At 44.8% G+C, this 144,179-nt stretch overlaps 3 protein-coding genes across 3 annotated transcripts in view; 2 read left to right on the top strand and 1 right to left on the bottom strand.

Annotated features, from left to right (window-relative positions):
* The first annotated feature begins 23,488 nt into the window (after window positions 1-23,488).
* si:ch1073-126c3.2 (uncharacterized protein LOC555816 homolog) lies at window positions 23,489-28,840 on the top strand. Its single transcript, XM_061228509.1, has 6 exons — window positions 23,489-23,647; window positions 24,064-24,158; window positions 25,751-25,865; window positions 26,280-26,392; window positions 27,699-27,813; window positions 28,263-28,840. The coding sequence occupies exons 1-6, from the start codon at window positions 23,605-23,607 to the stop codon at window positions 28,436-28,438; spliced, it is 657 nt and encodes a 218-aa protein (XP_061084493.1). The 5' UTR covers window positions 23,489-23,604; the 3' UTR covers window positions 28,439-28,840.
* Window positions 28,841-49,174: 20,334 nt separating this feature from the next.
* gfra1a (gdnf family receptor alpha 1a) lies at window positions 49,175-116,393 on the top strand. Its single transcript, XM_061228092.1, has 9 exons — window positions 49,175-49,579; window positions 50,286-50,588; window positions 52,141-52,224; window positions 98,590-98,941; window positions 101,121-101,230; window positions 102,645-102,779; window positions 107,171-107,364; window positions 112,623-112,670; window positions 114,058-116,393. Exons 1-9 carry the CDS (start codon window positions 49,540-49,542, stop codon window positions 114,211-114,213), a joined length of 1,422 nt encoding a protein of 473 aa, XP_061084076.1. The 5' UTR covers window positions 49,175-49,539; the 3' UTR covers window positions 114,214-116,393.
* Window positions 116,394-124,039: 7,646 nt separating this feature from the next.
* The window catches only part of LOC133118394 (attractin-like protein 1), a 199,240-nt gene continuing 179,100 nt past the window's right edge, over window positions 124,040-144,179 (bottom strand). The window contains exons 29-30 of the mRNA XM_061228372.1: window positions 142,976-143,090; window positions 124,040-126,957 (exon numbers count right to left, since the gene is read on the bottom strand). Coding sequence (XP_061084356.1) covers window positions 126,833-126,957; window positions 142,976-143,090 — 240 coding nt within the window. The 3' untranslated portion in view covers window positions 124,040-126,832. The remainder of the gene's footprint in view (window positions 126,958-142,975; window positions 143,091-144,179) is intronic.

Below are 144,179 nucleotides of genomic sequence, written 5' to 3' on the forward strand. Positions count from 1 at the left end.
GGTCACAAAAGGAAAAGAGGTATCACTGAGCTGCAGGTGTGAGATGATGGGGCGGAGAACGATACTGTCTCAGGTCCTGATCAGAATGCAGAAAAGGGTCATCACTCGTTCTTTTAAATTGAGTTCACCCAGAGGGCAGCAGAGGAGCAAAGCAGATGTTAGCTCTGCCCGCGAGAAGACCTTTGTGAATGTCATGTGTGAACAGCATCTCCGGTGCAAAAACCCAAGGACCCATATTAAAATGCTTCTACAAATTTATACAACAGAATCTGGAGAGAGAGTCTCTTTAACATACACACACCACTGTACACCATTTCGATTGGCCAGGGGTCAGCGCTAGGGGTCAGAGGTGACAGGGGATTGGGGCGGTGCAGTCCGGGAAGTGGAAAAAAACCAGGACCTTTCTCTCCCCGAATTAATTTCCATCTCGTTAGATCTCCAGCCAGTGTGAATAAAGACAGCAGACTAATTAAGCATTGGGGCGCTCGTGACCACAGAGCCATTACACATCGTTAATCATAGAGGAGAACCAGGAGCCAGACTGCAGCCCCACCCTCACCACCACAGAGGACACACACGGACACGGCTTCACCTGCAACAGCCCTCACTCAGCGCAGCCGTTCACCGCAGACTCAACTTAGCACTTAGCACCGTCGCTCAACCAAGCCTCAACACATGCTCAGCCAGCGCACTGGGGACCAAAAGTAACTGGAAAAAGAACATGAACTGACATGAAGTCATCACTGGCTATCTTCCCTGGTGATGTTCCGCCAGGCCTGTACTGCAGCCATCTCCAGTTCTTGTTTGTCTCAGGGGCCTCCTGCCTTCAATCTGGTCTTCAGCAAGCGAAACGCATTTGGGTTGGGTCACTAACTTGACGGCCAGTCAAGAACATTCCACTATAGAGCCTTGAAAAACTCCTTGGTTGCCTTGGTTGTACTGTCCTGCTACAAGGTAAAGCACCACCCAATGTGTTTTGAGGCCTCTGGTTGGATCAAAGCAGATAAATTCCTGCACACTTCAGAATTTACAATAAATCATTAAAAAAGTCAAGTGAGCCAGTCCTAGAAGCAGCCATACACTGCTTCAACTACGTTCCACAGATGAGGAGGGGTAGAGAAGCAGCTCTTTCCTCCTCACCTTCCTTTTTCCATCACTGTAATACAGGTTAATAATCATCTCATCAGTCTGTACTAATTATTTCTAGAGCTTATGCTTAAACCACTCTTACAGACAGATGTGTTCTAAATTCATTGAAATCTCTTAAAACAAGTGACTTAAGAGAACTTAAATCATTCTCTTTTTTGGTAGGAACAACATTTACTAGTGGTCCTGACCGGTCTTCTGAGTCATGTAAACAAGCAGTGACAGCAGCTATTTGCACACGCACACACACACACACACACACACACACACAGCACCATTAGACATTTTAAATGCAATACTTTGGATTGTATTTGGCTCATGAGTAACTTGTTATTGGTTATTGGGACGCAGGCTACATCTTTTGCGATGCTTCAGAACATTTGTATTAATCAAGTCAGAACCATGGACCAATGTGGATGGTCACAGAATCAAATCAACAAGTCAACAAATCAACTAACGATAGTTTGGATGTTTACATAACTAAAGCTTAGGCCTATGCTAATCGTGTCAGTATCAGAGGAAAAGCACAACACAATAAATTAACTGTATGTATTGTTCTCTTATGCCTAATTAACTGACATTCATATTTTACAATAAAATATGAATTCATTCTTTCATTCATTCATTCATTATCCTAACCCGCTTACCCTGAACAGGGTCGCAGGGGGGCTGGAGCCTAACCCAGCATACATTGGCCGAAAGGCAGGAATACACCCTGGACAGGTCGCCAGTCCATCGCAGGGCTAAAATATGAATTAATATATAAAAATCATTTATTTTTATAAAAAATGTATCAGTATATTTATATTTATTGCAGGTACTTATTCTTATTATGGTCGTAAAGGGACACTCTTTGTTAAGGGACACAATTCATACTTTCTATATCATAAGGTTTTTGAAAACAGCCCCCTGACTTAACATTGATGGAAAGCTAAGCTAACAGCAGAAAACCAGACCAACAATTGAACAAACAAATCAAATTCATGGTAAACTGGGAGAATTAGCAGCTTCTTTGGCTAATTTGAATGCAATGCGAGTGAAGTGCATTAACAGACTTACGACGAATGTCAATTAATGATTACAAGATTGAGCAGCGTAAGAATGAAGTTCTCACATTAACGTTACTGCGTTGAGCAAAACAGGAATTGAGGGGATGGAAATATAGGTTGAGACGTTTTGACATATAGATGGACTAGGTTAACCCCAATACAAGTCAGGGTTTACCTGGATATAGCATGGCTACGTCCAAATTGCTAGAAAACGTTCACTTTTCAGCCTCCTGAAAAAGTACAGTAAGGCTAACATTATATCTGGCTTGCTTTCCTATCTGCAAGGTTTCGCCGCCATCGGGTGCAATGATTGCAATGGGCAACTGCTACTGGGAACAGGGTAGCAGCTCAGCAATTCTTTTTCCCAAAAGCCGTCCAGTTTAGGCAGTTTTGCTACCATTTCCTCCTGGTCCTTTTTTATTCTTTCTTTTCTGCAACCCACTTTTGTGCTTCAAGGGCATTTTCACACTAGGCAGCAAAATGGCATTCAATATTTTCCGCACTAGACTAGCTAATATCAACACATGATCAAGACTGTTCACATTGGAAAACAGCAAACATATATTCCTCTTGGCATATCAGAAAATAACACCAACACCAAATGACTTAGCCTACCACAAGTTATTTAATTGATTTGTTTATACATTATAGCCTTTTTTTCTGTCAAATAGACACATGGTATAAATTTAGCACAAGCACATATTGTACAAGGAAATGTAATTGTAATAACCATGACCGAGACAAGTTTACTTATTTAAGGGTATATATACACACACTACTGTTAACCCCCCCCCCCCCCCCAAACCAGGGGCCTAGGTGCAACTGCACCTGCTGCACCACCTAAATGATGGCCACATGCAGTGCATGTCAGCGCAGCAAGCCTGGCAAACACAATTCGGATGAAACTTTCAAGCCAGGCTTCCCAGATCAAATATGAATCAAGACTCAGCAACCGCATTGCTTATGTCTCGCCTCAAATGTTTTCAGAAAGGTATTTTACTGGACTGTTTTGGAGAAAAAACTCAAATGATATCAATGGTCTGCCATATTATTACGTTTTCCCAAAAACTAACAAACCATAGTCTACCCAATCAGGTATCAGTCGCCCCCCGGTTCACGTTAATCCCATTGGCCATGTATCAAACAGAACCCATCTACAGCAACATATATACTGCATTATAACAGATCTTGAGTCAAGACATTTATCCTAAGCGTATGAACGAATCATGCAGCAATACACAACTAGCCAAGAAAGAGCTGAGCAGACCAAACCAATTACTTCTGGTCCCCTAAAATACCCTCAAATTAAAACTGGCAGTCTACACTGTATTCATGGTTTCAGACAAAGCAAAAATGTCATCACTGTCCAAATACTAAGGGATAGCACTGAATACATGCTGTATGCTAAATATGTTTATTCCTTACCAAACAACACCAAATCAACATCAAATACTCTCTCTCACTCACACACACACACACACACACATGTATACACACACACACACACACACACACACAAACAGCTATTTGACACAAAAAAGCCCCACACAAAAGGTGTCCTTAGGCCGCTGCTGGTGCATGACTTCACTGCTGATTGCTTCAGCAACAAGAGAGAGGGAGAAAGGAAGGGAGGGAGGGAGGGAGGGAGGGAGGTAGAGGAAGAGAGACACCACAGTACCTGTCCTGAAGAAACCCCTGAACACAGAGAAAGCGGGATCTGACACCTGTCTTCTGCTCTAAGGACTCACTGCTCGAAGAAAGAAAAATGCACGAGCACTGAATATTTAAAGGTTGTGTGTGAAGCAGCTCCGATTAAACACCGAAGTACCACTAGCCTTGAAAGAGCAATCCCACATGGACACTTACCAGGGGAAAGAAAGCAAGACTTCCCTGGTCAGGGTGCTTAGGGCACAGAGAAACATTGGGTCGGGTGGTAAGAGTTGGAGGGTTGCCGGTTCGATCCCGTCCTGTGTGCGTGATAGTGTCCCTGAGCAAGACATCTAACCCCCAATTGCTCCTGACGAGCTGGTTGGTGCCATGCATGGCAGCCGATCACGTGTGTGTGAATGAGAAGCATCAAGTGTATAGCGCTCTGGATAAAGGTGGAGGGGAGGAAGGGGAGGAAGTCTCAGTGAGAAAAGGGTGTACGACATAGGGGCAAAGACCATAAGTGGCCCAAAAGTGAACTTCGGGAGTGGTCTTAAGACCAGAAAATAGTCCTATATCTGCACTCTGCCAGCCCATTCTAAACATGATATATTTTATTCATTTTATTTATTTTTGAATCCACAAGAGTCCAAAGAGGTGCAGACTGAGCCAACAGCCAATGAAAGCCCTCTGTTTCCCGCCTTTTCCACTCGGCCTCCTCACACCAGCACGTCTTTAACCTTCGCAGTGAATCCTGTCCGCCTCACTTTCATCTTAAGGAGGTGTAGGGGTGTTATCACACCCCTGCTTTTACCGAGCTGCCGCGGTCAGCCCCACTGAGATGGACATCCGAAAATACCAAACCGCTCTCTACCCCTGTCCAGCTCGGGGTCAATCGGGGCCCATCCTGGCCTCAAGGATAAAGTTTGGAGAGGGTATGAATGCGGATTCTGTATCCACCATGTCTGCTGTACTATAACATCAACCGTTTCATAACACATGAAGGCCTTCAGGTCTTTGAGCACCCACCACCGCCCCTCCCACCCCCTTGTTCTGATTGACAGGAGGAACGATACTACCCCACAGCTGTGGAATTGCTCAAACCAAATACATCACATTCATTATGGATTTTCTTCTTTTTTTTTGCCAGCAGATAGGTTGTCCTGGGATACCCCGAATGCTTGAGCGGGTTTGACATTGGCCAGAGGCTGGGTGGGAGAGAGGAGGAGGCCTAAGCCTGCGGTCAAAATATTTCAGGTTCCAGGCAGAAAAAACTTTAAAAACTCTGTCTGTACAACATTTTCAAAACAAACCAACAAATTCACACAGAAGTGCAGCAAGGACAGAGGAAATGAAGGGATGGAGTCAGGGCCATACGTACACCACTGAGCATATAAATAAGACGATGCTCAGCTCAGGGCTGCTGAGAAGGGAGCTCCACAGTCTGATATCTCGGGTGGGGGCGGGGAAATCACACGGACAGTTGAGGGCTTGGCAGAGATGAGAGAGAAATTGCCAATTACACCTGCCTTTCCGCCATGCCAGGTGGATTACAGCGTACCGTTTTGTCCCAGAAAATGACGACGGTGATCCCTGATGTCCTGTTCCAGGCAGAGTCCGAATCTTAACTGCAGGCTGGGAGATAGTGGGAGACAGGGAGATGATGCACTCACTCTGAGAGGCTAAGAGTATATGGAGATGCAGCGCTCGCTCCGAGAAGCTAAAAGTGTATGAAGTTCTGAGAGGCTAAAACAGGGAGATGCAGCATTAGTTCTGAGAGGCTAAAACAGGGAGATGCAGCACTAGTTCTGAGAGGCTAAAACAGGGAGATGCAGCACTAGTTCTGAGAGGCTAGAACAGGGAGATGCAGCGCTAGTTCTGAGAGGCTAAAATAGGGAGATGCAGCACTAGTTCTGAGAGGCTAAAACAGGGAGATGCAGCGCTAGTTCTGTAAGGCTAAGAGAACATGGAGATGTAGCGCTCTCTCCAAAAGGACGGTGTCATCACTGGGGAAGGAATATAGTCACTACTTGGCCTGTTTCAGCCAGGAAGATCTATGAAGCAGCCTGGTGCTTCTGCAACAAACTGATGAACTTGTATGTCCCCCCCTAGAGGCCAAAATAGATACAACACAATCTCATATAACGAGAGAAATATCATAGAGCACTTCTATAAGATCGCTCCCTCCCCCTCTCCCCACCTCCCTCTGTGTCTGAGTAGGCACACACCTGTATGATACACTCCACGCACTTCAGTGATGACGGCGGGCGAGAGCACACGTTCTGATGTGTGAATAACCGCTCCACCAACACGCCCTCCTCCACCCTCCGAATTTATCAACAAGTCACATGACTCGGTTAGTCATCTCTTTGCCTCCTTCACAAGCCCATCGCTTGACTTGCACCGGCATGGTGTTTACCAGCGCAATGACTTCAAGAGATCACGATGCATCGAAACATGAAAGCTTTTCCATTGACTGAATACGTACACACAGAAATGTACAAACATTTCTTTCAGCGTAAACAAGGGAGGAATAAAAGGTGGAATAAGTATAAAGTGACTTGTCATGCGGTGCTGGCAGAATCATGTACTTTGAGGAATATTAAAATAATAACTGGCAGAGGATCGGTGAGGAAGATGCCCAGATGTATTCATCTGGCCCTAATCTACTCATGCTTCAAATACATGAAACTAAGATTGTTCAAATGTACAAACAATGTTAATGCATACCAGAAATTTCACCTGGAGGGAATTTGTATTTTGGGAAACTTTATTTGTGTACTGTTTGTAAAGAGAGAGCAATGACTTAGGGATGGGGGGGGGTGGGAGTGGGTATTGTTTTTTTTTCTTCTGAACAGTCTGGGTAGAAGCAGCCTATACTTATTTCACACCGGGTTAAAGTCATCTGTGTTTTTATATATTTGATTGACATGGTTTAGTACTCTTTTCTTTGTATCTTCTATGAACTGTCAATAGTACCATTTCTGAACACAACAAAAAGCTTTTCAAAATGCTCCATGAATAGACTAACAGTCAAATAAAGCAATATTTGATGTAAGGGGAGTACATTGGAGCTGGGACTAAAATAGCTTTTCTTGTAGAGTAAGTAACCATTTGCCCTTCAGTGTCACATTTTAAGTATGTAATCAAGTCAGAAATAATTGAAAACGTGGAGAGCATGCGGAGGAGCGAAAGAATGAGAAGGAAAATTCCGGATTGACATGACAACATGAGTCAAAACCGATCACCCGACCGCTGCTTTCATTACCAGGGGCAGGGAGTGGAGTAGTTTCTCTCAGTTTCCAAAAGGTGTGTAAACTGGGTTGAGTCACAGATAAATGGTAAATGGTTGGAATTTATATAGCGCCTTTATCCAAAGCGCTGTACAATTGATGCTTCTCATTCACCCATTCATACACACACACACACCGACAGTGATTGGCTGCCGACCAGCTCGTCGGGAGCATTTGGGGGTTAGGTGTCTTGCTCAGGGACACTTTGACACAGCCCGGGCGGGGGATCGAACCGACAACCCTCCGACTGCCAGACGACTGCTCTTACTGCCTGAGCCATGTCGCCCAGCCATGTCGCCCAGATCCTCATATTATAGCGATAAGGCAAACTAGTGTATGTAACACACACCACATCACACAGAAACAGAACACTGTGCATGACCCAGTTATGACAAACCAGTCAATGAATAGCTCCATCTCTAATGAAGAGGGAGAGTAGCCGATTACTGGACATCCATTTCATTTTTGCGGCAGTAAACGACGGTAAAGCTCCCTCTCCCCATCAGGAGCGAAATATCCCGATGCGGGGAGAAACTCTGCGTTCAGCTGTACGAATACATAAACTGATCGATATCCATTCTCAGCAGAAGGATTTTAATTGCTTTTAATCCCCGTACAGCAGGTGGGGGATTCGTCAGTAAAGGTGTGCCCATGTATTATGGAGCAGGGACAGAACGTGCGACTGCGCGCACGTCAAGCGGAGCGTGTCAGTGAGAGGCTACGTCGGTATAATCACGGCTGCGGGCAGAAAATAAGATGTTCCACTAGCGTGACTGAAAAATATATCATTTGCAAATGCTGCGTGGTGGCGTCTCAAAATAGCGCATCAATGAAAAACACACGGCGGCACACTGGAGGATTCTGTCAGCACGCGCCAAACGCTCAATCAATGCGCAACTAGGTCAATTACAGCCGCGCAGAATTGGTTTGGAGGCCCGGGTATTAATTCACAGCAGCAAAGCCCCCCCTCTGTCCCTTCATCTCTCCCCCCCCCCCCCCCCCCCCCTCACCCGTCCACAAAGCCTGTGCGTTATGACCGCAAACGTTTTCACCGTGACCAAACGGTGCGTGAGGGGCATGCCTGTGTGTTTTTAATGGTGGAGAAATCTGAATAAAAAAAGAAAAATAATAGGAACATTTTGTCCCCGTGTGGTGTGAGCCGCAGCAGAACGTGGCGCGCTGCACTGCAAGGCGCCGGCGAAGCTCCATGTCACCGTCACGACAGAACAATGCCATGAACGCACAGCTGGCACAAGCAGCCCGCCGGAGTCAGTATTACCTGGGTAGGTAGTGACCTTTAGACTGACTGCCTCTCTGGGTGACACCGGGGCAGATTCTGCAGCGCTCCACAGGACCTGTGGCCATGTTGGCCCGGGCACAAAACAGGTGCCTTGGGGGCGCGTCACCATTTTTGGGGAACCAACTGTATCCACTCGGAATGGATCTGGGGCCATACTGACCGGGCCCAGAGTGCAGCAGCCGGCCCAGCTGTGGGAGCTCGGCGTGGGGAGAGCGAGGCTGTTACCTGCCCCTCCGGGACCCGGCCCATTGATCTCTCCAGGCATTTACAGGGGAAAAAAAACAAACCCGTCACACAAAAATCAGCTAACAGACCGCTTCTACCCTGAATTTCACTGATCGAGTCCTAAAAGGTTCTCTTTTTTTTGTCGTTGTTGTTTAATTATTTATTTTGAGCAGGAGGCGCGCAGCGAGGCCTGGCGGTGGGGAGAGTTAGGAGAGGCTCCGCCTGAGACGCGGGGCCCCACAGATCCCCGGCGCTCCCCTCTATACCACACTGCCACCTGCTGCACCGCACCGACGCTGCTCCCCTCCCTCCACGCCGGAGCGCGCCGCTAGCCTTGAGGTACGCGACTGACAAAGCTCTCACACAACTTGCGAAAGCACTTTGTGCCAAGTCTTTAATTACCACGTGAAATCTCACGCTGAAAGCACATCACACCATAACCTATAAATAATTGATGCAAGAGGCAGCGGTGGGGAGGGGGGGGGGTGGGACGAGCGCCTATTTCGGGAAGGCGCGGCTTCCGTCGCCCAATGGCTCTCAAAACAAAATGTTTAAAAAGCAATAACGTGCACAAAGAAAAGTCATTTTTAAAGGTTTCGCCGGAGTCAAACGGGGGAATGAAAACGGCGACGTTTCTGAAAGGGTGAGTGTTGTGGAAGCGTCTCTGAGTTATTTTCTTCCCTGCAGCTCGGTATGGTTTTCCTCCCTTGTCTCGTTCTCCGAGCTGGGCTCAGAACGTCGGGCTCAGGGAGAGGAGCGGTAGGCCGGTTGGTTCTGGGGGACGGACTGCGCCGTGTCCCAGCGAACGGCCTCCGCGCGCTGATGAAAACAGAGCGCGCCGGCCGCGCCTTCCAATATGTCCGTGATAGCTTTGTCGATACGGCCTAATGAAAGGCGTTTTATGAGTGTGTCAGCTATTCAGGATGAGGAGGGTTACTTTTAATTTGAGGTAATGGTTATTTACTGATTGATTGATTTATTGGTAAAGTGATTAGCGTGCCGTCTGAATGAGAGTGATGGGTGGAGGAGAAGATGGAGACGCGGGGGGAGGACATTTTGAGCATTTCTCCACTTGGTCGTGCGGCGCTGAGGCTGGGGCAAAACTGGTACAAGCACACGCATGAGCTAGCACAGCCCTTGTTAAAGCCCACATCATAAAAAGATGATACTAAAAGCGATTCAGTGTGGAATATGCTTCCAGTGATGAAGCCACTGCACAGTGAGTCCTGCTGTGGGGTTGTGTTCAGCCCCAGCCTCCCTGCCCAGGTGCAGGAGATCTGGGACACAGAAGAGAAGTCCAGGCCAGCCCTGATGGGACCGCATGCTGCTTCATCAGGCTCTTGGGCCAGTGTGATGTCCCTGATCCACCCTGCTAATCTAATCACATCTAACCGGCCGGAGCCGCTGAGGAACAGGCTTGGGCAGAGCCACTCAATGCTCCAGAGCTCAGAGCTCCACTGATGGGCTGGGTGATGGTCCCATGGGTAATCCTGCACTGAGAACAGGCACACACACACACACACACACACACACATACACACACACACACACACACACACACACACACAGACAGCACACCACACACACACACACACAAACACAAACACACACACACAGTACACCGCACACACACACAAACACACACACACACACACACACACAGTACACCACACACAGAGACACACACACACACACAGCACACCACACACACACACAAACACACACACACAGTAAACCACACAGAGACACAGTACACAACACACACACACACACACGCACTCACACAGTACACCACACACAGAGACACAGTACACAACACACACACACACACACACACACATACACACACGCATGGAGGTGTACCTCACCACTGTACCAGAACCAGCTGAGTACGTCTGACTACACAGAGCACAAAGAGACAGACATTACCCACCCACACACACACACACACACACACACACACACACACACACACATCTTCGACACAACACAGTTATTATACAATCAAGTTAAACAGGGCCAAGAAAATCACACAGTCCCTGTAACAATCTTTTTTTTTTTCTCTTTCTCTCCAACTGACACATAATTTGTTCTGTTGCACGTTGGGGAAGCCCTGCAGAGAAGCTAATTGAGACACAAAAGTAATTTAATATGAGGATATGGAATCAATCTGCAGAGCAGGGGATCTGGCAGGCCGCGTTCCTGGGCAGTGCTGCACCTGCAGGAGGAGGAGGAGGAGGAGGAGACTGCACCCAGCAGACCCGCCAAACGCGCAGCGTAGCGACCGCTACTGCGGCTGCCAGGTCTGCGCCAAACAGCCTGCAGCACCCGGAGACAAAGCACCGCTTCCACACCAACGTCCGTCAAACAGCAAGGCCGCGTTCTTCTATTCGGTAAAGAAACCCCGCCCCTTTACCGTCTGTCATACGAAACTGTCATTTAGCCAATGCTTTTATCCAAAGTGACTTACAGTTGACTTGACTAAGCTAGTGACAATCACCCCCCAGGAGCAATGCGAGGTTAAGGGCCTTGCTCAAGGGCCCAAAAACTGGGTGGATCTTATTTTGGCTATACCGGGGCTTGAACCACCGACCTTCCGGGTCCCAGTAATTCCACTAGGCTACAGAATGCCCCACCCCTTGCTGTCTGTGGTCTGAAACCCCTACCCCTCGCTGTCTGTCATATGGAAGCTCCCAGCAGTCTGTAGATGCTCTAAACATCACATTGAATATGTTTTAGTTTAGCTTTTCCAAGCCAAGACAGGATTTACTATTTATTTCTGATTGGCTCCGACAGGTTTAGTGTCTGTTTTTGATTGGTAGAGACAGTTAGTGTATTTTCTCTTATGGTTTAGATGGTTGCTGCGGGTGATGAAGGATATTTCATATGTCTGCAGACGTTTCTGACAACCTGCCGTCTATTCAATGGCAGACGTAGGGGCAATTGGGGGTACTTCAAGCAGCTACAAAGTGCCTTGTACAACAACGCTACACTTCCAGAGGTCAACACTCGCTAAAACTGAAAAACATATTCTAGAAAAACAGACATTGAACTTTGCCTTTAAATATTTATGTCAATGCTTCACTTTCTAATCTTTCATTGGAGCAATTTACTCCTGGTTTCCTGTCGCAGGGTGATAACAGCCACTCAGCCATCTGGCACGTTAGCAGCGCTGGCTCCGCAGGTGGACTGCAACGGGGAGAAGAAGGAGTCAGCTGGCCGCACACGTCCCAGAGCGCACGTACACCGGCGTGAGCGCCCAACCCACGGCTCCGTCGCACACGCCAAATAAAAGATAAAATGTGCAACTATTATTTATTCATGTGGGATGGTTTGGTTAACTGGTCCCACAGCAAAAGGAAAGAGACAGCAGGAGAAAGGGGAGCAGGAAGCAGGTGGGGCGGGAGTGGGGCTCACATTCAGCTATGGAGCTTTACGCCTCAGACATGCAGGGTCAGGTCCACAATGATAAAAGAGAAAGTTTTAGCTCTTTTTCTATCATCCTTTTAGATAAGAGGTGTGCTGTTGGTGTTCTGACCAGCATGAGTTGTTGCGAGGTTCGCTTCGCTCCTATGAAGGCCAAGCGGAGAAGCTCACTCTCTGGTCTGAGATACAGGCAGGGACGAAGCACAGGACGAGCACACCGCCGCTAGGTGTCACATGTGCAGAGCTTCACAGTCAGAGGATGGAGGTCATCCGCACGCTTTTCAGACTTGAGAAGTGTTAAACTAGGCTGCGCTGCAGCTGCTACAGCGGACCGCAGAGGCCTCAGCTGGGCTGAAGGACTAGCAGACATCACGTGGGGCCTCGAGAAGCAGGCGCTGCCTGCCAGCTTCAACACATTTCATCATTTCCCCAGCCTCCCAGTTATACGAGAAATGACAGCAAGACAGACACACTCTCCCCCCCCCCCCCACACACACACACACATGCAGACGCACAAGCTATCTGGACCAAACACATCGCACACTGCTGGGGGAGCAGGATAACGCCTGGCAGACCTCACAACATTCTTCATTTATATAATTCATGAGTAATGCACGCAGGGGTTTTGTGACTACCAAAAGAAACGCGCATTAAACGCGCGAGGGAGGGAGACAAGAACCTCAGAAGCGGCCTCATTCTGAAAGTTGAGTGGACATCAAACCAAACAGGACACAAAAATGTAAGTGTATTAAAAAAAAAAAAATCATTACCGTTAACATTTTCTACATTTTAATAATTCATCCGCAAAATATCCCATTCTGCAAAAGACTGCAGTAAAACAGGACCGGGCAAGAGTCAATAAGACACGAGGGCAAGGATCAGAATGTACCAAGAACTTTGAACAGTGACCAACAAATCAATATTTATTCATTATAACCTTTACTGATACAGGGCAAGCTGACTGAGCACACACGCTCTTTTGCAGCAACCCCCCGTTAACGCCCGCCCCAAGCAGCCTAACGCACATCACACACAACGCACACGTCTTTGAGCGTCACGCGCCGCTGATAGAAACACACGCAGGGCCGGCGAGAGCAGCCCGCGGCCCCGGGGCCCCGGGGGCCAGGGGGCCCGGCTCCGCGGCCGAGCGGACAAAGCGGCAGTAAAGAGAGGAGAGTCTGAAATAATGGATGAACCGGTGGAGAGATGCTAAACCGAGGCGGGAGCGCGAGCGTGCGACCGGCCCCTTCCTGTGCTTTGAAGAGGAGCGCGTCTGACGACGGGGGGAAGCAGAGCCGCCTCCCCGCCGCTCTGAGTAAATGTCACGCCCGGGGAACAGCTGCCGGAGGCTCCCGCCGCACGCTGCTGTAAACGCCACCGAGCCCGCGTTCAGACGCTCAACACTTAGTGAAATAAGAACAATGCTGCTACATTTAATCACGAGTGTGTAGGAGAACTATTCAATTGAATTAGCGTGGTGCATAAAATTCCACTGCAGAAAAGTACAGGTGGAGACTGAAAGCAGTGAAATCCAGGCCTTACTGCACTTGTATGACTCTGGGGCGGTTCACAGCAGTCCTGTTCCCCCGGGCCTCAGTGCTCTCAGCACTGCACGGCCTGCCACATGGGTGCATGAACACACTGGCAGCCTGAACTGAACTTAACTACACTGCACATGCACGGACATATGTATATCATTTCATTTCTAAAATAACTTCACGGTGCTTTCTGAGCATGATATACTGACACGCTCTCCCTCATGATGTAACACCAGGCTTCACGTGTCTCAGCAAATGAGGTACAACCCTTCATTTTCAGTTTGACCCTTAGCTTCCTGACATCACAAAAAGAACGCTGTCTGGGTTTCACAAAGCTTGTGGTGGTAACATGACCAAACGTCAAATGCCAGCTTCACTTCACTCTCCAAACCCGCCTCGTTATTATACAGTAGTAAGTTATAACACTGATGACTAATGCCATTAATAAAATAACATAGTGTGTGTAAGGCAGCACGTCCAACTACAACAGCTAATGGGAGAACACGTTCGACAATAAAGCGCAGAAGACTTAATCGGCCTTGAGAGGGGAACTCTCCATCTCTGGAGACATGAGACATGACACAGGAGCCAATGGCGTCTTTCCGTCTTCAGGCTGTCAGAAAGGGCCCGCCCACCCCAGCAGCGTGTCAGTACACATCATTTTAAATGCCCATGATTAGCTAAATTGCTAACTCTGAGCATGTTCACAGTGGTCAATCTGTCCATTTAAATCGTTAAGTTTATGAAGTGCTGGGGAGTGTGACTTTGTGACTCACAGGGAGATGGTGGCATGTAAATGCTGTTCCAGCTCTTTGCTTGATGCGATTTGAAATCGCTTGTACAGTTCAAGTAGCATGTCATGTATGACTTAGCCAATTACGTTAATATTACACAGCCGTACAATCACAAGTTAAATAGGACATGAGTGATCACACTACACTGAAGGCCATTAAATAACTTCTGCTCGCAGATAACCCAGGAACTGGTCATATTAGCAGGATGTGGAGAAGCTGACTCAAGCAGAGACAGACCAAACCAGGCCAAGCCAACCAGTCTGGACCAGAGGCGTGTCATTATTAGTTTGGATTTTTCTGGTAGGCATGGTTCCCCTGTCATCTTATGCATTCTAACTCTGTTTCGGACCCTTTAGGAAATACTTCTTCTACTTGCATGTAACTGCTAAATGGATGTTAAATGTGAAAACACAGTATGCATCTTCAAGCAAAATAAACAGGCTATTAAATCATACCTCCACAAAAAATTACCAATGTGAAAAAGAAAATCAGGTTATTCAAACAAACAGTATGTGCTACACATTTGTAAAAACAGACTTCCTAAAGTCTGTATGGGGGCGACATGGCTCAGACAGTAAGAGCAGTCGTCTGGCAGTCGGAGGGTTGCCGGTTCGATCCCCCGCACGGGCTGTGTCGAAGTGTCCCTGAGCAAGACAATGCTCCTGACGAGCTGGTCGGTGCCTTGCATGGCAGCCAATCGCCATTGGTGTGTGAGTGTGTGTATGAATGGGTGAATGAGAAGCATCATTGTACAGCGCTTTGGATAAAGGCACTATATAATTGCCAAACATTTACCATTAACCAATACTGACATGCAATACTGACACCCGTACCACAATACTGCAATCAAGTTACAGCAAAACTAACCCTAACTTATACTATTTTTTTTTTTTTTTACAGCAGTGTTATTATTTTGCATGTTGCTGAAATGAAAATACAATTCCAAAGGAATACTACCTGCAACTTGGCAACTTGGGAACAAACAAGGTTTTTTTATATGCATGTACTACTTGCCATCTGAAAACAACAGGAAGCTTGATTGTGATATTTGTTTGTCATGTAGTCATGTTTTTCCATCATATTTACCTGTGAGCTACACTCAAGTGGACCAGCCACAAGAAATCAATTCATAAAAAAAGACGAATGGCCTTTATACAGTTTTCAGTAACAGCGGCCATAAATCAACGAGAATATAATTTAACGTAGAGGGCTGGGGTTTTTTTACTTATCCGCTAACAAACTTCATGAAGATTAATACACTGCCAATATCTGCTTCAAGGTATTTGCAAACCATTGTCACAGACAGCATAAGTTAATAATTTATTCAAGACAAAAGCTCTTGCTGGCATGACTTGCTGATGGCGAGTAGATAATATATTCTCTCAAAAATACTTTAAGCAAAGTACTCAATGAGCACAATGTGAAATGCCTTTGGATTTGATGCCATTATGTGTAAATAATTACAAACAGATCCAGAAACAGCAGACAGATGTGCTTTGAACCATCTTATCATCAGGTTGCAGGCACAAGAGTGGTATGCATGATATTTTAATTTCCAATACAGTAGAAAGCTGTGTACATGGCAAAACAAGATAAATGATATTATAAATTGGGAAGAAATTGAGGGGGGTGGGCCCTCGGCACACCAGTCTTATGCAATAATATGAATGCAAACATCATACACAATAACCATATCAGCAATACTGAACAAGGGGGGCCCTGTACAGAGCAAGCATACATTCTAACTGTTAAAATGTGTCAAAAACCCATGAAACTCGCAAACGGTTATTCACAGTGACACAAAACTCAAAGTCAGACGTTTCCCTGCAACAGCGAATGTGGAAAAGCATAAATGCCATGCAAATGAGACAGAACACAGGGGTTCCACAACCCTAGCTGCAGACAGCTGCAGTGTCTGCTGGTTAATGCCGTCACCCAGTACTTAAATGATCATTGGCCTCAAGCTGGGCTTTGGTGCCTGAAATGGCAGCTGATTTTAAGATGAAAACAAACACCAGCTGGCCCTCACAGCTCTCCAAGCCTGACGGTGGCACTGCCCCAATCAAAGAGCAGAACCGAAGACCAACCTTATTCCGCACTGGGCCCTCCTGCTTTCCATCTTGATTTTGTAAAGCATCATCACATAGCATCAGGTTGTCACAAAGCACTCCATGATGGACGTTTTCCAGAGGCAATAAAAACAGGAAAAAAGAATCCCAGATCCCTGAAGAGGCAATAAAGCTGAATTGTTACCACCCTGTTCAGAGTCCGTGTCAGTGTCAATCACTGCCCAAAACTAACACATGATGGCATTGCGACTCTCAGCGTACAGGAGCGAGGCGTGCTTTAAGTAAAAACCTTCACTTTCGATCACTCAAGCAGCCCCGTCTTCCCACGATGGAGAAGGCATGGTACATTTTTCTATAGCCTTGGTGCTTTCATTGCTCCATGTGGTTTTATTCAAATGGTTCATTTGCAGCTCCACAAAGGCTGGAATTAAAGCCATAGCTCACACACCCATTAGGATGTAAAATGGAATATATGGGGTTTTATGTCACCTCACTTACAGTATTACAAGTTAGGCGCTTCAGTGCATCACTGCATAACTGTGGGTTGAGGGGCCTGGTATGTACAGTACTGAGGAGTTTGGTATGTTCTGAGGGGCTGGGTATATGTACTGAGGGGCTTGGTATGTAATGAGGAGTTTGGTATGTAATGAGGAGCTTGGTATCTGTACTGAGGGGCTTGTTATGTACTGAGGGGCTGGGTATCTGTACTGAGGGGCTTGTTATGTACTGAGGGGCTTGTTATGTACTGAGGGGCTGGGTATCTGTACTGAGGGGCTTGTTATGTACTGAGGGGCTTGTTATGTACTGAGGGGCTTGTTATGTACTGAGGGGCTGGGTATCTGTACTGAGGGGCTTGTTATGTACTGAGGGGCTTGTTATGTACTGAGGGGCTGGGTATATGTACTGAGGGGCTGGGTATATGTACTGAGGGGCTGGGTATCTGTACTGAGGGGCTTGTTATGTACTGAGGGGCTTGTTATGTACTGAGGGGCTGGGTATCTGTACTGAGGGGCTTGTTATGTACTGAGGGGCTTGTTATGTACTGAGGGGCTGGGTATCTGTACTGAGGGGCTTGTTATGTACTGAGGGGCTTGTTATGTACTGAGGGGCTGGGTATCTGTACTGAGGGGCTTGTTATGTACTGATGGGCTGGGTATCTGTACTGAGGGGCTTGTTATGTACTGAGGGGCTTGTTATGTAATGAGGGGCTTGTTATGTACTGAGGGGCTTGGTATGTAATGAGGGGCTGGGAATGTACTCAGGGGCACAGTCTGTACTGAAAAGTTCAGACTGGGAAACCAAGCCAAAATAATCTGTTCACATTTAGAATTGAATTTTTACTGATCTTTAAGCAAATAGGTTTTCTGAAGTCAACTTAACCATGAACTGACCTTGTCCTTCAACTGAAGAGATTGTGTATGTGCAGACTATAACCACTTTTAGGAATGTAAATTGGCTCGGCCATTGATTTCCCCCACCAGAGTCCGTGTTACTGTCAAGAATTAGAGGTCAGCAGTAATTCTGATGGATATCTGCCCCTATGAGAACTGGAGCTTCACTCACGACAGACCTGTTCTACACTCGTTAAACCACAATGTACGCACACACGCAAGCCCACACACTGCACAGACACAGCCATCTCCAATAACACCCCACACAGACCGCGCATACATACACATACAAGACACGGACAGGCCCGCGAACATGGAACGAACACAAATCCGGCTGAAAAGCCGAAGCGTAGCTCTGTTCTCTTCTTCTGCATGATACTCTTCACAGCTGCTTAAAGATGCAAATCAATGTTTTCACCCCAAGTACTTAACGTGTGTACATATAACATGAGACAGATGAGCCTTTCACATCACATGGCTTGTTGGGCTTCTAGTGTTTAATTATGCAAAGCCATCATAAAGCTGTTTTTGTTACAATCTGCAGATTTTCCTGGAGAGCACGATGAGGAAATCTGCCTTCTAATGGCTTATCTTCCGATACTTACAGAGAGTGGATTTCCATGAAAGAGCACCGGCTTAAACAGCAATCATTAGCAACAAAGTCTTACAAATTAATTGCAATTAAAACATTGCATCTGCTGTGATGTGCAGTAGAAATTTACTAATTGATTGTGCTATCATACAAGAAAATGCTATCATTTAATGAACTCCAGTGATGGACTTTTTTCTGAGGGTTGCATGAAGAGACTAGTTAAGATAAAATGGAGGCACTTGAGTGTATATGAATTGTAGAATAAAACAGGCTTAAGTATTTCTCTGCTATGCTATTGAAAGTGAATTTTGCATAAATCTATTAAAAGGTTATCGATTCCAGACTGCAACTGCAGAGTGGAAGGCCATTTGAACTCGTCAAGTTTACACAGGACAAAATTGTTTCCGTTTAGTTTTGGAAGTGCTTTACCCCAGCTACCTGTTTGAAACAACTAATGTTGCTATAAAATCATCCAAATCTGGAGTGAAAGCTGAGCACCCCCCCAAAATGCCTTTTCCACTTTCCCAAAGGCAACTTAAGATGACGCTATTTTTCATCAGTGCCCCCCCACCCCCCATTTCCCCATGAACCTCAGCAGTAATCATGTAATCCAGCCTCAGCAGGACCAGGGACAGCCCCGGTGTCAGGTGCTGTCCATGGTCCTGAGCACTGCTCGAGCCTTGGGGCAGGACCAGACCACAGCACTCAGTGTGGAGGGTGTCAGTGTGGGGGGGGTCAGTGTGGGGGGTGTGGTGTCAGTGTGGGGAGTGTGGTGTCAGTGTGGGGGGTGTGGTGTCAGTGTGGGGGTGTGGTGTCAGTGTGGGGGGTGTGGTGTCAGTGTGGGGGGTGTGGTGTCAGTGTGGGGGGTGTCAGTGTGGGGGGTGTCAGTGTGGGGGGTATGGTGTCAGTGTGGTGGGTGTCAGTGTGGTGGGTGTCAGTGTGGGGGGTGTGGTGTCAGTGTGGGGAGTGTCAGTGTTGGGGTGTGGTGTCAGTGCGGGGGGTGTGGTGTCAGTGTGGGGGGTGTGGTGTCAGTGTGGGGGGTGTCAGTGTGGGGGGTGTCAGTGTGGGGGGTATGGTGTCAGTGTGGGGGGTGTGGTGTCAGTGTGGGGAGTGTCAGTGTTGGGGTGTGGTGTCAGTGCGGGGGGTGTGGTGTCAGTGTGGGGGGTGTGGTGTCAGTGTGGGGGGTGTCAGTGTGGGGGGTGTGGTGTCAGTGTGGGGAGTGTGGTGTCAGTGTGGGGGGTGTGGTGTCAGTGTGGGGGTGTGGTGTCAGTGTGGGGGGTGTGGTGTCAGTGTGGGGGGTGTGGTGTCAGTGTGGGGGGTGTCAGTGTGGGGGGTGTCAGTGTGGGGGGTATGGTGTCAGTGTGGGGGGTGTGGTGTCAGTGTGGGGGTGTGGTGTCAGTGTGGGGGTGTGGTGTCAGTGTGGGGGGGGTCAGTGTGGGGGTGTGGTGTCAGTGTGGGGGGTGTCAGTGTGGGGGGTGTGGTGTCAGTGTGGGGAGTGTGGTGTCAGTGCGGGGGTGTGGTGTCAGTGTGTGTGGTGTCAGTGTGGGGGGTGTGGTGTCAGTGCGGGGGTGTGGTGTCAGTGTGGGGGGTGTCAGTGTGGGGGGTGTGGTGTCAGTGTGGGGGGTGTGGTGTCAGTGTGTGTGGTGTCAGTGTGGGGGGTGTGGTGTCAGTGTGTGTGGTGTCAGTGTGGGGGGTGTGGTGTCAGTGTGTGTGGTGTCAGTGTGGGGGGTGTGGTGTCAGTGTGGGGGGTGTCAGTGTGGGGGGTGTGGTGTGAGTGTGGGGGGTGTGAGTGTGGGGGGTGTGGTGTCAGTGTGGGGGGTGTCAGTGTGGGGGGTGTGAGTGTGGGGGGTGTGGTGTCAGTGTGGGGGGTGTGGTGTCAGTGCGGGGGTGTGATGTCAGTGTGGGGGGTGTGGTGTCAGTGCGGGGGTGTCAGTGTGGGGGTGTGGTGTCAGTGTGGGGGGTGTGGTGTCAGTGCGGGGGTGTGGTGTCAGTGTGGAGGGTGTCAGTGTGGAGGGTGTCAGTGTGGGGGTGTGGTGTCAGTGTGGGGGGTGTCAGTGTGGAGGGTGTCAGTGTGGGGGGTGTCAGTGTGGGGGGTGTGGTGTCAGTGTGGGGGGTGTCAGTGTGGGGGTGTGGTGTCAGTGTGGGGGGTGTGGTGTCAGTGCGGGGGTGTGGTGTCAGTGTGGAGGGTGTCAGTGTGGGGGTGTGGTGTCAGTGTGGGGGGTGTCAGTGTGGAGGGTGTCAGTGTGGGGGGTGTCAGTGTGGGGGGTGTGGTGTCAGTGTGGGGGGTGTCAGTGTGGGGGGTGTGGTGTCAGTGTGGGGGGTGTGAGTGTGGGGGGTGTGGTGTCAGTGTGGGGGGTGTCAGTGTGGGGGGTGTGGTGTCAGTGTGGGGGGTGTCAGTGTGGGGGGTGTGGTGTCAGTGTGGGGGGTGTCAGTGTGGGGGGTGTGGTGTCAGTGTGGGGGGTGTCAGTGTGGGGGGTGTGGTGTCAGTGTGGGGGGTGTGGTGTCAGTGTGGGGGGTGTCAGTGTGGGGGGTGTGGTGTCAGTGCGGGGGTGTGGTGTCAGTGTGGGGGGTGTCAGTGTGGGGGGTATGGTGTCAGTGTGGGGGGTGTGGTGTCAGTGTGGGGGGTGTCAGTGTGGGGGGTGTCAGTGTGGGGGGTGTGGTGTCAGTGTGGGGGGTGTGGTGTCAGTGCGGGGGTGTGGTGTCAGTGTGGGGGGTGTCAGTGTGGGGGGTGTGGTGTCAGTGTGGGGGGTGTCAGTGTGGGGGGTGTGGTGTCAGTGTGGGGGGTTAGTGGCCCGCGGCGGCTCTGTACACCACATCCCTGCCGCAGACAGACCCTTCATTATGCATGAGCCTGAGCTCTAATCTGACAGGACAGGAGGGGTGACATCATCTTCCAACAACACCCAACACAGCCAAACTAACTGCAGAGAATGTGAGAAGACCTGGCTCATTACCACAGATTCTTTTCAAGCTTAGTGAACTTAATTCTTTTTTTTAGGTACACATAACACATGTGGGCATTTAGAAAACACAATACAATCACTTCTTTCAGCACCATTAACAAAAGTAGACTGCATACCATCTGCTGAAAAACACCACCAATAAATATGTGATAACAGAAATTGTGACTTACAGAGCCAATCTTTAAATTAATTCACAGAACTGATTCCCAGAAATCACAGACTACAGGTGAAGCGGACAACATCCATCAGAAAGATTACAGATTACAAGACACATTAGGTAAACGGTCATGAAAAGTCGCTTGGCAGGGTTTCACACATTTTGGAATACTGCGCATTTAATTTTCAAAATGTGTGTCTTTTCCAATTAAACTGGTGTTTAATGAACTCAATTTATTTTCCAAAAAGATGTAAATTATTCATTTTAGATGTCTACCTCCCCCTTGCATTCAAGTCATCCATAATAAATGCGATTTCTGATGAATAATTAAAGCTCTCATTTTCTTTTTTTGCGTTATTGAACAGGTCTCCCCGGACTGTGTGTGGCCGAAGCCAAGAGGACCGGGCAGTCAGACACCTCACAAGAACGCACCGTGCGCCGGGGGAATAAACTCAAAACAATCGGCCTGCCCCCTAGTGGTCAGGCAGTGCATTCCCTGAGGACATCCAGATTGGGTATTGATCGATTGAGTGGTTCAGAGGGTTCTTCTCCAGTCAGAAACCTCACACACCTCACAAGAACACACCGTGCGCCGGGGGAATAAACTCAAAACAATCCGCCTGCCCCCTAGTGGTCAGGCAGCGCATTCCCTGAGGACATCCAGATTGGGTATTGATCGATTGAGTGGTTCAGAGGGTTCTTCTCCAGTCAGAAACCTCACACACCTCACAAGAACACACCGTGCGCCGGGGGAATAAACTCTAAACAATCCGCCTGCCCCCTAGTGGTCAGGCAGTGCATTCCCTGAGGACATCCAGATTGGGTATTGATCGATTGAGTGGTTCAGAGGGTTCTTCTCCAGTCAGAAACCTCACACACCTCACAAGAACACACCGTGCGCCGGGGGAATAAACTCAAAACAATCCGCCTGCCCCCTAGTGGTCAGGCAGTGTATTCCCTGAGGACATCCAGATTGGGTATTGATCGATTGAGTGGTTCAGAGGGTTCTTCTCCAGTCAGAAACCTCACACACCTCTCCGTGCCACCGTGGCTGAAGGAACACCGTGCACCCGGGGAATAAACAATAACGCAGGACATGTTGTTCATTAAATGACCAGCGCATGACTCGCCACAGGTCTGTCCGGAGGGGGATCAGTCACAGATAAGCAGTGAGGCGGACCCTAAATACACACAGGACAGTCACCGTGGCAGCCCTGCGCCTCCGAGTAAATCAGCACTCACTTTGTACAGCTGCCCAAAAAGAGAGATTTATTGGCCGACATACTGCTCACCACTTCCATCTGCTGGGGCGATTGCCACCATTTTGATTTTAAATTGAAATCTTTTCAACCTGGCCCTACAGAGGACATTACCCATGTGAAAAGTTAAAAGAAAAAACAATGAGGAAGACCCATAAAAAGCCATTGTTAAAGAAATAATGCTGCACTGCCTGCACTGCCTGCCCCAGAGGCTCAATCCTTCAGCCACAGAGCCCAGTCTATGCTCCTTAAAGAAAGGGGGATAAAAGAAGGTGAAAATAAAATGTTTCATTCAATTCGATTTTATTTGTAGAGCGCTTTTTACGGACATGCGGTCACAAAGACCTCTTTACAGAGGAAGCAGAAAGGAGAGTTGGGGAAAAAGCCAGGCCTAAACCCTCAAAAAGCAAATTATAAATAGATTTTAAAAACCCAGGGGGGGGGGAAACTCCCCAGGGGGTGGTTAAAAAAAACTCCCCACATTAACAACCAGTAAAGCCTCTGACCAGTAAATGTTGACACAGATTGGGAAATGATTGCGAATGATAAAGAATTGTTGGAGTGTTTGCTCAACCCTGTGGTGTCGTAAACGTCATATCCATTTCCCACACAAACTCTGTGCTAAATTCCAGTAAACAGGCTTCAAATTCCAGCCACCAGGACACACACACATTTATAAAATCAACACTCGAGACCAAGACCACTAGACAGAGCCATCAAAGGAAGGAAGGAAGGAAGAGCAGAACGGCATAAACATGAAGCAGATAACCCTGAGGCTATGTTTAGCACTGCCAATGTGTAAGTATACTACTTTATTACTGTATGCGCAATGTGTGTGCCATTAAAAATCATTCTAAATGCGATGGCAAATCATTTTCAATTAGTTGGCATTACTGTATTGTTTTGCCAAATCTGCACAGATTTTATGCATCAATCGACAAACAATTTTCAAGAGCTGACACATACAAGATACAAGATACAAGTAGACACCCAGGTCAAATGTAATGTGCTGTGAGAATATGTCAAATGCAAAAATGTTAAAGCTCTGGGGTAAACGTGGCATTCTGCCTTCAGTGACCTGGATACAGCACAGAGCATGTCTGAATGATGGCCCTGTCATCCTGTACATCACACATTAGTAACCAGCAAGACCAAAATGCCGAAAAGATTGACAGACCAGTTGCTTTGCTGACACCATTTTGTTTGCATGGCAGTTTTCCTGCCGGGCCCATCTCTACAGGAAGCGACCAACTCCAGCAGCTGCTCCTCAGAGTCGGCCGAGACCATGCGTCTGACCGATCAGCTGAAGGTACCTGCGGCGTACGCCTTCCCTTCTCCACTGCACATCACCAACTAACCAGCCAGCCTCACAATGGCCGTCTGTGTGCACTACTGAGGCCCTGAACCAACACTTCCAAACGCTGCTTCACTGCAGTATGTGTACGGTCACTGCACCTTATGTGTACGGTCACTGCAGTATGTGTACAGTCACTGCACCTTATGTGTACGGTCACTGCAGTATGTGTACAGTCACTGCAGTATGTGTACGGTCACTGCACCATATGTGTCCGGTCACTGCAGTATGTGTACGGTCACTGCACCTTATGTGTATGGTCACTGCACCTGATGTGTATGGTCACTGCACCTGATGTGTATGGTCACTGCAATATGTGTACATTCATTGCAGTATGTGTATGGTCACTGCACCTTATGTGTATGGTCACTGCAGTATGTGTACAGTCACTGCAGTATGTGTATGGTCACTGCACCTTATGTGTACGGTCACTGCAGTATGTGTACGGTCACTGCACCTTATGTGTACGGTCACTGCAGTATGTGTACGGTCACTGCACCTTATGTGTACGGTCACTGCAGTATGTGTACGGTCACTGCAGTATGTGTATGGTCACTGCAGTATGTGTACAGTCACTGCACCTTATGTGTATGGTCACTGCACCTTATGTGTATGGTCACTGCAGTAAATGTATGCGGTCACTGTGGTGTGCACGTGCGGTCACTGCTAAGCGTGCGTGCGGTCACTGTGGTTTTTCCGTATGGTCACTGCAGTATATGGGTACGGTGGACTTTGTGTCAGTCATGTGCTTCCAACATTGGTGTTATACTAACAAAATCAGATAAACCACTGGCACTCAATAACTGGGTTAAACAGGAAAATGCTTATACTTTACCATTTATTACAGAGAAGTAGCCTACTTATCAATAATCAAACCGGAATGGTGTAATTCCTCAATTAATTTGAGCACAATATTATCCTCCAATACTTGAAAACACAGTTTAAGGGAACACAGAAGGTCCATTGAGAGTAGCTGAATGACTAAGCAAAAATAGATTTTACTGTCAATTCCAAACATTTCAAACATCTAGGACGGACATTTAGTGATCCATAAAGTTGACAAGTTTTAATATTGCTTTTCTGCTTTAGTGGGCCATGGGAATCGTGATTCAATGTATTCAACCCGACAGGGAGTTCACTCAGATTTATTTGGAATACATGAATCCCTGAATAAGAGGTTGGTTGCATTGGTTGCGAGTTAAAGCATCACAATATTCAGTGCTGTAATACAGAAACATGTTTAGATACAATACTTAAAACACTGCGATGCATGAGTTTAAGCGGAGTAATGTTTCATTGCAAAAGAAACTGGCTTGACACTCAAGCACATTTCATTTTCTTAAAAGTGAAATCACAGAGCAATTTAGAGATAAGCATCCGGGTAAAACTAACAGAAGAAGAAAAAAGCAAATGCTGCAGACCTGAATTTGAAAAATGAATAACTGGGATTCCCTTCTCATATGCCAATCCCTGGCTTAACTGGAAATGACTGCAGGGAGAACCAAATATGCACTACAAGCTGTTGAGAGGGAATACTCTGCCTCTAGGAATCGCTGGACTGCGTAGACACGTTGGCAAGCGTGTGGGCAGACAATGAGACCGCCTCGGTGCTGTCCTCCCTCACCACGGCCGTTAAAGTTCTGCAGGGCCACCAGAAATCAGGCAAGAGCACGCCGCCGTCAAAAGCCATCATTTCCACACGCACGCGCAAACAGACGCACGAACGCAGAATGCTTGAGCATTGAGGATTGTTAATGCTGTGTGTGTTTGTATGGCTTTGTGACTGTTGGATATCTTAAGTGTTGGGAATAGTGTTCAGCAGTGTGTGTGTGTGTATGTGTTGAGCATCTGAAGTGTTAGGAAGTGTGTGTTCAGAAAATTAAGGGTTAAGGAGCATATGTTCAATAGGGGGTGTTTAGCATCTCACGATTTCGACAGCATGGGATCAGAACTGTGTTTTGAGCATTTGACATGTTGGGAAGTGTGTGTTCTGCAGTGTGTGTAGAGTACCTTACATGCTCTGAGAAGTATGTGTTCAGTAGAGTGTGTGTATGTTGAACGCTGTTTTTGCTGCAGCTTGTCTCCAAGCCCATCCCAAGCAGTGTCCAGCACCAGGGGTGCCCAGTAAAGGAGGACTGGTGTGTGCAACCATAGGAGACGCACGCTACTGCAAGCCCATGTGCAACGAGGTATACACATCCACACCCTCACTCCGATCTGCACTAACCTACACCCTCACTAAGATCTGCACTAACCTACACCCTCACTCTGATCTGCACCACTGCACTAACCTACACCCTCACTCTGATCTGCACTAACCTACACCCTCACTCCGATCTGCACTAACCTACACCCTCACTCCGATCTGCACTAACCTACACCCTCACTCCGATCTGCACTAACCTACACCCTCACTCCGATCTGCACTAACCTACACCCTCACTCCGATCTGCACCACTGCACTAACCTACACCCTCACTCCGATCTGCACTAACCTACACCCTCACTCTGATCTGCACCACTGCACTAACCTACACCCTCACTCTGATCTGCACCACTGCACTAACCTACACCCTCACTCCGATCTGCACCACTGCACTAACCTACACCCTCACTCCGATCTGCATCACTGCACTAACCTACACCCTCACTCCGATCTGCACTAACCTACACCCTCACTCCGATCTGCACCACTGCACTAACCTACACCCTCACTCTGATCTGCACCACTGCACTAACCTACACCCTCACTCCGATCTGCACCACTGCACTAACCTACACCCTCACTCCGATCTGCATCACTGCACTAACCTACACCCTCACTCCGATCTGCACTAACCTACACCCTCACTCCGATCTGCACCACTGCACTAACCTACACCCTCACTGACAAACACCTACTGTACAATTTCACACACTGACCTACATACACTGACAAATATCCTCACACACTGACCTACTGTACAATTTCACCCACTGACCTACACCTCCATACACTGACAAACATCCTCACGCAATGACTGAAAATACAGCAATGCATTCTTTCTAAATGAAAGCCAGTTTAAAAATCAAGCAACAAAAAGACCAGTCATGTCTTCAGTGTTTCTCCTCACCACTGGGTCTGCCGGCTTTCCTGGCACAACAGCGCCCCCTACAGTCCCAACTACATTGTTTTCAGCAGGATGGAATTCACTTGCACATTTTTAAAGAAGACATAAAACTCAATGCCATGCACACTTGCAATATATGACATTAAACCTGTCAAAAACACAGGGATAATATATTAAAGACACAAAACTTTGCTGTACAGCTCATTTCTGGAGTTGCCTCAAAACTCTGCCCCAATACCTGCAAATGTTAGGCTGGCACAAAAAGCCATTCAAAAAACATACATTAAAACTGAAAAAACATGGAGGCAGTTTCCAGTTAAATTCTAGTGAAATGATTTTGTGGCAGTGTGATGTGACAGGGTTTTCTGCCCTTGTGGGGATGCAGGGATTTGATTTTGACTTCCTCAGAAGGAGTCGGCTGTATGAGGAGTGCAAAGCAGGGATCAAGCCCACTTGGACCACGCAATACATCGGTGGGAAAACACTGGCCATCTGTAACAGTGAGTACATTCTCTGACTGCTGTCTGTAACAGTGAGTACCTCCTCTGATTGGCTGTAACAGCAAGCACCTCCTCCGATTGGCTCTTTCTGACGGCAGGATTCTCTAGCTCCCACTAACAAGCCATGGCCTGGATTCAGTCATCACTGTAATGCAAATCCTTTAATACATCCAGGACAACCCTGGGCACATGCCCAGAGACTTCACACTGCACACAGGCCCAACTAACTTCCTGGAAACGGTGAAAGTAGAGCAGCCTATTAAGGCATCTCGTTCCCAGAGCGAAGGGTGATCACGCCGCACTCGTTCGTTCTCTGGCGATTCGGCTTTTTCCTACGAGGGCTGAGCCATAATAGGAAGTCCTTGCAGCTGTTATTCTTATTTCCAGAACAGCCCTATGTAATGAAATGTGAACTTTTAATACCCATCTCATGGGCCGTTTCCCTGCAGAGGCCGCCATTGCAATCTCGGGAGCCACGTCCGCCTACTTCCCCAAGGACCAGGACTGCCTGAAAACCAAGAGCGAGAGCGACTTGGAGAGGGAGGTCATCCAGACCTTTGTGTCCGAGCTGAAGGCCAAAGGAATCCGGGGGACGGCGGAGTACAAGTGCCTCACCTGTGGATGACCAACGCGCTGTACAAAAACCAGCTGGTTAACAATGGACTTGTGTTCTTCACCGGATTCTGCCTTATTATAACTACACGATCTGCTGCCATCTGCAACTTGTGCAAATACTGTTGACACAGCAGGTTAACTTGTAAACCTTGATATGCCTAATAGCCCGTTTTCACTGTCAAATATCCTTATGTCCCAGATGAGTTTTTATCAAGACTAGGTTTGACACAGTGTGGAATGTTCTCTAGGGAGTAGGCAAAATGACAGGCTTGGATGGGTGGAATGACCCTCTCATCAAACATTCTTGTATTCTTATGTTCTGTGCCAGATGTTGTGTTCTTCTCTTCTGCAAGCTCATCACTGTGTAATAAAAACCAGCAACACTAAAACAAGTGTGAAAAAATTGTGGCATTTCGTAAAGTGTGGTTATTGGCGTTACTATCACCTTCCTGTCAGCTTTGACCGGTCTGGCCCTTCTGCCCTGACCGCTCTCATTAACAAGGTGTTTTCGGCCGCAGAACTGCTGCTCACTGGATGTTTTTTTGTTTTTTGCACCATTCTCTGCAAACTGTACAGAATGTTGAGCGTGAAAATCCCAGGAGATCAGCAGTTTCCGAGATACTCAAACCACCCTGTCTAGCACCAACAATCATTCCACTCACATTTCTTCCCCATTCTGATATTTGTTCTGAAAAACAGCTGAACCTCTTGACCACGTCTGCATGCTTTCATGCCTTTAATTGCTGCCACATGATTGGCTGATTAAGAATTTGCCTAAAAAAGCTGGTGTACAGGTCTACCTAATAAAGTGCTCGGTGAATGTACATATGCCTGCAAAAACTGAGAAGGGATTTTACTCAAAGTAAATAACACCCTTGCTGACAAAAACAGCTCAAGCTAGGTTTTGAAACAACTGGCAGCTGGTTGACCAGTTAAACCAGCTACACACTCAACATGGATTGACCAGCTCAAGGTTTTGAAACAGCTGGCGGCTAGTAATTTCAAGCTGGTCATAGCTGGATTTTACACCAGGGACAAACTCTATTTTTAGGCCCCGTATTTGTGCAGAAACAACGCAACCTTTGAAAAGCACACAGTAGGCCTGGTCCTGACAGATTTATCTTAAATCCAGTCATCTGTTCCCTTTTCTAAAGTTCAGCAGCAAAATGTTTTGCAAGAGAGCTTATCATTTTTACACAATACCTCCCCCATCTCCCAGTGGAAAAAAAATAAAAAAATCAAACTTTTGCTATTGAAATGAACCTCGTCTGAATCATATTTCATCGCCTCATTGAAGCTAATCAGCATGATAAAATTACGACTGTAAGGAAGTCCTTGACAAAGTAAACTGCATCAATGCTTCAGTGACCCTGGCATATGAATAATCATTTACCAGGGGAAGGTTTATTCACTGACAGCCATTATGCCTATTTAACATGATACATTGGTCATGTTCCACTAGGCGATTACACTATTAATTCTCACCCGGACAATGCAATATAAAGTGATCACACAGCTCACAGGCTCTATAAAGAATGAATGCCAATGACAGAAAAGCAGACCATTGGCTGATAAGAAACTTGGTATGCAGAGCCAATTAACACAGGTTCAAGACTGATAACAACAGCATGAATAGAAATCATCACATTATATCTTTATCTTATAATGTGGGAGAAGTTGGCTTCATGTCCTTATATAACCACATATTAATGATTTTTGTGCCGAGAGCCACAAGAGGAAAATGTATCCTGACATTTTCAGTTTTTGGCTTAAAATCAGTAAAATTCACATTCATTCCAAAGTGCACTAAATTCTCCAGGCAGATCTCCCTCAATATGATCAGATGCATTACTCTGGTAGGCTATGGGCAACTTTTTAATGCCAAAGAAAAGTAAAGTCATAATAAATGAATGGCCAGTACCTCATAAAGCTAATTAATTAACCAAACTTCCTGTAAGCACTGCAAATAATTTCTGATATAAACGGGCCCCCTCCAGCACACTGGCCTCACGATTCTCCCTTCAAAAAGTAGCTGTCCTTTCAACAAGGGTTTCTGAAATGCTCTTTTAATGTCACAGCGCTGTTGGGTACGAGTATTCTTATCTTCAGATCGAGGCCTGTGGGAACCTTGGATGGTGTCCAGGCAATTATAACCACATGGTTCCAATCTGTGCATGCATGGGGGGGGGGGGGAGCTCAGGCACTCATCAAATATGTCATTAATTCCTCCCTCTCTCACTTGGGTTGTCTAAAGAGCATACAGTAGTCTTCCCAAAACATTAGCATACGCTATCCACTCATTAGGGGCACCAAATCTACAAAAATGCAGCTTGCTCTGCCAAGATAGTCCAAGTCGTTAGCGAGGCCATCCTACAGTAAGGCCAATTAGTTTTGCTCTTCCAAAGAAAGGTGCTTATTTAGCACGGTGCATTTTCCAAGGAGCACCTTTTGGGCCAATCAAGAGTAGCCATGCTACTACACTGTTACCCACAATCCACTTGGGAGGCGAACAAGCAAAGGAGATTTTTCAGGTGAGGACAGAAAGGACAAAAATATCCCCATGTCTATATAAACAATAAATAATCTAAAACAAAAATCAACAAGGGCTGGCGAGTGGAAGCCTGCTTGATGTCTGTTCCATCATTATGGTAATGCTTTTGGCATAGAACGGGAATTACAAAACTAAAGCTGAAAAGCATTTAATCATGTGTGCTTGTCTGGAACAACGCAGATTAAAAGACCGTTGCTTGAGGTTAGAAGGTCAGCATGGGACATGGGATTTGAGCACATCCCCATCCGAATGTTATTTCCTCAATTAACATCTGAACCATGCTGACATTTCTCACATGGGAAATTTTTTTTTAAATTTTGAATCCATTTAGTTTAGATTTTTCTTTTCCTGTGAATCATTCAGTCTGAACAATATCTGCAGCACAACCGCAACACCGTCAGACAATACTGTCAGAAACATGAAACAACCACAGCTGCGACCTGTGTCTGATCTTCAGAAAGGTCTAAATGCGGAACTCCCATCTGATTCATCAAACAGGTGTAAATCACAGATGCACTTGTTTGAGAATGCATAAATAAATCCCACGATATTAAACTACAAAGTGGTTTGAAATTAACTTGAATTTTCCCACAAGGCTATATCCTGTCAGCGTGCTCTTGTACAAAGATCCACCTATTGATTTCAGAGCCCCACCAGCAAATACAGCATCAGTGGGAAAAGAACCACAGGGAGGAACAAGATTACCGGCAGTCCAGAGATGGAGTTTCAGTCAATAGGGCCATACCCATCTCACCAAATAAGAAGGAATAAGTAGAAGATGAGGCAGCAATTTGACAATGCTCTTCAGCGTTCCAAAACCGTGAGAGAAAAACTCCTTCTGAAATACCAAGCGGCAGCACACTGTTGTTTGGAAAGGGAGAAAAATATGTGCATCGATTTGCAAGCCAATACAAAGAAACTTGTTTTATTTCTTGGTGAAAGGGCTACATCGATGTATGTTCTGACATAAATAAAAACAAGACACAACACACACTGCCTGCCAATTTCAAATCCAGCTGAGATACACAAACTTCAGGCGTAACAGCCTCTAGGTGGCAGTATCGTATCAGATGATTTCTCCATTTCTCTTCCTCACAACTTCACCCGGCACTCAGTACATTACTGAAAAAAAAAGGTTTCTTAAGTGAATATTTTCCTGCCACTTTGCTCCAGTTTAGGAAGTGGAAATAAAAGCAGACTAATTGCACTGACTGGTGGGTGATTTCGCACTCGTGCCCTTTCACATGAAATCACCTGCGATTAGAGTGCCTGCTAAATGACGGTACAGATCTTTGTACAGATAAATATAATTATACACCTGCAAAACAGCACTCATGGATAATAGAAACACTTGTGTAAAAAAAATAGCACATTTCAGAGCAAGTGTTAAGTATACTTAAAGCAGAATTAACTTCAACACATGCAATTCCTCAATTCTAAGCAGTTAATATCCCAGAACATTCAGGATCATGTTTAAATTGCTTGACAGGCCTAAATGTCTATAATTATGACTAACATTGCTAAGATGAGACCTCAGTGGCTTTGAACAAGGTGTTTTCTGCCTCATTTTGCAGTGTGACAGACACTTCAGCAAAGAATATATCTCAAGCTTTCTATGACCACTCATAACCGTCACTAGAGGTCTCTTATTCCCAATTCTTTCAGCCAAAACACAACACCACAAACAAAACATTTGGGTACTGCTGAGAAGAAACACAGAGTGGCATCTCAGTCTTTATTTGCTACAAAAGCTGAAAAAATGAAAAAATTGAAAACAATGAGAGCACTGACAATTCACTTGAACTCAAATACAAGTCATGTCGGGAGTTGAGAGACAATGCTCACGAATGCCACAGCAGTTGGCAGCAGTATAGGTAATTCAGCCATCCTTTCAATGTTAAGTCAATATTCAATTATTTTTCCCCACAGGAAAATGTAGTCACAAATCCGTGTTTTTTGCCGAAGTTATTGTGTTATTAGCACAATACAGAAATACTTTGTGGACCAATCAGGCGTCACTCTTCCCCACTACGCAGTCCCTGGCTCCAAATTGCACTACACGGCGGCACCCGCAGACTTCCACAGTTTCAAAATGCTTTTCACAAGCCCACGGGTATTCAGTGGGTGAGCAACAGGCACTTGGTGCATACTTTTTCGACTGTCCATGGTGCACCCATGTGGGCCAAGCCTGCTCACTTCCTCACTTCAGAAAACGTATGGGTTTAGATGACAGAGCAGATCAGTGGCCCTCAGGGCTGGGCCTACTGGCTTTAGTTGTGACGGTACACAGCACTTGAGTCTCGCAGTGATCAGTTAAGGCAGTTGATTACATATCTAACCCAGGTCATCCTGTTTCTTTGGCCTGAATCGGTTGTTCATTGTTAAGGTGGAATAAGTGTCTTAAAGCTCACTGTGCACACAAAGATTTCGACCACACCAAAATGGAGGCAAACATATCCACTTCAGTTATTACCTGGAAACAAACCAGGAAGCGGCACTGAAGTATTTACAGTAATATTGTTTCCAATTTAAAGTATTGACTTGAGAGCAAAGTTTTGGCTTGGGAGCAAAGATTTGGCTTGAGAGGAAAGACTTGGCTTGAGAGCAAAGTTTTGCCTTCAGAGCAGTTTTAGAATGGAAGTAGTTTTGTATGAGAGTAAAGTTTTGGTATGAGAGTAGTTTTGGTATGAGAGTAAGGTTTTGGTATGAGAGTAGTTTTAGTATGAGAGTAAGGTTTTGGTATGAGAGTATTTTTGGTATGAGAGTAAGGTTTTGGTATGAGAGTAAGGTTTTGGTATGAGAGTAGTTTTAGTATGAGAGTAAGGTTTTGGTATGAGAGTAGTTTTAGTATGAGAGTAAGGTTTTGGTATGAGAGTAGTTTTGGTATGAGAGTAGTTTTGGTATGTGAGTAGTTTTGGTATGAGAGTAAGGTTTTGGTATGAGAGTAGTTTTGGTATGAGAGTAAGGTTTTGGTATGAGAGTAAGGTTTTGGTATGAGAGTAGTTTTAGTATGAGAGTAAGGTTTTGGTATGAGAGTAGTTTTAGTATGAGAGTAAGGTTTTAGTATGAGAGTAGTTTTGTATGAGAGTAAAGTTTTGGTATGAGAGTAAAGTTTTGGTATGAGAGTAGTTTTGGTATGAGAGTAGTTTTAGTATGAGAGTAAGGTTTTGGTATGAGAGTAGTTTTGTATGAGAGTAAAGTTTTGGTATGAGAGTAAAGTTTTGGTATGAGAGTAAAGTTTTGGTATGAGAGTAGTTTTGTATGAGAGTAAAGTTTTGGTATGAGAGTAGTTTTGGTATGAGAGTAGTTTTGGTATGAGAGTAAGGTTTTTGTATGAGAGTAATGTTTTGGTATGAGAGTAAGGTTTTGCCACACAGGGAACCCATTTCTCCAGAATGCCTCCAGAACAAATCCTCAACTACTCTTTAACAAGCTGGACTTCCCCCAACTACAAAGACAGACATGTACTGATGGTTGTAAAAAGTGTGCAACCTTTCCACACTGCATGACCTATATGTGTAACAGAAACAATACAAAAGGAGCAGGCAGCACACCTCTTGTTGTATTTCCCCTTCATACAGACAGGTGGGAACAGAGAGGGTAACCAACAGACAAGGGACAACAGCTCAGAGGGTGCCATGTCAAGGGTCAAACACCCACCCACATGAACGGACCAGTACCGTTTAGCTGCCCAACAGAAAGCGCCACGCATCAGCAAACAGTTACGATACAGTGTGAAGTTATGATACACTCGGCAATTTAAATGAAATAATCAATGCTAAAGCGGACGTCCATCATGTCTAAAGCATGGGCTGTCACGGCGGTTAATGAAAGTGGCGGAGATGACCGAGGACCCTTTCCGGCCGGCGGCATCTTCAGCACATCCCTGCCGCGTCGCCCCGGTAACGGGGGGAGATTTGTGGGCACGGCGCTGGGAGAATACGCTCCTCCCGCGTGATTTAAGGGCCCGGGCAGCTCCTCCGCCCCCGCTGACAGACCCCATATTGATTTCCCTTTCAGTCAGCCCCTCGCACGCCGGAAGGCCCCTGTTCTTTACGGATAACGCGCGCAACAGATCAAAGTCTTAATTAAAGAGATTGAGATAATGTTGTATTATTTACACTTCCTGCTACTAACGGCGCTAAACTACCATTCAGCGCTTCTCGAACAGCGCCATCTGATTTTTTTAAGATCATGGGCTACTGCGGTACTCATAAATAACTGACAATTACGATCGGATGCGCTTCCGACAGATCTAATCAATTAAAATGAAGTCCGCCCTGCTAGGTTGCCACTATCCTGCAACTAATTTTCAGAGGGCAACCACAAACCAGAAACCGTATATTAGGTTGACAGCAAACTTAATTCAGCCTCATAAAGTCAGCTTAGTCTGTTTTAAAAGCCTATTCATCCCAGCAGCCAGCTTGATCCCAGTTGTTTAGTGGGTTGTAATTCATGGCGGCCACAAATATCAGGATGCGATCGTAACGACTCTCCAAATTTCGGTTCGGTATATCAGACGATAATAGCGATAGCATTTCTGGGTGCCCAATTCAATGACGTTACGTGATGAGTGGTTGAGTTGCGACCGGGGTTTCCTCCAGACTCCTGGCTGTAATGGGTAGGACAGCTATATTTCTGAAACAGCAGGGGGCAGTCATCTCACACTGGACCCAGAGGGAGACCGTCTTCTCCGAGAACCCCAACCACATCTCATACTGAACAAACAGCACAGCGGAGACGCAGCGCTGTAATTACCGGGCCAGGGGAGCGCGCACGGGTAGCACGGACAGTACGCCAGACAGCTTCCATGAAAACACCTCTGCCTTCATGCACATTTCATGAGGGCCCTGTGACTGCCTGACTGACCTTAACAACATTTCCCTGCGACTGAACTCCAGGAGGCCAGGAAGAACAAACAACCTGGTTCAGAAGCTGCCTGGAAAGAGCATTGGTGGGTTTCCTAACGATGCCGGTAACAATCGGTGGGTTTCCTAACAATCTCCAATTTCCAAGAATATAATGGACAATACGCCCCACACAGCATATCAAAACCTAGCTCGCTAATGTCTCAGAACGCCATGGAACGGTAATATGATGCACTTTGAACTGTGAAAGAGGGCAAATTATTTATTTTGTATGACATATATAACACTTTTTCTCACTACCTGTAGCAGGCCAACACCCACTGTATGCCCAAAACTGCTTCTTACAGCACAACCATACAGTACGGCCCGTAGCGTAGTGGCTAAGGTAAATGACTGGGAAACGCAAGGTCGGTGGTTTGAATCCCCGGTGTAGCCACAATAAAAGCCCTTGAGCAAGGCTCTTAACCCTGCATTGCTCCAGGGGAGGATTGTCTAATTCTAATCAACTGTATGTCACTCTGGATAAGAGCATCTACCAAATGCCAATAATGTAACGTACTGTAAATGTTTACAAATATAAAGCAAACTATTCACGTCTTTACTCCATATTGGTCATGTTTTGCCAAGGAGTGGTATTTAGCTGTTTGAAAGGTGTCCTTGGCAACAGCTGTAAAATATGCATAGTTCCTCCTTGCTATCGACCCTAGACACAATTACTCAACCAAGTAATGACAATAGAAGATGGAAGCAGCGAGATGTAATTTACAAGAAAATCTAATGTTTTCCCTGTTTCTTCTTAGATATAGAAAAGGCTCTTATTCTCATTTGACTCATAACCCAAGGAAATAAAATGAAACCGACCATTTTCCATTTCTGGAATTTGGATTTCATCTAAAGCATCACATCCTGGCAAAGAATATGACTTGCAATTAGTTATGCTACAATACAAAAAATAAGGTTTGTTTCTATTTCAGCACAATATAATGCACTATGAATCACCAATATATCTTTCTATAGACACCAAGTATTTTTACATTAATTGTAGTACAATAGTTGTTGAATAGTGTTTGCAGTACAATTCAATTATTTAACAGAGAAAACTAAAGTGATGCAATACATTTTCAAAAGTAAATTTTGTATTATTATGTAATATGCACTCACTAAGCACTTAAGAATACTAATACTGGGTTGGGCGTCCCTTTGCTGTAAAAACAGCCTCAATTCTTCATGCCATGGATTCCACAAGATGTTGAAAACATTCCTTTGAGATTCTGTTCCATGTTGACGATTGCATCACGCAATTTCTGCTGATTTGTCAGCTGCACATTCATGCTGTGAATCTCCAATTCTACCACATCCCAAATGTGGATTCAGATCCGGTGACTTGGAAGGCCACTGAAGAACACGTTCATGTTCATGAAACCAGTTTGAGATGACTTCTGCTTTGTAACATGGTGCATTATCATGCTGGAAGTAGCCATTAGAAGATGGGTACATTGTGGCCCGGAAGGAATACACATGGTCAGCCATGACACTCAAATAGGCTGTGGCATTCAAACGATGATTAATTGGTATTAACGAGCCCAAAGTGGGCCAAGAAGACATTCCCAACACCATTACACCACCTCCACCAGCCTGGACTGTTGACAAGGCAGGTTGGATTCATGCTGCTGGGGCCAAATTCTGACCCTATTATCTGTATGCCTCAACAGAATTCATCAGACCAGGCTACATTTTTCCAGTCTTCAACTGTCAAGTTTTGGCGAGCCTGTGCCCACTGCAGCCTCAGATTTCTGTTCTTGGCTGACAGAAGTGGAACTTGGCATTTTTTCCCTTTTTTCTCCCAATTTGGTAGCCAATTGTACCCCGTTTGATTCAATTAGAGCTAGTATTAGATACACCGTCCACACCCTGTCCCTCGGCGGCCCGAAGGAGAGCGACACACCTACTTCAAGCCGTCTCGTCTCATGCTCGTGACCGTGGTTCCAAGGCACCGAGGTGCTTTTTATTGTGCGGCGATCCTCTAACCCGCCAAGTCCCCCCCTCTGGAGCAGCGAGCCAATTATGCTGCTCCACATGAGCCGGCCAAACTTGGCTTTTGGCAGGACTGGGAATCAGCACCAGGTGTGCAACTGCAGTGAACTGCATCTTAAGTCAGCTGCATCTTAGCCTGTTGCGCCACCACGGCCCCTACAGAAGTGGAACTGAACTTGTATAGAGCTGTTATCCGAGTTATCGTAGCATTTCTGCCATTCTCCATTGACCTCTCTCATCAACGAGGCGTTTCCGTCCGCAAAACTGCCTCTCACTGGATGTTTTTTGTTTTTCACACCATTCTGAGTAAACCCTAGAGACTGTTACGTGTGAAAATTCCATTTGATGGTTGATGTGAAGATTAATTGAAGCTTCTGACCGGTATCTGCAAGATTGTATGCATTACACTGCTGCCACACGATTGGCTGATTAGATAATTGCATGAATAAGTAGGTGTAGATAAAGTGCTCAGTGAGTGTATATGTGTATGGTATCTGTTCCTGAATCCTACAGCATGCCATCCACCCTTCATACACTGCCTGTGTGATATCTTCTGTTATCTCTGCGGCTTCCACTGTGTCAAACCACACTCATTTATGATACAATCTGAATTTCATGGCTGGAAGCCAACTCTCTTTTACTAGCTGCACCAAAGGAAAAAATGGCATTTTTAGATGGTATGTTTAACAATGATGGAGCTGGATGGGTTGACAAGAGCAATAACTTATCTATTTATTTACTTTTGTGCAGTATTTATTCATATAAAATTTAATTACAGATTGTGTGCAATATTATTGCAGCAATAACATAGTAATTTATGGACATTAATATCACTGGAAGAGAATTTAAGTGACTTTGGGTAGTTTTAATTTTCTAGGGCATTCAGTAATTGTAATAATATTGGCATTAAAACAAAACTACCCCAATTCACCAACACCCACACCCCCCCTTGCTAAAGGGGGTCCCTCAGCCATGAAAGGCAAATGTTATCATTCAACCTCTAATTACACGCTACCTGACTTCATAGAAAACAAGCAAATTTACATTCACTAAATACTTTACAACCCCCCCTCCCTGCAAACAATGGAAATATAGAGACAAATTCAATGCAACATTCAGCAACTTAGTTTTGCCAGGAGGTCTCCCATCCAAGTACTAACCAAGCTCACACCTGCTTAGCTTCAGCCATTCAGCAGGAGCAGGGTGCATGATGGTATGGCCTCTGGCTGCACCAGATACACTCAAGCAATTCAGGTTCAGTGCCTTGCCAAAGGGTATGACCCAGGTCCTTACTCTAATATACTGCCACCCACATCAATGTGGCATTCATCTGCACAGCTATCACACAGACAAAATGAGCACACTTCAGTTGGTTAAGGTGAACTACATGCACTCTGACTATAAAGAAAAAAAACATTACATTTCAGACTTTTATCAGATGCTCTTATCCAGAGGGACGTACAACCATAACCAGGGACAAGTGCCCGAACACAATGACAAATCAACACTAAGAGTACAACAATATTATATCACAGCTGTTAGCCACAGGCTTCTTGGCAATTAAATAAAAGTGGAAGCCTTGGGTTTAAACTGTTTTCTGTGCGGTAAGCCACACAACGGCTTTCTGTTTTTTTTTGGGGGTTTTTTTACACATAAAGTCCTCCCCATCAATCAAAAAGAGGTAGAGTTGGGGAGTTAATTAACTTTTTATATCTATAAATTATCTTTAAAATGGAGGAAAGACACTCAGCTTTACAAGTGATTTAGGGTTTATTACCCCTTAAGAGTCAAGAAATATCACGTTTACTCAGACACAGTGCGATTTTACAACAAAATTGTCAGATTAACAAGTGGCATGCTTTGAACAAAAGCGTCATTCTTTCAAAGTCATATGCGCTGCAAACAAATTTTTCATGAAAAATAGTTTGAAAACAAATTAAATCTATGCATCTCGTCTATTATGGTCTTAATTCGAGAGACATACACTGCATCAAAAATCATTTTACAGCACCAGACCCGTGATTTCGTATTGCAGCTAGACTAGGCACAGACGTGAGCATTTTCCACATTTTTATAGTCATCCACTGGCCTAAGAAGGGGAACACTGCACAGGGCCTGTGGGGGAGGGGGTCATTAAATGTGGGTAAAATATAGATCATTCATAGTCAGTAAAAGAGGATGACACTGGGTGGCAGCATTTCATAAGGAATTATTTGTGAGAGGCCAGAGTGACTTTACCACCACTGTGACCTTCAAGGTTAGCCAGCTGCAGGACAGAAAAGACACAGTCAGCTCAGATACTGTTGCAACAAGTTTGTATGTCAATCACTCTCCTGACTGCTTGACAGTCTCTGATTTCCTAGAGTATGTCAAGTACTAATGGAAATAATACCTTTAAAAAGCCATTGGCACAAATTATTTTCAATCTGCACCCTTTTACACTCCCCCTCTGCCGGCAAACACCCACTCAATGCAGTCGTCTCTCCTTCCTAAATAAACAGCAGCTCCAGTGTTTTAACCTGGGAAAGGGCATGATGGAAAAAGATGGCCATCTTTTTGGCAAAAGAATGTGCCATTTAACAAGATAATTCAGAGGCTGCTTTTGATAAATATGAACTTTAGATCTCTTGTAGAATGGCCTCCTGTGGCAAGTGCACTTTATCTGGCATTTTGAGTACAGTGTTCACACACAACTCTCTTTCCATCCTCGCTCCCTCTTAGACACACATACGTTCCCGAGAAGGGACGATCACTCTATATATTTTCTTATTTTTTAAATCAAGACACATAGATTTTATTTTAAGCATATTGTTTATAATATCTACAAAGATTTTAAGTTTAATTAGCCAAGTGGGGACCTGAACTATGTCTGTTCAGGTCCCCACTCACACACATACGCGCACACACGCTCGATAAATACTCTGGGGTGGTTCTCACAGTTCTGCTTCAAGTTGAATCATCACCCCAGGAGTACTACTCTATGTATTCTCGAAACGGCAAGACTTGTCCTGGTATAAACTTTGCATCAACTGGATCACATCCATTTCTGACACCATTGTGGCTTTCATCCCCCACTTCCTTTATTTACAATTTAGGCCTGAAATAGAATGCTGATAGAAAGAAACTTAAACACACTTTAACATAACTGCCGAAATGTGCTAAACCCATTGCTGGTTAGCATGCGTGATTGGCTATTATATATAGCAGTACAAACTACCTGCTGAGCCTCTGAATTCATTTGCCATGCTATCTGTCAAACATTACAAAACATGCAGGAACGACGTTTTTGAAGGGTTAATGAGTCTTATCGTCACCACATAATTCAAAAATCTTAAAAAGGCCTCCTACAGTAATGACAATGTAATCCAACGGAAATTAGCAATCGATCTTGCATGCATTGCAATTGATCCACTCTCTCTTTAACGAGGGCTGTTCAAAAGATGAAGCGGTTTCGTAATAAAACGAAATGACACTTAACAGCGGCAATTGCCATCAACACTGCAACACTCCACAGAGGACAGCTTAAGAACAGCACTGGCAATTCAAAATCACAGCATCAAAATACATGCTTCAAAGAAACTCAATGCCAAATTGCTCTACTCTCCCCTAATTGGATTTCCATTCCAAATTATTTTAGATTTCTGGAATGAATGAATAAATGAACAAACAAACAAACAAATGGATCCGAGGTCATAGCTTTAGCAAATCAAAGGACCCTTTCTTTCATAACTATATGAAAACATTGTTCTTCACTGGTCATGTTCAGAGGCAATGACTATTGACAGTTTTTTTGTGAAGTATCACAAACTATTTAATAACCGAAGATACAGACAGTGGTAGGCTACAAGGCAGACTAATGCCTGTCACACAAAACATATTTTTAGATAACTTCATACACACAGAGTTTATTTGAATTATCGCATTGTATCAAAATATACAGAAATTGTTTTACAGTGAAACCTCTCACTGAGACCATGTAGGCTTTACAGCATAGTATGCTGTGTTCAATCCTTCACCCTTTTCCCCAATTTGAATGCAAAAAGATGCACTTTTGTTCCCTCTCTGTTCTCCTTCCTAAGTAGGTCATACTCGCTTGTCATCTCACCTTTCCTTCCACTTCAGTGTCTGCCGTCAAACTCTTCCGTTGCAGTCTATATTCTTTTCTTGACATCTGGTGACAGCTTCCTTTGTTGGGAGAACAAAAAATGTTTAAATCAATTGTGTGGTTTTTTGAAGATATTTTCAGAGAATATCAAACACCGTCTCTGTCTCAGAGAAACTAGGTACTTGGCACTTTTGACTAAGAAAAATGAGTCCTACTTCTGGGGACTTTTTAGAGTGGGTAGCAGCTTCTCGGTTTTCCCTGCGATTCTCATTCCCCTTCTCCCTTCTCTGCTCTTGCTTTGGTGATTTTTTTACTTTGCTTTGGTGCTTTTGTCCACGCCTCGTACAATTACTTGGGCCCTCTATCTAAATAAAACAGTGTTAGCGATTTAAAAGCACTTTGCTCTGCTACATTCCTGTATAAAATGCAGGCACATGGCTGTTAACCTAGGCTACGGTGACAACAATTTGTTAAAAATATAATACTATTTAAAATGAAACTCTGTAAACCATGAGGCCTATAGCTAGCTATAGCTCGTTTATACTGCCACCATTTGTGAAACAATTGTTTTCGATAACCTACTGCTTGGACGAATGAAAATAAATGAAATACGAACTGTTAATTAGCAGTACTAAGGTACTAACGGCGGGTTGTTTGCTTGGTATTTATATTTCTAATCGCTTGTTACTCTTTATCTGTCAACACCCGTGGTGTCTTTTAATTTATTGGATAGCCACCAAATTAAGTATTTCCTCTGTAAATACACTGACTGTAGCTACAGTCGTCTTCATAGCTTATTAACTCACCTAAGGTTAACCCACCTCACGCTAACTCACCTTACGTGTTTACACAGTTGTTTCTCCCGATGGCATTATCTTATTTGACTCTCTTCAAGTTTGCAAAACAGCTTATAACGAGAGGTGAAATTCAGTGCCTGCAGGATGGAACTGTAGCCTACTTCAGATAACATATATGCCTTGATTCAGGTACCACAAAATCAGTCATTACTTCTCAGGTGAGCGCCAACGACACCTTCCGTCGAGTGGCGGGTCAGTCAATCAATCAAAACATTATTTATATAGCACTTTGCATACAACTGAATGCAGCATAAAGTGTTTCAAATAATATAACATATAAAATAATCAAACAAATCAAGCAAAAGAAACAAATCAAACAGTGATCAAACCATTATCCTAGTACGTACCGATTTTTTCACAGCGCGTGACTGAACATTGATTTTAAGGGAGAGAACAATTTAACCCTGCACAACATATTGAATACCCCTAGAACGCACGACATGGGTCCAAATGGACCAGCATTCATTTCCGATGGAATTTCATGTATAGCTGAGGGCCTCTTTGTTACCACTTTTTAAAAATTAATCTACTCATTTGATATTCAAGGTATTCATTAATTATCTTGTTTTTGATTATCACAAATCATATATTTTTTTCAAATCTTAAATATTTTTATTTTCTTACGTTTTTTATTTGTGTATTACTTCGCCAAATTGGTCATAAAAGAGCCGTATTCATTTCCAATGTTATTTGATGTATGGCTGTGCGGCTCTTTGCTATATCTCTGAGAGAAAATAATATTTAAGTATGTATCGATACAGAAATGAATTGAATATCTTGTTATGATCGTTAAAAGTACTCTTCCCCATTTGTTGCTTGATGTGAGTGTGCATACCCATGCTTAAGCATGTGTCTGTGTGTGTCTTCAACATCAGGAGATTACAAGCAACCACCAAATTGACCTCAGAGGATATTATTGAGCTACAGTATGACGATTTTTAGTTTGATTAACATTGATCAAAACTGACATGTTGACATTATCAATTCATCAGACCAATTACACTGACTGAACACACAATGCGTCAAACCTACAATACACAAGGCTACAGCAGCAGAAGACCAATAAGTAAAAAAATAAGTCTAATAAATACCTAAGGAAGTGCTCACTGAGTGTATATCTGGACAGACATTTGATATTTTGATGAATGCTGATTCTGGACATGGCTCGCTGCTGGAGCTGTTCGATAAGTGACACTACTGGCCATGCCATTTGACACTACTGGCCATTCCATATGACATTACTGGCCATGCCATTTCACATTACTGGCCAAGCCACCCTGATTGGCAGACTGAGGAAATGGGTTTGCTCTCTGGGACTGTATTGGAGTGGTTATCATCATATCTGTCTGAATAATTTTGGTTACTATTGCTGATTACTGTATGTGTCCTCCTCTGTTGTGATTACTTCAGGTATTCCTCAAGGCTCCATGCTTGGGCCAATGTTGTTTTCAATGATATGTAATCATTGGGTCTAATTATGCATCAACATAATATCATTTTTCATTGCTATGCTGGCAATACACAGTTGTACTTGTCAGTTAAACCTACTGATATTAATCATTTGCCAGTGCTACATGGCTGTTTAGTTAATTATCATAACTTGATGGCTCATAATTTCCTTCAGCTGAATTCAGTTGAAGCCGAAACCCTTAAACTTGGCCCTGAGCTTACCATTTCTGGGACCACTTGTTTCCAATAACTAAGCCCTTCCCCAGAAATATTACTGTGCCCTCCAAAACAGCTTTAGCAACATATTGAAGCGTGTTCATTCACCCTGTAAAAGTGTATCCATTCTGTCTTGTGGATACCAAAAAAAGTATCCAAGCTTTCAAATCACCATCATTTGACTATTGCAATGCCCTGTTTACTTGCCTGAATCCTGAAATGTCAGCCCAACTTCAAGTAGTAACAAATTCAGTAGCAAGACTGCTAACCAGGACAAAAAGAAGATGCCATATCACCCCAATTGTAGCATCTCGGCAATGGTTGCCAATGCAGTTTAGAACTGAGTCATCCCTGTTAGTTGTTTGATGAGTTTCAGCATGAAGCAACATGAATTTCATCATTTGACAATGGCCACCATCTTGATTTACTGCCATTCTGATTTATATGCAAAACATTTTTTTATTTATTATTGGTCCTATTTGCATCAAAGTTGGTATGCAGCTTCAGGCTACTGAATTATGCAAACATAATATAAACCAACACAATCGCATTAACTGTTTGCCCACTATTAACAAATGGATTCGCCTTCATATTCACTCAGTGATCACTTTATTAGGTAGACCTGTACACCAACTTGTTAATTCATATAATCAGCCAATCATGTGGCAGCAACTAAATGCATAAAAGCATGCAGATGTGGGCAAAAGGTTCAGCTGTTTTTCACACCAAATGTCAGAATGGCGAAGAAATGTGATTTACGTGACTTTGACCGTGGAATGATTGTTGGTGCCAGACAGGGTGGTTTGAGTAGCTCAGAAACTGTTGATCTCCTTGAATTTTCATGCTCAACAGTTTGTAGAAAACATCCAGTAAGCAGCAGTTCTGCGGGCAGAAACATGTTGTTAATGAGAGAAATTAGAGAAGTTAGAGGAGAATGTCCAGACTGGTCAAAGCTGACAGGAAGGTGACAGCAACATAATTAGCCATGTATTACAACAGTGGTATGCAGAAGAGAATCTCTGAACACACAACATGTCAAACTTCAAAGCGGATAGGCTACAGCAGCAGAAGACTTAATAAGTGTAAAAAATAAGTCTAATATAATGCTCACTGAGTGTACATGTCCAAATGTGCATATGAAACATATGCATGGGTATATACATTTTGGTGTTCATTGGATATGTGGTATAAAAGTTATGGACTAAAACACAAATATAAACATTATAGCGCCACTATCTGGGTAGTATCATACCTTCCTTCTGGAGTAGTTGGGGTGGGTATAGTAGCCCACCTATCAAATATGGTCACTCTAGGATTTACAGGAGCTACAGATTCAATGTAAAAACAAAATTGTAAATTGTATAGTACAATACTGTCAACTGGGTTGCCAGAACGTATAAATACATTAACAATATGGTAAGCATAAAGAAGGCTGTATAATAAAATAATAAACAATTCTACAAAAACATCCACATTTCATCGTATGGAAACCTTTGTACCTTATATGGTATGATAGAAACATGCAAATGTATAAGATGAATTTCCTTCAGTTTTGCTAAATTAATAATAGGGAGATTTTGCATTTGCAATAATATAATACTGCATTTGAATTCATTGCATGAAAATAAGAGGAAACTGAAGTGCCTCGCAAACGCAAACACACACACACACACACACACACACACACACACACACAACCACAACCACACACACACGCACACACACACACACACACTACACTATCAATTGACAGCAGGAGTGGTGAGAGAAGGGGCTTGGGAGACCCTTCTGGGAGTGACGATATCAGGCTGGGTCATGATTCACACCAGGGCCAGAGACAGGAATCAGATCATGCCCTGAGAATCATGGGAAATCTTCTAACGCAGGTGAAGCATCCACAACCCCCCCTCCCCCATTCATCACAGGCCCCTTTCAAAGAGCTATTAGGCCTGCCAGTGGGAGTATTGTTTGACGTCTGTAAGCACCGTCAGCAATCAATAACTTTAATTCAGTGCGATTTGCTCCTTTAAAATTTGTCACATCATTCTTTATTTTATCCAATTTCCTGAGCACTGTAGAAAGGATGGTTTTGATCCAGTGCCACAAAGCACATTAAAGTGTGAACGCCTTCTCATTTATATGACCAAGAGTATATCATTCTGACATTCATTTGCAAAATTAATAGTAAATATTGATTGAAGGTTTTCATAAAATCTAGATTTATGCCCATGCACCTTCATGAGGTTGGCAGTTTTCCACACTGCTAAAATTTGCAGACTCATCAAATTCTCTGAGATTACCATTAATTTTACCCATGTTCATACATACTCTTATACAATTATATCTGACAGTTGGCTCATTATCACAAAATACAGTAGATATTTAAATGTATATTGATATGGAAACTCTTGTAGAGGAGTTGTCTTTTTTTTATTTCAAGTCACACTTTTAAGTATTTTAAAAGGTGATATGATAATTTTTGTCATTTATGTTTTGAAATACTGTAAATAAGTTTATTCTTTGAATAGGCAAACAAATATTGGGTTTGTATTTAAGTACACAAACATAGCTGTACAGGTTAAAAAAAAAAAAAAAATCAACTGATATATTTTCCTTATTTATGCATTTCTTCGATTTAAATTGCTTTTTCAAACTGAACAACATTACCGCAAATTGTCAAGCAGTTCTATTGATTTGTCCCAATAAACACAAAACAGCCTACGAGTAATATGTATAATTCATTCAGTCTAAAAAGATAAATATTAACGCAAAGCTAAATAAAATCTATTTAAAGCCTGGTTGTGAGGGTACTGTCGGTGGCCGAAAAACGTTTGAATTATGCATTGACTTTTTGTTATTGCTTATTTGTAAGTGTGCAATACTTATCCATTCCGGCAGGAGGCTCTATCCTCCCACCTTTCGTCATATGAATCCACGGTCGTACGTGATTTTAAGGTTGAGGAGAAATTGTCCTAATGCATCTTAATAATTAGTTTCAAAACTTTTTGACAGTAATCTTCACCTTATTTCGAAAACATAGGCCGATTTGTTATGGGGGGGTTACACTTAAATTACAAAAGTAAAAACGAAAAAATGTTATTATTAACAGTTCATAAAATATGACAATAGGACGAATACACTGCACTATTTCAAAATACTGTATTAGGTTTTGTACCTTACAGGAGGCCTATAGCAAACAATAATCAAAATGGATGATTATGTTATGAGTCATTATATTCCCAAAAACGTGACAATGAGAGTAAACGTTTCAGCGCTATACCAGCTTAGTAGCCGATTTATGACGTGTTGTCCAACTGACCTTCGTATTTAGTCAGCTTGCTTGTTTGCTTCAAGCGAAGTCATGTGAATTTCTCATGACAAAATAAGTCGTAATGAATATACGCACTATGATAAACCATGTGAACTGGTTTCGTACGCCCTCGTCTGGTATGAAAATGATTTTGAAGTCATCAAGAAAAAAATGGTGACACTACACTATCCACCCCAGCTGCGAAAGAATGTGATTTTGGTGGGAATGTTCAAAATCGCATTAATCATATCTTATAATGACACGGGAGCATATGGAAACTACTTTGAGTTTATTTGACATTGCACATTTTATTGTGCATCGCCAACATGCCATTTGATTGATTCGCTGATTTATATATATATATATGAAGTGTAATACAAACATATTATAATCACCCATGGCTTGTTAAAACAGATACTGCATACGAATGAATGTTCAAGTTAAATCAACCGAATACATATGGTCCGCATTGAACCATAAGTAGCCTGCTTCATTAGAGTTTAATTGACACTGGACATTTGCCTATGTAGCACTATATTAAAAAATATATATATATATTTTTATAAAATGTAAATACAACTAATAAAAACATACATAATAAATACATAAAATGCAGATAGAAACTATACAAATACACACACACACATTAGTAAATAAATAAATATATAAGTTTTAAGTTGCATATAATATCATTTTGAGGTTCATCAGGATGGAAAATAGGTCAGAATCTTCCTAACACATAGCCTAATTATTTTATCCAGTAGGAGAAACTCGTTTTTAAATTACTGAATTAGCACCAGTAATCGTACAAATACTACAAACACTACGACTAAGACTTTGGTTTCATCACAAAACTGCATTTTTAATGAGATTTGAGAAGATTAAACGTAGCCTGGCTACTTTCTCACTTATAAATTTGAACCGTATAACTGTACACGACTGTAACAAGTAACGATACACAATATTTAACTTGGATTAATTTACATTGCCCTTTATGTAAATGTATCTGTGGACGCTTTATTGTAATTTCTAGACTCAGTGTCGCAGTGAGCGGCTGTGGCCCTTCAAGTAGCTAAGTACTACTTGTAACGATTTGCCGACCGAATTGCTTTCACAAAGAGAATGCTGGTTCTCAACTAGACATTTCAGTGCATCCATGCCGATAGCCTTTGCATATTGTGTATAAGCTATTATTTAGCTAAGGAAGTGGGTGAACAAAACTAATCAGCGCGCACGAATTTGTTAGATTAAAATGGAGCGATTTGTCATCAAGCTGTGTGTAGCCTACAAGGGAAATCTGAAAGCGCAGAGACTTGCAGCTGCCGCTTATTTCAGTCTGTAGTAGGTACAGTGCGAGTGAGCGGTCGCATCAGAGAGCGCTCAGTGGGGCGCAAGCATCGCAGTCAGCCGGAGTTTGGAGACGACTTGCACGTTTATTTTCCGCCTTTCGGTGTTTTGTCTTTGTCACGGTGAATTACCCATACGCTACAGACACGGGAACGGTTCCTTATTGGTTTCGGTTCACCGTTGTAACACTGGAGTACCTTTTGTGGGAATTGTAACTCTGTGAAGTCGCTTGGATGTTTACGTGGGACCACTTGCCTCGAATGCTTCAATGGATTTGAGTGTGAAATGAGTGGATTTGTCCGGGAAATCAAAATTATAAATCGCTTCAAGGCTCTCAACGACAATATTGTAAGTAAACAAGGAAGGAAAACGCGATGATTCTCCCAACTTTATTCTTCGTGTTTCCTCTACTGGGTAAGTTTTAATGTTTTTATCATGTGTTTTGATCCCTAAATTATCACAATCACACAGAATCTGGAGTGTCATTCATAGTTCCGGAATGTTGAAATATGAAAATAATGTTGCCTATAGATAATGTTAAACCGGCGCATTCATTTTACATTGCGTTAAAGAGTCAAATGTTGCTGAAGAAATAATGAAGTCCATGTCACGCGAACTTGTCTATCAATGGAAAAACTCCTGCGTTTTACAAATAGTTTTGTGTTCTTATCATTTGGACAACTCTCCGTGGGCAACTTTGAAGCTAAACAAATGTGTGTTTCTGCAAATCACTGAATGTTGCTGATTGTTCTGTTCATCAAAGCGTATACAAATCTTAGGGACGTAAGCAAAATGTTTTAATCTATACAACGGTGTTATTTAATTTAATCACTCTGCATATGGTGGGCATTAGCATTTCTAAGTGTCTGAACTTTTCCAAGCATGGTATGAGATCCTTTGCGGCTATTATTATTATTATTATTATTAGTAGTAGTAGTAGTAGTAGCAGTAGTAGTAGTAGTAGTAGTAGTAGTAGTAGTAGTAGTGGTAGTGGTAGGCTAGTAGTAGTATTATGTCTGCTATGAAAAAAAAAAAAAAAAAAAAAATACAAATAAATAATAATAATACAGAATCATTTGCTCATATTGTCGTTGTCCTCATCATCATCGTCTCAACACAGATGTGCTGTTGTCTGCCGAGGAGAGTATGCTGTCCCGCTCGGGCCGGCTGGACTGCGTGAAGGCGAGCGAACAGTGTCTCAAAGAGATGGGCTGCAGCACCAAGTACCGGACAATGAGGCAGTGTGTCGCGGGGAAAGAGACCAATTTCAGCATGGTAGCCGGACCCGAAGCGCAGGACGAATGCCGGAGCGCGATGGACGCCATCAAACAGAGCCCGCTTTACAACTGCAGGTGTAAACGGGGCATGAAGAAGGAAAAGAACTGCTTGAGAATTTACTGGGGAATTTATCAGACTTTACAGGGTACGCATCTAATCTCCTTTACTTTGACTACCTCGCGCTGTGTTGTACAGTGTGACGTAGGCTAGTATCGTTTTCTCAAACGCCGACACAATCAACATCCCTGACAAATAACGATTTATTTTTTTGGTGCCCGTCTAAATCACATAGATAGCTGCCGGGAAAGTATTGGGACACAATCAGAAAACTATTCTCTCAACAGCAACATCATGCTGGCAACTTATAGAAGCAAATTTCTGCACAATGAGTTTTAATAAGTCGGTGACAAGTGTTTAAAAATACTTCTAGGTTCCAGTGTATTCATGGGACAGCTGCATTTATTGATCACTCAAAAATTTGTTTCCATAGGCTTTGAAGTTCTGCTTGGAAAAGGATTCCTTTAAATTAACGACGCGTGAAGCAATTTGGACACTTTCTATTGGTAATCAGACTTCGGAGATGTATAGCAGGCGCTGCCAGTTGGACCGCTTTCGGTCCGGCTGCACGAACGGCCAGCGCAACTAATCATCCGTTAATAACGCAGCAGTCTGGTGAAAGAAATGTGACGATGAGCTGACACGGATCACGCCGGCCTATATAAAACAATTCACTTATGCGGAAAATATACTTGGGAAATTAAATACGTTGCATTCATTTCTTGGCACCACAAGAACAAATTGCCCGCCGTGGACCACCGATTATCTGGTCGAAAATTAATCAGCGCAGGTATTTTACTCCGAAATGGGACTGTAAAAATCAATCTTAAGTGCTAAATTCCTCGTTTCACAGATAATGAAAATAATCCAGATATATGGGCCTATCTTCAGAAAGAAAATTACGTCCACTATTTTGTGAATATATTGGAGATTCTTAGATATGTGTTATTTTGAATGTAATTTTGTTGTGCTTGGAACCTTCGCATCAGTGAAAGAGCAGTAACCCCGAATCCAGCCATTTTAAAGCTTCAGAAATGTTCCTTAGCTTTAACATTAATTTAACACTTATCTTCTATCTGATCACTGATAGGTTTACATTTCGAGTGTTTTAGGCCAAATTGAAACACTAGGTAACCTGACTACTTACATAAAATGCCATATATTATATTTCAAATATATTTACAGTGTAGTGTGTGTTTTGATACCTACCCTGCTGCTATGTATGCATTCATTTAGAGGGGCAGCAATAATATGGGTACCATACTATAGTAAATATGATACGGTATGCATATATAATATAGGTCACTTTGTGTTTGTGGATCAAAAGAAAACATTGCAATTTTCAATGAATCAGTAAATGTAATGCCATGAAAGACAGGGTGTAATTAAGACTGAGGTAAACTGATATTAATATGACATACTGTCAAAGAAGGGATTGAAAAACGTTCCAGCCCGACCGCAGCTTAGCGTACATAATAGCAGCATCCAGCAGTCTAGCTTCTGAAACAAATAGCTGCAGTATATATTGACATTTAAAGATGGGATAGCATTGTATCACAGCCAAACCTTTCCAGGTTGAAGACGAGCATAAATAACCACTGGGACCGAGGCACTAATTCTTCTTCTTACTCCACGTTCAGGAAATGACTTGCTGGAGGACTCTCCCTACGAGCCAGTGAACAGCAGACTGTCGGACATATTCCGGTTGGCTCCCATCATATCAGGTAAGATCAGTGAGTTTGGCACGACTTGAAAAAAAAAAAAAAAAAGAAGATGATTGACACATGACGGAGTGCAGTCATGGTACACCACCGGGAGATGGTATATTTTTGAACCTCTTGCCTGGGGAGGGGGGTACAGTGTGGGGGTTGGGCTCTTGCCTTGCTTTCTGCAGTGTGGTAAAAGAGCACATGTGGTAGTTGAGGCTAGTTCTGCGTGCGGTATAAAATCCCTGTCTACTGCATTCGCTTCTTTATCCTACCATACCCCCCCCCCCCCCCACCCTCCCCACCACCCGTGTTGGTTTCCTTACCATTCCCACTGGAGAGTGAATGTTTCACACATTCCCTCCAGAGTCTCTGTTTCCGGCCCCTGTTCTGTGGCGTTGGTGCACTGCACGCGCTGATGAACTGAGAACAGAGACTTGTGGGACAGCTTGGCTGCGGCGCGGTATCGTGCCTGGAGGTGCGTCAGAGTTCCCGCGCACTCCGCCGCGCAATCTAACAAAAAGGTTATTTGTAAATTTGTTTTCCCTTTCCCGTCCTGAGGAAGTTGCCCTCGCCCGTTGCCAAGTAACAGAGGCTTTTAAAATAGGATACTGGCAGGGTCGGACGCAGAGTATTAGTGGTTTAATTGGGGGAGAGGAGGGTGGGTGAGGGGATAGGGCTGGTGCTTTTCTCCAGAGACGGCTGCTGTGGCCAGCCTGAGATTCCGGGGTCTGTGGACGTGCAGAGACACTCGCTGCCTCTAGATGGCGATCATATTCCCTGATTGGTGGCCGTGTCAGGCCGATATCCCACTCTCCCTGATGCCTGTAGGATTTGAGGAGTGTGTGTATCTGGTCCGTGTGTGTTGAAGGGATACGGACCATGCTGCACAGCTGGATTTGTGATGTTGGCGGTCGTGTTGGAGCATGCGGTGTTTACCTCTTATCTTTTTTAAAGAGCAACATCACCACAGTCAGGTTGGAACTGTTGGTGACTTTCATCCTTAATGTGTAGAAATTCTCAGCCCGGTGCATCCAGGCGCTTTTCATCTTTAAAGTGCAAAGTGGAGATAAGGAATGAGTTCACCAAGTTGTGCAGCTGATTTTGTGAACCTCAGTATTTTAAACTTCATAGAAACGCTCCTGATAGTGCCTGAAAGCCTACTCATCTTCTTCAAGTGGAAGTGACTCACTGTCTGTGGAGGTGGAGTTCGCTTCCATTAAATCAGGACCTCTGTGTCAGCCAGAAACAGAAACATGTCCTCCTGCAAGGGCGCCTGTCTGCATTCTCACTGTGACGTCATTTCTGTGAAAACGTAACTCGCCGAAGCTGTGCGTTATGGGAATGTACGCCTCAGTCTGGAGGACTTGAAATGAACAGACTGGCAAAGATAATGCAAAGAGACGCTGAAGTTGAGTCACTGTGGTTGTTCAGGTTACCTTCTAAGTAGACGCATGTCTCAGGGCTATGTTAATAGCAGGACCAGTGAGAGGATCCATTAATGTGCCTGGTACTGGATTTGGAATCCTGACCATGCCAGTGCAGACTGTGGAAGACACATTACTGACCCTGGCCAGGTCTGGGCTCGGAGCGTTTAATGTACCTGCCTCCTTGTTCAGGCCTCAGTAGGAGCAGGCACCTGTGGCTTACCTGCGCCAGGTGAGTGGTGTCTTAACGGCCAGCAGATGTAGCTCTGCAGGGGGCCACAGTGTGGAAAGAAGGGGCGTCTCACCACGCATGTTCTCCAGGGCTGGTCTCTGCTGCTGCTCTGCACACTCCATAACTGATGGGAGAGATATGAGTAATAATAAAAGTAAATGTTGTTTGCTTAGCCCTTTACAGCCCAAGGGTTCAAAGTACTTTAAAACAGCACCATGAAAGATAATAAACAATACAGGATTTTAAAAAAAGGGGAAAAAATAAAGCTGGTTGAGGCCAGACAGACCAGGTGAAGTGGCTGTCGGTGAATTTGTTTGACGGAAAAGGCGCCTGCTTTGTTAGTGCGGGTCTCCTGTGTGCAGAACATGGGCGCTGTTTACTACATGGATCCAGCCAGTCAGGAAAAAAGACCTTTGTTACAAACTATCAGCGCCAGCACTGCTGGGATACAACATGACTCACAGAGGAGGAGATAAACAATCATTTCTTCATCTCATCTTCAGCTTGTTTTATCGCAGAAAAATGAAACTAAAAACAAATGTGCTGTTTTCAATTTTGCAAACGGTGCAGCATTTTAAAATACGGACAGGGCCTTCGGAGGGCTCAGATAGCAGGAGTGCAGACATCTTGTGTTACCCTGTACCGTGGGGGATGGCAGTCAGCGTGTAGTAATTCAAATAAGGGGTATTTGCAGACATATTTTTACTCCCCAACGCCCCGCATTCCCTCTGAAATAAAAAGATTTATGAGATGCTGGAAAGTGAAGATTCACCATGCACTCACATACCCCCACCCCACCGGTTCCTGACCATCGCACCCCAACCCACACCTCAACCCACACCTCAACCCACACCCTCACCCCCACCCCCAGCTCCCTCATCATCACAGAGAAGTTACAGGTCGATGCTTCAGTATCTTCTGAACTACAGGCCAACGGATCGATTGGTGCGTATGTGTGTGGATTTATGTGGCCGACATGAACGCGGTCATTGGTGCAGTTGCTCTAACCACCCGTTCAGACCCAGACAGGGACATTTAGAGAAGCGGGATTTAGAGAACAACCAGTGGGATTTAGGGAACTACAAAGGGGAGATGTGTTGTAACAGAATTAATCTGTGACTGGGGTTCCTCTGTTGATTTCAATCATATAATCCCACTCAGTTTGGTCATCCTCAGATTATGGAAAGTCATCAGCGGGTTTTAACCTTTCTGACCCCCCCCACATGTGAATCTGTCTACTGGACAGAGATTGGTTTGGACTGAAACTGAATCCACACCTTCCGTTAAATGGGGAGCTGGCTCGTTGGTTCGGCAAACGGGGTGCTTCTTTTCAACCCACTCAACCGTAAAATGACTCCAAAATAGCATTTAGAAACTGTGAAAAGAACAGCAAGTACCAAGAGTTTAATACAAACTGTTAGCACTTCCTACACAGAAGAGTGAAACTTGATCGTTTTAGTTTTTTCAGAAATGGAGAGTTTATAATTTGAAGCAGATTTTGAATGAGTCACTTTGTTGTACTGTGATACATGCAATGTTTATGTTGCATTTTTTGGTGGTTGGTCATTTGTTTCATTCACAAGTATAATCACTGTCATATTCGTTCAAACTCTATCCATCTACCTCCTAGAACATCTACCTTCTAGTGTTACATTACACAGGATAAAATACTTCCTGCTGAATTGCTACATGTTTAAGACATTCTCTATAATACATAATGAATGCACAAACATGCATACACAATTCTCTATGCCCATTTAGATTTGAAACTGTGTCTGTCACTGCATTGTGTGTGTTTTCACGTGGTCAGCTGGCTTTGTAAATCCCTTTAAGCCTCCGTAGCTGTGGTGTTCATTCCCTCTTATTAGTGAGATGTAGCCTTTGTGTCACCGCAGTCATAGGATTAGTAAAACAAACGCAGAGCCACTTGCCTTCCTAATCCAGCTCTTTAAACATCCCTGGCAGTATATAAACAGGTGAAGTGAGTGCGTGTGGTTTTGTGTGTGTAATGTCGGTGCGTTTGTGTGCGGGAGGTGTTTGCACATTGAGTGTGTGTCTCTGTGTGAAGTGTGTGTATATGTACATATTTGTGAGATGGGGGCATACATATTCTCATGTGCATATTTGTGGGGTTTGTGTGTGTATGTGAGGGGTTGTTTGGGAGCCTACAGTTTTGAACAAGGCTTATGGGTTTAAAAAGTGAAAGCATGAGTGACTCTCGATAAACCACGGCAATGTAACATTCCTGCATCTGACCCAAAGCACCCCCCCCACACACACACACACACCCCCAAAGAAAAAGCCGAGAGTGGCGACCACAACATGGATGTTAAGTATGTGCTTTTTTCCCCACGTGTGTTAACATTTCAGAAACGGTCCTACTCTCCGTTTCCACATCGAGAGAAAGCAGTGATCCGTAAAAAACAGCGAGATCCCATTTCCGAGATTCACGTGGACTTTGCATCACCATCAAAGCATTAAGAGCCTGTCTAAGAGGACTCTGCCCTGGGCCCTGACCACCATCCCCGTCTCCCTGCTCTTCTCCATTTATACGATTTCCTTTACAGTCATTTATCAGCAGTTAAAAATCCACCAACTGCTGGGTCTGCTGGGGGTAGCGGACACGCTTTGGGGACACTATCAAAAACAGAGAGACGGAGATACAGAGAGAGAGCGTGTGTGTCAATAAAGAGAGACAGAGAGAGAGTGTCAATAGAGAGAGAGAGAGAGTGCGTGTGGAGAGCGAGAGAGTGCCCAGCGGGTATAAAATCATGACGGACAGGCTGAGGTTTTTCTGTAAAGACCCGATTGTGTCTCCAGTCTGGGCAGAAGTTGTAAAAGACGCAGGCCTTGCCAATCCCGGCCCTATCTCCATTCAGAGGGTGGTTGTAATTGTTCACTAGGCAGATAAGCTCCCTTTAATGTCATCCACTCTCCCGAGCTCCGGGGGGAAAGAAACCGTCTGACGGGTAATGTAACACCAGCGCGGCTTGGCCACCCCCCGTCCCCCAGCGCGTGAGCGATCGAGCGCAAGCTCCGAAAAAAAACAGGGCTGGAAACATCAAAGAATCCGGGAAAAGATTGCATGAATAAAGACCGGTCTCTGGGCCATTGCGTCATTCTGCGTTGGCTCTGAAATCCGCTTCCCGATAAGCAGCCTGTCACACAAACTGACAGGGTGTCACTGTTCAGAGAGGTCATCTCTCCGAAACAACCCTTTTATCCTCCATTTTGGTTAGGAGTGGTGGGTTGTGGGTAAGGGGGGGGCTTAATTGCAGGTGCAGTTACGAACATTGATTGCATTTTGCATCCCTCACCTTGTACTTCACCTGCAAACCAGAAGATAATAGTAGGTTTCTGACTGTACTTGTACAAATGTATTTATAGCTAATTGAAAATGTTGCAATATCATACAGTTGCATTGCAACCATTGGTATCGCTGTTATCATCCAATACGGTATAAGAAATAGGTGAATAAATAGATTTTGTCAACAAACAAGATCAAATATTTAACTGTACACCTATTAACAAACTCTGTGCACCTACCCAGTGAAGTGAACGATTAAACAAAAGCACAGATAGATCTCGTGGTGGGATTTACACCGAAGACGGATGCAGATGCGTTATTGGAGCTTTCAGCGGTAGCTGCTGTTTTCCCCGGACCACACAGCGCTCTAAATCCCCCCCACAGACACTGGGATGAGGCGCTGTCAGCATGGCTTAACACCCCCACACTCCCCACCCCATACCTCCCAGCATGGAGGAGAAGAAGACTGGTTTAGAGTAAGCAGGGGGAACCAGTCCCTTTTTTGTCTCTCTTCTGGAAAGACTCCTGTTTTTAATTCCTTAATATCGTCTCTGCATTGTGTCAGCTCTACCTCGGCGTTCTGTGATCAGGACCGCGCTCTACCGCCGGCGGGGTTGTTGGCGTCGGGGCTGTTGATGCTAAACTCCTTCTGCAGCTCTTCAAGGCAGCTGTCTTTTAGCGCGGAAAAAAAACCGGAGAACTTTTAACGCCATCTTCGTTCGGTAATGTCAATATTGCCTCAGCTGCAAACTGTGCCTCTCTCCCACATATCCAATTACTGTAACTCTCGGCAGAAAAAAAACACTCCTCTTGCCTTTCTGAAGTGTCTCTTCTATCGCTTGTTAGATAAAGCGGCTGAATATTCTGCGATTTGTGCTCGTGTCAGACAACGTCAATCACAGAACATGTAACAGCCTCTGAACTACCGGCGTAAGACTTTGTTTTGTGTTTGTGCTCGTTTCTCCACGGCGAGCCCAGCACGCGGACCGGGACGGGTTTGTCCTCCATTTAAGCCGTTTGCCATGCTAAAGACTCCGCGAACGCACCGTCGCCAGGGGAAACGGCTCATCTGAAAGCTAATCAATACAGAGCCATGTTAAAATAGAAAACCGAGGACGTGCGTACAAGGAAATATTGATTTCTGTAAACAGCAGCCCCCCTTTTTTTCCAGGCCTCTTGCTTTTTGGCAAATCAGACGAGACACGTTTGGCTCTTTAAGCCCAGGTATTTTGTTGCAAATAGCACTGAGCTGTCCAAGGAAACAGCTGATGGTTGTAATTCTAGCAGGACTCTTGGTGGAGTCAGATCATTATTCTGTTCTGCAACAGGGTGTTCAGCTTTGCCAGGCCTAATTGGACAGCGCTAATTGCTTGGAGAAGCTGACACAGTGCATTGTCCACCGCTGCTGGAAGTTTGCGGCCCTCCCTTTCTCGCTGCTACAGCGAGTGGAAGCACTCAATTGACTGCGATAACCTGAAAAAAGTAAATGTGGTAAAAATTCCCCCCTCAGCAGCGTAGCACGTTGGATAAAGCATTAGGCTCGCAGCTCAAAGCCTGTACGTTCAATTCCCAGGTGGGGCACTGCTGTTGTATATCTTTGAACAAAGCACGCATCAGCTTGGGAAAATACCCAGCTGGATAAACAGACTTAAGCTGTGTACAGTTTGTTCTGAACACTGCTCTCTTCAAAGCAGAAAAACAATGCAATGCAGAAATGGCCTGACACTCACGTTTCATATAAAGTTCAGAATTCATATAAACTTTCATCTGAAAAGAGAAAGGGCAAAGCCAGAGAAACATACATCAGGTTTGACCTTTGACCTCAGTGAGTGAGTGATTGGGGGATCGAATGGAAGATGCCGGAGACATCTGTCATTCGTCTTGTCCTCTCAGGTTCCGTCTCCTTATCCGAGCGTACCCTTGCACAGCCTCCGTCTCTCTCCATCATTAAACGACAGAATAATGATGCTCTCTCAGTTCCGCATTATAGAGCGGTTCATCTCTCCCGGCCGTGCTGAGAGCCTGACTTTATCATTTATCAGTATAGTTTTTGTTCTTTGTCCTGATAAATGCTGTACCTAAAAGTCATGAAACAATGCTGTGCCGGACTCAAGAGGAAGGCTCATCCATTATCTCACGTCTCAGCTTATGTTAGAATTAATTAAAAAGCCATTCAATCCAGTGGGGTCATTACTGCGACCTTACCTGTGGAAAGAGCCAACACCTGCATCTCAGTGGCACAAAGTGAAAAAGAGCGATAGAGGCAGGGAGAAAGAAAAGTAAAGGACTCTTGGCAAACTCTCTCTCCTCCTCCCCGACTGTGCTCTGACTGTGTGACTCTCTCAAGGTCTGTTTGGAAGTTTCCGGCAGCAGGTGTGCGTCTCCCTGGCGAGCGAGGCACGCATCGTACGGTTACACGCGTGTGTCACCGCAGCTGCTGCCTAACGGCACCGTTTCTCCCATGAAGCGCCGTCACCCCCACCCCCACCTCCCTCCCCGGCCCCTCCCCCTCTCTCAGTGGCTCCAAAAGTCACTTAGTTAAAGGTGACCAGATTTGGCTTCCTCCTGTGAGGTTTGGATCTAAGCAGCCAGTGATTCATCATTGTTAACAGACGCCTCTGGCGATGCCAGGCAGTGGCTGACAGGAGTTGCAGCTACGCGCTAACACAGCTCCCGCCCCAGATGTGAAGGAACTGTTCGCAGTCTCTGATGCCAAGTGCACTAATCAGTCCCATATAACTTTAGATTAGTGCAGAGCTTCACCTGATCGGGTGCTAAGAGCCCCATGATCACATGTGACACCAAAGACTGGTGCAGGAGTCATGTCTGAATCTTGTAGCCTGTAGTGCCTTGTGTATGCCATAGATTATAATAGCACTGACGTATAGTTATTGTTGTACTCGGGGTATTCTAGCTGCCAACCGTGGTATGCTAGTTGGCAAGTTGATGTATTCTTCAAGGGTTCAAGTTGTATCTATGTAATCATGCTCGGACTGGGAACTGTACTTTCCTCTAGGGTCCTCATCACACTTGTCCCTGGGCTTGATTTGCACTTCACGGATAAGAGTGTCTGCTAAATGCCTGTAATGTAATGTAATGGAATGTAGTGCAGACTTCTTAACTGTGTCAAGGAGTGTGTGTGCCTGTGTTTGTGAGTGGGTATGTGTGTACATTGCCGTTTGCAAGTCATATACCAGAATAGTGAACATTTATTTGTATTGATGTACGATTAATTCATGAAATACATTTCAGTTCCACACATGAACACACTATAGATATGGAAGGTGCAGAAATCCCTGAGGCGCTCACTGAACAGTAAAGCAGTTGGATGGCAGCTTCTATAAAACAGGGAGTCAGTGGGGCTTAACTGGATAAGGTGCTGCACTCTGAAGATTTAAGGCCCTAGGGCAGGCTGCCGTGTGCTTTAAGGTTTCAGGTTGTGAGATGGGAACTTAACTTGAGCTCAGAGCTGGAAACATGGATGGCAGTTTGAGCTGTTCCGGGTTTTACTCCTGGCAGCCCGTTGTAATGAGCTGAAGTGGACCCTTGCATCTTTCCACCCAGGACACCATCCAGCTTCCAGAAAGAGCCGGAATTGGTTGGCTTGGGGAGTGTCATTTCCCACAAAGATGCTTCAGAAAAGGCCTAGAAACGACAGGTACTGTAGAACAGGAAGACAGTGGGGCTTGTTATTGTAGGTTTTAGGTATGATTCACAGAGGTCTGCCATTGTACCCATGAGTGAACCACTTAATCTGAGCTGATTTGATAAAAAATATATATATATTTTACATTTGAGTGATATATGCAGGCATTGTTATCCAGGCATATACAGCTAACATTATTTTTGCATACCATACATTTTAGACAACTTAATATTTACAGAGGTAGTTCAGGGGAAGTACCCTGCTCAAGGGTACAACCACACAGCCCCACCTTGTAATCAAACATAACCTTGAGTTGCAAACCCATTCCCCTTAGCCATGACGCTACACTGGCGCCCTTTTCCACTGCATCAATGAATCATGTGCATTATGCAAGTCACACCGGATGAGGAGGACTGCCATAAAGATGAAAGAAAGAAAAGAAGAAGAAGAATATTGAGAAAGAAAGAGGGCTGTAATGAAAAATGAAGTGAAATGAAATGTCCCAGTGTGCCCGGTGCACTTTATGAGGACTTTAGCATCAGAATGCGTCTGATTGGATAAGACAGGTCCTGCTGCGCTTCTGCTCTCCAGAGAATTCCCTGCCCCCACTCCCCAACCACATCAAAGTCACTTCCCTGGAATTTCTTGGAAAAGTAGACATTTTTATAGTAGCCTGCTGCCCGTTGGTCTCTATTCAACACTGATTAGCATTCTCTACACTATGTAACCTGATATAACTGCACTCTATAAAATGTTTATTCTTCTTCTTCATTTTTTGTAAATAAAAACATACAGTTTGGCTGACTAGAAAAGCCCATTCATGGTAACAGAATCCGTGATTGCAATGTCAGACAATGCAGATGTTTTATTTCTCGCTATTGTTAAAAGTACTGAACACCAGCTTTTGTTTTGTGTGGTTTCTCTTTAAAGGTGGACTGCGTTTCAGATACGTCTTCAGAAGGTTTTTTATTAAGGGACATTTGCATTGAATGATTGAATGGTGTGTTCAGGTGTGATTTCATGTGTGGTCAGATTACAATATCAAGCTTTTCATTTGTCTTGCAGAGCTCAAATTTAGCACTAATTAAACATAAACTGTGTTCTGTCATTAAGCTAAACAGAAATGTTTAACTTAATGAACAGGGGGACTGAGGTTTCAACATCTATGAATGCTTGCTTATTGATGTCACAGGCATCGAAACATCAGTCTCCCTGTTCTATAAACAGTGTGTTTTGCTCTGGGCTTTGAGTGCTCCAGCATTTTGGGCTAATCCCCATGAAATAGTCCGGGAAAAAAATCCTTTACTATAAATTGATTTTCCTGGCTGTTGACTACCTTTTTAGTCCTCTTTTATTTTGATTGTTGGACATGTCCTAGTTTATATTAGAGGTGGGGTATGAAATGTATTTAGAGATATCTGGTGTAGATTAGAGATGGTGTGTGAGATGTATTCACAGATATCTAGTGTAGATTACAGATGGTGTGTAAAATGTATTCTCAGATACCTAGGGTAGATTAGGGATGGTGTGTGAGATGTATTCATAGATATCTAGTGTAGATTACAGATGGTGTGTGATATGTATTCTCATATCTATGGTAGATCAGAGATGGTATATGAGATGTATTCAGAGATATCTAGGGTAGATTAGAGATGGTGTGTGAGATGCATTCAGAAATATCGAGGGTAGATTAGAGATGGTGTGTGAGATGTATTCAGAAATATCTAGGATAGATTAGAGATGGTGTGTGAGATGTATTCAGAGATATCTAGCATAGATTAGAGATGGTGTGTGAGATGTATTCAGATATATTGTGGGTAGATTAGAGATGGTATGTGAGATGTATTCAGAGATATCTAGGGTAGATTAGAGATGGTGTGTGAGATGTATTCAGAAATATCGAGGGTAGATTAGAGATGGTGTGTGAGATGTATTCAGAAATATCTAGGATAGATTAGAGATGGTGTGTGAGATGTATTCAGAGATATTGTGGGTAGATTAGAGATGGTGTGTGAGATGTATTCAGAGATATCTAGCATAGATTAGAGATGGTGTGTGAGATGTATTCAGAGATGTCTAGTGTAGATTACAGATGGTGTGTGAGATGTATTCAGAGATATCTAGTGTAGTGTAAATATAGTACAGAAGCTGTGTTAGGACAGGTATTTGATGCAGATCAAAGATGGCATAGAACAGGGATAGTCAAATCTGACCCTTTCCCGCTGAACAATTGCTACTGATTGACCAAACTGTCTTCACATCTGACTCCTAGGTAAAGTGATGGTGATTGGAGTAACAGCGGTTTTCAGGAAGCTGTGTTCAGACAGATTTAATGCAAAAATGCTATAGAAGCTGTTTTCAGTGCTTCTGAATGCTCCTATGTAATTTGAACATCTGTGTATTTCCCCTACTGCCACCCACTAAAACGCACCCCATCCCCCTCATCTCATAAGTGGTGAAGTAGATCCCCTACCCCTCCCTAGGCCCTTACACCCCCCCCCCCCCATGTAAAATGAATTCTGAGCAGCCACTGCCTTGCAGCTGCCCCCTGTATTTGTTTTCGCATTACGCTGCACACTGCAGTGTCCCATAAGGCAGAGGGGGTCTGTTCGTTCTCAGTTGTCAATGACACCATCTCTTGTAGAGGGAGGGTTGACTGTTTTCTGGAACAGCACTGGTCCCACTGGGCAGGGTACAGAGGGCAGGGTTTGAGAAGTGGAGCCCCAGGACCCCAGTGGAAACAGGAGGGCACATCCCAATTGGGCTATCCTGGGTAAATAATCTCCAGAGGCCCCGTGAGCTGTGCTGGACCATGGCAGTGGAGAGGGAGAGACGTAAAGCTGGCCCATAACCGTGTGTGTTTAACTACAGCCTGTGTCCAGCGGTTCAGCAGTGGTCCACTGCTTTACTGCCCACTAGATCAGATTTATTGGCCATTTGTGTACATACATTTTGAAAGCATTACGGTCATTCTTAAGAGATCGTCTGTCTGGGATTCTCGTATTACTTTGGTGAAATTGGTAAGCTTTCATTATTACGAAAAACGCTTGTCTGGCATATTTTCCATTATGGCCGTTCAGGAGGGTGACAGGCCAGCAGGTTTACAGCCCTCATAAAGCTCTGAACACTTTCAAAGCTGGGTATAGAAGCATAATTGGTCAGAAAGGAACATAAGACAGCTTAATGAGTTAAGTATGAACAGACCTTTCAGCCCATCGAGGGCAGCCTTTTTACCTACAGTATCGATGGAAATGTGCACAACCGTGGTTTTACACTCCAATAAGCTCTACTTTTATTACCCAGAAAGCTCTTTCATGTCATAACAACATCACTGTGAGTAAATAAAGAATTTCAGTTAAAAGGTTATTTTGACTAAATTCAATGTATACTTTCATTCTGTTTAAAGCCATACAAAATTCCTATATTTTAAATTTGTCTCACTGTCTGATATTTAATCTTCTCCTGTGTTTGGTAAAGGGTCCTAATATTTCATTTTCAATGTCATTTCATCTGCCCCTTTTCCACTTCGTGGAGTATGAAATGCTTTGCTAAAACTCCTTTTTTGAAAGGATAGTCTTTGATAAAATGGCAACTAGCTCTCATCATTTTAGACAGGCTACACAATTACCTGTAAATAATTTAGTGGATTGGTCATAATTTGTTGTCAAATTGCAGATGCAATTTAGTAACAAAAATCCAGCCAATGCGTGGTCACGTCTCCTGTGAGTCACCTTAAGTGTTTTAAGTCTTTGTTACTTGTAAGATGTTTGATAACTCATTACCGGACTTCTTTCCATTCTCTGTACTTGTTTGAGAGTTTCTGTGTTCATTTCATGGTGTGGTGCCAAGATCTATATGCAGTACTCTAAATATGGCCTGTCTTTTTATATATATCAGTAGTATATGCCAAGATTCCATATTTTAGATAAAAAATCACATTAATGGTTCATAAAGAACACATAGACATGCACCTTGGGGCTCGATGACTGTCTTGACTGTTTGTAGTTGTAATGCTTCTTCACAATCCATTGAATACTGGTATCTCACTAGTTTGTTACCTCTTCTCTGGTGAAGCTCTCGATACTATATTTTTAGGGCTTGTTTCCTTATTGTAAATGAACCCAACTTCTCTAAGTTTCTTCTGCAATATGATAAGCTAAATTTAATGCAAAGTAGTGTTTGAGTGATTTACTTCCCAAAGTGCTTTTGGCTAGAATTATTGCTTTTTTTAAGCTCAACACTGGCACAAATTTAACAATATGCTAATTATTTCTTTCTGAACCGTCTTTTTATTAATTTTGTTTGATATAAGTTGCTTCATTTTGTCTTAAATTCTTCCTTAAGGATTTATTTATCTTCTGCGGAGACTGCTTACTCGACCCTTTATTGTTTTGGAGTGAATTTACACGGCGCATCAGGAATAATTAAAGTGAAGGCGGTGGGCGGATGGATCAGGTGGCCGCGTTTGTGGCTGTGAAGCCTCCAGACATGTCCCTCCACAACCGGAGCTGATCGTCTCAAAGACTTCTCAGCTGCAGTTTGAGTTTATGCGGAGGTGGAACGGAGTGGGTGTGGAAAGGTAATGGATGGGAGGGGCGTACGTATGTGATGAATGGAGGGGTAGGGGAAGGAGACGGGTGGAGAGTTGTCAAGGAAGGGGGAAGTGTGAGGGTGCGGCATAGATGGGTGGAATAGGAGGGGGGGGAAACATGGGGAAAGAGCACATTAAATGCATATTTTAAATGATGAAATTGGTGGGTTTGTGGTGGAGAAAAGGTAGCAGTCATTACTATAATCCTGGTTCCTTTCTGACCATGTATAGTGTGGCGGCTGTAACAAATGGGCCCATGACTACTATGCAACTGCAGATTGCAGTACACTTTCCAGTGCTGTGCTAAGTCCAGGTCTGTCTGGTTCCTTAGCAGGAAACGGAGGCCCTGATGCCCTCTCTGACAATATGACTCACAGTTTCCTGCACTCGGAGCCTTTGCCGCTAACGAGCTTCAGAAAGGCAAACGTAAGAGAAATTGAACCTGCGCCGCGCGACTCTGTGATGTAATGATCCCCGTGTTTGTCATTTTCAAACCCTTTCATTTCACCGCGTAGCGCGCGGACAGACAGCGAGCCCTTCGTTACGCTGTTACCGGGCAGCGGGGAGGACCGCAGCGAGCAGGAAAATGATTCATACTTCCTAACCGCGGCAGCTACTGGAGCTGCGACCCCAGAGACACAGAACAACGGGCGAATAAAAGGTCATATAAATAATGAAGTGCTTCATGAATAAAGCTGGAACTGCCATATCAACTGACATATGACAAATATCAAATTGCAGAATGCGTTATGAAAAGGTGATATTTTTTAAATGAGGTGACATTCGATCCTCTGTACAGCTCATGAGGGGCTCAGCTGGTAAAGACACTCCCACGAGAGCAGGGTGCTGTAGTGACATCACAGAATGAACCTGCTTACATCATGAGCCAACAGCCAGGAGACCACAAAGATATTTTTTGGGTTCATCCTGCTCAGAGAAAGCTGCGTTTAAGTCAGCCAGAAAGTTTCATAAGATGCCTTTTTGCTGACTGTGAGTAACAAGATTTTGTGAAACATGTTTTGGTGAGAAAGAAATTTGATCTAGTCTCATGGGATATACGTATGTACCTCTAACCACATTTTTGCAGAGACACAAATATGTGCTCCCAGGAACACTTTGCTGCAGTTTTAAAATCAATTGTCCACTGGGGGTGCTAAAGGGAAGCTTAGACTTTAAAAACCTACTTGACGGGAGAACAGGCTTGTTTGTTTGAGAGGCGGTCTTACACACTCTGCTGATTGTAGTGCTTAGCTTCTCCCGTTTGGGACCTGGGTTCGAAAGTCGAGGAGGAGGATTGGATGGACATTGTCATTTCTTCATTAATCTTACGTTTTGATGTTAAATTCACACAACCACCACATGTTGCTAGTCTACCTAAAAAGGTTAAAAATTGGTAGTTTTGTAGGATTTGAAAAATGCTTGTAATGTTACATTCCTTAGAGTCTAAACTTCTTTAGCACCACCAGTGGACATTTCATTTCCTTACTCAGAGGTATGTATATTCTATGAGACTAGGCTCAGGGAATTGCAACCGGCAAGTAAAGGTAGTCGCATATCATTCCCCTTGGGGTAAATAAGCCCCCTTTGGGTTACTGCTGCAATAGCTCTTTCCAATGATGTGACAAACACACAGTGGCTACCTGGTGCTGTCTGTCAGTTAGTGATCTCCCTGAGAGACCTCTAGTGATGGCTCACAGGTGAGTGCATCGGAGGAGTGCATGTACCTCAGTGACAGTGCGCGAGTGAGACTCGCACTTCGACAGCTCGGCAAGTACGACTTATTATGTATGCGGGTATTATATGAAAACAGTGATTTATGCATAGAGATGTGAATATAATTCTGTAAAGATAAAGCAGTAAATGAATAGGGACAGTTGGGCAAGCATTAATGCAGGGCTGTATGAGGAGGGTGTTGGTGCAGGGCTGCATGTTGCCGTGGGGACCGCGGCGACAGTGCTGATTTGGCACCTGCCCAGCTGTGAGTCTGTGGCGCTCTGATAGGCTCAGCCCGCGGTCAGGACTGCGGCAGGGGGCACTGGGCCCTCTGCAAATCCTGCGCAGACAGGATCTCCACCCCCCCTCTCCACTCCACTCACCCAGAGAGAGCCCGGTGAACGTGCGGATCAGATTCCTTCATCTTCATCATCTTCACAACAACGCTTTACCGCTTCGCCGCCACTGTGTTTTTTAAAGAAAAGCAAAACGGAAACATTAACGAACAATGAAGGGGCAGATGTAGATGATTTCCTCCTAGCCCTTCCTTGAAAAGGTTCCCTTGCACATATTTATCTTCATGAATAATTCAGGGCCTCCAGCCGGCAGTAAGTAACCCGGTCCCATTTGGCATCCGTGTTGTGCTCTGAAGAGGTGCTGAAGGGTGAGGATAATTTAGACTCTGCCTATCCTCATTCCCCCACACAAACTCCACACACTGTCCATCCACAAACTCACACACAAACTCCACACACTGCCCATCCTCATTCCCCCACACAAACTCCACACACTGCCTATCCTCATTCCCCCACTCAAACTCCACACACTGCCTATCCTCATTCCACCACACAAACTCCACACACTGCCCATCCACAAACTCACACAAACTCCAAAATCTGTCCATCCACAAACTCACACAAACTCCACAATCTGTCCATCCACAAACTCACACAAACCTCACACACTGCCCATCCTCATTCCCCCACACAAACTCCACACATTGCCCATCCACAAACTCCACACAAACTCCACACACTGCCAATCCACAAACTCACACAAACACCACACACTGCCCATCCTCATTCCCCACATAAACTCACACAAACTCCACACACTGCCCATCCACAAACTCACACACTCCACACACTGCCCATCCACAAACTCACACACTCCACACACTGCCCATCCACAAACTCACACAAACTCCACACACTGTTCATCCTCATTCCCCCACACAAACTCCACACACTGCCCATCCTCATTCCCCCACACAAACTCCACACACTGTTCATCCTCATTCCCCCACACAAACTCCACACACTGCCCATCCTCATTCCCCCACACAAACTCCACACACTGCCTATCCTCATTCCCCCACACAAACTCCACACACTGCCCATCCACAAACTCACACACAAACTCCAAAATCTGTCCATCCACAAACTCACACAAACTCCACAATCTGTCCATCCACAAACTCACACAAACCTCACACACTGCCCATCCTCATTCCCCCACACAAACTCCACACACTGCCCATCCTCATTCCCCCACACAAACTCCACACATTGCCCATCCACAAACTCCACACAAACTCCACACACTGCCAATCCACAAACTCACACAAACACCACACACTGCCCATCCTCATTCCCCACATAAACTCCGCACAAACTCCACACACTGCCCATCCACAAACCCACACAAACCCCACACACTGCCCATCCACAAACTCACACTAACTCCACAATCTGTCCATCCACAAACTCACACAAACTCCACACACTGCCCATCCACAAACTCTCACTAACTCCACACACTGCCCATCCACAAACTCACACACTGCCCATCCACAAACTCACACTAACTCCACACACTGCCCATCCACAAACTCACACAAACTCCACAATCTGTCCATCCTCATTCCCCACACAACCTCACACAAACTCCACACAAACTCCACACACTGCCCATCCACATTCCCCCACACAAACTCCACACACTGCCCAATCCTCATTCTCCCACACAAATTCCACACAAACAATGTCCTGGCACAACAGCTGTGGCACATTTCTAACCCTGACTAACCTTATGTATTTCTAACTAGATGTATTTTCTCTTATGCAGGAACTTTCACTTTTTTCTATAACTCTATTTGTGATATGAATATGGATACTGAACATAGAAAATGAAGACATATACCAAGTGTAATAAAAACATATATTAACCTTCTTTTGTCCTGAGAATTGTACATTACATTTTTAGTAAAGGCATTTCATATTTTACACTCCATTTTACATGCTGTACCACTTTCATTAAAACCCATGAAATGTATTGCATTTATTTAGCCCTCAGACATGCGAACCAGAGGCTCATGTGTTTAAATTATGCACAATTCATATGTAATGCTCACTGAAATTCAATGAAGACAGATGGAAATGTGCATAAATCTACTCAAAAGGGGTAGTGCGATTTTTCACCAGTTTTTATGAGGGCTTTATCTGTTAACTGTAGCAATGGCTGTCTGATTTGGCAGCTGACACGTTCGGCTGAGTGAATGAAAGATTGTTAAATACCCTCACTTTGCCCTGGCACTCAGAATATTTTCTTTCCCAAAGCTTTTGGCAAACACGGACGTGTGTGGAGCAGTCCAAGAAATGCACTTTCAAATTAATTTCATACAAAACTCCCCCTGGTTTTAAGGCATTGTCACAGTTAATATGAACGGGACTTAAAGGATGAAACAATTCTTTGCCAAAACATCAATTACAATATTAAATGGTATTCACTATTGTCTGTGGTAATGGCTCATTTTAAGCTGTAATGTCTGGTATAATGATTTTAAATTGACCATAAACATCTACATGTTACGAGGAGAAAATAATAAATCAGATGCTTGGCCATTTTGAAATAACCTCTGCACTAAAAGTGCTCCAAAGCTTAGCAAAATGCTGAACATGCAGACAGACTCCATCATTGGTTTTGATAAGATTATTTTCTGCATGTAGGCTGAACATTTGCTTGGTTTCTAATGAAAATATTAGAACAGATTTATATTTTTCTCCTTTCTAATATTTTAGTTTGAGGTTCTTATTGGGGATAATACTAAGATTGCCAAAAACTTTCAGAAGGGATGCCTTAATTTGCTTTAATTGGCAGGCTCGATTGACATCTTTTAGGCAATAATTATCGAAGAGCAGGGTGGTAAAGTTTGTTTTATTGCTTTATTTCCTTATTGGTTCATGTTTGGGGAGACAGTAGGTTGTGCTGCCTTGAGCAGTCGGTCACTTTGACAGCAGACATATTCACAAGGTTTAGCACTTTCGTATTCATGTTAGCCTCAAATGACTCTCGTTTTCTGGGAACCCACCTCACCCCTGCATGGCTTTCTGTGATGCTATTCTTATCAACATTATATTGAATATTCATTTTTAAAATGTGCACAGAAAAGAGGACAACATCAAATAACAGTAATGTACACCAAGGTTGTTCATGCTATAATGTATTGTACATTGGAAATTTAAGATATTAGTATTACAGGGGGGTGAGTTTTGTATGAATATTCCTGCCTGTTTACTGTGCTGCTGGACTGCGTGCTTTGAGGCTTGCCATTTTATTTTATACCTTTCATGAGTGTGTTTAGCACTAGGTCATTTGCATTCTGCACTTAAGTACAGGATGAAAGAACTAAACAGGTCACCTAGTTTTCCAAAATGCCTGAAGGACTCCTTGGTGAAAGACCAGCCATGCATGCATAATTTAATCTGCACTTCAGGTATTTATTATATATACAGCATGTATCCTCAAGACCTTGAAACTTCTCTTAATTTGGTGTGTGAAGAGAACCCAGCCTGCCTGCTGCATCCTTAGAGAGTTACAAATTACTGAAAATATCTTACGCCGAGAAGCACTGATACCAGGACACGCATTTCAGTGCGTGTGTGTGTGTGTGTGTGTGTGTGTGTGTGTGTGTGTCTCCACATTGCCTCTCCCTTACACTTCAAAGGATAGAGCTTATCTCCGGCTTGCCAGTCTGTCTATGCATTCACCTTTATTTTATCTTCGTCTGACTACCACTTGGCCCTGAACCTAACGTAAGACAGTTTGAGTTGCGGCAGAATGAGACCGCAGTAATCACACCTGGAGTGGATGATGCAGTTTAAATGGTGGTATGGTACCAATCTTGCAGACAGATCGGATCAGTGAGTGAGAGAACACCTTACTTCAGTCTGAGGCCGGTCTGTTTCCATCCAAACCAAACGTCTGTGATTGCTGATGTTGTTGCTGCCCGAGTGTTCACAGCATGTACCTCATCAATATTTCAGGCGGCGCGATTCAGCGGCACCTCGGAGGGGGAGGAGGTGGTAATTTGGCCTGTCCCAGCATGGGGGGGAGGGGGGGGTGTGACTGCCAAAGAGGGGGGTTTTGACACATGCGCCTCACTTTGTTGGTTTGGGCTTGTGCTGGAAGAGTGTTGTGCTGGTCCATTTAAATCATTTATAGAAGCGCATTCAACAGACTGCAGCTAGCGTAGCAGCCTGCTCTTTTCTGCTGACTGAATGATGGGCCAAGCAATTTCCAATGTCCCCCAATGGGGTCTGACAGCATTCCTGGCACAAGTACAGTGTACAATGCAGGAACTCTGGGCCACAGAGGAACAGCAAACTGAACAGTACAGGAACTGTGGATCACAGTTCTCCAACTACCAGAATAGTACAGGAACTCTGGATAACAAGTTCTTTTCGAAACCGCAAACGTAACACACTGTACGTACTACATTTCAAAGAAAATCTGCCTGAAACTTTGTACAAGTATTATGCAGTTTCCAACACAGCCACAGTTCACCCTGACACTAAAAAGTAAGTTGAATTACAGGCCGCAACTTATGTTGGCTAGTAATCTTTTTCAGCAGTGCATGCACGAACACAGGGAGGAGAAGCTTCTTATTTGCCTCATATTTAATAGGAATGGGCTGATTTTGAAATCTGATTTAGCTAATCTGAGCTATGGGACAGTATCAGGATTATCCCGCTTCTTTAAATCTGGAAGCGGAGGGGCTGGGTATTTTTCACCAAACTCAGGGAGGAGATGAGAGGTCTGAAATGTATGCTGCTCCGTTTATCAAGTGTGAGAACAGTTCCTGGAGACACTGCAAGGACCCTTGTGAAGATGAGGAAGATCATAACCGGTTATTAGCCTGATCCACAGGTCGTGCCCATCTGCTGTCGGAGAACCGGTTGTTGAATTTACCATGAAACACAGCCTTTATATGACTGTGCCTTTCTGTCCCAATGTAGTCCCAGGAAACCACCGAACTGGGAAAACACATGTTTCAGTGAAACAACATAAAGATCAGAAACTCTAAAAGAAACATTACAGAGACTATGAAAAAGAGAGTCATGGAAGATAGCACAAAGATAAGCAATGAGAGGACTATTAAAGCCTATTACACTATTTATGCCTGGTCATTTTTGGTCATTTTTGGTCATTTTCTGTATACAGTATTTGTATGCATTAAACTGGCATATTATATAGTAATAGTGTAATAGTCACTAAAAAGCACAAGATAAGCCAAGAGAGGAATATCATCCAAGAGCCTCTCTCACTCTTTTGGTAATGTTTAATTTGGCTTTTCCGAATCTCCTCCATTCTGGCTGTTTCATGGATTCTTTTTCCAAATTCAATCTCTTGAAGCTGCACCAGTATCTGGGCTGCAGGGCATGAGCGTGCAGCCGGGGAAGCAGTCGACACGCCAGCCCTATATTATGAAAGCGTGTTGGTATGAATAGCGAGAGACGTTTATAAAAGGCAACAGAAACCCTTACGTAAAGTCATTTGATGAATGTAAGAGGGCACGAGATTGAAATGGAATGAGTTTCGCTGTCAGGGAAGATATTTGGCGGTGCGTGGCCTTGCAGTGTGGGAAAGCGTGCAGTCACATTCCTATCTGAAGAGTAGTGTTGATGGCAAGCACTTGGGTCTGCCAGTCCTGCGCCTTATTAATGTCAAACATAATGAGAACTCAAGCCAGGCTGCTGTGGTAAAGCGGTTTGTGTAATGGGGAAAATGTAATGTGACAATGGGAGACAGTTTAGGACAATGTGCAGTATGACAGATTGTAGGACAAAGTGTGACAGTGTGGGATAGAACGTGACACTGTGGGATAGAATATGACAGTGTGGGATAGAATATGACAGTGTGGGATAGAATGTGACAGTGTGGGATAGAATATGACAGTGTGGGATAGAATGTGACAGTGTGGGATAGAATATGAAAGTGTGGGACAGAATGTGACACTGTGGGATAGAATGTAACAGTGTGGGGTAGAATGTGACAGTGTGGGATAGAATATGAAAGTGTGGGACAGAATGTGACAGTGTGGGGTAGAATGTGAAAGTGTGGGACAGAATGTGACAGTGGAATAGAATGTGACAGTGTGGGATAGAATGTGAAAGTGTGGGTTAAAATGTGACAGTGTGGGACAGAATGTGACAGTGTGTGACAGAATGTGACAGTGTGGGATAGAATGTGACAGTGTGGAATAGAATGTGAAAGTGTGGGATAGAATGTGACGGTGTGGGTTAGAATGTGACAGTGTGGGACAGAATGTGACTGTGTGTGACAGAATGTGACTGTGTGTGACAGAATGTGACTGTGTGTGACAGAATGTGACAGTGTGGGATAGAATGTGACAGTGTGGAATAGAATGTGAAAGTGTGGGATAGAATGTGACAGTGTGGAATAGAATGTGACAGAGTGGAATAGAATGTGCCTGTGTGGGACAGAATGTGACAGTGTGAGAATTAGAGTAAGACTGACCATAAAACTGTGAAACTGAAAACTTTTCCAGGAAGTGTCTCAGGTGGACAGACAGCCCTGCCGAGTGAGTGGGGATGAAATAGTGTCAAGAACCCGCCGACACAGCAAACAGTTTCGAGAATAGTTTTTTTACGAATCTGTGTTTATTTGTTTGTTTTGTGCAAGTACACTCTGTACCATATTTGCATATAATGAATTCACCACCCTTTTAATTAGAGCCCTGTGTGTCAACCGTGCAAAAGTAAAATGATGCTCTATCACAGCTGGAACTGTAGTGCTGCTTTAACTCACTGTGCGGTGGTACCTCATTAATATAACCTCAGCCCTCTCTCCCTTCTCCTTCCTCTGCTCTCATTCCTTCTCTTTTTCTCTCCCCCTCTTTTTCCCTCACCTCTCACACTGCCTCCAGACCCCTCTCGCTCCGTTTCCTCTCCTACGTTTATCCTTCATCCTCCGCTCTGAACTCTTACATAACCTGTGTGTCACTGCTATCTTCAAGAGCACAACGCACACAAATCATACACATGTAGACAGACTGTAGAGAGGCTCACGCGTGCGTACGTGTAAATACACATGAACTCATGCATACCAGCCGTACATGCGCGCACTTATGCGGACACGGGCACATGTTAAGTCAGATAAACGTGCGCTCGCAGAGATATGCATATCTGCCCGCAGACATATGGTGCAAACTCATTCAGTCTCAGTCCGGTCTCTGGCTCTCACGCATCATCACAGCGAGTCCCCCAATGAGAACGCTTCTGCCTGGAGACACGGAGGCCAGCGCTCTGCATGAGAGTTTGACAAGAAAATTGAACTCGGCTGCTAACAAAATAAAACGATTAAGGTCTACAGGGACGGGGGGGGGGAATGTGTGAGGCGCAGCACTTTGTGGAATCAGCTCCAGAGCGCTGCCTATTTAAAGCAGGAGGAAGAGGAGCAGGACGAAGAGGTGGAGCGAAGGCGAAAGCACGGGGCTGCTGTGGGCTCTATAATGAGCGGTGATACAACCAAAGAACAAACACTTTGTATTACGGGAAGACAGCTAGCTGACAGACCGGCTGAATAGCCCTCCGCAGCACTGAACGGCCAGCCACGGCTGAAGGATGTTGGAAATAATCACTTAGCCTCTGCTTCAAACTGACGAGGACTCGCCAGTCTCCCCCTCCCTGACAACAATACCAATTAGCTTAGAGGGAAAAAAAACTATTTCTGCCTATGTGGTTTGACTGAACACTGTGGAGTCTAATCTGGGTGCGTTTGGAGATGCCAGAATGAGTTCCTGTAATAAAACTGGGCACTGGGCAATGGCAAGAAGGAGTTTCAGGCTCAGGGAAGTAGCTTTGCCTCTTTATTGAAGTTTTCTAATCAAGTTTATTGTTTTGTATCCGGGTGCCATGGTTTCTCTGCACCTAATTAATCAATTAAAACAGTAGATTACACTGTTAACTAACCTTGCATGGTTGCCAGAGTACAAGTCGTTGCTGAATTTAAGGCGAAAAACTAAAACAAACAGATCCTGTGGCTCTGTTATACGCAACGCCTCAGCCCCACAACCACCTCCTCATTCTTTGCCGAATTCACATAGCCTGTCCTACCACTGACAGCAGGTGTGCTGTGTTAAGGTGTGCATAATTATCTTTACGCTTATTTACACTCCGAAAGCAGCTGCTTGGCCCCGGAAGATGTTTACTGTAGTAATCAGAGCGTTCAGGGGGATATGTTAATCAGCAGTTCATTTGCATTTATCATATAGGGTTTTCTAATGAGGCTCTGAGCCTGGGGGCGCCCTGCCCAGGGGGGCAGGAGACCCAGTTCTGCTGCTGAAATCAGCCCAGGGCAGCTGCTCCCCCAGGCCCACACACACACACACACACACAGGCAGCAGGCACGCAAGGAGGCCTATGGTTCACTCATCACATAAGAGCGCGTCATGTCATGTAAAACGACATTTCTGTCTTTTACAAAAATGCACAATGCAATGATTACTACAGATGGAAATCTGAACTAAAGACCTTTGGGAATCACTCTCTCGTTTTGGATTTGCTGTTCATCTTGTACATTTTACTGGTGGAAACCAGTGTACTGGCTGGTGTGATAGCTGAACATATTGTCCTGTTTAGCAACATTGTACAAGCTGGCATGCGGATAAGTTCCCATCTTCCTTTGGAATGTCCAAACTATTTATAGCTGCTTTCAAGGATCATCTCTACACAGAGCAAAGACATCCACGCTTCTCCTCCAGAACAGAAAATGTCTCCAGCCTGCTTCTTTAGATTGCGGCCCACAGCTAAGCTCACATAGAGGAAGACCTGCGGAGTGATGAAATGCAGACCCATAACCAACTGGACCCACCCTCTCGAACCCTGAGCAATGCACTCTGCAATTACATATCACCCTGTGGAGCTAATAGAGCTACCACCATCAGTGCTAGCACGTTCCCTTCATATCTTAAGAGAGGGTTGTTGCCGACAGCTAGCCGTGCTTTGAATAAACTACCCAGCTAGCACACAACGTCCTCGCGGCTACTAGCATTCCATCACTATAATCATTCGGATGATGGAGGACCTGTCTGGGGCTGTTGGGCCCTGGCTGGGTGGAGGTGAGCATCACCTATGCTATCTCAGCGCCACCAAGCTAGCCATCTATCAGACTCCCAGTCACTGCAGCCTGTATGTCGATATTGTGTGGGGTTTAATGTTTTCCCCTAAGTCATATGTGGTAATGTAAAGGGCAATACGTGTCTCCTGACTGTCATATTCTATAAACATTATTTATGAGGTACTGGGGGTTCACATGTAGACCCATGTTATAATTCTGAAGGTGAGATATCAGCTCCTCTGCCAATAACCTTGTGGAAAAACTGATAGCTGCGAGAATGATTAATGGCAAATCATTAAGAAGAGTCAGATAGTTCCCCTGCATTAAAAAACTTTATACCCAGTATCTGTGGGGAAATTACTATCAATCATTCATAACCATTAAGCCAGGGCTGGTATTTGACACTGCTTCATCATTTTGGATTTTCTGGACAGTTACCTGAAATTTTGTGAACATTAATAAATGTTTCAAACAGTTCATTCAATAAACAATATGGGATATGTGGGTATGGTTTTTTTGTTTTTTTGTTTTTATGGGGAATTAGTTTTGGAAACGAAGTAGCCCACTGTGGTTTTATTCTGTATGTATGGGCGGCCTGTAGCGTAGTGGTTAAGGTAAACGACTGGGGCACGCAAGGTCAGTGGTTCTAATCCCGGTGTAGCCATAATAAGATCCGCACAGCCGTTGGGCCCTTGAGCAAGGCCCTTAACCCCGCATTGCTCCAGGGGAGGATTGTCTCCTGCTTAGTCTAATCAACTGTACGTCGCTCTGGATAAGAGCGTCTGCCAAATGCCAATAATGTAATAATGTAGTATTAGTGGTTTCTGGCACACAGGGAGCCCCTTGTCTGTTTGAGTCCGTGTGGCATGCAGGGTGTAAAATAGTCACTGGCTCTGCTGCAGGACTGTTTGTGACATGTAGGGAGTAAAAAGTCACTGACCCACCTGCAGTACTGTGTCAACTGTGGGGTGAAAAATAGTCACTGGCTCTCTTGTAGAACTGTGTGTGATTTTTACTGTATATAATAGTGACTGGCTCTGCTGTAGTACTGCCAGTGACCTGTAGGGTGCACAGTAGTAACTGGCTTGCAGGCCAGTGCATCTCAGGGGTACCTCACCTCAGCTGCAGCGCTCCTGGTATGGTGGTATACTGTAGATATAATGTTGATTCCAAATTCGAAAAAATTCTATATTTTGATACAGGGCTAGTCTTTCTCTCTCCCGCCAGCAGCTGGAGATCTCAGTACAGGCTGCATCTGGGGTCAGGTTCAGCCCTCAACGTACGAGACTCGTGTTATCCCCAGTAGACACAGTATACAGGAACATGTCATACTCTTCATACTATGGGCAGTATTAGCATGCTTTATAGACGTATTGTCCTTATAATCTTTTTCCATTTCAGAACACACGTTATTTGTCTCTCTATTGACATACTCTATCTCTATCTCTTTCTCTCTCTCTCTCCCTCCCTCTCTCATACACGTACACAACCTCGTAGGGCATTGATTTTTCACAGGGCTATTTGAGTTGTCAAGGGCATTGGAGAGTGTTTGTGGCGGGGAGGAGTTAGGCGTGTTATTGGGAGTGAGGGCTGAGAGGGAGGTGGTGACAGTGGGAGCGTGATGCTGTTCCTCTTGACGGATTTAATATGACGGCTGTGGCAGGCTGGCCCACAGGCAGTGGGGCTGGATGTGTATTTATGAGAGCTGTTTGGTAATTATGGAGAGTTGCACTGCAGATAAACGCTTTTGGTCTCGGTGGCGTGTATGTGTGTGTGTGTAACAGGAAATGAGAAACGTAAAGCTGTGTGACTGCTCGCGATGGCGATGCTGAATGCCATCACACGGTCCCGTGTGCTCAACACTGCGGCAGGTTAGGAAAGGTCTTTACTGTACACACACACACATACATGTAGAAAAAACACGTACACACACGCACACACAGTCGCACACATACATACATACATACAGAAAGAAACGCACCACATGCACACGCACACAGAAAAAACACACGTACACACACACGCACACATACATACAGACAAAACACACGCACATGCACACATACACACAGAAAGAACACACGTACACACGCACACACTCACAAACACACACACGCATGTACACACGCACTCATACACTTGGGGAAACTTGAGCATACCTCTCCTCTTCCTCCTTTTCTCTGTAGTACGGGCTCAGGTTTTATTCTGAATGCAGATGGACTGAAAGCCAAAGCCCAGGGTAGAAGACCTGCCTGCTGGCGGTAGTAGAACAGCACATTTTCACGAGCTATTAATCATTGATTTCAGCTGGATTAAGAGATATAACTCTAAGCCTTGTACTATGAGTCTCACAGTTAGAAGCATATGTGCACATACACATACATGCACACACATACACACACACACACAAACACATACACATGCATACATTCATGTGCACACAAGCATGCATGCACAGTTGCTTGCACGCATGTATACTTTCATGCATGCATGCACACTTGATTCATGCATGCACACTTGCATTCATGCATGCACATGTTGACAGATTTCCAGTTACCAAACTCATTATCCTGCTCACCCAGATAAGAAGCAAACAGATAATTCAAATATCCTGAGGATGCATATTTAACACATCCATTCTCGAAGGGGGCACAGTCCAGGAAATTACATTTCACTCTTTTTTTGGTCTTGAAAAACCCAAGGCTAAAATACACGGAAAATATTTCTTACACTGTCACATCCAGACCTGGCTCAGCTGCAGTAACTCAGACCAGGAATGTCACCTTGCATGAACACAGGCTAACTCTCACAGCATTACACACATACGTCGAGGGTGGAGTTCATATTTTTTAGTGTGAATGGTCAAAGCGTTAGAACTTCACATCCCAGTTCAGGTCCAGTTTGACTGCCAATCAGTGAGTAAACCCCTCCCAGTCAGCATATCCGAAGGCACAAACTACACCCAAAAAAAACAAATTCAGCCGCAGAAACACTTGGGGGGGGGGCCTTCCCCCCAGACAATATTTACTAATATAAAGAGAGACGGAGACACAATAATAATAGTGGCAACCTTTTTTCCCTGGGGCTGAAACCATGGCTCCATTACGACATCATCACTGTGACCCTGGGTCATTCTCCAATCAGGTCAGAGCTTCCCTGCCTTTTTCATTCTCAGAGCAAATGAATCAATATTACATCAGGTCTGTCAAGGGAAGGGCAGGGTCTTGTAATGATTAGATGAAGAAATGGAGACGCGCTTTTCTCAAAAACGATTTCAAATAAATGCGTTTACATGCATGAAAGATGAAAGTTCTCTTAGCGCCTGACATACTGAAACAAATCCCATTCAAACATGGCCGACATTATTTACACTTCAGATCAAAGCACACACTTCACTAGTTCAGTGTACCAACTGACAAATAAAAGAGGCTGCAGCCCATCTAGAGTGGCTCATTTTACAGGTGTGTGTGTGAGCGAGACAGTGAGAGAGGTGATAAATCGACATCAGGTTAAGTAAATTCTTTTGAAATCTGCCTCATTATTTCCGTACCTAATAACTCAGTTCCATTATGCACAGAAATGATTAAAATATTTGAATTCTTGAATGCTTTTAATATTTATGCCCGTGAATGAAACGGCATAATCAAAGAATATGCAAATAGGAATTAATCCACTATCTCAATATTGTCTTACACTGAGAACGTAAAGAATATATAATCTGCATGTGCTTTTTGCAAACACGGAAACCTAAGATCAATCTCCAAAAAATAAAATAAAATAAAGAAAATGAACAAATAAACATAGTAACTTCTGATGTATAACCTCAGGGCTGCATTGTGTGTGCAGAACAGAACAGTGCAGTTTCTCGTAATACACCAGGGAGAGTGCATCACCAAGTGTGAATTTCAGACTCATCTACAATAATAGTCCAAGTCAATCAATGTCATTCAAGAAGTTCACTTGTCACATATACATTACAATATAATTATACATAGTACTATAATTAAATATCTAATAAGTGATTATTAAATACAGCGCTCTAATTTCTGGTGACATCACTAGTGATCTGGATCATAAAACTGACAGGAAAAAGGAAGTTCCATTTCTTTACACCTGCCTGTTCATTATGACACTAATTGAAATGCTTTCCCCATGGGAACATGTTTAATAACCGTGTCCCGAATCATAAAAGCCCAGGGTAGACTAAGACCAGTACGTTGTACACAGGTCAGACCGTTGGACTGTAACCCACAAGAGGAAGCGTTTTAAGTGACCCTCTTCATAGGATGCCTGCAAAGTGCTATATATTAATAAATCATAAGAAAGCACTTCATATATACCAATAGGAAATTAAATGTCTGAACTGTGGACGATGGGAGAGGTGCTTTTAAGTTCCATAACCGCGCTTTCATTTCAGACATTCAACGAGACAGGGACCGGGGCATTTAGAGGTATAATTGCTTGAGATGGACATTGTCATGACATCGGTGTCAGCAGTTTCCGTGGTGAAAGTGGAACAACGTGCGGATGCAGGAAATCCTGACGAGCAGAAGGTGCAGCTCTGTACACAGTGAGATGAGTTACCTGATTGATATGGAGATGCGGTGATCGCCACCAACAGTAAAAACTTTATGTGCCGTGCTCCAGCTGCCCTAGACAAAGTGTCTGTTACCTTTGGGCTGGTTACAGACAGACAGGTGGGCTCTTAAACACATACTCGTCACTCCCACACACATTTAGCCTGGCTGCTTCCACATATCACAACACATTATCTCCGGAAAACATCCCATACTCCCAATTGTCTTTACAAAATACCGTTTTTATTCGTTCTGTTCATTCTCACAGTATACTTTCACTCTCGTAACTGGATGACAAAGAATGAAAACTTATATCCATCTGTGTATAGAATTTAAGAACTAGTAATACCAAGTTGTTATTTGCATCAGCCATTATCTTGCTGTTTTTCTTTTGAAGGACAAAGTGGATAGATTTTTCTATATTTCAAATATTGTAGACTGTTAGACATAACAGCTCATAACAATTGCTGGAGCTGACAGTTATATAAACCTTGTTAGACAGTTAGTTTAAATAAAGTTCTCTATTTTTGGCATTGGATACCCTCTGGCTATGGGATACGTAGGTTTCACATTAGCAAGTAACAGCTCGTTTTCAGATCTTTTGTTGAACTCACAGCACACATTGCACTCGTTCGTGAGTAGTGAATCAAGTCCCTTACTTCAAACAAATGCCTCATATCAAATGCTCAAGGATGGCTGGGCTCTGTGGGGAATGGAGTCTGCGGACTTCACTTACACTGGCTTCTATTCAGCCTCATGAGTGCCTGCTGTGTCCAGGTGAATATCGCACTGTAGATTATACCAGCGTTTTTTTCCCGTCATCCTCCTATGCTGGAATACACAAGTGTTTTCAGGACGACCACTGCATTCACAGCACCCTAAAGTGTATTATGGAAATAATTACATTTTCACTACCCTATGTACGAGTGTAGGGGTCATCAACTCTCAGCCCTCAAATCCAAATCAAGCCATACTTTTCTTTTCTCCTGGGTAATTAGTGATACTGATTGGCCAGACTGTCTTCACCTTTGACTGCCAGGTAAAGGGCAGAAAACCAGCGGTTCTGAGCAACGGTTCTTGCTCAGACCAAGGATGTCTCCTTGCATGGACGCAGGCATTGGCTCAGGCGGAAAGAGCAGTCGTCTGGCAGTCGGAGGGTTGCAGGTTTGAATCCCGCCCTGGGTGTGTTGAAGTGTCCCTGAGCAATTGTCCCTGAGCAAGACCCATAACCCCCAAATGCTCCTGACAAGCTGGTTGGTGCCTTGCATGGCAGCCAACCGCCATTGATGTGCAAGTGTATGGGTGAATGAGAAGCATCAATTGTACAGCGCTTTGGATAATATACGCTATATAAATGCCAAGCATTTACATTAACTGCATTCACACCATCCTACACCCTGGTGTGTTCTGGGCAATAACTGTTCACATCAGCCCATTTGGAACAATAACCGCATTCACACCACAGTTGCGCATTCAGGGCGATAACCACGTCCACATCACCGCTGGCATGTCTGGTGACTGCGTCGATGGTGTTTGTGCGCATGAGCGTGCGTCTGCGTGTAACTGCGCTTGAGTTAGAGAGCGGGCGACTGAGACGCGTTCACGCTCACTGGCTTGGCACATTAATCAGAAGCGTAATTCTCTCCTTTCACAGGTGTGTCTAATTGAGTCGGGTCCAGTCTCATTAATCACAGTGGCTGAGACTGTGCTGTTGGGTCAGACACAGCAGCGGCCTGCCTGCGTCAGCCCTAACACACATCAGTCTGTCTTCTGAAGCGTAGGATAAACATATTAAACAGGCCTTTCAACTTTTGAACCCGAAACTGTGCCAGCCCGTCTGGGGGTAGACTTCCCTGCGAGCTCTTTGCAGGGTCGCTCATCTTTTCCTAATGCGCGAGTGTGTTTTACTGTGGTCAAAAATGTTTGAGCTCCTCTTATCCGTGCGTGCCTAAGTGCACAATCCAGATCTCCAGACATGACAAAATCCTGACCTCAGTTGAAGCTGGAGACACGGTTCGTTTGAACAAGAGATTTGTCCGATGCAGGTTTTGTGGCGGCCATCTTACGGATTCCACTCATTTTACTGTAGCTCTCCTTATCTCTGGCTGGAGTAGTGGCTTTCTCACAGTGGGTGAATGCACCTCCTATAAGTTGTTTTGGCTAAAACCGACTGCTAAATGCCAAAAGCAAATGGCTTTGTAAAAATACATTGAAGTGTTACTGCATGGCTTTGCTTTGGTACAAACAGGGGCCTTGTTCTTTGTTCCCGGAGAGGAAGCGAGTCCGCTCATCTGTCCGCCTGGTTGCCGTGGCGAAACGTTCCACGACACCTCTAATCAGCGAGGAACATCTGGGAAACGTCCAAAGAGTCTTTCCCTCCTCCGCTCGGTAGGGGTCACGGCCCGGCGACGCGCGCGTCTCAGTAAAGCCTCCGGGTTTTGTTTTAAAATGAGACAGGTTTTTAAACGCAGCAGTTCAGACGCGGTTCCGATGCGGGGTTGTGATGGATTAATCCGCGCCGGGGCGGACCGGACCGACCCGCTGTGCCTCAGGCAGATGACAGGGTCGCCGCAACAGATGTGCGATAAGACCCCGGGCCTCGCTAATGAAACGTGCCGAGATGTAGCTTATTTACCAAACCAACTCAAGCGGAGGATGGGGTGAAACCTTGTTTAAATGCATGACAGCTGTACCCCCCCACCACCCCCATGCCCCCTCCCCTGGGATGTTAACCTTCAGCCCTACAGTCAGAAGTCCGGTTCACAAGCTGTTCGGCACCTTGCTTTCGCCAGAGGGGTCACTGCTGTCCGACCTGAAAACTCAGGTTTCAGGTCGCTGTTATTACGGTCAGGCCGGTAGGAGTCACAGAGTGAACAGATAGATATGTTGAGGTGTACTGGGACTCAGGGAGTCTTTTCAGCTGGCAGTCCTGAATTGTGTGGTTTGCATCACACAAAGCTAGAAGACTTGGATTGTTTTCACCATGGCGGGTAGGGGGGGTTTGGGTAGGGGTGGGAGGGTGGTGGTCTTGCTTGGTTGTCTCCCCCAGAATAATCCAGCATCCCAATCACCTCCCCTGGGAACCAATAAAAAGAATCGCTCTGTCATATTTCATCAATACCGTAACCCTCCAACTGAGCCAAGCATTTCATTTGTATTTACGGTCATGTTTTTTTTTCCCCCTCCAATTTCATGTCACAGCTTTTCAAGAGAATGCCAGCAGTATGGCAGCACAGGGACCTGGCCTTGTAACTCAGCAAGTGTAGGTTTAATTCCCAGGTGCGGTGCTGCTGTTATACCCTTGAGAAAGGCACTCAACCTGAACTGTTTCAGTAATTACTGAGCTGTTCAAACGGATTATGTGTAAAGAACTGAACCTTGTAAGTTGTTCTGGATAGAATCAGCTGCTAAGTGGCTGTAATGTAAAGCTTTTTGAAAACATTGCTTTGCATGCCGCTCATTGTGATCCTAATGATGATTACTGGGGTAATATTTTGGATAGAGAGGCTGCTGTGGTTCGGGATTAGAGGAAGAGTTACTCAGCATTATTAAGCATAGAGGAGTTAAGATAAGCTGTGTAATTATTAGAACATTTGTTTGTCCCATATTTTATTTTATAATGCCATTGGCAGAGGTACAAGTTGTACTGCCCAAGGTTGCATTGTTTCAATGGATGTTGTTTTCATTTAAAAATAACCAAATAAGCTTTTGGATTGTATGTAGGATTATTTGCATTAAATCTGAAAGAGTCGCTATCCAGTACACAAAAATGTACAGAAAGACTTAATATCACACTGTAGTAGTTTCATACTGTAACAAGGGTGTCATAACACTAATAACCCAGAGAGACCGGGCTAGTTTGTCATAGTTGCAGGCTGTGGACAGTTCTGGGTAGTTTTCAGTGAATTGCTCTTGAGACAGAAATGAGGTACTCCATTACAGAACCCACAGATGGGCTGTGGAATGCTGTATGTAGAAGAAAAATGTGTTCATCGCCCCATTACAGTGACCAACTCTCCCAACACTCGCAGAAATAAGAGCCCTGAGACACAGCTCAGTCCAGGAAGCGATCCGTCTCGGCGTTTGGCACAGAAACGACTCCCTGAAATCAATAAACTCGGAGGCTGAAGCAAAGTGTTCTTTCCCCTGCAATCACTTGCGCAGAATAAATCAATTATTAATTGTGTCTATAATGGGATTTTAGCTGAAAATTCATGAACAGTTTCGGGTTCTGTGTCACTTCAGGATGGAAGCCCTCATCAGCCCCCGCAATCGGTTCGGTTACAAAAGGACGCTTGTGATTCAGGCGAGTCGTTTAGAAAATGAAGTGTGTGACATGTTTAGCCGCGATTAATAATCTCAAACACTGGGGAGAAAGGAAGTGATGACTGAGAGGCGTGGGAATATTCCTCTCGGCTCTTGTTCACGAACGCAGAGCGGATTTCCTCGTTCCCTCGCTCCTTCCCTCACTCGCGAGAGCGCTGTGGTTAGGCTATCGATCGCGGAAAAGATTGAGGTCATTGGCTTCAATTCCGATGCAGTGATTGTGTGAAGTCTTTCCTAATCATACTTAGAGATGGAACCTTCCAGTGATCAAAAGCAGAGTGAATAACAATGTACAATGTACAACAAAATAAGAAAGTACATTGTTGGCACTGATATGTTTCTTGGTGCACTCACACACACACACACACACACACACACACACAGACAGACAGACAAGCACCTTTGAAGAACCTTCTTTAAACATGTAGACATCAGTAAACAAAACAAGCCTGTAATTATCCATCAGTAACACTGGTTAGTTAGCGTTAAGTACGTACTGTATCACAGAGGACAGGTTCACCCAGAACCCCTCAGAAGATCTGTTAGCCCTGCGATTCTCCTCAGCATTGCTGTATATTAGCCAGGACCCAGTGTACCATGGGAAATACAATCTGCATTAAGGTTGTAGGTAGGCCTTTAAAATATCCACTTGGTTGGTGATTTTTAGCAACCCCTATTGCCCAAATGATTTCAACTGGGGTAGCCTGGGGCTAAGGTACATGACTGAGACTCTGAAGGTTCAAGTCCTGGTGTATCCGAGAAGATTCGCACAGCTGTTGGGCCCTTGAATAAGGCCCTTAACCTCGCATTGCTCCAGGGGGGATTATCACACGCTTAGTCTAATAAACTAAATCACATTCGGATAAAAGAGTCTGCTAAATAACAAATTCCATCCATCTATCCATTATCTTAACCCGCTTATCCTGAATAGGGTCGCAGGGGGGCTGGAGCCTATCCCAGCATACATTGGGCGAAAGGCAGGAATACACCCTGGACAGGTCGCCAGTCCATCGCAGGGCACACGCACCATTCACTCACACACTCATACCGATGGGCAATTTAGACTCTCCAATCAGCCTAACATGCATGTCTTTGGACTCTGGGAGAAAACCCACGCAAACACGGGGAGAACATGCAAACTCCGCACAGAGAGGCCCCGGCCGACGGGGATTCGAACCCAGGACCTCCTTGCTGTGAGGCGGCAGTGCTACCCACTGCGCCATCCGTGCCGCCTAAATAACAAATTATTCATGATAATTATTATAACTGTTTACAGGTGCCTTATTTTTAATGGTACATTCTAGTGGAGACATACATAACATGCAGAATCCAGAATGACTTACACAATGTATAGTCTTTTACATATAGTCGATTTATACTGCTGGGTATTTACTGAAGTTATGCTATCTGAGCACCTTGCTCAAGGTTAGAACAGCAGGGCCTCACTGGGGAATCCAACCGACAATCAAACCTCAGTATTGCCTGCCCAGTTCCCTAAGCATTACTACTACATAAAAAATATATTTGCAGGTATAATGCTTGAGCAGATATTACAAAGGAGAAACTCTGGAAATATGGTACTGACACCAAAGCACCAGGAAAAAATATTCAAGAACACTAACAGGGCTATGTCGGAGGCTACTGCGACATAAATAAGCATTTCTTACTTTTATGAACAAAGCGTAATGTGCCAGATTTGTCCTGAAAGCATTCTGAAGGTGACTGAAGGTATTGCGCGACATGCATGTTTTCTTATTCATGGATTTGATGCTTTTCACTTGTTGAGGAACTTATGTACTTGTAAATGGCTTTGGATTAAAAGCGTCTGCTAAATGTAACCACTAGAAATTCTCTTGGGGGTGGGGGGCATCATAATGTTGTGAGGGTTGTGATGTGGGCACAGTTTTACAGAATTAGATTAATGGTCCTTTCTGTCTTTATATTTTCTAATATTCATCATCAACATGAACACTATTTTATCTTCATAAACTTCACAAAATGAGGTTAAAGGTGTATTTATTGTGGTGATATTTTGGAGGACAGCTTGCTGGCATTGGTTCTTACCGGTGTGTTTTGTGACTGTGCTCCTGTCCTTGTGCTGGCAGTCTGAGCCTCACCTGGCCCCTTCCCGCTCCCTCCTGGCGGCCTTCTTCTCTGTGTCTTTACGAACAGGGCTCTTCCGCGGCTCCAGAGGTCTCCTCATGGCCACATCAGCTCTCTACCAACCCCTTTCTGCAAACTCACAAAGACCGCAGAGCAGCCTCTTATTTTTTCATTTCGAAACCTTATTTCTTATAAACCATGAGTATTCCTCAGCCATGAATGATTACTAACCTCCGAATCTGTGGGGGAGAATGGAGGTGTAGGGGAATGATGTTGTGTTCAAGTCTGAACATTCGCTGTGTCAGAAGCAGTAGGGAGAAGTGAGCTCTCCATTCGAGTGGGCTGCTGATTATTATTATTTTTACAACTGTATTATTGCCATCTCAGTATGAGCTCCGCTCACCAATTCCGTATCGCGGAATCGATTCCCCCGCGGGACACTGATGGATGGTTTTGTTCTTCGGAGTGTCAGAATCTGTTCTTTGAGCACATGCGAATGAAATGACAACCCTCCGCATAACCTTTCCTGTAAGCGTCCGCGATCAGACTCATATAAAATATTTGTTTCCACACCATTCTTTCAGCGTAGAGAAGTGTCATTCTTGCACCATCTCAGTCCTCCTTTGAAGTGAAAACTGGAAGGCAGAGCTCTATGGCGGAAGCCCTGAAAACTCAACAGTAGTTTATATGTGAGAAAATGGCCGTCACCTTCATCGAGAAGACGACGGTTTTACCGTGCCGTCTGAACCCTCGGGCAATGTGATTAGGTGCAGGCCAGCCGCTGAGAGAGGGCAGTAGGGGGGTCTCCAATAATTGCAGGGGGAAGTAATTTGGCTCCATGTGACCCCGGGACGACCGTGAAGTCATCGAGTAATTTCATTTAGCAGTGACCTCATGGCTGCAAGCTTGCTTGGCTCTAATGGTGATGTGGAGGTACGGATCTGCTTCCCGTGAGGAGGGGCGCTGCTGGGGGGTGGTGGGGGGGGTTCGGGGGGGGTATTGTGGAAAGATATGCCCTGAACCACAGGGTGTCTGTCGGGAAGCCTCTACTTGCCTCTCTCCCACAGCGGTGGGAGAGGAAATCACAGGAAATTGATATCTTCTGCAATTAGACATCCGCATGCCCCCATATCTCTCAGCCGCCCCTGCTAATGGTCCCAAACAGCCCTCTCTCTCACTCCCTCTCATCCCTTTCTCTCTCTCTCTTGTTCTCGTCTTTCTCTCTCACTTCCTCTTACTCTGTCCTTTTACAGCAGGGATGGGCAACTCCAGTCCTGGAGGGCAGGTGTGTTTGCAGGATTTTGCTGCCACCAGTTACCCTGGCTCAACAGTTAATTAGTCGTATGCACTGTGACCGATTGACTCGTAAATTAGACCACAATAAAATGCCAAGACAAGAACATTTATCAGGTGCGGTTTATATTGTGGAATGTGGCTAAAAATGACAGATCATGTAAATGATTGGGCTAATAAGAGCAGAAGTTGGTCTGAAATCTAGAAATGGATACGGCCCGCCTTGCCCATCCCGGCTCTACAGTTTATCTCTCGCTCCAGTGCAGTATTACAGCCTGGTGGTTTACAAAATCAACCATGGAGTTCTCTCCTTCCCGAAAGCAACTTCTCTCTCTATCAGCGCCTCCAGGCCCCCTCTGGTTTTCTGCTTATCTATCTATCCTGCTTCATCCCCTTGGTCCAGTCTTCCCTTCTCTTATTCTCCCTTTCTCCTTCCTTCTTTGACTGAGATGTATGGCGGAGGTAGCACATTGTTGCCTTATAAGGACGGCCCGGAGTGCTGTTTTTGGGGTCCTTGCCAAACTTGCGTTTCCCCCCCCATTCCTGCCTCCTGCCAAGAACAATAAGGCAGGGAGCATCCATCACTAGAGAACTCACAGGCACTCAATTAAAAGCCTATTGCAGAGTGAACTGGGTTATAGGCGTGCTTAAAATGTTGATAACATGAGATACCAGAATAAATCTCATCCATCAATGACCAGGTCTCCCTGCATAATGACGGATACCGTGTATCCTGCAGCTGGAAGAGTGTCTGCGTCCATGTTCCAGAAGATCTGCTTCCTATGTGAGGAATGGTCATGGAAATGAGAGAGTATCATTTGTTCAATCTGAAGGCAACTGCTGAAACAAGGTCTATCTGCAAACGGATGGATAAAAGAGAGGCAGTGCATGAGATAAAGTAGAAAGGAGGAGTGAAGGAAGAGAGGAGAGTGATAAAAGAGCGAGGAAGGGAGGAATTGAAAGGGATAGATTAAATTGGAGGGAGGTAGGGAGTGAGAGAAGAGAAATATAGAATATAAAAAGGGTGAAAAAGATGGGAGATGTAAAATAGGCATAAAGGAAGAAAGTATAAAAAGAGATGACAGAAGGTTAGCAGTAAACCAGCGGTGAACTGGCATGAATTATACAGAATGTTCTCAGGCATTCTGTATCACCAGGTTTAAAAGAAGACTTCCCCTACCTTCAAACGCTATATGAACAGAATTTGGGATATTCAGCAGGTCATCATTTGTCCCGATGATTTATAAAACAGGAAGATCAACAGTCTCGTCATATTTCAGCAGATATTCAAATGTATTTGCATTTGATTTCCACTGTTTGAAGGTCCACCATGGTTACACTTTTTTGTCATTTGGCAGACGCTTTTAATCCAAAGCGATTTACAAGTGCATAGGTTCTTCCACAAGTTAAAGCATCACATCCAACTTGTGCACTGCCTTTGAAGAGTGAATTACATTGGGATATTCTCATCATTATTCACTCAATTATTAATTCTTGGTGTTTTTGGGCGCTTGTAACTTTGTGTTTGATGTAGCCTATGATGCAGACTCTTCACGCTCCTCAACAACAAAGCCTTGGATAAGCTGCTTGTTTTATGTGGGATTTTGGAAAAGATCACAGGATTAATTCAAAATTAATATTTCACAAGAACCACTGTTTCACTGTCAGTTTGGCTGGGGAAAAAACAATATTTATAACTAGTCTCTGCCTTCTGAAGTGTGTTTTTGTGTTTTTTCCATGGCTGCTGTTTGATATTCAATCTTGAATTTGTTTTATGTGGCTACTGGTTCAATTATTACTGTCAGTTCTGTAATTTAGTTTGCTTTGAGCCTTTGTGAATTTGATTTTCTTTCTCCTATGCTCCTAATGTTTCCAGAGGTTAAAAATGTGGTTTTAACACACCACATGATTCTTTCCTATCGTCACATTCAATAATTGACATGAGAGGTGACAGGGATTCCTGCACCCATCAATATTGAGCACAATTATCACCCAAAATATTTAAATGAATGCACTTTGAATACACTTTACTGCTCAGGATAAGCAGCTTATAAAATGGTAAAACATGGCAACATTGCAGCATTAAATTGCTAATTAAATCAGTAATTAATGTTAAGTTGCAATTACCTACAGAGCAACATACCAATTACAGTGAGATTAAGCGTTTCGAGTGCTGAAAAGCACAAGCGTTGTTTCTGTTCATTTCCTTGCTGTTAATTGCATATCAGGTAATTGCGTGCTCTGTTTTATTGCCTAGTCTGCAGCTGTTGCCATTTTAATCCCACAGGCTTTATGCACTGTTATTATGAGCACACTGTGGTTAAGTGCATAAAGGCATGGCATTCCTGTATGCAGTGGTTGACCGTGCATGACCGATTCCCTTGTCCACAAAAGCAGAGTAGACCCAGAGGAGCTATTGCTGGAAGTCTGTCGGACAGCGTAGATTTGTTGGTGGTTGAATGGGAAGTGGTTGAATTTGAATGCAGTAAATGGTAGGAGAGTGTAGTGTGTGTCAGAGAGGTTTGTGACAGAGGAGTTTTTGAGGATTTGTAAAGAACAGGTGGGATGAAAAGTGGGCTGAGACCCATGTTAGCTATGTATGAGTGGGAGGGATTGAAGAATGGCAAAGGGACTGTTTGAGGGACCAAATGATGTGATTAAAAAAGTCCAAAAATGGAGCCCTGGGGTACACCCTTACGAGTTGGATTAACATGTTTGTTCAAACTGACTTAAAAAAAATACATTTAGAATTGAAAAGGAGATTACTGTGTAACGGTTTTGTCAGTCCTATCGTTTATTACCCACCCCAGGCCTGCATGTTCACACACACACACACACACGCCCACGAGCACGCACACACATAAACAGACAGACAAATGCGTACATATGCAGACCATTAATACAGTAATCTTTCCGAGCTCCAACATGACCAATTCATTCACCACAATAATTTCAGAATTAGCAGCATAACAGATTTGTTATGCTCAACAGTATGTTTCTATCTCCTGGTCTGAGGAGCTGACCATATGTAGATCACAATTTTTTCCCAGAATACCATGCAGGGATGACAATTGGCAGCCCTTTTCAGTAATGCATCATGGTTTAAGGGCGAGCGGATGTTTTTGCATTAAGTGGGGTGCGGGGGTTTTTGTTCTCAGACATCATAAAATAGCCCCTCTCTCCCTTTCTCTCCCCAGTGGGGGGCTCCTGTTGCAGCCTGATCTCTCAGCTGCTTGATGGGTAATGAAACCACCGACAGAAGAAATTCATCACTTTGTAATGCAATATCCATGGAGCAGTGTACGTCTGAAACCAGAGACATGTCCCCAGGGCCAATGGGGACATTTAGATTCAGCTTTTGACTGCGGGAGCCAAATTGGAGGGGTGTGTGTGTGTGCGTGTGTACGTCTGTGTGTGCCTGTGTGTGTGCGTGAAGGGGGAAAGGGTTACACGCTGCAGGGATCAATTACTGTGGTTCTGCATTATCTGATGTGCTGTGCTGCCATGTGGGTTATTGGATTGGGACACAGTTCAGAGAAAAAGTGACATTATTAAACTCCAGTAAGGGGAGCAGGGGGTCGGGCTAAAACAAAACAAAAATAAAAAGATGGGGGGTTTCCTGCTTCTCCCTTCCCATGATTCCCTGCTGCTTTTCTGCCGTTCCTGCACTTTGGGTTTCGGCCCATTATAAAGGCCCACAGCGCCCTGCCTGTTAGCGCTAATCAGGCCGAGTGGGACCCGCTGCTTTAAAAGCTTGCTGAGTGGCCATTACCGGGATGAGCGGGATGCACACCTGTAAGGATAGGGCTCTGCTTGGATGTTCTGCTCGTAGCAGCCCCCAGGTATTCCATATATACTGTAGAGTCAACAAACACGGTACACACAAACAGCTGGATAGTGTGTGTGCATGTATGTCAATTTCACACTGTACACTGAGAGAGAGAGAGAGAGCGAGAGAGAGAGAGAGAGTTAATGAGCCCTCAAGGCTGCCTGTGTTGTTTTAGCTCCAGTGTATTATGGAGAGAGCCATTGACTTGGCTCAGGTGGACCTGGTACTGATGCAGTGTATTTAGATACTGTGAGTGCCTTGCATCAGCTGCACTGCAAACACCCTCACCACCGCACCCTTAATCTAATCTCAGACTCTCTCCCGTCAGCACACTCCTAATCTCAATGCACACCCTCCTCAATGCACAGCCTAAACTTTTTTAAAAAACCTCCCAGGAAACCAAAAATAAGTCCATGGATTAAAAAAAGGGAAAACATTTGATCTCCTTTAATTTTTCTCCATCAGGAGCTAATAAAAACAATTCACTGACCCCCTTCTCATATGTCCACTTTGACAGCATCGCCTCAATTAGTATTTATTTATTTATTTAAGGCGGAGAGAGGAGACGGATCGGCGTGGCGCGAGTCCGTCTGTGCTCTCCGCTCCAGCGCTTACTCTCCCGGGAGATGGACGCACTGGCAGACCCCATCCTTCCTCACCTAAAGACTCACATCTGTGACGCTTTTCACCAGCCGGCAGATGGATACGCGAACCGGATTTATATTCCGATGGTTTTTTAATGGTTCCCTTCTGTTCATTTACAGTCATTATCTATCTGTCTGCTGGGTATTTATACGCCGCGACTATTTCTTTGTCACTTGCACTTGTGCTGTAAACCACCCTGCTCAAGGAGAGAGTAGGGAAATGGAGGCTTACTTCAGCAGTCGTTAAACAAACTCACGTCAGGTTACAATTACCGCCCAGATTTAATAAAATCTCTGACCCTGCGTGGATCACAAATTGCTCAGCTGGTGAAAAGTAAAAAATAAATAAATAAATCCTTTGTGTTCATCAAAGTGAGTGTGGGTTTCCGTTATAAGCACCTGCCATATAAGCAATTACCGTCTGATTTTGCCATTAACCTTTGGGTTAGGAATTCATTCAGATCTAATCTAGTCCTTCAGAGCGGAGGTAAGGGGAGGTGGAGATGAAGCTCAGGGCCCTTATCTGCGTGGATAATTACACCCTCCGCACTCCACAATGCGCCCCATCACAAGGAGACACAGCTGCCCCTCTGTACTGGATGGGCCACCGCAGCCAAACACTCGTCAGGAGAGTCTATCCCAACAATATGTCGTTCCGTTCTCTTTATCCGACCACGCGGGCGCTCGTTAACTCTGGGTTTTGCCAGTGCAGTCGTTAGATCAGAGGGGTGGAACAGGTGGCTGAAAGGTTGGAGTAGCCCTGGTAGGGGGTAGGGGACCATGACTGTGATTAAACAAGCATGGAGGAGTGATGTTAGCACTTGGGGAGGTGGCTTTGTGTTTATACGGGCAGTAGAAGTAGCAGCAGTAGAAACCGTAGTATAAGTAGTAGTAGTAGTAGTAGTAGTAGTAGCAGTAGTAGTAGTAGTAGTAGTAGTAGAAGTAGTAGTAGTCGTGGGAGTAGTAGCAGTACTAGTAGTAGCAGTAGTAGTAGTAGTAGCAGCAGTAGCAGTAGTAGCAGTAGTAGTAACAGCAGTAGCAGTAGTAGTAGTAGTAGTAGTAGTAGTAGTAGTAACAGCAGTAGCAGTAGTAGTAGTAGTAGTAGTAGTAGTAGTAGTAGCAGCTCTGGGTTGTTTATCCAGGGCACATGCACACACACACATGCAGGCACACAAACACACACAAGAACCCACTCAAACACACACACACATATGCATGCATGCACATAAACACACACAAGAACCCACACACATATGCATGCATGCACACAAACACACATACAGACAACCACACACGCAGTTCTGTTTCGTTACGATTACTCATATCACATTAGCGCGTGATCAACGCTTCGCACACCGCCCCTCGTGTTGGAAAGCACAGCAGAGGGAACGTTGCAGGAGCGTTGAGGCAGCGTTTGTGCTCATTTACAGTATGTTCCCTCTGACAGCCATAATGCTGGAGCATGTTACGCGTCTGTGGCAAATCTTTCTGAGTGGGCTGTCACGGTGAGGGGCTTAGAGCGGGGAGCAGAGATGAGTTATTTCCTAATGGGAAGCCCCGAGGACAAGAGTCACAAGCGCAATTCAGCCGCACGTATAACCTCAATAAATCACCTTTATGATTAACCTTGATCATTTAAACACAGGTTAATAAAGGATTATTAATGTGTTATTAATCATGGGCTGCAGCTAAATCACCACCTTTGGTGAGCAGTATGTCAATATATCATGAGAACAGAAATGCTAAGTGTATTTTTTATCATGTTGATAATCATGATAAATGGCAGATATGCTGTAAGTTACGGGTAAGCCTTTTACTTATATTTATCAGGGTTTACTACTGACTGTCAGACTATATGATCATTAACTGTATCTAAATGAGCTGCTATCTTTCTACTCCTACTCACTGGTTGGTGTATACTTTTTGCTACTGTATTCACTTCGCAATTTAGATTTTAGGACATTTTGGCACAGTTTGCATAACATTAACTCCATCCTAGATAATTAGTACAAGACAGCAACATCATCTTCCTTGAAATAATACTGACACTGACATTGTCTTGTCTGCAAGTGGAAAAAACACTGGCAACACCAATTTAGGCTCCTTCTCTTTTACGTGATGGAAATCAATGTTGCACAGCAAAACAGTTGACAAAATTTACAGCATCAAATGGGGAATGATGCACAGTGGTGTGCAAAAATGTTGGCACCCCTGGTCAAAAAGCCTTTTACAATTAATATGTAAGTAAACCTGACCTAAATGGTACATTAAACATGACATATTGTTTAACATTTTCAAGCAAGATCAGTTTTATTTACATTTTTGACAGTTTCAAAATAATAAAAAAAGGAAAAAGGCTCTGTGCAAAAGTTCTGGAACCGTGTCAGTTGGTACTTTGGAACTCCTCCTCGGGCAACGATAAATGCTTGTAAAGGCTTCTTGTAGCTAGAATTGAGAGTTTTTCAATTCCCCATTCTTCCTAGCAGAACACTTCTACCTCAGAAATATTATTCAGCCTTCTTGTATGTACAGCATGTTTGAGATCTCTCCACAGATTTTCAATAATTACTTCAGCCCTGGAATTATACTCACCTGAAGCCCTAACGAGTTAATCACCTGGGTCTGGGCCTTAGTAACAAAGAATAATCCAAAGGGGTTCCCAAACTTCATTTTTTATCATTTATAAACAATAAAAAATGGAATTAAAAAGCAATCTTGCTTTAAAATTTGCAGAAAGGTCTCATGTTTAACTCTGGACCATTTAGAGTTCAGGTTTGCTTTCAATCACGTACAGATTCATTGTAACATTTAAACCAGGGGGGCCCAAATGTACCCCACTCTATAACGATAATTACAAGTAGAGCAGTAGGTTAAAAACTGGAACACACTTCACTACATACATATTGACGTAATGTAATGCATGTACACAGTAAGTTGCCTTTCTTATACCAGTGGAAGATGAAAAGACTGCGGGCTGTGTGATGGAAGGTGCCGGAATAGGAGCTGATGTTTCTTGCTGTGAGAGATTTAAGTGGACTAACAGTACAGCGTTGCTGCCTTCTGAGAATTATCTTTAGTCTGTTCAAATGAGCCAATTAAAAGAGCCTTCTAGGGCTGGCGGTTTGACATTCCCCGTGCACTGATTTATTTCAGGTTGACATATTCTCTGTCACTGCTGTTTTTATTTTACCTGTCTAATGACATGTTTAATGCAGTGTAAAATGTCACAATTGCAACATTTATTCAAAGGCATGTGTTATACGACAAATAATTGCTATCATTTATTGACATTAATGGGTCATGCTGTTTTAAGAGCCTGTTAATAAAGTTTACTAAATCCATCACTACGAATTTATTATGGCATCTTATAAAAGAAAAAACGGATGAGGGACAGTTATCCAATTAATAATAAATGCTGGAAATGAAGCAATGAAAATTATTGAGAAATATTGCCGGTAGAGTTCCACGCATAATGTTCATGTTTGTTTTGAATTGCGGCTAGTTTCTAAAATGGGCAGGATGTGGTGCAGAATAGTGACACTGAAAGCTCCTTATAGTGACAGCTGGGAAGAACCTAACATTAACACGGTGCACTCAAAATACTCAGACTCTTTAAGGGATTTAGCAAACCGTGCATCGCTAAGCAACACAAATAAGCGCACGTTCAACATTTTCATAACATTCTCCCGGTAATGGATCATTTTCCTTTTGCGCACAATGCTGAGATACATCACATTTCCATCAACAGATAATATCTACAGACAGACTCGGGAAGTACAGTCTGTAGCTCGCCCAGCAGGTAGTGCACTAGTGAGTCTTTCCACAGCTCATAACCGCAGACAGCTGAAGGATCCTGTCCACAGCTTGTATCTGCTGACACTTGCAGAAAGTGATGTTCAGTCCAAAGCCTCACCCGAAGGCACTACGGAGACACAGAGAGGCTCTGTCACCCTGCCCTGTGACCTTCCCGCACCATCTCCCCCCCCCCCCACCATGTCCTTTACAAAGGGCAGCCTCCGCCTCCCGGAGGGACAGGAGTTCTGACGTGGGAGTCGGGTCGGGCCAAATGCCGCGAGAGTGTGCCACGGAGTGCTCCGCGGTACGGTCCAGCGCCCGGAGGGGAAGCCGTTTGGACCTGAGAACCTGTCAGATGTGCTTCTCTTTTAAGTCTCTTCCCCGTTATTTAAGCTGGCCAGGCAGCTCCCTTGTCATCCCAGTTCCACTCCTAAAGGTGTCCGCGATTGGTGCTCATTAAAGAGAAATTGCTGATGTTGCTGCACCATCCTGAAAAGTCTTCAGAAACATAAATTAATTGGCTTTGTGCAGGAAAGCTAATAATTAGGAGAATGTGACATTTCAATGACCTTTGATGTTGTGTTCTTTCATGGCTCAAGATTCTAGTCCAGTTATTCTACTGTATTTGCTCCGTGGAGATAAATGCCAATGAGGAACACCATTTCATTTGTTCTACCTGTGCATCAAGTATGCACTACCTGCACATCAAGTGTGCACTACCTATGCATCAAGTGAGCACTACTTATGCATCAAGTGAGTACTACGTATGCATTAAGTGTGCTCTACCTATGCATTAAGTGTGCACCACATGTGCATGAAGTGTTCTTTACCTGTGCATAAACTATGCAATACCTACTGTGAGTGTACACTACCCGTGCATCAGCTGTGCACTACTTGTGCATCAAGTGGTCTACATCTGTACCTTAAATGTGCTGCACCTGACTCTGCTTTACCTGAGCATTACCTCTGTGTCCAGTCCACTCCTCCAGACCAGTGACTGTCCAGCTCAGCTGTTGGACAGCAGAATAAAACGAAACAGCTGCTGACAGCGGGCATTTTAGAGGAGAGCGTTTGCACTCTGCTGACTTGACGGGAGGACACTGCAGCAGCGAGCCGGGCTTAAGAGCAGGACTGGCTGTTCCACACTGACAGAAAATAAATAATATGGGTCAGAGAGGGAAAAGAACAGGGGCTCAGACTGTTTTCATAAAGGAAGCATATTGGCGCAGTCTCTTGCAATCTTGCAAATGCACGCCTGGCATGAGCTCACTGCGCAGAGTGGCTACAATGTGTGAGCTGGCTGACAGAGATACTGTGGCTGGCTAAATGTGAGCCAAAAACATCAAAAATAAATGCTGATCAAATGCATTCGTAAGAGGGATAAAATATCATCCTCAGAAACTCAGCGCTTGGTGTGTGTGTGTGTGTGTGTGTGTATACGCATGCAGACTTCTCACTGCGCTTATTCTTGTATTGGCAGGAGAGCCAGCGGTGGCGAAGGAGAATAACTGTCTGAACGCGGCGAAGGCCTGCAACCTGAACGACACCTGTAAGAAGTATCGCTCGGCCTACATCAGCCCCTGCACCAGCCGCGTCTCCACCGCCGAGGTCTGCAACAAGCGCAAGTGCCACAAGGCCCTGCGGCAGTTCTTCGACAAGGTCCCGCCCAAGCACAGCTACGGCATGCTCTTCTGCTCCTGCCCGCCCTCCGACCAATCCGCCTGCGCCGAGCGCCGCCGCCAGACCATCGTCCCCGTCTGCTCCTACGAGGACAAGGAGACGCCCAACTGCCTGTCCCTGCAGGCCTCCTGCAAGACCAACTACATCTGCAGGTGAGTCCGGGGAGGCCAGCTACGGGTCAGTCTTTCCCGCAGGTCTCATATAAGACCAACTGCATCTGCAAGTGAGTCCGGGGAGGCTAGCTACGGGTCAGTCTTTCCTGCAGGTCTCCTATAAGACCAACTACATCTGCAGGTGAGTCCGGGGAGGCCAGCTACGGGTCAGTCTTTCTTGCAGGTCTCCTATAAGACCAACTACATCTGCAGGTGAATTCGGGGAGGCCAGCTACGGGTCAGTCTTTCCTCCAGGTCTCATATAAGACCAACTACATCTGCAGGTGAATTCGGGGAGGCCAGCTACGGGTCAGTCTTTCCTGCAGGTCTCATATAAGACCAACTACATCTGCAGGTGAGTCCGGGGAGGCCAGCTACGGGTCAGTCTTTCCTGCAGGTCTCATAAAAGACCAACTGCATCTGCAGGTGAGTCCGGGGAGGCCAGCTACAGGTCAGTCTTTCCTGCAGGCATCCTATAAGACCAACTGCACCTATAGGAGAGTCAGAAAAGACCAGTCAAGGTTTCCTATAAGGCAAACTGCATCTGCGGTTGAAACCATCCCTTTGATCGATCACGCCTGGCCCTCATGGAGATATGGTCAGGAAGACTGGGGAATGAGTGGAGTCTTTTGGTTGGAAATTCCATCAGTGGAGGAGATCGCCATCCTCATACAGACAGAAGAATAGTGATGGAAAGATCAATATCATTACAGGATAGATAGGATTATTTCATGTTGTTTTGCTGCTTAATACAATGGTGAAAGATGGATCACAGACTGCAGATATATATTCACTTTGATAAAATGCCCTCAGTGGCATTTCAGAATTTTGCATGGGTTTTTTCACAATGATTCTATAATGTAGTACAATATACTGGAAATAATGTGTCTTACTAGGATGTATAGATATTGTTTTGTCTTCTTGTTCATGTTAAACTCCTTGTTTGTTTAGAAACCAGTGTCTTGTCACTGGATAATTAATTCCTGCCAAGGAGTCAGAGAGACCAGATAACTGCCTGTTTACCAACCCCCTGGAGTTTCCAAAGACTTACTCTTACTCTCCAATTTGAGTGGTGTAGGTTTTTATTCTGCAGTGTAGTGTAGTAGGTAATCTGCAGCGTGGCGTAGGCTTAATCTGCAGTGCGGTGTTGATTCGCTCTGAAGTGTGGTGCAAGTGCGGTGTAGTGTATCCACAGCGTAGTTAATCAGCGGTGTGACAGTGCAGAAGAGTTTCCGGGCGATGGAAGGCGTTACGCTGACAGTGAGGACAGCATGAGCTAACTCAGCCTGACAGGACTTTCAGCCTTGGGAAGTGTTAACAAACCTTTCCCAATCACATTACAGCAAGGCTGGTAAAATAAACATGCTGTAATTGCCTGGAAGAATATCACAGGAGACCGCACTTCTCCTCGCAGATGCCAGAGTATCATCATCAATTGAGGCAAATAAAGGATTAGTGTGGAAAACGCATACCAGATAAGTCATCATTCCAAACTATGCTGCCATTTCCAGGGAGAAAACATGAAACCTAGACTAATGCATTTCGTCAACTTATTGTCACTGCATACACCAGCCACATGCTCTATTAATGTCACCTTGGGAAACGCTTAGCAGACTTTATGACATTATGGTATATGGATGTATATTCGGGTTACATTACATATGGCTTATGGAGGTGAATGGAGCTTGATTTGAGAGTGGTGGATAATGACTCGGCGGAATCGCAGACAGCTGCAGCCACTTTCAGAGCAGTGCACTGTGGGATTCCACGGAAGAATTAGCGCAAATAAATGAGGTCTGTTTGGACCTGGGCCCCAGGGTTCCTTCCACACAATTTCATGAAAATTCAACAGCGGCAGGGTAATTTTTTTGGCAGCAGACGAGACTCGGGTTTCCAGAGGTTCGCTATGGTTAACATTTTTACAACGTGTTTTTTGTGTATTCATTAATGCCGTTTATTTAGTTTTATTTTCCAGCACCTGAGGGTTTAAAGGTTGCGGTCCCTGTGGCACTGGCCCGGTCCATGTCCTGTGGTTATGACCGTGGTCTCAGCGCAGAGCTTGTGCTCACCGCTGGGTTAATGTATGCTGTGGGTCGGTTCATTTGGGGAGGGGGGCAGGGGGTCAGTGGCCAGGCCATGGGGGTTCACCGCTGTCTTTCCTTGTGGTGTGTCATTTCAGGTCACGACTCGCTGACTTCTTTGCGAACTGCCCGCCAGAGCCTCGCTCCCTGTCCGGCTGCCTGAAGGAGAACTATGCCGACTGCCTGCTCGCCTACTCTGGCCTCATCGGTGAGTCCCTCCCCAAAAAACCTTCACCCTTCCTGAAGGAACCAATGAAACTGGCCCCTACCTCTCATCCTGTTCCTGAGCCAATCATGCAGGCAGGCTGTAAGAGCACTGACTGTGATGGAGGCTGTGATTGGGCACTCAGCTCAGGAATTGCCCTACAGAGGGCTCTGTCACCAGTGAAGTGGTGCTTGGGCACCATGAGGGGCAGCTGGACTGCCCAGGTAGTTCAGCAGGGGGTCTGAAAGGTGGGAAGGCTAAGAATGGTTTGAACATTTATTGAACAGTGGCCTTGCCATCGATCTAACCCAGCCACACCACTTTCAGGGGCAAGTTTGTTTCTCCAGCTCTCCTCCCATACCAAGTGGTGCTTTAGGACAAGGCGTTATAGCTGTTGGCCTATATCCCACATATTCTTGTCCGGTTTGTCTGCTGGTCCATATAATTGTCCCAGAACTAAAAGATGAATCTCACTGATATCCCTCATACTGTTCCTAATAATAACAACTGTCATATTTTATTGTTTTTTCTCCATATTTGGCTGTGTATATGAGAATCAGTGAATGGACAGAGTGCACTGAACTGAACTACAGTGTCAGATGTGGTTAACTTCCAGAAACATGCAACATAAGTCATCTTCTGCGGGTGCAAAGGATAAAAACATGATCAGAGCAGGGCATTTTGGGAAGAGGAGGGTGGTGGGGGGGGTGGGGGTGCAAAATGTGCCAATTACCTTCAAGGCGTTCTCTCGCCTCCTCAGCGTTCTCCCCTTTATGGGTCTGCTGGTCCTTCAGTTCCTGCTGCATCAGAGAGAGCCGACCTCACAATCCCTTCGCCTTTCAACTGTTTACTTTTCTCAGCCGCACAACAGCGCTCACATTAACTTACTCCCCCTGGAAACATTGGCAACATTTTCCTTTTCCTTTCCAAAGAGGTTCCCAGATGAAAAACTTCTTTCATTTCTAGGCTGACCCCCTTGCAGGTGAGACGGGTTTTGTCGGTAAAGCTTTGCAGGCAGAAACCACTTGTAAAGAGAGAAGCTGTGCGCATCGAGAGTCTTGTCTACAGAGATGGTTCACAGATTCATGGAACATGTGTATAACGGGAGACCAGGTGTACAGACAGTTAGACCAATGTGTATAGGGAGGAATATCAGGTGTATGGACAGAGAAAGGCCAGGTATATGTAGAGACAAAACAGGTGTTCAGGGAGACTAGGAGTGCCTAAGGAACAGCTAATGCGAGTTTCCCAAGCCAAAAAACACTGACAATTATAAATATCTCAAGTCAATGTCATTGGTGAATTTAATAGGACCTTCTAACTGAAATAATAAACAGGCACGAGGCACGTGCTTGTTGGACCCAGAGAAGTTTACTGTGCATGAGTGTGAAGACCATGTCTCCCCTCTGACCCACAGGAACAGTGATGACCCCCAACTACCTGCGAGCCCCCCACCTCAGTGTGTCGCCCTACTGCGACTGCAGCAACAGTGGAAACAGCAAGGAGGAGTGCGACACTTTCAGCAAGTTCTTCACTGAGAATAGCTGCATACGTAAGTCACCCAGCGCCCCCACCCCATCCACACACACACACACACACACACAGCTCACAACTCAACATGCATCCCCACAAACCTAATACATAACCAACACCTCCACCCCCCTGACAACTCTCTGTTCATTAAAGACCACCAGCCACAGAACACAGATAAGACTAAAAACTGTTTTGAAGCCACACGTTCCATTTCCCCTACCCTCTTATCAATGGTAAAGAGAGAAAAAAATATATTCTTTGTCTTTCAGGTCAGATTTTTTCTTACACTCTTTTAAATTAAACCTTGAGTGATTATTAATGCTTTTTAATAATTCAGCATGGTCCATCTTCACAAAGAAACAGGAGATAAGGCCCTTTTCTTTTTCTTTCCTTTCAAAACCGAGTCTGGGGGAAGGAGTGTGTTGGGAACAGGGGAAGTGGTGTTTTAAGCGTGAATAAGAGGAGCCAGTGTCACCTTCAAGTGTGGTGCGTGCAGCGGGATCATCGCTGTACTGCAGCTGCATACTATTAAATAAAGGAAGAGAAGACAAAAAGAGGAGAGGATAAACTCAGAGCACTGAATAAAGACTGATGGGTTATGCGCGTACTTCGGACTACGGGCTGAGGAAGGCCACTCCACACCAGGTTAAATGTGCTTAACCCGATGCTGTCTCTCCCAGAGAAATCAGGCACAGAAACGGGCAGCTCTGTGCCCCGGACTGCTCAGCCCGTCTGCCCTCGTTAGGGCCCCCCGCGTGCTAACGAGCGCTGACAGATCGGAGGCCTCGTACCCTGAACTGTCAGCGCTCCGGCGTCTCAGGGAAAAAGGAAGATCCTCGCTCCTATCTCCCCTGCCAATCAGAACAGTCAGAACCAGAAAAGGCCCAACCCAAGCCGAAAGCTTATTCAGATCTATAATCCACTGATGAGGGCAAATAACTGCTCAGACATGCTCTTTATGATCAGAGAGCTCAAAACCGCCATATACCGTAGTAAATAAAGAAACACACAAAAGTCATTATAACAGGGATTAGACAGTGAGCTTCCAGGTGTGAGTACCGGTTACTTGGAAGAGCTTATTGTAGCAATCGCAATGCACAACAAATGCAGAGATTACCCAGGGTTCTTGGAATTAACACTCCTAAGAATCGGTAGCTACCCATTTTGAATGAAAGGTATTCAGGATTCCTATTAATCCTTAGATTGAGAGCGCCCCATTGCATTCTGGATATTGTGCCTGGGGGAGGTAAGAGATACCTTCTCCATGAACACAGAGGTGCCGGCATTGGGGGGGTACAGAACTGAGAAATATGGCTAAGCTTGAAGTTTCATGAGTGGTGACATGCAGTATTATGTCGAGCTCAACTGATCAATACTACTTATTCCTACAACCCTTGCTCAAAATACAGACAAGGATATGAGACAATGCATTTATCGGTATAGAAAAGAAATGTACAGTAGTTGTTTTGACTCACCGCTGTGCCGCCTGCCGCTGGTTTCCATGCCAACTCCCAGCCTGCAGTAGCCGGCTCTGGGTGGCAGCTGCGGTTGGGCAGAGCAGGCTGGAGGCCTGGGGCAGCCCTGTTCTTCACATTCAGCGATAGCTTTGAGGGAAGCTACCTGGATGACAGGACAGCTCAGCCTTTAATCTGTTCATAAACATGCACCAACAGTTCAATTATCATGAGAAATGATATTAGCATCCCCGTTTATATTTATGAGGCGCTGTCATCCCGACCAACTGAATCCCTCCGATCCCTGGGGGATGCCGGAGCCAACGTGTGTCAGCCTGAGGGCTGCTTGCCACAGCTGCCACTGGCACTGGCACAGTCAGGATTGAACACAAGACAATGGAGCCTCTCCATGCACTAGAACAGTGCCTGAGCACATAACAGACCATGGAGCCTATCCATGCACTAGAACAGTGCCTGAGCACAAAACAGACCACGGAGCCTCTCCATGCACTAGAACAGTGCCTGAGCACAAAACAGACCACGGTGCCTCTCCATGCACTAGAACAGTGCCTGAGCACAAAACAGACCACGGAGCCTCTCCATGCACTAGAACAGTGCCTGAGCACATAACAGACCATGGAGCCCATCTGTGTACCAGAACAGTGCCTTAGCAGATACCAGATTGTGGGGCCCATCCATGCACTAGAAGATTGCCTTTACAGGATGAGCCACCCATGGATACTTTATTTAATGTGTTTATCTTTTATTTATCCAATTAATTTGTTTCTTTTTCAGTGGAGACCTGGCCAAACCTAAACCAGCTTCAGCTCATAGCCAGACTGGAACAGGGTCTTATAGTTAATCACTACTGTACTTCCGGCCTCTAACGCAGGTGCACTACTGGGCATGGATTTTAAGACGACAGGAGCTACATGTCGTACAGCTGCATGACATAATTAAAAATGAAATGCCATTATATGGCATTGTTAGAGCATGAACAGAAGTGTGAAATATCGCAACTTCAGGTAAACAGGTACAAAGACTCTGTTTCTTCCCATTATTAATGAGCTCCACTGTGCTGACTGTCAGCATAATGACTGCTATAGAGGAAAGTGAAAGAACGTCAAGCCCCATGTCAATAGGAACATGCAGCTGTGACTGAATGGAGACCATGCCCCCATTAGGCTCTGGACCGGTCTGACCCAATACAGATCCATTACTGTGGCAGGGTGCCACGCCCTCATTGTTACCTCTGAATTCAGCTAATGACTCACTTATCGCCCCTGCGCGTCCTCGCTGGAGAGCCCTGGGGAGTCATGGGAAAGCGATGTCACTCAACGCTCATTTCCATGACAAAGAGGGGCCCCTACCCAGCTCTGCAGACCCCTACCACGTGAAAGTGTTCCATCTAACATTTATATTTCAATTAGTCATATTTCAACTTTTAACGGAGCATTAACGGATGTTCTGACAGTCTGGCTGTATGTTGATTGTGTGTGTGCGCGTGTGAAATGAACCCCAGACCACAGCTCTGTTGACGTTAATTATTCAGCCAAGCTACTTGACCGTTTCCATCTGATTTGCATTAGTTTACCTACATCTGTTGGTTTAATGGAAGGTGTTGGTATGCTACAGCTAACACATCGACAATTTGGCTGCAGTGAACATCTGAATGAAATGTAATTACTAAATTAGTCTTTGCTGATCATCAAGGTCAAAGCCATCACATTTCCCCGTAAGTAAACAGTGAGAGAGAGCAGAGGAACAGCATTGCTCTAAGTTGCATTTCATCACTGCACGCCTTGGGTCGGTGAAGGGGACAGGTATGCGAAACCTCACCCCCAGCCCACCTTCCACCCACAGTTTCCATGTGCACATTGATTGGATGTTATTTACGAGCCAATGGCGAGCAACCACGCCTGCTAGGTGACAAACGGGCATGTTACGTGCTCATAGGTGACATATGTTAGAATTGGCTTTCTATATTTTATAGGTATAGGTGTGGCCCCCCTCCCTGCACAGACTGCTGATGAAGGTCTCTGTAGGTCTATGTGGGAGGAGAAATATAGGGATTTACATTGTGGGTAATTGCCCACTAGTTGCTCTACTCAAATTCAGAAAATAAACTCTGAACAGTCCAGCTACAATTTAATCATTTGACTGTCACGAAAAAGAGACAATGAATTAACACCCCAGACGTTTTTCTGTCTTTCTATATCAGCAGAAAATAAATCTCGATAAAGAGTAACTCAACCATGAATTATTCCTGCGTTGGGAAACTGGGAGGTATGTTTTTTTTATATTTTATATGAGCTATAACTTTCTAGGCCAAATTTAGCTGACTGTTTAAAAAAATATACATGCAAATTTCACTCTTTCATCGGTGCCTTCTGTATTTTAAACGGGTTCGATGACCCAAGGAGAAAAGGGCTAATTATTCTCAGAGCGGGGCCTGCTGAAGGGCCCTCTATCTTTAGATCCCCTGATCCAGTGCAGGTACTCTGCGTGCCCATTACCACACTCTGTAAACAGCCACACCATCAACTCAACTTTACGGTTATTGCCTGCTAAGCTATTCATGTCCCACAGCCGAAATAAAATTATGTTTTATTTTCCAGCAATTAGATCATTTTCCCAGTTGTCTTTTGACAGCATGATGAAAATCATTTTATTTAATTATTATTATTTTTTGCTGAAAGCACCCATTAGAGGAAAACGGAAACAACGTTTTTCATTTAGAAAATTTTCTTTGTTTTAATTTCTACACAATACTCCATTAAATATGCTGTACCCATCACTACACTAAGATCTCATAGGACCCCCTCCTCTCACAGATACCCCCAATCTCTCTCTCTCCCTCTATTCTTACACGCACAGTCTCCACACTCCCTGTATATAACGTGTCTCCACAATCCCTGTGAATAAGGTGTGTGTTCTGTGCCTCTCTGTGCTGCAGGTAATGCCATCCAGGCGTTTGGCAATGGCACAGATGTGGGGGTGTGGCAGCCAGCACCTCCTGTCCTGAGCACCGCCTTCACCTCTGCCCCGCCCCACAAAGGCAAGGACAGGTCCCCCAACACGCTCGACGCCCACAACAACCACCTCAACACAGCCGATGGCTCCGTCTACCACTTCTGTGGGAGTCTACAGGTCAGAGTCTGCTTCCCCACCAGCTATAATCATTACCCCACCCACTACCACACCAGCTTTCATCACTACCATACCCAGCATGTTGCTACTTCACACATCTCATTACGATGCCCACTAGAGTGGGGTGGACCACAACACAAAATTAAGCGCCTGAAGTATGCGAAAGAAAACCACTAAAGATATGTTTGGTAAAGGTATGTTTGGAGAAAAAATGGTGAAGCCTTTGTAGAGAAGAACACCTTGCCAACCGTGAAGCATGGAGGTGGATCCATTATGCTTTGGGGTTGTGTGGCAGCTGGGGGCACAGGAAATATTGAATACAAGAAATTCTAGAGGCTAATGTTCAGGTCCAGGTCAGTCCAGACATTGAAGTTGAAGAGAGGTTGGGTATTCCAGAAAGATAATGATCCAGGAAGTACCTCCAGGAAAGCCGGATGAAGGTTTTGGAATGGCCAATGCAGTCCCAAGACTTGAATATTATTGAAAATCTGTGGAGAGATCTCAAACATGCCATACATGCAAGGAGGCCAAAGAATAGCCAGAGGTGTTCTGCCAGAAAGAATGAGGGAAAACGTCCAAGCGAGAATTGAAAAACTCTTAGCTACAGAAAGCATTTATAAGCTGTTATAGTTGCCCTGGGAGTTACAAGGTACTAACTAATTTGAAGAAATGTGTCATATTTAATGCTGTATCATTTAGAGGTCAGGTTCGCTTCTGTTCACCTAGATATTTATTGTAAAAGGCTTTTTGACCCGGGGTGCTCAAATGCACACTACCATACACATATTCCTTTTATTGGTCCCAGAAATGCACTGATAATGCTCAGTGACTGCTGGGAAACAGAAAGAGAGAGTGAGAGAGTGCATTTGTGTGTGCGTGTGTGTGTGTGTCTGTGCGTGTGTGTGTGTTTGAGCAGCTGTGAAAGGAGCAAGCCGGAGGTCAGATCAAGGACAAGCGTGACCTTTATCACAGCGCACTTCCCTCGGGTCTACAGGGGTATTGGCCGAGGTCACACCCTCCTGCAGTCAAAAGAACATCAGAGTCAAGGTTTAGATCAGAACATCAGAATAACATCTTCACCTGTTCAAAAAAACAACAGCAGAATGTCAGATACACATGTCCAGCTGCTCGTGTACGGACGTTATAATCACACACTTGTACACTTGTACAAACCACAGAACAAGTTTAAACAGAAGGTCGGGATTTGCACACTGGAATCTCAATAACAGGCAATAGAACATCAGATGCACACTTTTACTCACACGCATAACTAACAAAGTCTGATTTGCACATTTACTAACCTGCATAAATAACAGAATGTCGTTGACACATCCGGTCGCTCATACAAACAATAAAATATAAGAGTCACAGATACTGAGCATAAATAACAAAATAGCAGAACATGTTTGTCTTCTTTTTCTGGCCTAGAAGTGAATCCCTTAAGCATTGTTTCTTATCCGAACGTGTCCGATACACAGGAGTCCTCATTCTGCCTTTCTCTGGGCGTTTGTTTGAGAGCTTCTGCCCACTGTTTGACTGGGTATAGTTGTGTAAACGCGGTCTGAGGCAGCGGAGAATGGAGTAACCTTCAGAGCCGAGTGCCAACATCAGGGTCCGAGCTCAGGCAGGGAAAAAGCCCACAGCAGCTGTCATTACCGTGCCCGTTGTCACGGAAACCTGTTCCCAGGAAGCCACTCGTCAATAACCGCCCCCGTGAGCTCAGGTTTGCATTGTATTTAAATGCAAATATGATAGAGTGCGTGGATTGATTTTCATTAGAAACGTCGGACAGCTCAGGGGATCTGCAGGGTACTGCGTGTTAAACAGCGAGTACGCTGTGAGTTTGCACGAGTTTGTTTGAAAAACCGCTGACAGGAAAGGTGTTGGAAGGTCAGTTTAACTGTGGAATCATCTGCTTTCAATATGCTTTTTGTCCCTCAATTGACCAAGTATTTCTACCTTTACGGCCTCTACCAGTGCATAATGTACAGACAGTACTCGAGTACCAGTACTTGAATTTACTGCTCAATTCTGATTAACAAATGACCTATGCCTGCATCATTTACCACCTTTCTCCGCTCTCAAGGCCTACTGATATGTGAAAAAAAGTTGTATTTTAAATGGGTATTTAACTCCAAGTCAAAGCCTACATAAAACATAACTTCTGCTTGAAAAACTTCAGGGTTGATTAATGACTCAACAACATTGGCCATACATATTTTGAATAGCACGTAAGGGTTTCTATCACACGCACGCACAAGCAGATTGATCAGCCCGCAGTTCGGGCGATGCGCGTCAGTTCTCCGGGCACTCTGCGTCTCTAAGTCGCCGGACAGAATGCAGTTAATGAGCATATGTTTGAGCATTAGCCGCGGCGCTAACGCTGGGAGAAAGCCTCTGGCATTGGGGGGCTTCCTCTAATGAGACCGCTCGTGGACACGGCCGTCTGACGAGCCGTCCTGTCGCCTCTCATCAGGCCCTTCTGTTTGCACCGCACAGCTAATGACGAAGACACACCAATACCGCAAGTGGCAATATGGGGGGCTAGTTTAGTTTCTGCTAATTATATCTGATCATGGGCCTACTTTGAACGTGAAAAACATTACTCATATTTTTTTCTCAAATGGAATTTGGCCTCAGTCCCTTCTGTTCGTTGTTTCTCAGTTATTTAAATGATTTGCTTTTCGGGCCATAACAGAGATGGAGGAAGTATCTCTTCTCCAAATGTCAGCAGCAATGTTTTCGAGAGGCAAAGTTTTCTTGAGGAAAAAGTCAACTTTTTCTACTCTGTATTGCACTTACCAGGACTGTGAAGTGGAATAGCTTAAGTCACTCTACTGTGAAGTGGCCCAGCTGCAGGTACCCTCATTCCCCCTCCAGAGAAACTGAAATGTACTCGAGCCTTCTCGGTGTCTGATGCCAGTAGTTTTAATGTTCCAATGAGGTTAAACCCAAACTACACGTCTGCACCCATGCTTTACCTCTCTGCAACAGTAATGGCGGCATAATGCGTTTCATTTTCGCTGGGCGTGTTGTGTCTTAGTGCCAAACACTGTTTATACAGCAACACAGAAACAGAGACATCTGCACAACAGCAGGTTTACATAATTACACAGGTAATTAGTCCTGGAGAACAATGACTGTTCTGTCACTGAACCTCGTTCAACTCCCTCCCTCCTGTGCCCACAAACACACACACAGACACACACGCAGACACACATCGCATGCATGCATTCACAGTCACACACATTCAGACACGCGCCCACATACACACACACACGGGCACATACGTATGTATCTTAGTACATGAATGTGCGTATCTGTGTGTACACACACGCGCGCCTTTGCAGAGACGCATTCACACACGTGCTCACGTACACACACGCTCGCACACACACCGATCCAAACCTGTCATGTAGAGGACACACTTAGCACAGTGAGGGAAGAACACTCACACAGCACTGAGCTGATAATACTCTGTCCACTAGAATGCGTTTTCCCCCCACCAAGAAAACAATTAGATAAATGCGGTTGTCTAGCATTAAAGCAATCTGATTGTAGCGCTGATGCTATCCATAAGCTTAACACAACTATTCATCACATTGGCTTAATAGTAATAATGTGATTTAGTACCTGGCTGTTTTTCTGTAAGAGAAGGACCTCCTGGCTCAGAATGAATCATGTTTTTTTGGAAACTTATTCCGCAGAAATGCTTCTCTCCTCCTTTTCATTTTGTGGCGAGTTTATAATGTTCTAAACTCACTGTGGAATCACTTTATCATGCTGCCCGTCTCCTCTTTCTGTCTGTGGGGAAAAGCAAGCAGACTACAAACACAGAGGAGGATAATTTATCACTCTGTCAAAGCAGTCCCCCTGCCCCACGTACTGACACACTCACTGGCACTCACGCTCACACTCACACCCCCCCCCCCCCTCCTCCCCAACTCCCCCTCATTTCCACACACAAGCTCACCTGTACACTACACGCCCCTCACCACTCACAAACTTGTCAACCGCGCACACACCAAATATTACATTTCCATATTTAACACCATACATAATCGTATGGTAATGATGCATAGTATAAGAGGTGAGCAGTGTGTGAGTAGCGAGTCTGAGTAAGTCACAGGTCCCTGAGCTACACCACGGTTACACCGAGCCGTCTGCCTTCTCACTGCCAGGCAGATGGCTTCCTGGACATGACATAGAGCAAGGAGACAATGTTGCTCAAATATGCAGGCCCCAGATTGCTATCACACAGCCAGGTGGATGACACGCACCGGAAACTGCGGGCAGTCTCTGAAGCAGCGTTCAATACACTGTAGCGCCACAGTTAATAAAGGCCTTGTGCAGGACACCTACAGTAACTACAGTTCACACGGTGACTGTTGCCATGCAGAGATAAATACATGAGTGACATAAGTGAGAAAGAGGATCCGCAAATTCCACTTGTATATCAGTGTTTTGCAGTTTAGTTGAAATGACCTTTTAGATCAAACTCAGGTCACTCATGTCCTGCCTCATTAACAACATAAAATTAAAGTTTCATGTACAGACAACCCCCAGTAATGTGAAACCCCGGTTAAGTGCTTCGCAGCACATGCTGAACACACAAAGTCAATTGCCCGTAGTACCAATATTTTATAAATGCTTTTAAATGCTGTGACGGGTCCTTACATTTCCACTGTGTCATCACAAACCACAAAATGATGGATTATTTTCATAACCTGTCCTTTATTTACATAAAGCACATCAAGTACATGTCAACTTATTTCCTCGCTGAAAAATGTTTTTGAAAATATTCTCCAGAAGACCGATTGCGATTCAGAGCAGGCCGACAGCAATTGGCTGTCAGCGTCTTAAGCCGGGCAAGACCCCGGCTAATCCCCACCTGAAACTGGATAGGCTTGTGTCTTATACAGCTGTCATTTGTGTTTGTGGCAAATAAGAAGTAAAATGATTTATAGGAGAGAAGCTTGCCAGTAAAGTGTCTGCAAGAGCATTTCAAGTCATTACCAGTGACCTTGTCTGCCAACATCCCCGCACAGTTGGGTTACACAGGGAGGGCTCTGAACGGTACAGCTGCGCTCTTATTTCTGGAGCTCAAACCACACAGCAGAGGGAATATCAGGCTCTCTCTCACACTCACACACACACACACACACACACACACACACACACATACAGCACACACAAGCGGACGCCTAGATGCACGCACATAACACACAAACATCTTAACCGTGCTTTGTTCTTCGCAGGCTCAGAAGCTGAAGTCCAACATGTCCCTGGAGGCGGTCCTGTGTGTGGTGAGCATGGACACTCTCATCCCGCAGAATACCGCCACCACATTTCTCACCCCGTGAACACAGTTCACTTCAGTCACGAGCCTGTTTCATTCTCACGTGTCAGCACTCACGTCAGGACACAGGTTGTGTCAGTCTGAAGGGTAGACCAGGTTAAGTGATCTGTCCGGGCTGTGTAACTGATGCTTCGCACTTATTTCTTGGATATACACAATGATAAGAGAGAGCTCATTTCATTACCCAACAAAAGCCGCTTCAGAGGCCATTTGGAGTCCTGCACTGCATGGATAAATATTAGGGAATGAGATGGGCATTGATACACATGCTTTTCACTGTTAAGAGACACAGGTGAGATTATAAGCATGTGAATATTTTTCACTGTTAGAGACAGGTGAGATTATAAGCATCTGAGCACTTTTCACTGTTAGAGACACAGGTGAGATTATAAACATCTGAGCACTTTTCACTGTTAGAGACACAGGTGAGATTATAAGGATGTGAGCACTTTTCACTGTTAGAGACTCAAGTGAGATTATAAGGATGTGAGAGGTTTTCACTGTTAGAGACTCAAGTGAGATTATAAGGATGTGAGAGTTTTTCACTGTTAGAGACTCAGGTGAGATTATAAGGATGTGAGCGCTTTTCACTGTTAGAGACTCAGGTGAGATTATAAGGATGTGAGCGCTTTTCACGGTTAGAGACTCAAGTGAGATTATAAGGAAGTGAGAGTTTTTCACTGTTAGAGACTCAGGCGAGATTATAAGGATGTGAGAGTTTTTCACTGTTAGAGACTCAAGTGAGATTATAAGGATGTGAGAGTTTTTCACTGTTAGAGACTCAGGCGAGATTATAAGGATGTGAGAGTTTTTCACTGTTAGAGACTCAGGTGAGATTATAAGGACGTGAAAGTTTTTCACTGTTAGAGACTCAGGTGAGATTATAAGGATGTGAGCACCGTGTGGAATATTGGTACACACCAGAATGACATATCCTGGTCTGTGGGCCTGCCAGGCTGCTGTCTGTGGCTTATCTACTGCCATTTAAAGTTCAGTAAATGTCACCACATAATAAATCAACATCATTCTATCAACTGACATTTAGTATTCCGGAGATAAAGTCAAAGAGCTATAAAATAGGTGACCCTTTTCCCACGTACTAGAAAAAAGCAATCTCATTACAGCATTTACAATAAGAATGTTTTCATTTTTATTTTTAAAAAGCAAGTGTTCACAGATTCCAGAAAAGCGTTTGAGTTGCAAACCTAATTTTGCTTTCAAGTAAAAACCATGCTTCCCTGACTGCCGGGCGCACGAACCTCTGAAAACACGAGGTCCTCCAAAGGTTTTGTTGTGATTCCACCCACCAATCGCTGACAACGCTGTGTTCACAGGATCCGCAGATTGATGACCCGAGCACTTCGAACACCATCTCCAGAAACTGCTCCTGGCAAAGAGCCCCCGCTGGCCTGTGCTCTCTGCTGCTCACGCTGGCGGCAGTGTGGTACTGCACCCCGGAGGCTCTCTCTTCACCATTGCGGCTCTTGTAGCTGCACAAGCCTCACTCATGGACAGACACAAATTTGTACAGAATTGCTTTCTGTTCCCAGTCACCCATTGTACTTCTTCGCTATTTTTTATTTTATTTTTTTTATTTTCTCTAATCTCTGGTTTTAGAGGCTAAGTGGAAGCTGTGTGCTAAAGTGGTCTCTGTGTAGCTGGATTTTCTCTCTTTCTCTTTAGGCTTATTTTTATTATTTTTTTTGAAGGAAAAGCTCCTTCAGTGTTTAGCGCTAAAGTGAATATTTGATGCATTTCTACATTCCAACACAAAATGGCTGCTGGACTTGTGGAATCTGTCAGAGGAAGTCGGGGAGCAAGGAGACAGAGGCTGTAGAATAAGTGGGAAGTTCTGGGAACAAAGGAGGCAGTTTATTCAGTGTTGGGAAACTATACATGTGGTGTCTGTGTGTTTTATCAAACAGTGGCCATCTCTTTCAGCCCAACACTGGGAGGGGGTGAGGGTGAATGTGGTTGGGTGAAATGGGGCGGAAGCTGTGGAGGGGTTGAGAAGGTCGATCGGATCGCCACTCTATCCTTAATGCTCGGCAGACTCATTACTGACCTGATCTAACTTTCTTTACTTTTATAATTGACAAAGTGATTTAAACTCCTGCTGCTAACTAAATGTGAGGTCACGTCCTCAAATCGGTGGATACATATCACTAACGCGTGGCACGTAAGGTACACAAACACATGCACACACACACACACACACACACACACACACACAAGGCTTCTTTCCTGAACAGCCAAGAAGCCAGTAACTGTGATATTTAGTACAATTAGCTGTTTTTTTTCCAAATACGTTTTTTTTTTGGCGTAAACAGAGGAGAATTTAAAGAATTTTGTTCGAGCCGTTTGCGTAACATATAATTCTCTACGAAGACCACAGAAGAGGAATGGAAAAGGTGTTCTTGTGTGGCTGTTAACTGACCACCATGTGCCACAGCTGATGGTATCGACATGGATTTACATAGTGAACACTATTTTTGTTTTTAGAATGTGTCTATAATAATTGCAGATCACACATAATCACACACTACAGACTGGCACTTGTCTTTGTATTGCCTTCATAATAAAATCCTCAATTGGTTTAAAAAGAGCTCTGGACAAAGTTTGAAATCTGATTCCAGTGTAAAACATAAAATGTAAGTCTTGTAAGTAATTTGTTATCTTTTTTGTATGTTTGTTAAGTGTCTATCCAGAAAATTGCTGATGTAACAGTTATTTCACCAACATCATAACATGCAACTTCGAGAAATGTTGGGAAGTTTGCAAGCTTCAGACCATTTTTTAATTAATGAATTTATGATCACAGACTGCCTAAAATGAACAGCTAGCACCCTTTTGCCCCACACATATCGCATGTGCAGTGAAAACCATCGTCATTACACACAACTTGATTGTTTAAACTGTGCTGCTTTCGTTTCCGTGGCTTTTAAGAAATGTGTATATTGCTCCATGTTACACAGCTACCTAACTTTGTTCATTTACATTTACAGGGCATTATACAGTATAATGTGTGTGCTTAATTAATGCAGATGGGAAAAGCCATCTCAGTGTTGTTGCTAATGAAGACACAGTTTGTGTGACTGGGATTTAGTATTTTCTTGAAAATATATATATATAAATATATATAAATATATATCAAATTTGATCTGGCTTATCAATTTACATATCTGCCATGACAGATATGAAACTGCATTTTTGACATTGTGCTAAATATTTTTCATCAGAGTACAATTAATGTATTCATTCATGAAGGTCATTTTGAGGTCAAGTTGAAAACTTTTTTTTAACCCCACTGTAACCCCACTGTAGCTTTCTGTTTTAACAGAAAAATTGTACCATAGTTCCAGTTTTGGCTGTTGACTTGTTTTGGTTTCTGGGAAATACCCAGTTATTTTTATATTTCTTACATCAATACTTTAATTTATTGTATTAACCTCTCCCATGCGATCACGGAGCACAGAATTGTATATGGATAAAGTTATATGAATACTGCATGGAGAATTATTAATGCAAAAAAAGCTCTTGGAATTATTAGTTTAATCAATTAGAGCAATTTTTTAGTGGGCAGCCAAACAAGCAGCTTTATCCGCAGTGCTTTTGACAGGGTTGGGGGGTTTTGGAGGTTTTATGGGGCAACTGTGGCAGTAGCGGTCGAATCGCTAGATTTGGGGCAGGGGGGCAGTAAGGGGGGGGGGGGGGGGGTCCGTGGGTTGAGTAGGAAAGCTGTAAGCTAGGGAGAATGAATTTAAGATTCCAGAAAATGAGGCACCAGGTCAAATCATTCAATATTTATATCCTTCCATCTGCATTGATTTGGTTGTAAAAGGTTGGAAAAAAATAAAAAATGTTTATACTTGTAAAACAACTGAAGAGTTACTTCACCTATTGGCCACATAACTTCTTAGCTTGTGAAAATGTACAATCTATTCTGTAAAAATGATCATTAAAATGTTGATTCATCCAACCAAATGAAGTACTCTTGTCCTTCTTCTCCTGAAATCTGAATTTATTACCTTTCTATGAGGTTCTGTATTACAATAACTACCTTAGCCATGAGGACATGTAGTCCTCAATGTGACTACAAGCCCACTTCTTCTATAGACAATGATTTTAAGCGTCTCCCCTGCTACACAATTAGCAACAAACCCGACACTGCTCTCTTTGGATTGAATAGCAGCACTGATTGGACTGTACTTTGAGTAGAGCAGCACTGATTGGACAGTCCTCTGAGTAAAAGCATTGACTGGATATCTTTTCAGTAACTGTCCTTGGGAAGGCTCTCTTTGGATGTGAACAGTAAACCAGAAAAAGTTTTTTTTCCCCGGTTGCAAAGCAGGTCAGCACCGAGCAGAAAAAGGACAGTGAAGCTGCCGTTCGCTCAGAGACCCGGCCTTGTCCTGGGGCCCCGTTAGGTCACATCAAGGCTAATGTCCTCAACGGGCCCTCACAGCAGAGAGGAAACAAGCACAGAGCAGGTGGGCTTCCCAAAGCCCCCGCTCTCTCACAGGGCTGACATTCCTCAACGCGACAGCGCTCACACAAACCCGCACAAACAACCACCAATTTCACAGCTCCCGTTTAATCCAATTCTCTGTCAACCGAGTCAGCTTAATCGCAGTTAAACGCAGTGTAATTTATATGATAATCCTACATCCTTAACGTAAAACTGCACCAAGGGAAATGCGGTCAAAATAGCCTTTTTCCCATTCGAACTGCTCTAAATAGAAATACATGAATGCTTCGATAAACAAATAAATGTTCAATGAATGGGGTATCTTTCCATTCACAATAGTTACACTGCATCTTCAACATGTACAAAAACTGCTCTATTGTAGGAGGCAGAGGGGAGTTATGACTATATTTTGGCCCTATATAAATTGGCCCTGCGGCCCCATACACGGCCTTTTAGCTACGTGTCATCATAGACGCCTGAAGGCTTTCAGGGAGCGCTGAAAGGGGCAAATTAACTGGTAATATACTCCACCATTTTTAAGAAGAAAAACAAAGGTCTAACACAAGGGTTGATTGAGAGTTCGAGGTATGGCTCATGACCTACAACAAAACTATAAAAGAAAGAGCAGGAATAAAGCACTTGGGGCAGTAACTGCTCTCTGAAAGTGTGAGGAGCAGCACTGCGGAGGCCCAGCGATAAAGTCCACTGACGGACGGACGGACGGACACCCACACCCCCACACACACACACACCCACACACACAACACACACACACACACACGAAGGAGCCTCTCCACCGAGGTAGAGCTAATTACTGCACCTCCGCCGTTCCTGATCCAAGCTGCAAACGGCCGCCAACCTGACCTTCTCAAAGATCAGCTCTGTTTGCGGATTATTACATCATATTTTTCTTCCCACCCCCCCCCCCCCCCCCCCCCATCTCAAATCACAACTGAAAGGTCAAGGGCACCACTTCTCCTGCAACATCAGATTGAACTTCTTTTTTCGTTGTGAATGATGTGGATTTTGTGACTTTTACCAACATTGGATTTCAAGAAGGGCACAAATAACAATGTGACAACAGTAAACAACTTGCTCCAATAAGCTAAAATGTGTAAGCTGGTGAGATTCCCAATTCCCAGTGCTGCCTGAATGTTAAGAAAACCCATAAAAATGAAAGTAACTTTTTTTAGTAAAGTTTTTTTTGCCAAATGCAAAAAATCTAAATGGTTATAAATGTCTAATTGTGTGAATCTATTCAGAAAGATTTCACACTTGTTTTTATTTTATTTTTAAATCATGGAAATCAAGTGTTTATTCAGTGGTATGTCAGTTTTATCACTTAAAAAAAAAAAGGAATCAACAAAAAGAAGAATAATATCATGTGCAAATTGCTCAGCTTTATTGCACATTTTAATAAACTGAAAGGAGAGTAAAAATGGCGGAAATGTCAGGACAGAAAGATAGCCAAATACAAAAAGGTACTGCTGTCAAACACATTCAGCGTGCAATCTTGAAATTACAGCCCTCTGGCAAAATTGATCTGTAAAAAAAAAAAAAAAGAAAGATATCCAGCATTAGTTCTTCTGAATGTGTGGAATTGGATTTTTGATAGAAAGAGACAGAAGGGCTCCAACACAGTGGAATGATGGGACAGACTGAATTTTCTAATGACGGAGAATCAAACAGCTGAGGAGTAAAAAGGTGGTATTTGGGGAAAAAAAAAGTCTAAATCAACATTCAATTGATGTGTGGATTTTATACGCAGTGAAAACAGAAAATGAGCATACTACACTGAGCATATACAAACATATTCAAAATCAATTGGAAAAGATACTTTTTAAAGCAATTATACGCATGCAAGCACACAGAATGAGTGGGGGTTGACACAGGAATGTGTACAGTAAAATGATATGTTCGACTCCACTGGCACTCACAAAAGACAACAATTTGAAAAGACCAGGACCAGCGATACAATAATGTGCACGTCTCCATGTCTTCTCTAAAATGTGACAGAATGAAATGAAGACCTTCAGCAAGAAAAGTAACAGGTTTGAGGAGTATGAGGATTACCTCAAAACATAAAGCTTTCTACTCCCACCGCTAACACGGCGAGGACTCGACGCTCTGACCAAGCGCTCCGCCAGCCTGCCTGGTCTCAGACCTGATCTCTGCACAATGAGGTTGTTTACGATCCGCCACCGGCGCTGCTAAATCACGTCGCTCCAGTTTTTAACGAGTGCCCGTCTCATGCAAGTCCAATGCCCCCCTGGAGGGGAAGGTGGAGGCAGAGAGAGGGGGGGGGGGGGTTCTGCAGCTTTACAGGCTGGGTACTAACCAGCTTTTACCTGCCCCCTCACCACCAAGCACAATGCTATCCACCAAACACTACAGCACACCAAATACCAGACAACACCACTACACTACACCACTACCACAACATATTACACTGACCGCATGGAACCAACCAACATACAGAATCTCGACATTTACGCACAGTGTACAATGTACCACCACACGGAACTACTACCCAACACAACTTGACATGCTGCAAAATGTGTCCAGGTCAGATCATACATTAAACATTCTACACGAGCATCAAGCGCTAAAAATTGACCTGATGCCCCACATTCTGTAAGACAGAATCATCAACCGTAATCGTCAACCCTGAGCGAACCTTTCTCTGCGGGCAATATTTTTTCCAGTCCTGTAAAAGAATCCCAGGACCCGTGACATCGTCATCATCATTGTTCTCATTGTCAGACCTCACCCGTGACTGAGTGTCGGAGGGGCTGACGTGGTGAGACAGGGACTCGAAACGAGGACACGGAGAAAGGCTGACGCCGTGCCGCCAGGGCTGAGAGACCAGCGCATGACTGAGCAACAGGAAGTGGGCCACAATGACAGATTCTGTTTCCATCACGGCACAGGACGTTCTCCAGCGAACGGACACAGGACAACGGGACGCCTTCTTCGGGGCTGAGAACGTCAGCCGGGCCCGGAAAGCGACCTTTCGGCCCACAACCTGACACAGACCCGATCGCCCTGTGACCGGTGATCGGCAGCTCAGTCACCGCTGACAAAATCTGCGAGGGGGCCAAATCTTTGCCCCGGTCCCTGCCCAAAAAGGCGGGCCCCACGCATGACTCAGAGACCTTTAACAGAGCGGTGACCCCCCCTCTCCCTCAGCCTCCTTCAGTTCTTTCATACGACACGCAAGGTAAGGACAGGGCCCCCATTGTTCTGGCCTGAGAACATTCTGGAAGGCGGTCACGAAAGGGTGGGCCTGGACATCGTTACGGCTCCCTGGTGCCTCGCACGCTGAGAAGTGCCGCTTTTGTAATCCGACGTGGGCCTCCCTCCCCTTCTCTGATCTTTAGCTGCTGACGATCGGTGGCCATTAAACGGAAGAGGAGCGGCGTGAAAGTTTAAAGCCGCACTCAGAGCGCGGAGATCAGAGGCGCTGAGATCTTCACACAGCGCGCCAGTGGCCCGGCCTGTATTCACGCGCTGCGGGTCCCGCGGAAATAAAAGCCGGGGCATTTAGCAGCAGGGCAACGGAGTGCGCAGACAAGTGGCACGCTAAACACCAGCCAGTCACACGGGTTGAGTGACAGGGGTGGGGGCGGATAAATTGGCCCTGCGGCCCCATACACGGCCTTTTAGCTACGTGTCATCATAGACGCCTGAAGGCTTTCAGGGAGCGCTGAAAGGGGCAAATTAACTGGTAATAACGTCTAATAAGTGTAGGAAGCGACCAGACGCATAAGAAGCTCCCAGAAGCTTCTCTCCCTTATGGCTCACATACAAGACGAAGGTTGAAGCTCGGGTACCCGATAAACACAAAACGCCCCCTCCCTCCCCCTTGCCTTTGTCTATACTGACAGCACACACTCTCTCTGGCAGAAACCGAAGCGCTTGTGCAACTATTCCCCCTTCCTCTCCACTCCCTTTAGCAGGGCCAGGGATGGCGTGAACTCTAAAGCCACGCGTCCCCGGGCCAGCACCCCTTCCCTCCTCTATCGCTTCCTCTCTTTCCTCTCTCGCTTCCTGTGTGAGGCCGCCCTCCACAGCTATAATGAGATTCAGGCAAAGATGCTTTTAATTCCCATAAATCTACATATTTTGAAGGAAAAGAAAAGCCGTTGGTGAGCGGTGGGGTTGATGGGGTGACGGTGTGCGTAACAGCTGACAATAAGCGGAGGAAAGGCGGTTACAGGGGAGCGACGGTGAATAATGATCCGTAGAGCTTCTAAAATAAGGCCGGCACTGACACATATTAATCAGCGCTCTCCCCTCCGGAGTGGCAGAAGCGCACTCCTCGGTCCGTCTGACGGACGGCGATCGGCAGTTTGTTACTAAATTCAGCTGAAGAAGGAGCTGAATGGCGGCTCCGTTCCCTGGCACCGCCGTGCCCCTCCTGAGCTCGGATTTCAAACAATTAATGAAATACACCGAGCCGTCAGTCACCCACCGGGCTCCGCCTCCACAGTAAATCACACTCATTAATATCTCATCCCCCGCAGTGATTTACCACAGAGACGGAGCCTCCATGGAGAGGCAGCACCCAGCTCCCTGCCTCAGTTCTTACCCATAAAACAGCCCGCACTGCAGGGTCAGCTCAGCCCAGAGAAGAGAGGCCAGACCCCAGCCAAGGCTCCGGCAGGGCTGCTTACAGTAATTCTGGAGGAGTGGCGGAGAGTGGAGGAGTCGGACTGCTCCCAGAGAACACGGACTGTGGTAACCCCAGCGCCGATTACACCCATCTCTAAGACGACTACAACAGTCATCAGAAGCACTTACTGTATCTGTACTTTACAGCGCTTTTAATGATGTTATAGTGCTTTATGATGAAGGGTATGGGGAAAGGGGCATGACTCACCCGAACTACCACCCACCTGAATGATGCAAGGTGGCCATTTTGCGGAAGAACACTCAACACACATCATCCTTGCATCATGCTGCATGAAGAAGCATATGTACAACAAACACTTGTCTGTGTGAGTTTAAGTAGCATTAAAAATGAAAAAAGCTACAATTAGTTGGGTCAAATGATAGGACATACGCATGGGGGAGGCGTTAGACTAGGCGTTAGGAGAGCCTTCCTGCTGACTCGTCACAGCTGAATCGGCCCCTGATCTGAAAGAGAAAAGAGGGGAGGGGGAGAGAGATGGGGAGAGAGACAGGGAGAGAATGAGAAAGAGGGGAAAGAGAGAGGGAGAGAGAATGAGCAAGGAGGAGGGAGAGAGGGGGGAGAACATGGGCTCTAAAGCCAAGGATTTTCCTGTAATAGAGTAAGAGAGAGAATGAGAGTGCAAGTGAGAGAAAGAGCAAGAGCAAGAATAAGAGTGCTAGTGGGAGAAAGACAGAGAGAAAGAGCAGGAAAAAGGAGAGAGAAATAAATAGAGCGGCTTGTGAGAGATGCATGTTCCTCTCCTCCGCAGGCTTGGTTCTGTAAAAGGGATGGAGCTGGGCGTCTGGGAGAGATGCAGCAGAGGGTAAATTAGGTGACCACGACAAACAAGTGTTCCGGTCCACAGCACATCCATCAGACCACAGGGCAAGTAACAGCAGCAGCAGCGTTAACCAGCTCCACTCAACTCCATTCACTCACAGACCGCTAAAACAACTCAACCCTGAGCGCAATCCAACAGACCGGCAATCTGGTGCAAGCGGAGAGAACGTTAATCTGGGGTACGATGAACCGCGGGGTGAGAAAATCCAAACCGTGTTGCGGCACTAATGAGATCGTCTGTGTAACACCTGCAAGTTAGCTCTCGTGGAACATGCTACTCCAGATAACACCAGCTGCTGCAAGTTACATAATCGCTGCCAATTATAAAATAAGTGGAAGGAAGGGAAAACATTTAAACGTGCCGCTCAGAAGGTGAGAATTCACTCCAAACGAAGCACATCTAAAATGGTGGACGCTTGCGTGTCTCCAGCATTCCAGAGCAACGCTGCCACCAGCATCCATGTTCTACACCGTGCATCTCCACAGCTGCCTGCAATAACTAAACTAATTAAAGTCATTGAAAATCAGTGTCAAGATTCGCCTCAGTGATTTCTTCCTCGGAAGAAGTCCTTCAGACACCTGCGTTTCTGCAGTGCTCTGGGCAGATGATTGCTCCTCCCTTGTTAAGCTGCTTCTTCTCCACGTTAAGAGCATGGAGAGTCTATATTCAAATCTTGTGAGCACGAGCCGTACTACACACTTTAGTGGAATCACAGGAAGGTAAGCTCATTCACTGGATGCTTGAACATTATTTTCCAGGAGTAGCTGAGCTTTCCATGCATATCTGAATCAGCAACAATTCCATCTTGTGTGAGATCCATACAGTAAATTAACATTACAGAAGATTTATAACACTAGGAAATGTCACTACTTCTACACAGCGGAGACAATTTACTTGGATGGACTACTAGAGACTTGTGTGATAGAGAATTACCCTGGGAGGAAGAGTGGTTCTTTAAACATGCTGGCCTTCTACCTCCAACTCATATGTATTTATTCACGACTTACATTTACATTCTGAATATCTGAATAAAGATGGATAATCTCTTATGAAAATGCAACAATTCGAGGAGGAAGTGTGAACTATATCTACACTATACTGTGTATGACTGCATACAGTACCTGCAGTGAAGACATGAAATCAACACTACAGTATATGCTACCTGTATATGGATATATAATGGACTGTACAAACATGACTGGAATGGAACATGAATAAAAAATGAATGAGTTAATATTTTCCATGGAGAGTGCTGGTCCAGCCCTTTAGGTACAGTATCAAGTCACACAATTCAGTCAGTTCTGCAGATACAACAGACACCATACTGAACAGTTCCATACACATACCTTTTTCTTTATTACAATATGAAGAAGCTTCAAATAATTTGTTTCTTTACATATGAATATCACATACGCCCACATTTGAACAGAGAAATTATGTGAACGGTCCCTTCAGATACAAATTGTGTAAAATACTTCAGTTTTTTTTTTTCTGAATTCAGGTGATAAAAAAAAAAAAAAAAAAACATTTCAGAGGTCTTTATATTTATACATTTGAGCACACATATACACGTGTGGCAATATTACATATCACATTTCAAGACAACATATAAAATAAAAACCAAAAAATAGAACAGCTGTATAAATTACAACAGAAGCCCTCACAACCGCAAATACAAGAAATCTTTGCTAACCACAAAACACTCCTCCAATCAGTGCAACAGATTTGAAAATACCTTTGAACTGGTGACACAGGTGAGTGCTGACCTCATTACAGGTGAAACAAACAGGTGATCCCAGCACGGGGGACAGACCCCTTTGATACAGGTGAAGAATCAGGTAAATTCAGAACAGGTGATATGTACAATTGGCTGCTAAATTCCATACTAAAAATGAATGCTGGTGTTTTTTTTTTTCGTTTTAGTGTAAGCGTGTTTACAATCACACAGGACCGACCTTACACTGACCTTTAAGCACACAAACTTCCAAGCCAAAATAAGACGCACAGAGAGAGAGGCAGAAAGTGGAGAGGGAGAGAGACGGGAGGAAAATAAAACAAAAACAATTGAGATATAAAAGAAAGAAAAAGAGAGGAGCGAAAGATGTGGAAACGGAGACAGAAGCGGCGGAGAGATAGCGAGAAACCACGAGACGAGGAGAGAGAGAGAGGGAGAATGGAAGGGAGAGGAAGAAAGCGAGGGACGCACTACGGAGAGGGGAAAAAGTCATCCTGTCTGCGCGTTTGCGTCCCTTCCGCAGACGGGCTGCTCCGTGGCCTCTGGGCCGATGGCAGGGATAAGTTATTCATGCAGCTGCAGCGGCGCTGATAATCTGCTCTGTCTGTCCCTCGCTGAGACTGACGGCTCTATACGAGCCGCCTACCCCAAAATACTGAATAACGAAGAGGCTCGAGGGGGGGGGGGGGGGGGCGCAGTCAGAGGGATCCCCTTAAAAAGACACCCCCCGACGTTACAGCAGGATAACGGCATCCCAACGCGGTTTCCAAGCGCATCTAATTCAACCGGTCCAATAACTTACACATAGATTCAATCACCTCTGTGTGACATCACATAATATGACAGCTCAAAAAAATTAAATGTATAAATAAATGGAACCATACTCTGATCTGTAAACAAGTTTTTTTTTGTTTTTTTGCCAAATGGCATTTTAAAATGCCAAGAATTTGTTCGACAGTGAAACTTCATATTTTAACCACACTTGCACATTGTACTTCACTGTAAACACAGTGAGTTAATGCCTCTGTGGTGTGTGGTCCATAACGTGTCAGGTGAGGAACACCACGGAGCTTGTGTGGTACGTATGCCAGATAGCCAATAGCTGTCTGCTGACTCTTCCTGAACCAGCTGGAAACCAAAATATTCCAGATGAAAGAGTCGGCTCACTTTGTACTCAAAATGAGAAATGAATCACAAAACAAAGACTCAACATTACGTACAAGTTCAATAAAAGTAGCTTGCATGGCTCTGAGCCTGAATTTAAAAAAAAAGGAAAAAGAAACAGGGAAAACGATATTTTACACTTTAGTGTGAACTGCAGACCCATGATATTATTTACAAGTGGACATGAACATTTTTGTAAAAAAAGTAATAACCTTTGTACCAAAGAATAGAGCAACAAATTGCACCAGAACAAAACAGGCCATCCATCATTTAATAAAAAGACTAAATATCACAAAAGTTAAAATACATACATTGTGTTTTCTCCGTCTCATTTGATTCGAGACGTGTGGTACTTGCATGTACCACGTTAAAAAACAAAACACAAACCCCAGTGGCTGTTGAGGGTACTGCATGAATCCTGTCGTAGCTCAGCTGCAGGACCCTTTCACCAGGTGAGGTCAAACAATTCAAGTCGCATAACCACGGCAACCACAAAACTATACATAGTACATATCCACACCTCCAAACGCCAAAGTGTGCAAACGTTCAGTGTCATGAGCGTGGGAGAACCAGACTCAAGACCGTCGGGAGGGGGGAGGGGGCAGTGTGCTCGGATAACCCTCCCTGGATTAAAGCCACCTTTCACAATGAAGAAATGCCTCAGCAAGGCGTGACCGTACTTGCCGTTAATTACTCACACAAAGTCGGCGGATTACAATGAAAAATATACCTTCTTTAAGTCATGCTTTTTTTTCGGAGTTACTGTACAACACACACACATACACACACGGTGCGCACCTGTGCTTTTTCTCTGTACAGAGACACCAAATTCGACCCAGCTGCTCACTGCGCCCCCTGCTGGTCCATCAGGACTATACACTTCTGTGTCAGAGGACACCTGCCCTCAGCATCACAGACAGGTCTGTGAAGGGGACCTGTCACGCGCTGCTGGGCGGGGCCTAAAGGTGCAGGAGGAGCAGAACCGAAACGTATAGACTGCAGGGAATTGTGGGTAAGTGGCTACCTAGCAGAATCATATTTCCTGGGCTTTAAAACAGATGTTGCAGTTTGACTCTATTGCTGCTGCAACACAAAACCATGTGAGCAGAGGGCCAATCAGAGAGCAGCGACACAAAGCCACGTGAGCAGAGGGCCAAGAGGGCCAATCAGGGAGCGGCTACAGAAAGCCACCCGAGGAGAGGGCCAATCAGAGGGCTGTACAGGGCTCAGACGCAGGTGCCCTGGTGTGGGACTGCGTGCTGCTTGCGGTTCTTCAGCCCCAGGCTCCTCTCTTTGATGTCGAAGGGTTTCTGCGGGGACGTATCGATGAGGGCACTGCCGATGGCCAGACCTGCGGAGAGGAGAGACACACAGGTGGGTGAAGATTTAGCCGAAAGCTCAGCACTGAGACACTCACTCTCCCCTGTTCTGTCATGTGGTGGGTAAATGCGCCCGTGTGTGCATCGGTACTTGTGTGTGGGTGTGTGTATATGTCTGTGTATATATATGTGTGTGTGTGTGTGTGTGTGTGTGTGTGTTGTGTGCGTGTGCGTGTTTGTTTAAGTCTTTCCTCAGGACCAGATGAGACCCATGTGAAAGTTACTGAGCACGCCAGGAGAAATGTTGTCTTGGTTATTTGATCAAAAGGCAAAACAAATATTTGCAAACACAATCACAGACTTCCCACTCTGAGCGCAACAGGCCTAATCCTGCCTTTTAGGGTGGTGGCTACAAGTAAATCCGTTTTCCGCGCATGGTTCCAAATAACCAAAAAGCTCATTGTCTCAGCATAATGTGGCCCTAAAGCGTCAGAACATTTCATACACAATAAAAGGCAGATTAGTGAGCCATTCCCCACAGAGGCTGTAAGACCGGGGCAGATCTGGGACAGGAGTGCTGCTTCCTCCTGATCTCAGGCCTGGAGAGAGAGGCGCTAAAAAGGCTGAAATCCTGGAAGAAGGAGCCAGGCAGGAACCTCACACTGCCCGCCTGGTTACCTGCCAATGCCAGGCAGCAGCTGCTTTCACTGTGAGTGGATAATGTCGCACACATTCAGACACAGAGACAGAGACAGAGACAGAGACAGAGACAGAGACAGAGACAGAGACAGAGACAGAGACAGAGACAGAGACAGAGACAGAGAGAGAGAGAGAGACAGAGAGAGAGACAGGGACAGAGACAGAGACACACAGACACACAGACACACAGACACACAGACACACAGACACACACAACAGGTAGGTGGCATTTCTGTCTGGCCGATGTTCCACTGATAAAACTGCACAATAGCTGCTTTTCATTCACAGCACAACAGTCACGGTGTAAATATGCCAGATAACACACCCAGAGGCAAAAAAGCACTGAAATAATAAATGACATTTTAAAAGGTGCAGTTACAGCCACTGTCACTGACGAGCAAAAAAAGACCGTGCAGCCTCTCTCTTATATTTCTGGGAGGAATCAGGGACTATGATATGACATCACATCATAATTTCCATCTCTATCCCACAAACACACGCAAAATATTTCTCAAACACATACAGTACTTCAGTCCACTTATTTTCCAGCCTGGTGTCTGCTGGCACGATAAACAATAGCACCGAGCAGCAAGGCATCATGGGTAGAGGGACACGCCAGTCAGCTGAGTTCTGTTAAAAGCAGACCCTCAACCATTCCCTGAGCTGTGCCACAAATCATCTGAAATCCACTTCCTGTCTTCTGACACACCGCTGTTCCTCCTTACCAAAGCAATACAATTAACTAAAGGAACAATTCACTGCTCGAGAACTGCCAGTCCAAAAGCATTTCATTAACTGAGCCAGCATGACGTACTCACTTCAGTAGAACATGCCATTCGGTGAGAAGTTCTCAACTTTCTGCATTTATGATAAGGAGCAGGGTCAAAGTAACCACAGTTATATTTTGGAGAGGGAGGTAAGAACGACAACATGATAACAACATTTGTGCGCACAGATGTGTTTGTTTGGGAGACGTGCAAATTATGGGGGTTGGTGCAGGCAGGTGTGACAGTACCGGAATCTTTTTTTTTTTTATGGAAGGCCAATTATTGTACAACTCTGAATAACAGCGAGCTTGTATATTTCTGTTCGGAATAACGTGCTGAAATCCGGATATTCCCTTCTGCGTAGTAAAAATACATTAAAATAATAAACAAAACCATCTTCCACAGTCAACAAAACTAAAACATTTGTAAAAAAAAAGCAGTCTCCTGGATGAACACATCTGTCCTTCTGCCGCACAATTAAGGATGACGCTAAATAATCAAATTAGTGCCAGCGAGAGTTCTGAAGTAACGCGCGGTCTTCGTTAACAGAACATTAAACCCGCTTTTTTAATGAGGCTCTCTGTCAGGTGAGCTGGTGGGATGATTAACTTGGCTGCACAGGGGAAAACAACACGCCTAATTAAAGTAACGGCTGTCTGACGGAGGCGCGGGGGTCTGTTCCGCCTCGACGCTTTCCGAGGGCGAGTCCACCTGGACGGACGCGGAACGCGCCCACAATGAGGCGGGCGTGCTGTGAGGACGAGATAAAGCCGCTGCCCGCTCACTCCCGCCCCCCCCCGCGCGCATCCGCGAGAGGCTCCGGGCAGGGGGAGGGCCATCCATCACGCCCGGACCGAACGCGGTCTAATCAGCCCCCGCCTCTCCGCCACACCGACGCACACACGGCCGCGGCGCTAACACTCCTCCAAAGCTCTGCCATTCACCGGCATAATGAAACCAGAGGACAAATACATTCAATCATAATAAAGCCCAACTTGTAGTGTTTTTGAAGTGCCTAAAAGCCACTTATAAATCTGGTCTTATTCCCCTTATTTCAGTTACTTTTTATTTGTGTTAATTCGGCAGTGTCGAATCGGTTGTATACGTACATCCGTTGATTTTCTCCGCAGGAAGGCTCTAATACGTCTGTAGCATTTTTAGTGCGGCGAAATCAAATCACAGCACCACCGGACACCTTGCCTCCTCCAACACCGACAGCCAGAAAGACACAGAGCTAATCATACTCCAGGAACGGGTTAGCTGAAGTGTGTCAGAGGGTCAAGACATTAAGACGTACTCCATAAACCTTAACTACATTTCCACTGAACCTATTCTATTTGGTAATTTACTGTTAGCGCGTGTCAAACAGCCAGTTTTTATCACTATTTCCAGAAAATGAAATGACATCACCCCGGCAGCACAACATCACTGCGTCAGCCGAGATTTAACGTCTTAAAAAAACAAGGCTTTGAAGTTGTTTTGACTTACAGTCAAGCATTTTGTTTCTAGTCAGAAGCTTTAAAAATGATGATAACAGCATGAATGTAGGCTACAGCAAATGTAAGAACACACAGTAACTGCATCATAAATTAAATGTGTCAAGATGAATGCTTGTGAATGCAAACACGTCGGAAAACAGAATCAATGTGTCAGAAAGCGGGCTGAACGCTTCAGAACGGCCAGCCTTGCTGCTACACCCCTCACTCCTAACTCCAGGCCGATAATCATACGTTTCTGTGCTTACAACAGCACATCCAACTCCATTCAGTTCAGGTTCCTGTTTTTCCACTCAACAACAAGATTTTATTTTTTTTATTCAGTGGTATCTCAGGTTTAGTGTGATCATTTTTATATAGCCAAGATTTCAGTGTTGGCTGTGTGGGAAAAATGGAAAGAAATTTGTGACTGACAGGAGTGCTGATTGACAGCAATGAAAATAGAAGCTTCACCCTCACCCCCACAGATCATAGAGCAGAGCCCAGTACGTGCTCTAAGAACACCTGTCTGCAGCCCAGACATACAGAAGAGCAATTTAAAAGCATCAGAACGTAAAGGTCAAACCCTTCAGTGTTGAACTCACCCACATACATACGCACAGTCTCTCTCTCTCTCTCTCTCTCTCTCTCTCTCTCTCTCTCTCTCTCTCTCTCTCTCTCTCTCTCTCTCTCTCTCTCTCTCTCTCTCTCTCTCTCTCTCTCTCTCTCTCTCTCTCTCTCTCTCTCTCTCTCTCTCTCTCTCACTCACACACACACACACACACACACACACACACACACACACACACACACACACACACACACACACACACACACACACACTCTATCAAATGTCTATAAGCTGGCACACATACTCAAACACAGCACACACACACTTTCCCAAAACATGTGCTCGTGCACGCACGCACGCGCACGCGCACGCGCGCACGCACACACGCACGCACGCACACACGAGCAGCAGGCCCAGCTACAGTATGCTAATACGATAAACTAAATCTGTAAAGTGCATGTTGCGTACAGAGCCAGCGTGTGTGAGTGGCAGGCTAGCAGGCTGGGATGCAGAAGGTCTCACAGTTTGAACGGTAAGCTGGTCAGTCACACACAGCGTATCACAAGGGGCTTACCAGCATGCACCTGAGTGTCATCTACAGCACGCAAACACAGACATACCGCCTTGTTTAGGGTCCCTCTTTTACCTCTCCCACCCCCCCCGCCCCCCCACCCTCTTACCCAACCCCAGCTCCCCCCCCCCCCCGCTTCCTCCTCACCGCACACCACTGCTCCCACCCCCTCCACCAATCAGTAAACACATTACCAGGATGAAAACACGCGGCGGGGTGTATTTCAGGTTTGTGCCTCCAGCAGAGGCTTTTCTGGAACCGACCGCACGACTGTTAAATCTCTTAGGAGATGCACTCAGGTGGGTCACTGCCTTACAAGGAAGAGAGCTCTCCTTGCTCATCGGATCCATAAATCTGACCTTTTTTCCAATAACGTCTGTTCTAGGGACTGGCTGTAAAAAGCTTGTGGGTTTTTAAAAATGCGGACCATGTCAGTCTCGCAGGAGAGAACAGCCAGCTATGACAACTCTCTCTCTCTCTCTCTCTCTCTCTCTCTCTCTCTCTCTCTCTCTCTCTCTCTCTCTCTCTCTCTCTCTCTCTCTCTCTCTCACACACACACACACACACACACACACACACACACACACACACACACACACACACACACACACACACACACACTCTATCAAATGTCTATAAGCTGGCACACATACTCAAACACAGCACACACACACTTTCCCAAAACATGTGCTCGTGCACGCACGCACGCGCACGCGCACGCGCGCACGCACACACGCACGCACGCACACACGAGCAGCAGGCCCAGCTACAGTATGCTAATACGATAAACTAAATCTGTAAAGTGCATGTTGCGTACAGAGCCAGCGTGTGTGAGTGGCAGGCTAGCAGGCTGGGATGCAGAAGGTCTCACAGTTTGAACGGTAAGCTGGTCAGTCACACACAGCGTATCACAAGGGGCTTACCAGCATGCACCTGAGTGTCATCTACAGCACGCAAACACAGACATACCGCCTTGTTTAGGGTCCCTCTTTTACCTCTCCCACCCCCCCCCGCCCCCCCCACCCTCTTACCCAACCCCCAGCTCCCCCCCCCCCGCTTCCTCCTCACCGCACACCACTGCTCCCACCCCCTCCACCAATCAGTAAACACATTACCAGGATGAAAACACGCGGCGGGGTGTATTTCAGGTTTGTGCCTCCAGCAGAGGCTTTTCTGGAACCGACCGCACGACTGTTAAATCTCCACAGGAACATCGAATTATCCCGCAGCCCACTGTTTGATTCTGGGCTACAGCCGCATGCAAAGCGGCAGGAAGCTGATTTGGCTCCGCCGTCCTTCAGTAAAACGAGGTTACAGCCCTGCGTAACGCTCAGGAAAAACTCCTCCACTAATATTCGGACTTGATTTCCAGACGGAAGCGGGGATTTTGACTTGTCATGTGGTGTGCGGTGTAAATCAGGGTGAGATAAAAGGTTAGGGTGCACACTGATGTCTCAAACTACAAATTATCTATACAATGCGAGAGAATTCATTCTGCAATAATCCAACTTTACAACATTCATTTCCCTCAGCTGTTACAGGATGTGAATACAAATACTTGGAATTTAATTTGTATCCAGATCTGTTGTTATACATTTCTGGTTAATGAATCTTGTACGATATATTTGTAGTGAATTGAAAATTCTAGCAAAAGGCAGGGAATTGAGACCTATTGCTTGCCAAGTATGTCAGAAAAAAACAAAAACAAATCAACACATCGGGAGAAATCCTGTATTCCTCCAGCTATAAAAATGATTTCCTCTGGTAGATGGGTCAGGGTTAATGAGTTCAGCTGATGAAGGACAGGGCCCACACTGTCCACAAAGGTTTACTAGCCCGAGCTATGCTGCAACTAGCACAATCTCCTCAAACCCAAACACTACTTAAAGCACCACACCAGGGTCGCTCAATCTGAAACTAGGTCCCAACAGTACGGTTTAAATCCTAAATCTCCTTCTCACGACTATTATGGCAATATCGTAGGTTCTTTTACCGACTACAACCATATTTTTTAGCATCTTCTCTGTACCTCGCTACAATATTTAAGTGCACACACTAAGAGACTCTAGATAAGAAGGTCTTTCAAAGAGCCAGGGTGTACACTTTGCTACCCCAAGATATTTGCACATTTCATCAGTCCCGCAATTAAGGGGGGGGGGGGGGGTGGAGAGATGCAGAGAGATGGAGAGAGATGGAGAGAGATGGAGAGAGGTGGAGAGAGATGGAGAGAGATGGAGAGAGATGGAGAGAGATGCAGAGAGATGGAGAGAGATGGAGAGAGATGGAGAGGGAGGGTGTGGACATAGAGAGGGGGGGACAGGGCCAGAGAGTGGTGGAGCAGAGGGGAAATCTATGGGGGAGAAAGGCGATCCTGAGAGAGTGGTAATGAGAGTGGAGCACTGGGGTTATCAGCAACCACAGACAGAGACAAAGCAGAGGATGTCCAACTTCCTGATTGATCCCGTTGTGCTAAACATAGGCCACGCAGGGCAGGTCTGCGGCCAGCCAGGCGATGATGAGACCGGGGAGAGAAACACGAGGAAAAGCTGCTCCCCCGTATAAAACACACGGCCATGCTGAGATGCAGTAGACATCACAGCTCTTTCGCCCTGGGCCACCCGTTAAATGACAGTTTTTCTCTCTCCAAGGGACTTTTCAACAGGAATCCCCCCATTTTCAATCAACATTTTGTGGAATTCATGCCATTAAATTTCATATCCCTGTAGATTTTTGTAATCCAATATCATTTCGGTGTATTTGCCGTCATGCGTTACAGTTAATCTGTTGGTGAAATCTCCTGTATCAGGTTTGGAAAAGAATGAGCTCTTATCAATCAACACAGCGGAAACACTGAACAATAAACATCACAAAGAATCTTTATCCTTAATTATAATGACCAAACAGCAGAGCTACGCTGTATAACAGCTGCTTTTGCCACACGTTTGTTTTAGATAGAATAGGGTAAGACATAATACCCTATAGACGAGTCAGTTATGAGGAAATAATTGACCGACAGGGTGGTGCTACGGTGAGACGTGGAGGGCCGTTTACCACCCTGAAGGGCGCGTGATCACTCTCCTCACTCGTGTGTCGAAAGTTACGTCTTACAACACACTGCCGAAATGAACATGCTAGGTTGCATTACATTTGAAACATCTCCCATGGTTATGTAAAGTGAAACTCAATGCAAAGTAGCCTACAGTAACATATTTTTGTCACCAGGTTGGCTATAACCGGACTACCTGCATTACTTACAAATACATTGTGTATGGTGTTGCACGCATTTTAGCTGTGAAAAAATTCCGTGCAGCTGTTTGATCTGTTCTCATTCGCAATTCACTCCCAAGTGACACTTCTCGGCCAATCAGAATGCCGTATTTGCCCTAGGTGGTCCGTGCCGTGGTATAACAGTGAATAATGCTTTGTGCTCTTTCTCACAGAAGTGGTATCACACTAATCATACATAAACATTTGAGCAAGCAGCACATCACATTGTTGTCAACACTTAGGGACCAATAAGGAGCGCTGCTTTGGAGGAACGTTAGGAATTCCCAGCTGCCTTCAGGCTATGGATTCACAAGCACAAGGGAGGCAGACTAAGACAGGAAGTGACGTCACAAAGCTGCATTGTGGGGTTGTGACTTGTAGAGAAGGTCTTTGGGGAGGGCCTGCCTGACCCCCATCAGACTGCAGGATGGATTACATCCCCACCCCCCCTCTCCCTTCCCATGCCCCCAGATAGAAAGGCTTTCTTTAATATTCTGCTTGAAGTCTTCCACGGACTCTCTCCGATTTCCCCAGCGATGATCAGCCAGAGTTCTGACGAGAGCGTCCGGACTCTTAGGAGATGCACTCAGGTGGGTCACTGCCTTACAAGGAAGAGAGCTCTCCTTGCTCATCGGATCCATAAATCTGACCTTTTTTCCAATAACGTCTGTTCTAGGGACTGGCTGTAAAAAGCTTGTGGGTTTTTAAAAATGCGGACCATGTCAGTCTCGCAGGAGAGAACAGCCAGCTATGACAACACAGAGCCTGGAACAGCAAGTATTCATCTTTTCAGGCAGTATTATTAATTCATAGAGGCAGAAAATGCAGACAAAAATGCTTGGCTGTGTCTATAACAATTTTCACAATCAAGCTCTAAATCCATAATGTAGAAGTGGAGCCTGAGAAAAAGAAGGCATGTTAGATTGATCAGTACCACCATTACCTTCACCCACATGTTGATGAGGACAATGACCTTTATCTCATAGGTTCAAAGAGAGAGAAAGAGAGAGAGAGAGAGAGAGAGATTGTGAGGAAGTGATAGGGCTCTAAAGCCAGGGATTTCCTGTAATATTACACAATATTTACAACCCATTACTGTAATAAGCATACACCTCTGTACATAGTGCGTACATACACCCATTCATTAAACATTGTCTATGGGTCTATGGGGTAAAATCCATCAGCGAAAGAGAAGGAGACTACAAAGTAAGATAAATAGGCGGAAAGCCCGAGGGATGGAGAGGGTGAAAGAAATGGATGGAAGTAAGAGGGAGTGAGGGAAACATACAGTGAGAGATGACAGGTTTGAACAGTTAACAATCAGCACAGCCGAGGAGGAGAAAGGGGAAGAAAAAGTCATGCGTTTTCTTTTTCCTTAAAAAAAAAAAAGGACACAACCCAGAAAAGCAGCTGTTAGAACTTCAAAAAGCACTTTTCACACACTCATTGCCTTGCGCTCGCAGGAAGAGGTCAAAAGAATGAAGAAGTCACCGGAAGAAAAGAAAGAGACCAAGAAAAATAAAAATAACCCGCTCTTCAAAGATTCCTCTTCAAGAGAATCCACAGAGCGCGAGAGCGAGAGAGAGAGAGAGAGAGAGTGGGGAAAAGGAGAGCGAGGGACGAGGGGAGGGGAAGAGAGAAAGCGAGCTTCGCTGTCGATGCCTGAGGTGACTTCACTCAGACACACAGAGATCAATGGTAAAACACTGTTGCCCCACTCAGCCTCTCTCTGGGGAAAGGGGGTGGGGGGGGACTCTAAATTACAGTGCAGTTCGTCTCTTTCTCTCTGTGTCTGCGGCCACATATCTGACATGTTCGCTGAGAGACACAAACCCCCACGCGAGACAGAAATCTTTACTTTCCCCACCAGACCCACAGACTCAACTCAGCTCATTGTATCAATCAGTACAGTCAAATTGTACAGCAGCATGAACCCCTGAACAGATCATTAGGCACCAGGTAAGCATCCACAAGGAGAACTGCCATTTTATTTACCATTTTCTGGAGTCATGGGAAACAGAAGCATCATAAATATTATAGGTGGAGCTGCTAAAATATGTACTGTCAATCACCTATTTGTTCCAAAAAATGAGAAAACTTTCAACTTGGGGGGACGATACGGTCAGCCCACAGGCCGACACGTGATCCAAAAAAGGATGAATTTAGGCACCCCCAGTCAAAAAGCCTTTTACAACTAATATCCAGGTGAACAAAAACACTCTGTTACAGAGTTAAACACATTTTAAAGCGAGATTGCCTTTTTATTTTCAGTTTTTACTTTTATAAATGATAAAAAAGGAAAAGGGCCCTGTTAAACATTTTTGGATTATTCTTTGTTAGTTTTTAAAAAGATGATTATTAAAGCCCAGACCCAGGTGATTTACTTGTTAGGGCTTCGATGAGTCAGGTGAATATAATTCAGGGCTGAACTTTTTATGCTGAAGTAACTCCATGACTTTTAAAGTATCCTACTGCAATTGCTGTTCTGCCTGGTGTTAACAACCATGGGTTCCTCTCAACAGTTGTCCAAGGATGCCAGAATGAAGATGGTTCATCATTTCCACAAAGAAGGAGAAGGCTTCAAAAACTCTCTCAATGTTTTAAACAATTCCACTGTCAGAAACATAATTAGAAAAATGGAAGGTAAATGGATAAACAGTTGGGAGTCAAGGCAAGGTCTGGAAAACCAAGAAAGATTTCAGATAGAAAGGCCCGAGACCTGGAGAGAAATGCTCATAAGAACCCAGTCATCACTGCAAAAGAGCTGCAAAAAACAGAAGCAAACAGAGGTCTAGCTGTTCACAGGACAACTATACAATGTACTTTAAACAACAAAAACCTACATGGCAGTTGCCAGAAAGCCTTTCGTACGACCTCAGCACAAACGTAATCGTCTGAAGTATGCAAAAGAAAATATGGAGAAGCCTGAAGCCTTGAGTAACAATGTGCGTTGGACTGACAAAACCAAAATTTAACTTTCTGGCCACCAGGTATCTTTTGGAGAAAAAAGGGTAAAGCCTTTGTAGAGAAGAACACCTTGCCAACTGTGAAGCATGGGGGTGGATCCATTATGCTTTGGGGTTGTGTGGCAGCTGGAGGCACAGGAAATATTGTGCGAGTTGAAGTAAGAACAGATTCCACTAAATATCAAGAAATTCTAGAAGCTAATGTTCAAAGGTCAATCTAGACATTGAAGTCGAAGAGAGGTTGGATGTTCCATCAAGACAATGATCCCAAGCATGCTTCAAAATCAACCATGAAGTACCTCTAGGAAAGACGGATGAAGGTTTTGGAATGGCCACCACAGTCCCCAGACTTGAATATTAGGGAAAATCGGTGGAGATCTCAAACGTGCCATACATGCAAGGAGGCCAAATGATATTTCTGAGCTAGAGGTGTTCTGCCAGGAAGAATGGGGGAAAATTCCAAAAGCAAGAATTGAAAGACTCAGCTGGCCACAGGAAGTGTTTACAAGCTGTTATAGTTGCCTGAGGAGGAGTTAGAAAGTACTAACTGACAGGGTTCCCAAACTCCTTCCATGTTTGGGTCTCCAATCACAATTGTTTTTGTCTTTTGCCATCTTGGCATTGCAAATCTTTGTTCTGACAAAATGACTTTTCTGCCCTTCCTGAAGTGCAAGTGTTCATCATTCTCATTTTCACCCAAGAGAGACAGATAGATAGACAGTCAGACACTGCAGAATACATACATGACATTACAGTCTTTTGGCTGATGCTCTTATCCACAGTGCCAAACAGTAGTGGAGAAATGCCAGGAACATGTGGTATCACCAAGAAGGCTCAGAAGTCCATGTATAATCACTAAGTGGAATATTAACCTAGCGAACAGCAATTTGAATCGTAACAAAAGACAGTACAACTCCACACCATGATAGCGATAATATCCAATATTCATAGGAAGCACGATCTTCAATCAGGGTAACACACTCAGGCTGTCATTCTCAACAAACAAGCCCGTTCCAATCTGAGGCCATTCACCCCCTCACCCCCAGTTGAGAGTGACAATGCCGTGAAACACGCTCCACCAGAGAAGGTATGTATTCTGCACTCTACCCATAATAGCCACGAATGGCAAAAAAACTGTTAAAAGCGGTCTAGTGGTGTGACTCATGCGTTCATGCTTCTGTCAGTTACAATTCAGCCATTTAGCCATTCAGCAGATGCTTTTAGCCAAAACGACAGAGGAGCGTGCATTTCATGTGGTAAGTAAACACCTTAAGAGCCAGAGATGGGGACAGTGACAGCTAAGTGCCATTGTCAAGGCTCTTGCCTTCAGACCTGCGAGATAAAGAACTGACTTCTCCCTCAGTTTAAGTTTTCTGTTGAAGTGCAATCAGCAGCGTCAGCTTGTCTCCGTGTGCACGAGCCAGTCTGGACCTGGGGTTTGAACAGGAGACGCAGAGTACAGTGGAGATGGAAAAGCCATGAAAGCCGTCCCTATGAACACGTGTACACTGTGGGGGGGGGGGGGGGGGGGGTCAGCATAGTGCACACAGCTCAAACACTTGAGTGTCTTTTAATGTGTGGACACAGCTTTAACTGATGTGCTGCTCTCTTCCTCTCTGAAGCGCCATCTGTCTCTCCTTTGTGCTCTCTCTCAAATCAGGTCGATTCAGACGGCAGTATGGACACGTGTTTGGCAAAACGCAAAAAAATTAGCACAAAGAAATCTTCATAAAAATATCCATCCATCCATCCATTATCTGAACCCGCTTATCCTGATCAGGGTCGCAGGGGGGCTGGAGCCTATCTTAGCATACATTGGGCGAAAGGCAGGAATACACCCTGGACAGGTCGCCAGTCTATTGCAGGGCACACACACCATTCACTCACACACTCATACCTACGGGCAATTTAGAGTCTCCAATCAGCCTAACGTGCATGTCTTTGGACTGTGGGAGGAAACCGGAGTACCCGGAGGAAACCCACGCAGACACGGGGAGAACATGCAAACTCCGCACAGAGAGGCCCCGGCCGACGGGGATTCGAACCCAGGACCTCCTTGCTGTGAGGCGGCAGTGCTACCCACTGCACCATCCGTGCCGCCTCATAAAAATATAAATATAGAAATTTTGTCTTTGCTTATCATACTGTTGACAAATGGCATCGCGCTGTGGGCGAGAGCAGAACCGGCAACACCCATTGTCTGAGAGGTCCTGAAAGTTCAGGGTGGACTTCCTTTCTTTTCAGACAGCACATCGCCTCTTTTCTCCCAGTAATTCAGATTTAGCAGGGAATGGTAGCTGCCTACATGTTTTGAAAATAACAGAGCCCAGTCTGTCCTTTCTGGCCTGCCAGACATGCTAATGTGTGAGCATGTCAAGCTCAATGTCATTTCAGCTGTCTGACTTCCACCACAGCCAGGAGCTGTTGCCCAATGTCTACCTTTGTTGCCATATTCCGAGTCAGGTGTCTGGTCACAATTCTGGTTTTGCAGTTTTGCTAATTTGTTGTAGATTCAAAACATTTAGTTGCTGCTCTGCTAACGGAGAAGATGTCTGGAGTATGCAGGCGTTTGCACTGCGCTCTTAAGCACAAACCAAAACTGATAATTTCTCAGTTATTGCTAAGGGCTACAAAATAACATAGGTGACTGAGTCACAAATATAAAGAACACAGTATTTAATTATCATTATTTGTACTGAAGGTAAGATCTGGCATTCTTCACAGTGTTTAAAGGGTTACAGAGAGCTGTCCACATCTGCTGTGTCAATCAACTTTCAAAGCCCTTAAACTGAAGGTGGACACAGCACTTTGCTGCTATAAAGGTGCTGTGAATAATTTAGCAATTTCTGGACCAGACCCTATCGTCATTTTAATTAGGGTCTAGTTCATTGCGGTATAAAATGTTCTTCATGATTCTTCTTTCATTTCCTTCACTGCAGAATTGAAGACTCCCGCTGAGCATATTTTTAGAGCTAAACAAGTATAATTGGAACAATTCTCTAATGGTCGGTGTCCCATTGTGAACTGGCACTTTTCATCCTGAGATCTGAGATTATTTTTTTTGGAACGTTTTTTTTTTCCCTTCACATCTATTGTCAGTGCTCTGGTCTGTACTTTTTCTAGCATATTGGGGCTTTAAGAGTGAAAGCAGACATTTTGCAGCAGAGCAAGACGTTCATTGGCAGAGCAGTGCTAAGGGCTTCAGACTGTTCTAGTGCAGTCATCAGCTTGCTGTTGTGGATATTAAACAATACCGAACTCGTCACAGACCTACCTCACTCTAAGCCCTGGGGAAATAAGACCGTGTTTCTAATCTTGACCCTGCCTTTGTTTTCTGTTCAGGTTGTTCAACTTCGTTATATTATAGCCCAACTGTGTGAATACAAACTCTGCCTATACTCTCCCCACCCCACCCCATCTTTCTGACAGACCACAGACCACAGTTCATCTCAGCTCCAGTTCCTATTCTCGGCTAACAAAGGACATTTGACCATTAGCTCCTTAGCGCCATCTAATCTCACAAAGATGAGTTTGGGACTACTGCTCCTGTTCCTCGGTGGGTCCTCTCTCATATACGCTGTGAGATATCTCAAACATGGCGTACATGCAAGCCGGCCGAAGAATATTGCAAAAGGCAGGTTACAGCTCTATACATGTACAGCACTGCCGGGTCAGAGACCTAGACCTAAATCCCGCTCGGTCTACATCATTCCCAGATAAGGCCACCTTTCCCATATTTTCCACACCGGTCCGTGCATCGCTTGCTCAGGACAGCCTCCTCCTCCTCCTCCTGACATCCGAAACCTGCCTCTTTGCCAAGTGCTTCATTAGTTTTCTATCAGAGCTTCCGCGATGCAGGGTTTCAAAGCTGCTCGTATATCAGTCAGTTTATTACACCGGCATTATGCGCTGAATGTCTCCCCACCCCCCACACCCCCCTTCTCATCAGCACTCCAAGTGAAACCGATACAGGGAGATAGCACAGAAATATGAAGACATTTCCCAACTGTCGCAAATACCTACTGTGTGCATTAGCAGGGTTATCGAAGGCCGCTCATCGGATAAGATCGCACGGCACGTAGGGGGTTTTTAAATGCCAAATATTGTTTGCGGAGCATGATGACCTCATCGCAGCGACGGCAAAATAATCAGATTGAGAAATCAATCGCAGGCTGAAATAATTCCACGGATTCTTTTTTTTCCCACTCCACCTTTAAAAAAGGCAGTATTAGAGAGCCAATCCAACTGCAGATGTCCGTGTACAGATGGTATTTCACTCTCCAAATTGAACTGCCAGGCAGAAATAGATTCTGTGTCTGATAACAGACCGTGTTTTGCCGGCAGGGGGGCTCGGAGAGGGGGGAGATGGTGGCATTAGTGAAGAGGGTAGTGGCTGGGGAGGGTGGGGAGGATGCTGTCTGTCCAGTGATGGCATTCTAACAGAACACACTGACACCACCCCACAGCCTCCTAACTGCACGGAGAGAGCTGGCCACCACCTTCCATTCTCAGTGGAGGCTGGGTTATTTACAGCTTCTGTTTTCACATCAAACGAAGAGCAAGCTATTAAATGAAATAAGACCAGGGGAAGAGGGGGCTTTTTTCCCCCAAAATAAACCATACAATGCAATAAAAAAAAACTCACAAGAATATCCACTCTCAGAATGACTGCGTCAGAAACATTCTGACTGAGAATGACCGCTTCATAAACATTGACTGAGAATGACTGCGTCAGAAACATTCTGACTGAGAATGACTGCTTCATAAACATTCTGACTGAGAATGACTGCTTCAGAAACATTCTCACTCAGAATGACAGCTTCAGAAACATTCTCACTCAGAATGACAGCTTCAGAAACATTCTCACTCAGAATGACAGCTTCAGAAACATTCTCACACAGAATGACTGCTTCAGAAACATTCTGACTGAGAATGACTGCTTCAGAAACATTCTGACTGAGAATGACTGCTTCATAAACATTCTGACTGAGAATGACTGCTTCAGAAACATCCTCACTCAGAATGAATGCATTGTAAATTAAGTAATGAAATGCATTGTTTGTGAAATACCTCACGCCACGTATTCTCAACAGCTAAAAATGCACCTAAGAATTAATATTCACACTTTCAAATAGTTAAAAACATCTCAGAGACTAAAAAAAGAAAGTTTCTTTCTATAGTTAGCCTGCTTAGCAGGAATTACAATGCAGCACAATTCAACAATAGAAATCTATTAAGTCTAGGTATCTGTGATGTCCTTTCACTCACTAGCTATTTTCAGCCTTGAGTTTTAAATTAAGCACTTCATTATATAAATCAAATGCAACAATAACCTGCAGACAATAGAGCCCTCAAGGTCTGTAATCCGAGAACGCCATTGTGTCTGTTAGTTCTCCTGGTCTACAAAACTGTTGAAACCAAAGACTGGAGCTTTTCAAAAATATTGGAAAGAAAAAAATGAACAGCAGGATTTTTTTATTTGATCTGGAGAGTTATTGACAGCTGTGACAAAGCACCATTACACAGTTCCGACATCACGCTGGAACCTGTAAAGAACCCAAAAGCGTTTTTCCCTTCCCCGTTCTGTGGGGAATCAGTGACGGTATTAACCAATCACCAGAGGATGTGAGACGTGAGATGTGGCAGTCTGACCCAGCAGTGGAGGAGAAACAGGCAGTGGAGGTCAGGCAGGTGGGTGCCCCCACGGACAGACCAGGGGAGGACAGGGGCTTACCGGACTGGCCGGGGGGAGGAACACCGGTCGCGGCCCTCGGGAGACGCATGAACACGGTGAGGACGGAGGCTCTGCTCCCTGAACACGGCTCCGTGGCGATGGGTTTGGGGACGCCCTGCAGAGAAATGGGGGGGGTTGGTCAATCAGTGTGCTGGAACAGCAGAACGGCGTGGCAATGGTGGAGTAAACAGTGCAGGTACACGCACCGTACCTTCACGCTAACTCGCACTCTCAACACACACACATGTACGCACTCAAACGGATAAACGCACACACATACGCACACAAACACCGATACATGCACTGTCCCTCCACACTACCGTAAACTCTCTCAGCACACACATGTACGCAAGCAAACGGATACACGCACACACATACGCACACAAACTCCGATACATGCACTGTCCCTCCACACTACCGCAAACTCTCTCAGCACACACATGTACGCAAGCAAACGGATACACGCACACATACGCACACAAACTCCGATACATGCACTGTCCCTCCACACTACCACAAACTCTCTCAGCACACACATGTACGCAGGCAAACGGATGCACGCCCGCACACAGATACACGGACGCACACGCAAACACCCCATTGCTTCGCACAAAACCCAGGAAGTCAAAAGGAATGGAAACTGATGGAAAGCTTTTAAATTCACATAAATTGCCTGCAATGTCATCTTACACTCGGGGGCAGAGTGGAATTGACTGAGAGGACATGCATCAACGGCCAACGAGGACACGGGGCTGTAAGCAAACCAGGTCACATGACAGGAGGACGAGGCGTCCACGAAAAAACAACAAGAAAGTTTTCTTTCTCGTCCGGTATTCCAGTCAGCCAGCCAGCCAGCCAGCCAGAGCGGGCCAAGGATGACTGCGGTCGTATTTGTGTTCCGATATTACAGTCACAGCACTCAAAAACACTATTCTCAATTCACCGCACACCGCTTTTATCTTGTCTTTAAGTGACACAACAGACATTTCATTTCAAATGTTACCGCGAAAACAGAAACGCATCCATGAGTAACGACTCCCCTTTCGCAAGGTCAAACAGTCCCGCATACCGAAAACAATTTGACCCGCAAAACGTCTCGCAGTTAAAGCACTCAACGCGAGACAAGCGCGCCAGAAAAAAAAAGGAAAGAAAAGTAAAGGAAATGGAAGAATGTATTTCTGAACAAAAACACACATTTATCCTA

Source organism: Conger conger, chromosome 18 (assembly GCF_963514075.1).
Source record: "Conger conger chromosome 18, fConCon1.1, whole genome shotgun sequence".
Taxonomy (NCBI): Eukaryota; Metazoa; Chordata; class Actinopteri; order Anguilliformes; family Congridae; genus Conger; species Conger conger.

Bases quoted from the DNA above. Each gene is read 5' to 3' on its own strand.
- gfra1a (XM_061228092.1), top strand. From the start codon at position 49,540: ATGATTCTCCCAACTTTATTCTTCGTGTTTCCTCTACTGG. The intron at 50,589-52,140 runs GTACGCATCTAA...CTCCACGTTCAG, and splicing joins AATTTATCAGACTTTACAGG to GAAATGACTTGCTGGAGGAC. The intron at 102,780-107,170 runs GTAAGTCACCCA...TCTGTGCTGCAG, and splicing joins CACTGAGAATAGCTGCATAC to GTAATGCCATCCAGGCGTTT.
- si:ch1073-126c3.2 (XM_061228509.1), top strand. From the start codon at position 23,605: ATGAAGCAGATAACCCTGAGGCTATGTTTAGCACTGCCAATGT. The intron at 25,866-26,279 runs GCAAGAGCACGC...TTTTTGCTGCAG, and splicing joins GCAGGGCCACCAGAAATCAG to CTTGTCTCCAAGCCCATCCC. The intron at 26,393-27,698 runs GTATACACATCC...GTGGGGATGCAG, and splicing joins GCAAGCCCATGTGCAACGAG to GGATTTGATTTTGACTTCCT.